At 37.7% G+C, this 144,179-nt stretch overlaps 1 protein-coding gene across 9 annotated transcripts; it reads left to right on the top strand.

Annotated features, from left to right (window-relative positions):
- The first annotated feature begins 27,222 nt into the window (after positions 1-27,222).
- LOC149141047 (uncharacterized) lies at positions 27,223-130,942 on the top strand. 9 transcript variants are annotated; one of them, XM_089447524.1, is made up of 7 exons: positions 27,228-27,461; positions 69,585-69,741; positions 70,527-70,672; positions 78,157-78,251; positions 78,745-78,930; positions 79,604-79,643; positions 130,552-130,942. In XM_089447524.1, the coding sequence occupies exons 4-7, from the start codon at positions 78,249-78,251 to the stop codon at positions 130,632-130,634; spliced, it is 312 nt and encodes a 103-aa protein (XP_089303650.1). In that variant the 5' UTR covers positions 27,228-27,461; positions 69,585-69,741; positions 70,527-70,672; positions 78,157-78,248; the 3' UTR covers positions 130,635-130,942. The 9 variants fall into 9 exon arrangements, with proteins under 9 accessions (XP_089303655.1, XP_089303656.1, XP_089303650.1 ...); XM_089447525.1 differs by lacking the exon at positions 69,585-69,741 and having other exon boundaries at positions 78,161-78,251; XM_089447523.1 differs by lacking the exon at positions 69,585-69,741.
- The last annotated feature ends 13,237 nt before the right edge of the window (positions 130,943-144,179 follow it).

Raw genomic sequence — 144,179 nt, 5'->3', positions numbered from 1 at the left:
GAAAATATTGATCAATTTCCCATGACAAACTTGAATTATAAATAAAATAAATAAATTTTGATGGCAATCCCTACTTGGAGTGCATTGGTAATCGCCCATAAGTTAATAAACCGTCACAGAGTCTCTTGACCTAAATACCTTAAGGATAATTTACAAATTCCATGGTAATTTAGAACTATGGTGGGCACATATGGATGAAGCAGATAAATTAAACATTATGAACAATGACAAACTTGTTGTTGAGCTCAATAAGGTCGTACTACATAGATTCTATAAAGAAATCAAGGTAGATGGTTAGCACTATGTTGACATGTTTATGGGCTAAATACTTTGTAGCATAAAAGAAATTCCATAATTTTTTGTACTATTCAAGATATTTTCATAAAGCAAGATATCCTCAATATATAGTTTATCTTAGAAAATATTTATCTCCCATGCCTGGTATAATACCATACTTAGTAAGGGTTGGATTTGAAGTTGAATATATAGATATATAAAACTTATCTCTTACAAGGCTCCATGAACAAATCATCTATACATTGCTGAAGAAGTGTCTAAGGAAGAAGAAAACAAAGTTTGTAAAGAAGCAACTTGGATTCAATCATCTATGATACATACGTTGATACATACCATTTTTGTTGTTGAAATAAGAAGAAACATGCAACCAAAAAGCATTGTGGAAAATATTGTCAATGTAATAAATGCATAAGGAAATGACATCCCCATATATTTTATCCCATACGACAAAGGTTCCAAAAGTCCATAAAGAGTTATTTCAAAAGAAGAAAATATAATGCTCAAAGAAGAAAAACAAGAACTTATTTATTTGCAAAAAAATAGGACATTGGACTAGCAATTTCCCATTGAAAGGTAAATCCCAATTTCAAAACATTGTTTGATATATTTTCAAATATTTATGATCCCAATGAAGGGGAACTAGTTGATTTCTTCCTTCCTAATGAAGAATATTTTTCAATAATTGATATTGATGATTATAATCCTCCATCTCCACCCTTTGAAGAATCATCTTTTTCTTATACAAATTATGATTTTGACTTCATCTCTAATGTCAAAATGTTTGATTTAGAAAATCCCTCTAAGCTCCATTCTGAAATTTCTTCCCTCTAAAATCACATTTCTACACTTACCCCGAGTGATTGTTCCCTTTGTCATCGTCTTATTAAAAAACTTTCACTTCTTCAACACCAAATTTCTAAACTTGGGTAGCTAAGCGTGGCTAATCTTGGTGCCTACTATCCATTTGTTATACCTACCATCTCTACTAATTCATACCAAGAACAAGTTTCTCATAGTTGCTCATCCAAAGCTCCTTCAAGGAAACCTCTTCCTCTCTACTCCACTATAAATAGAGATGAGGCAAAATTCCTCTATCCAAGAAAATACTATGGATTTAAAAAGACTACTCCAATCATTGAAATCTTATATGAAGAAGAAGAAGAAGAAGAATAAGAACAAATTTATCTAACTAGTGAATTGCAAGCATAGATATTACATTTGGAGACCACTATTGGAGAAAAGAGAAAGTCAAATAAATACTTACCAGTATGAGAGCATATCACAAGACACTAGTTACTAAATAAAGGAAACTATCATAATTAAAAGATGTGTTGATGTTTGAATAATTTGAGGATGTACTCAAAGAAGCAGATGATCAAGAGCGAGAACAACAAGCTTTGCAGTGCATACCAGAAGAAAAAAATCCAGCACAAGGTATGTTTATCGTACAAATGAAAGTGTTTGAATATATAATAGTCATAAAGATAGATGTGAAAATTAATGGTTATAAACAATAGTCACTTGATTCCCAAATATACATAGGAGCCATGAATTCATGTGCAAAGCATAATGCAATACCAAAATATTATTGGAAGCCTACAAACTTGCCGTTTAGAGTAGTAAAAAAGACCCTGATGTCTATTAGAGAAATGGATCTATATTTCCCAATACTATTAAATGGAGTAGCAACCTCAGTAAATTTGTACAGTTTTGACATTGGTAATGATGTATTGTTGGGACAATATTTTGTGAGAAAACATTTACCTCTTGTTGTAGATTACAAGCATATAAGTCTAAATATTCAAGGTAGTATTGTAAAGATAACATGTAAATCTAGCTATGTCAGTCAAGTTGTAGATCTTGTTCTAGATGTAGTAGAGTGTTCTTTTAACAAATTAGCTAAGATTAACAAAGTAATAAAAAATGCAGAGCTTCAAGATCCTAAATATATCAAAGAAATAAAATAAAATATTGAAGTTGAATGTACTGTAGATTCTCCTAATTCCTTCTAGCAAATGGAACAATACTTTGTAGATCTTCCATACAAAGAAAACTACTCTGGTACTCCCCAAAAGTCCTCTGCAAATCAGGTATCACCACCAGAGCTTGAGCTTTGTAAAGTAGAAATTCTTGAAATACTAGAAAGAAGCTTGATTGAGCCAAGTTGCAGCCCTTGCGCTTGCCCGACATTTTATGTGAACAAGCATTCAGAACAAAAAAAAAAATAGGAAATCCTCGTACGGTTATCAATTATAGAGCACCCAATGATGCTCTCTTACCAATCAGGTATCCTTTACCATGAAAAGAAACATTATTCCAATAAATTAGCAACAATAATGTGTTTAGTAAGTTTGATCTAAAGAGTGGATTCTAGCATATTGGAATCAAGCCATATGACAGGTATAATACAAGGTTTGTTGTGGCACAAGGACAATTCCAGTATAAATTCATGTCATTTGGATTGAATAATGCTCCTTCGAAATTCCAAAAAAGAAGAGGATATTTTTGGTGATTTGTATTTTGTAATTATGTACATATATTTTTTGTTAATTTGTTAATTTATAAGCATGGATTTGTCCTCAACAAACCAAAACTTGAGTTTTCTAAGACCTTGATTGAATATCTAGGATTATTCATGTTTCAAGAAAAAGTTGAATTGTAGGATCATGTGTTGAAGGCCTTGTTAGGATTTCCAAACACTATCCATGATCCATGGTTATTACAAAGGTTCTTAGGTAGTCTCAACTACATAAGACAATTCTATGAGAAGTAGGCTAAGGATGTAAATATTTTTTAGAAAAGGCTCGAAGGGGTTGAATGGACACCTGTTATGAACACAATTATTCAAGTCATTATACAAAAGGTCTATAATTTACCAAGCTTGGTTCTTCCTCGATGTGAATTACCATATATATTGGAGACAAATGCCTCAAATGTGGTTTAGGATAGTGTTTTTATGCAGAAGCATTCTACAATATAATAAGTATGTTCTTATGATTTAGGATGTTTTAGTGACATTGAACTAAAATACCCCTCATCTCATAAGGAAATTCTTGTTGTAAAAAACAAAATTAAAAGATTCAAGTTGTTCCTTAAACCAGTAAATTTGATTGTAAGAATATATCTGAAGCACATGATAGGTATGTTATGAAATATAAGATTGATTGAACAAGGAAACAATAGAATAATGAGATGGAGTTTGTGGCTAGATGGCTTTGACTTTGGAATTAAATACAAGAAGGGTATAGAAAAATTCCTAACAGACTTTCTCATAAGGAAAATTGCACCAAAAGAGATAAAAATGTTCAGTTGTTATAATGCATCGTCTTCAACAGTTATGTTAGGACCACCTCTTGCTTGAGATCGATTTTGTTGGGTCCTTGTATGTAAATATTGTTATGCAAATTATTTTTTTGATTGTCTTGTAGAAAAAGTCAAAGAAATTCCCGCATATGAATGTATACTTGAACATTGGATCAATAGTAGTCATAGTAATATAAGTAATATCATGTATTTTAGTGAGTCACCCAAAATGTATCAAGGGGATACTAGGTTTGAACCATTTATAGGGCAACGATATATTTGTTCATATGAGTCATGGCTGACTTATACATACTGGTGTAATATAATGATGTAAGTCAAACATGCCAAAAAAACATGGTTGATGTTTGAATGTAGTTCAATGTGCAACCCCTACAAGCATTGGCCACCCTAGCTCAAAATATTTCTGCATGATTGGTGTCCTAGAGATGAATACTTCAATCACATAAGACGTAATGACTTCATGAATTATATCTAGGAAGGTATTCGAATAACAACTCAATCTGAAGTGACTTTGTTTCTAGCTAGAACACATGTTCAGTATTCTCAAAGTATGAAGACTTAGACCACCAAAGAAACTTGCAAATAGATAAATATCATAATTTTATGGAATAGTACGTAATATAGTTTATGAGAGAGTGTTGGGTATGTACAACTCTCCTTTCTTTCCTTGTTACAACTACATGTTGCCTTATGTTGAGACCCACGTATCACTAAGCCCAAAATACATGTATTATTCCAATGATAGAAGTGATTGAAGGAATCTATGTAAAGAAGCGTATAGAGCCAAATTTTGTTCAGTCATGTATAGTCATGTGACAGTGAGTGTGAGTGGTACCGTGGGATTTTGATAAAATATCCAATGTGTAAATCTTATCTAGAAAATATGCTTGTACTATAAAGATGATGAGTGCCTATATGTCGAAAGACTCCATGGTACAAGACAATAATGGATCATATATGGTACCTTGTCTATGTTTAAAGGACACTTTAGAATCTTTAGCAAACCGACATTTGTAGGTTTTGTGTCATTGGTTTACTTGTAAAATTTGTATAAATAAATATGTTTCCAATTTTTTTGACACGAAGAATTAGAGAGAAAGATTGAGAGTCAGTTAGTTTACGTATTAGGGTTTATAAAAGCGATAAAGGGTATACTCTATGCATTACATCAGTTGATCCCAACATATAAAAATTTGTCCCTTAGCATATAGAGTGAAGAGTTTATTTAAGAAACTAGATGTATGCTTTGTATCTCACAGATATAACTTGATCTTGATATATGAGAAATCTATTTCTCAATGTGTTAAACCAAGTCTAGAGTTCGTAGATGCATCGTTTCAAGATAAATCTACCCTAGTCTAGTCTTAGGTTGTGAAACAATATTGTATGTTGTTGGACAAAAAAAAAAATATTTGAATACACAAAACTATAGACACTTCAACTCCTAATATCAAAGATCATATAACCAATGGGTTATTATTTAATAGCCTAAGCAATGCAGTGCCACCTAAACTCTAAGATAATTATGCATTAATGAGTTGTATTTAGCTTCCTATCCTAGTTGACCCACCACCCATCAATATTGTGTGCATTGTTCACTCTCATCTATGACAAGCTTGTACTACCAATATAAGTGTATTCAAGTTTATGTTGCTACAACTTAATAACTTAATAACATCTCATTTTATTTGGCCAAACCTGTATTATCGAAGATTGACTTCGAACCCTAAATATTTCCTTAGTTCATGAGAACTCTTAGCAATACCCCTCATGAGTATGTGATTCACACTAGTTGTTTGATTTTAGTACACATAGATGCTTATGACCACATTTATATGAATACCTTGAGTTGACAACATCTGTAGTTAATCTAACATGGTGCATCATTCTAATTAAGATCGTTGTCGGATTTTAACTCATGAAAATTATATGGTTGTGCAAATCAACATTGTACTCAGTGTCCTAATAAAGACCACCATTACAGAACAAGAAAGGATTTTTGTACTTGGTTCATTAATTTCGGTATTCCAAGAATGTTCCAAGAATGGGTTGGTGTATAATTTGAGAATTTTCCAAAAATAATATGTGTGGAGGAAGTGAGCCTAAGAAACATATGTACATGCAACTACTTTATGTGCAATAGTTAATCTATCATGATATTATTGGTAATCATAGTTGGATCCACATCCATGATGTATACAACAAGTTTCCCTCCACCTAACTTAATGATTGTTCATACATCTATGGTATAATGATGTGAGAGTAGAGAATAAAGTTTTAGACACAAGTTCGACAACATTTACATCATAAGTAAACCATTAGGATACTAGAGTCTTGGAAGCACAACATAAACATTGGTAGGAAGGCCTTAAATTCATATCTATTAAGCCAAAGTCCATAGCATGGTTGACAACTAAATAATGTTATGGTTGGTCATGACAACAAACCTTCCTTAGATTGTGATTCGAAGCATCAAGACTTTTAATTATACATATAATATCTCCAATCCTTACTCTCGTGATGTCTTTATAGCCTGATGTTACATTATGGTAGTGACAACCAAAAAAGGAAATAAAATTGGTGAGGAAAATTACACTAACCATCATGATAATTTAAGTGTGTATTACCAATGTCAACGTAATACCTGGCAGAGTAAGGAGTTCTTTTTATAATGTCGCATAAGCCTTCCAACTGAAATTAATTGAAATTTATAATTGTGTCTTGAAGTAGTCATGAAATACTTGATAAGAAAACTACTATATAGATATACACACACCCTTATGAACCTTAATTATGATGTTGGGAGTTGAGTCAAAATGAAAAAGAAGAAGAAGAGGACATCCTCGTAACTAAAGAGTTCATACTCTACAAGTGATTACATTTTAAACATATTTATGCAAGTCATGTGTATTAGGTTAACTATAATCCATTTCACTCATATGTTTATACATATATAAACATATGAGTGAAATGGATTATAGTTAACCTAATATACTTGGGAAGTTCTCTATCACATAGAGGAAATAAAGGTTCCATCAAATTCTCACCCTTAACATAAAACCTTAGCATGAATTCATCTTCTTGAAATGGTACACTTATCTGACATTTTTGTAGTAATGAATTAAGGAATATAATCTTTCACAATAATATACAATAATCAGTGTTCATAGTTTAAGGCATTAGTTTTTATTTTCTTAATTACATGTTGGAAATGATGGAAATGAACGATCATATGAAGGTGTGCAAGGAAAAAAAAAGGAAACGTGAAGATACAAATATACAGGATTAGTTCGGTTATCACTTATTAGTTGGGTCACTTCATTATGGTATCAGAGCACCCAGTACACACACTAGACCTTGGAACCATTAACACTTTCTATAATGATATTTATTATATGGTTTAATGAATGTAAAGTGATATTAGTCGAAATAGATATTATGGCTAGAAAGAGAGCTAGAAGGAGTAGTGAAGAACATGGTGCTACCATCATAGCCAACTCCTGTAACCCTACCTATTGACAAGGAACATATTGTGGGGCAAGAACAAGTTCCTTCTATTAAAATGTTAAGTCTAATGATATCCATTCAGCATCTCTCTAAGGCTTTGGTGGATCATTTTGAATGGGAATGGGGAGGACCCACTGTTCCAACCGAAGGGGCCCAAAACCCAATAAGAAACAACATGCATTAAGAATTAGAGAAAGTTAAATTTTTGAAATTTTGGGGGTCCACAGATGGACAGATAGTAGAAACTTCACTTGAGAACATGGCAATGTGTTTCACTTTAAGGGACTACACCTCAAATATGAAGGTAAGGATGGGCATGTTTCAATTGAAGGGATGTACCCTACTGTGGTGGAACACACTCTTGCCACACCTGGGGATGGATATTTAAGAGGTTATGGGAATTTTTTGAGGAAAAATATAAAACAAGTTACCTATTAGAGGAATCCATTCAAAGGAAGTTGAATGAGTTGAATGCCTTAAAATAGACTACGACAATATGTACTCAAGTAACAAGCCTAATTCATGGAGCTACTCATATATTTTCCACACTTGAAATATAGAAAAGTTAAGGGCTTTTGTGCACTAAATTATAACATCCAAGCCAAGGTAAGAATTTTCATGGCTTGTACCCCACATGAGGCAATGTAGTGAGCCATAATCACTGAAGAGATATTTTCAGTAGTGGACCAAGTAAACCACCCAAGCCTATTGAGATAGGTGCAACTATTGGGAATAGTTCAAAGCATAAAAATAATCATAGATGACTTGTTTGCGACAAAGACAATCATCGAGGAACTAAATACCACCATATTGGTCTCCATCACAAAATTCATGGTTTGTATTACATCGGTCATGATTGAAAACACAACATTCACATTTGATGCACCATTATCGCCCTACACCATAGTTCGACATTGCACCCCAAAAATACCTAAGACCAGAATCCGGTCAATAACAATAGAGTTCCAAGCCAACATTCAATTCACTCAATAGTGGGAGTTGGCCTCCTTAGAGGGGGTGTTGGACTTGTTGAGTTCCACACTATGAAAGGGATTGCTCTCAATGACAAGGTAAGTCTAACTTAGAACAATAGTATGTCACAGTGGGAGATCTTGAAAGGGTTCATCGGATCCATGTAGCAGTGAACAATTTCTAGGCTAAGAACCAATCCATACTCAAGATGTTAGAATATAGATGGTGTCAGTTTTGTTGTTTTAATAGATCCAGGAGCCACTGAATATTTTATTTCACATAATGCATTATCAAAACTAAAACATGAGGGAGTTTCACAACATGAATTTAGGCATGTAGAGATAGCTTTTGGAATGAAAAGGAATATAGGTAAGCTATTAAGAGATTGTGAGATAGAACTTAATCTGTGTAAGACTAAGATATCGTTATATATTGTAGTCCTAGGATCCTATGACATTGTCATAAGAATGGACTGGTTAGAGTAGCGTTAGGAAATATTAGAATGTAAGGCTAAGTTGTTGCATTTCTCTGGTAGTGATTGTCAACATAAATCCCTAGTGGTGAAGAACCGAGAGGTATCTCTAAGGATCATCTTGTTGGTGCAACTAATGAGGTGGAGACAAAAGGGGTGTCAATTATACACAATTGCATCATCAAATGATGAGGAAGACACATAATATATAGATAAGTATTCAATTCTATCTAAATTCAAATATGTGTTTCCAGAAGAGTTACCTAGGGTACCTCCTAAGAGATAGATCAATTTCACTATTGATCTTAAACCTAGTACTAAGCTTATCACAAAAATTCCATAGCATATGTTGGCTCCCGAATTGAAGGAATTACAAATTCAGACAAAGGATTTATTAGATTTGGGGTTCATATGACCTAGCACGTCTCCATGGGGAGCACCTATAATTTTTGTTAAAAATAAGGATGGGTTCTGGAAGTTATGCATATACTATTTCCAACTTAACAAGGTGGAAATCAAAAATAAAAATCATTTGCCAAGGATAGATGGTCTGCTTGACTATATGAAAGAGACAACCATATTTTCTAAGATAGTTATAAGATCTATATATTACCAGTTGAGGATTAAAGAAGAATATATCCCAAATACAACCTTTAAGACAAGGTTTTGGAATTTTAAGTTCTTAGTACTACCTTTCAGACTCACAAAGGCCCTAAGTGTTTTCATGAGCCTGATTAATGGAATATTTAGAGAGTACTTAGATACATTTGTAAAATTTTTTATAGATGATACTTTGATCTACTAAAGGATGGTATAAGAGCATAATTAACACTTGAGATTCATGTTGTAGTGCCTTAAAGAAAACAAACTTTATGGAAACTTATCAAAATTTTCATTTTACCAATCCAAGATTCATTATCTAGGAGACATCATCTCTGGGGAGGGTATTGCAATAGATCCTGCAAATATAAAATCCATCGTGGAATGGCCAACATTGACCAACATCCATGAAGTACAAAGTTTTATGGGGGTGGTCAAATATTATCCATATTTATTGAAGGATTTTAAAAGTTGGAAACCCCCATTCTTGAACTCAAAAGGAGAAAAATAAGTTTGTTTGCATGGAGAAATGTGAAGAGACATTCAAGAAGCTAAAGAAATTGTTAACAATTGCACATGAAAGTGCCTGATATGGAGTAGAAATTTTTGTTTCATACAAATGCATCAAATGTGGGTCTACGATGCATGCTAATGCAATAAAGAAGATTAAAATCATATGCATAAAGAAATCTTAGACCAGAAGAAGAGAACTATGTGACACATGACCTAGAGATTGTTGTGATTGTATATGCACTAGATATTTGGAGACACTACTTGTTCAGAAGAAAGTTTGAACTTAAAACCAATCATTGTAGATTAAAGTGCATATTCACACATGAAAAATTAAATGCCATACAAAGGAGGCGGTCAAAGTTAATTAGAGAATGTGATTTTGACATTGCATATATAAAAGGGATAGTAAATAGGGTGGTATATTCCCTAAGACGAATACCATGAATATTTTCAGTATTTACTTTGAAGACGAATTTAGGGGAACAATTGCTAGGATTGCAAGTTGAGGACAATTGGTATAAGGAAGTTAAATCAAATTCAGAGGAAAACTCAATGAGGATTCCAAATTACGAAGGGTATTCTTTAGAAAGTGATGGTCTATTACAATTACATGGAAGGATATGTGTGCCACCAAATGAAAAGTATTCCATTTTATTTTGAGCGAAGTTCATTGAGCAATGTACATGGCACATCCGAGTGTTAAGAAAATGAGTGTGGGCTTAAAAATACTATTATTCTAGAAAGGGATGAAGAAAGAGATTATAGATTTGTGGCAAGATGTTTACAGTGTCAACAAGTAAAAGTTAAACATAGACATCTAGTAGCACTATTGCAACCTCGCGTGATACCACAGTCTAAATGGGAAATTATCTTGATGGATTTCATTGTGGGATGTCAATGATGACAAGGAGACAAAAATCTTTTTTTCTAGTCATGGAAACTTTGACCAAAAGTGATCACTTCACACCCACATACAAGGCTCTTAAAATATCCCAATTATTTAATGAAGAGATAGTTAGATTACATGGTGCACCAAGAAATATCATCTAGGATAGGGGAGTGGTGTTCACCAAAACATTTTGGACAAGTCTCGAAGTGGCCTTGGGGACCCAAATAAACTTTAGCACTAATAACATCCTAAGACAGCTGGAAAAACTAAGAGGACCAATCAAACATTGAGGAAATGTTTTGTATGTATGTAATGGATTATCAACGAAGATTGGAAGAGTTTTTACCATTGGTATAATTTTACCATAATAAAATTACAAGAGTTCCATCAATATCACACTTCTTGAATTCTTATATGGTAGACCTTGTAGGATTCCAATGGGATAGGATAGACTGGAGGATTGAGTACTAATAGGACCTGAGTTCATTCAAGAAATCAAAGATTAAACAATCGTGATTAAGGCAATATTAAAGGAAGGTCAAGATATGAAAAATAATTATGTGGATGCTCATGAAATTGAATGGAGTTATGAGATTGGAGAAAAGGTATTTTTGAGAATAGAACAACAAAAGAGATCCATAAAGCTTGGGAAGGGAGAAAAGTTGTCTCAATGATTTGTGGGACCATTTGAAGTCATATAGAAGAAAGGGATGTTAGCGTATAGGCTTGCATTACCTACATCATTAACATGTATGGATGACGTGTTTCATGTATATACTTTACATCACTATATCTTTAATCCTTCACATGTTATTGAATTGATTCATATGTAGGTAATAAACAAGGGGATGGTGATGGTTGAGTCGGTTCACATATTGGACCAGAGAACTCCACAACTTAGGGGTCGATTAATGGACCAAGTGAAGTCCCAGTGGGACAATTACAATCCAGATAAACCACTTGGGAGGATGTAGAGGAGATGCATCATGATTTTCCTTTTTTTTAAGACTTCGAGACAAATTCTAGATTAAGAGGAGGTGTATGTAGTGCTCCTCTATAGTTGACCTATGATAGACATTACTTAATTCTAAAACAATACTAAGGCACACACCTATTCTTTGAGGACATCATTCATGAATTTGGAAATATAGCCAAAAAGATAGTTCTCATTAATATTAGCAAACTTGATTTGTAAGCATTACATGCAAAATGAGTTTCTTGTCACTCTACTTATAACTCTCTAGACTATAAACATTAGATTCAATATTAATAAGAAATTACATTTCATCAAAAATATCTTCATTTTACATTCCCCTGGGTCTCCAAGTACCTTTGCAAAAATTAGGGGTGTAGTCAGTGGCCTTTGTTTATTTCAAAATTTTACTTCAATTGTTGATTTAATATTCGTAGGTGGGATAATTTTCCATGCTTTTTCCAAAAAAAAGATTCACCAATTTCCATTTTTTCTAAAAGTGATTCACCCAAATTTTAGAATATAAATTTATTTTACTTTAAATATCACAATTTTTTATATAGAATAATATAAAAGAATTATAAATCTAAATATTTTTATAAAAGTATAATAAAACATTTTACATTTTTCATATTAAGGACTATAATATTCGCCAAGGTGTCTAAACTTTAAGTTAAACTGCAATCCTTAAAATTTTCCCTGAGGTATGGTGAATTCTACACAAACCAAACCCATTAAACAATTTTGCAAAATCGTGGTTCTTACTTCTTTGTTATGAGCTCTCTAAAGTTTCCATTTACTTCATTAGCTCGGCCTGTGCATTCAAACAACTACCAACTCGTTCATTGTCTGCATAATCCAACTATGGCTAATAACCATTTTTTGGCATATCTGCCAAATCTAGCACGTAGTGTTAAAGAGCTATTAGCTCGTCCATGCCTTATCCCATGATCTGTAGAGGTCCTCCAAATATGGCACAAGTGTCAAGCTTAGCCCATTGTGCCAAAGAGCTACTGACCAGTTCACGTCCTTAAACGCTAAGCTTACAATACTTAGCCCATAACATTTTTATTGAAAATAGCCCAAAGGCCCATGATCACAATAGTATGGAAAAATATTGCAAAACCACCAAAGACTGACTCTTGTGCGCCTCTCTTTATTATAGCTCTGAGAGCTTAAATGTCGTGCATTAAACCTTCTACACCCTTGGTCTTATTGTCGCAACGAAAATGTGTCCCAGTCCTTTACTTTAACCGTTGATGCCTTTATCCCAGTGCTTCTCTATTGCACCCTTTAAAGCCTTTTGGGGTCTCCCTTAAAGGATGACGTGTCCCGTAGGTTCACCCATTTCAGCCACCAACTAATCAAGAACCTACTGGGTTGACTTGTAATGCCACCGCACTGCCTACTTATCCCGCCGCCTTTTATTTGTTTTTTGTCAGAAGGCCAATGGTTGCCCAATGCACAAAATGATGGGGGAAACTAAAATTTGCACAAAATGCAGAATTTTTAAATAATTGAACCTCTGTTTAATTAAATTATCAAACCCGACCTCTTTAACAGAACTCAAAACAAGTTAAAATCCCGCAAAAACCATTAATTTTGTTATTCTGCTAAAATATCGGAACTGGTTGATTTATGCGGAATATGGAAAAACCCAAATTTCCCACGGAATTGAAGGGAAATAAAACTGTAGCTTATAACCTTCTCGGGTCCGGAATTGAAATTAATCTGCGTGCATCTTTACCACGCGATCACCGTCGGATCGCGTCCCTTCACAACAAACGGATGTGATCGACTCGAAATCCAACTGGATTAAACCACAGTTCATAACTCATTGCATCCGAAATTTATATTAAACTCTGTGCATCTTTCGGTGTGATTACCGTCTAATTTGAGCTTTTCAAGCGGACGATTACGATCAGCTGAATTATTAACTTAGTTTTATAAACGACCGCGTCCGGTTTTGGAATTAACCTCTACACTTGTTTGCGTGCGATTACCGTTAGATCTGTGGATCTGTTGATCGTACGGCTTAGATATTCTTTGGTGTTTCTCCATGAATTTATCAAATAACTTGATCTTATAATGTTTTGGGTCCGTATCATGTGTTAAGCTGCGTGCGCATTCACCAACGAACACTGTCGATCTTCTCGTAATAGATCATCATTGATCCATCCTGTGATCAATGATGATTCATTTCTTCATTCAATCTCTGTCTGCATTCAATCGGCAATCAACAAAAACTAGTATTTAACAGAGGATTCAGCCTACGATTAAAGGATCCAATCACATAATAAAATCACGCAAAAACAAGCTTTGTACACAACACTCCTTTCATTCATAACAATATTTACATATATGTACAGAACATCTCGTGCTCTGATCTGTTCTCTCCTCTACTTAGCTCACTCTAACACTTTAACACTCTATCTCAAAACCTATCCCTCACTCTCCTTGTAGGCTTACATTTATAGAAATAAGTACATAGTTATGGATTATTCTAAATCCATAATCTTCTCCATAAATCACTCAACTAATTCCTATTCAAGGATCTCGTAATCCCTAAGATTTCTACGAGATCTACACATATTAATTATCCCTGATATTCTCACATAGTTGAGAATATTTTACAGCTGAAAGCCTCATACATAGATTTCCACTCAATTTATACAAGATCCTTAAAAATAACTAAAAACATCACCCCCTAAATCAAGCAAATGAACAATAAATACTCTGAGCAGGATGCTCCTGCATCACAAAACCTTCGCAAAACCAAGTCCTCGACGCACCCTCCATCATTTGATGGAGCCATCAAATGTTGGTGAAATCTTTATCTCCCAGCTCTATTACCCCGACGTAATTTCTTGGTGCTCATTTGTTTCCTCTGGGGTAAGCCTTACGGGATTACGTGTCTAGTGGGACTACCTAATGCCTTTTTTCATTGGTTCTCTGCTGCCTCTTTGGCTGCCACTGTGTCCCAATGCTCAGTTATATCCCTTTCATGTTCCTTTTTAAACCTTTCAGGATAAAACCTCAGGGATGGCGTGTTCTGGTGGGACCATTGTTTCACTCATGGACCAATCAACTACAAGTTAGGTTAAGTTGTATCCCAAGTGAGTCTGATGCCTAGCCAACTCGCAATTTCTGCCTTTGCTCCTTTATAACCATCCAGGATGCAACCTCAGGGTTGACGTCATGTTTACGTCATTAGCCTCACATGGCTCCTCTTAAGTGGTGATACGTGTTACCTAAATTTGGCCCATTAGGCCAACCAAAAAAGTTGGATCTACTTGCCACGTCTTCCATACTGACTTCAAGTTAATATCACCTCATGGAACAATAATACCTTGAAGCTCATAATCCTCACTGGCAAGCTTCCTTGCAATCAATAGCGGGTTTACCTCATTGACTCTTGATTCATCGAATCCATGACTGTTCCACATCAACTCATTTATTCACACACAATGGATTGTGCTAGCTTCCTTTGGGTCCATTTTCATCATTAGTGGGTCCCCTTGCACCCGTTAACAATATACCTCAATGAATAGTAATTAGATGATTTCAAGCATGCTTGGCATAGGCTCATTTATTTGCGTGATGTAGATTCATAACATCAGGGTTGAGTAGAATAATTTTGGTTTTGGGACATCTTAGTCTTATATGGCACCCATCCCAAGTTGCGTTGGAGTTTTTACCATTTCATGTACTTTTATGAGGATTACTCTAGGACATTTCTCTTGTTTGTGTCCATAGTAATATTGATATATACTATGATATAGATTCACAATTTATTTGTTGGTGGATATCTCTCTATTTGTTACATGGATCCCATGTGTATTTCTTCTCGTCCATGTGCTAGCATTTCACATCATGGATCCATTGTGTATAGTTTCGACAACCATGTTTAGTTCTTATTTATGCAAATCATGGGTATTCCCAAGTTGGGGATGATTTATTTATGATTGAGATTTGGTTTCAAGGTTGCTGCAATATGGTTCCTTGATTCATGACTCTTTCCTTCCATTTTGATACCTAGCTATAATGCAATTTGTCCATTAGTTTTTATTTTGATCTCATGCATTAAGGGGCATTTGTTATACTTTTGTTTACCATGATAGGTTTTACAAGTAAGTTATTAGATATTATGGGGTTGAAATTACATAATTGAGTAATTTCTCATAATTATTTTTTCATAATTTGATAATTATGAAATAATAATCATTTCATAATTGAGAAAAACTCATAACTGAGAGAAAGGTTCATAGTGAGTAAGGAAAACCTCATAATTGAGCATGAAACTTGTGCACAACTTGTAATTTTTTGGTTCACATGCTGCCAGCTCTATCCATGATTTGTATCCACTCAATTCACATGCCATCAATCCTAACTTCTCTTGGCCCTAAGTGTTTAGATACATCCTCCCATATCTACAAAAGGGTGATGTAACTAGACACACTTAGGGGTGGAGGAAGGAAGAGAAATTAATTAGAATACCCTATTATGTTGGAGGATTACCACCTCGAATTCCTCTCATGCTTCATGAATGAGCCTATTTTGTGAGTAAAAGAAGGACGGATAAAGGTTAAGATATTAGGGAGCACTCAACAACAATAGGTATAATTTTTCATTTGTATCATTGCTTTATATGGAATATAAATCTAGTTTCCCTATCTATATGATGTGTTTTCATGAGATCATAACATGGTTATTGTGATTAGATTCTTTTGCAAACTAACTTTCTACTCTTGGACGGAAAGACATTAACATTTTTTGTTTGTATATGTGTGCAGGTGATTGAATTAGGGAGCTAGAGTGGGATCTCCAAGTAAAAGTAGGAATTTTAGTTGCTAGAGTGGATCTATAACTTGCATCAACATGCGAGAATAATACACGACCAACATATTTATTCTTTCCATTGCAGTGTGAATTAAGTATAAGAGACTTTGTTCTATCTATTGTTTGGAAAATTGTAAGGTGAGATGTACAAGACAACAATACCTTATCTTTTTAGTAAATTAGGGGAAAAAATTAGGGGCACATAAAATTGGGCCACACAAGGAATGGGTGCACATTCCTACGAACATGCACTCACTTGTGAGCCATGACTTTTTGATGGCCTAGTTGTCATCATGGTTGGAAGATTGGTCCTTATTGAGCATAAACAATTAGGAATTCATGGCCATTCTTGGGAACATAGACACATTATCGTGGGCATGTCTTCTTGATGGATCGATTGCCACTTTTGGGACCATCATTTAGTGCGAGTTCCCACATTCAAGTGAAAATCATAAGAACAAGACAATATGGTTAGTGGGAGAGAGAGAAATGGATGGTACATAAATCCTAAAGGCCTTGTTAATTGAAAATATAATATATATATTTTTCAAATAGCCTTGTTAATTGAAAATATAATATATATATTTTTCAAATATATATATATATATATATATTGTCTCACTCTTTCTTTAGCTTTAGGGGGATTTGAAATTAACAAATAGAAGGTCCAACCATAGGCTCTTTGTTATCCCTTGTTCTTGCTAATATTTTTATGGAACATTTTGAGACTTTAACCTTAAACAACATTCATCTTAATCCCTAATGTTGGTTTCCATTTGTTGATGATATCCTCATCTTTTGGCCTCATGATCATGTGCCTTTCATTTACTTCTTTAACCATATTAATGCATTATTCAATTTATTATGGAAATTCAAATGAAAATCTCCCTTCTCTGTTTAGGTGTTCTCATCCCCCATCTTCTTGATAGTAGCCCTACCTGTCAAGGTTGTAAGAAAAAAATGCTCATATCAATTTATAACTTCATGCCTATTCTTATCATCATTGAACTCAAAAGACTACTTTTCTAAAAACTCTAGCTACTCATTCCATTTATATTTTGCTCCTCATTTCTTTTAGAAAGCAAAAACATATCTTAAAAAGGCCCTTATGGACAAGGGGTGCTCAGTCTCTCAAAATAATAAAGTCTTATGCTCAAATTGACATTTTAAATCTAAAACCTCTTCTTCCTCTTACTTTCTCTCGCTCTTAACCCCACCCCCCGCTCTCCCGCCTTACACTAAGGGCACTACTCATCATATTACTATGATTTTGACCAAATGGAAAGTCATAACTCTTTTTAAGCCCTATAAAACCAATGAATTTGGCATTATGTTTGGCCAATAAAATTACCAAATCCCTTGCTCCTATGGAAATTACATAGGCCAATGTGATAGATCTTTGAAAATATGTCTCAAAGAACATATAGCTGACACAATTTATAGCCATATATCTAAGTTAGCTAGAATTGAGCACTAGCGAAATTCTAAACATTTTATTTTCTTTTACCAAACCAAACTTTTTACCTCATCACCTTAAGCATTGTCTATTGAGGCCACATTTTTTCTCGGATTGCAGTTTTTTTGTCTTAATAACCCAATTTTTTTTCAAAAATCTAATTGTGGGAGCCTTGAAATAATTTTTTATAGTGGAAATAGATTCAACACCATCAATAACTCTTGGGGCACCCAAAATCAACTTGACAACTATAATCTAGATTTTCAAACCTTTCAACCAGATTTTCTCAAAATAAATTTAGACGCCATCACCTTATACCTCCTCTTGGACAAGTGCATTGAAAATTGAAAAAACTCTAATAAATTTAATAAAAAAAAAGATACAAACTACAAATCATATATATGGTTAGTTATTAAACATTTTTTTTGTATTTGTTGTTTCTAAATAGATTTCCATATTAAGCAAAGTCTTTCGGTAGAAATCACATAAGAGAAATTTTTGGCCAACGCATTTCGAACCCAACAAGTGTGGTTCATCATCAGGACTGGATGAAGAGGAAGACCATGGCAAAAGCTTAAATAGAGAGCAATGTAGAGACATAATTTCATGTAACGGCTATATTTGAACAATAATATTTAAATTAATTTATTAATATATTAAAAACAAATATTATTAAGTAATGACTATATTAAATGACTAGTTTTTGAAAAATAATATTTAAATTAATTTATTAAAACCAAATATTACTAATTTTTGAAAAATAATATATATTCAAAGAAAAGTAATTAATAAATAAAAATGGGTCAACAATAAAATATGGGTTGAGGTCCATTAAACAAATAACAAAAATACTAAAAGGAGTTAAGAATGAATAGGGTGATAAAATACATAAAAAACACGAAGGATCAAGAAAATAAACTCTAATGAAGAATAAATCAACAACAAATACTATAAAAAGGACGTCAATACCTACATATATAAACAAACAAACAAAATAAATCCCAAAAAAAAGCCTAAAAAACTAAGAGGATAGGATAAGGACCCAACTTCTATTAATATTCCAACCATCATCTCTATTCAAATTATTGGGTCTTTTTTCAATTTCTAGGGCCTCCCTCAATTTACGATGATGGAAATTACTAACCCTAGCAACGACTTGGGCCTCCTCAATGCAGGTGTGATGCTTAGATTTATTTGCATGCTCTGCCAAAGCAAAGGAGCAGGTCCTGCCATGCTTGATGTCAGTGACATGCTCACGAATCCTTTGATTAATTGAGCGACCAGTCTCACCAATGTAGGGAGTCCCACAAGAGCATGGGATAACGTAAACACCCTTCATATTCTTGGGGTCCACTGGGTCTTTTATAGATCTAAGGGAGCTTCAGATGGTATTTAAAGGCCTAAAGGTTGAAGCCACCTTATGCTTCCTTAGGATCCTCGCAATCTTGTCAGTGGTCCCTTGGATAAAAGGAAGATGAACACCAAAAAATCGATCCTTGGTATCTTTCTTAGCACTATGACCTTTTTTAGCTCTAAGGAAAGCCTTAGTACATTGGTGTCTACTATACCCATTATTAAAGAAAACACTTAGGAGATGTGCTTTCTCCTCATCGAGATGGTTGTCATCAGAAAATCTTAAAGCTCTAGTTGCTAAGGTGTTGAGAACACCAAGATTTTGAGCTGCGAAATGATGAGAATTAGCATGAAGATATTGTTCAGTATGAGTTTTCTTACGAAATACCTGATGAGAAAAAGAGCCATCATCATTCCTTGAGAAGAGGACGTCAAGGAAGGGCAGACTACCATTACATTCAAATTCCATGGTGAACTTTATGGAACTAAATTGATTGTTAAGATGGAGGAAAAATAGTTCCAACTCTTCTTTACCATGGGACCAAATGACACAAGTGTCATCCACAAACCTCTTCCACATCTTAGGCAGAAGACAAGAAGAATCTAAGGCCTTTGATTCAAAATCCTCCATGAATAGATTAGCTACCACAAGGGAGAGGGGGGAACCCATGGCGACACCGCAAGTTTGCTCATAGAATTCCCCATCGAATGAAAATAAATACCAACTAAATAAGTCATATCAGGATCCGTGATGTGCTTGATGACTTCGATGGCCTCGTTGATAGGGATATTAGTGTACTAAGGCTTTCCTTAGAGCTAAAAAGGTCCTAGTGCTAAGAAAGATACCAAGGATTGATTTTCTGGTGTTCATCTTCCTTTTATCCAAGGGACCACTGACAAGATTACGAGGATCCTAAGGAAGCATAAGGTGGCTTCAACCTTTAGGCCTTTAAATACCATCTGAAGCTCCCTTAGATATGTAAAAGACCTAATGGACCCCAAGAATATGAAGGGTATTTATGTTATCCCATGCTCTTGTGGGACTCCCTACATTGGTGACACTGATCGCTCAATTAATCAAAGGATTCGTGAGCATGTCGTTAACATCAAGCATGGCAGGACTCGCTCCTCTGCTTTGGCAGAGCATGCAGATAAATCTAAGCATCACATCTGCATTGAGGAGGCCCAAGTCGTTGCTAGGGTTAGTCATTTCCATCATCGTAAATTGAGGGAGTACCTAGAAATTGAAAAAAGACCCAATAATTTGAATAGAGATGATGGTTGGTATATTAGTAGAACCTCAGTTTTTTAGGCTTCTTTTTGGGATTTATTTTGTTTGTTTGTTTATCTATGTAGGTATTGACATCCCTTTTATAGTATTTGTTGTTGATTTATTCTTCATTAGAGTTTATTTTCTTGATCCTTCATATTTTTTTTTATGTATTTTATCATCCTATTCGCTCTTAACTCTTTTTAGTATTTTTGTTATTTGTTTAATGGGCCTCAACCCCATATTTTATTGTTGACCCATTTTTATTTATTGATTAGTTTTCTTTGAATATATATATATATATATATATATATATATATATATATATTTCTTTTGAGTGTATATTTTTGTTTATTTTTCCATTAATTATTTTATTTGTCTTTCGTTTTTATAATTTTTGACTTTCCTCCCCGTTTAGAGTTTGACTATATATATATATATATATATATATATATATATATATATATATATATATATATATATATTATTTTTCTAGCCATTTAATATAGCCATTACTTACTAATATTTTTTAATAAATTAATAAACTAATATCATTATTTACATATTATTTTTCAAAAATAGTAATATTTGGTTTTAATAAATTAATTTAAATATTATTTTTCCAAAACTAGCCGTTACTTAATAATATTTGTTTTTAATATATTAATAAATTAATTTAAATATTATTGTTCAAATATAGCCCTTAAATGAAATTATGTCTCTACGTTGCTCTCTATTTAAGCCTTTGCCATGGTCTGCCTCTTCAGGTCCTGATGATAAACCACACTTGTTGGTTTGATTCGAAACGTGTCCTCTCTATTTAAGCCTTTGCCATGGTCTGCCTCTTCAGGTCCTGATGAAAAACCACACTTGTTGGTTCAGGTCCTGATGATAAACCACATTTGTTGGTTAAAAAAGTGTCAGCCAAAAACTTCTTTTATGTGACTTTTGCTTAATTCATTAGCTTGAATACAGAGATTTCCATATTATTTTAATTTTTGTTTATATTTCATAATAACTTTTCATCTTAATAATTAAGATTTATTTGTATTTAATAATCAATGTTGATTTCTACAAAAACTTTTGCTTAATTTATTATGGATCACAAATACAGAGATTTCCTATTATTTTATTTTTTATTTATATTTCATAATAACTTTTCATCTTAATAATTAACATTTATTTGTATTTAATAATCAATAATATATCTAGGGACATATTGAATATTTAGAATTTTTTGCATTGCATTTCTACAAAAATTCAAACAACATTAAAACAAAAAAATATTAATAAAATTTAAGATTTCATATATTACATTATAAATAATTTTAATTTTTTCACAAATTTTAATATTTGAAATGGATTCCATTAAAAAAAATTATAATTTTGAATGTCGGAAACCAAAATATATATATTTATGTTGTCATCTATTATTGGTTTAAAAACACAATCTCACAATTTTGAAATTTGGTTTTAAAACACGATCTCACAATTTTGAAGTTTTCTAATTTCATCAGAGATTACATCAAATTACAACTCTGAAGATTGAGGTAATTTAGATTTTAAAATTCTCCCATTCCAGAAGGCAACGATTTTAGATTTTTATAGAAGTTAAGAAACCAGAATGGAAGATATGAGAGATTATGTACTTTAGATATATCTTCAATTTCAACAAACCCAGAACGAGAACTTCAAGTTGTGTCAGTTTTTTCAAAGAATATACAAGTTAGGTCGATTGCCACAATCATGTTTGCAATGATCATAATATATAATAAATAATTTACAAGAGAAGAAAACGTACTTCACTAAAAAGATATTTGAAGTACATTTCAGGGAAAAAAAACATCAAACTTTTATTTAAATACAACATCACAGTTTGGATGCATTCTCATCTCATCAGGGATCACCATCAAAATTACATCACCAAACATTGACATACGAGAATGGAAGATATGAAAGATTGGCTTTCTCTTCAGATATATCACCAATCTCAGTGAAACCCAAATGGGGAAGTTCAAGTCGTCTCAATTGCCACCAAATGAGATCAGAGCAACATAGCAGATGAAATTAAAATATACTAGAAGAGAGTATGAATATGAAGAAAACCAGGAGTGAGTTATGAACATAACAAGAAGCAGCAAACAATAACATGAAGGGCAGATTATGAATATAACAAGAAGCAGCAAACAATAACAGAGAGAGACGTCTATCCTACTTGGTGGAAGGTCACTAATGAATTTTTTGAATTGCACGGCCTTTGTGGTCAGTATGATACAGTGAGCAAACGAAACCTCTCACCTTTCAGTTAAACTAGGATTGTGTTCAACCCTCTTTCTATTGCCTCCTGCCATAGTGCAAAACCAACCAGAGAACTATCAATTTTCTGTTTCATTTTAATTAAAAGGAAAAAATGAAAAAGTTTATTCCATTTTGGTTGATCTTGCACTTAGTTAATCATTTTGTGCAATTTTGTCTATTCCCAAACTTCTTGAGTTATTTTTATGCCCATCAAAATTCAGTATGATATAGAGTTGATTTGGAGGCCATTTTTATGCCCATCAAAATTCAGTATGATATAGAGTTGATTTGGAGGCCACTAGGTTGATGACTCTAGAGTCGCAATTCCAAGTTCCCACTTAGAGTGTAGGTTACAAAGACAGCAAGATACAATTAACAGATATGTTCCATAAGATACAATACAACATCATTGAAATGTAAAGTTTGAACATATATTAAATAGGTTACATAAAAATAGAAAGTATCTCTGCAATTAACAAGTTGTGACCAAGCATAACTGCTAATGCTCTGAAGATTAGCCATTCTCTTGATGATTTCGCTGACAAATAGGACTGGGAATAATGGTTAGATTTTCCTGACTTAACAAAAGCTACCTTGTCATCTTCGTTAGCCAGAGAACTGGCTACCTAAGTCAGCAAAAATAAATCACAAAGTGCCCAACTTTAATCCCTGGTGCGTTGTGCAGTAACTATGCATGTGGGGTAACCATTTCTTCAAAATCGCTTGGGACTTGCAGGAAGCTTACATGGCCTCATACCATTCAGGTGGGGACATGGAACAAACCATGGAAAATATGGAAACCCTGATGAACTCACCAATGAACTAGGTTCTGATTGACAAGATACCCATTTATTGAACAAATAGAACAATGCTTCTTTCAAAAGCCAAGAAAAAGGACCATAACTTTGCAAGGCCTTTGTTGTTTTGACTGAAAACGTAAATACCATTGGATTCTCTCCATCCTTTTGCTCTTCCACTTTCCAGAGAACTTTATCAAAACCTATTTTCCCACCTGCATTAAAATGCATTAAAACAAGCAATAGTGCAAGAAAAATTGACAGATACGTTCCGTAAGATGCAGTACAACATCGTTGAAATGTAAAGTTTGAACATATATTAAATAGGTTACATAAAAATGGAAAGTATCTCTGCAATTAACAAGTTGTGACCAAGCATAGATACTAATGCTCTGAGTCACAAGCATAGATACTAATGCTCTGAAGATTAGTCATTCTCTTGACGATTTCAAATGCAGTTCCTTCAACGAGAAGAATCTCCCCTATCTGAATCAAGTTCTCATCCACGGGTTACGTGGGAGCTCCAAATTTGAACAGAATGGTTAAGTATATCTCCACTGTTGTGGCCTACTAAATTCCAATATGTTTGCGGAGCCAAGCTCACTGCTGTTGGTTTGTTTCTTGGTGCAACCTCCATATCAAGTCGCAATTCCAAGTTCCCACTTAGATCATAGACCACCTACACAATACCAAAAGTCTGAGATCATGTGCCATGTTCCTAGCAATAACTATAAAAACATTTTACAAAGGGGTAAATGACAGTTTATCCTCAGACGAAGGCTGAGAGTTATTAAGAAAATGATCTTTTGAAAATAATATTGTACCTGAGGCTGATATTAATTTCCTCAGATTGCAAAGGCTTGCCATTGGCGATAAATGCAGCTGTTGGAGCCATGAGTTTCAAAAAGACTGAAGATGAGTGGAGCCTCTCCATTCGTCCAAAAAAAGGCAAAATCGAGGCCATTTTCCATGAAAATTTACTGTAATTTTTATCAGAAATTTGGAGGCACTGGAAGAATCATCAAACTTTTATAAAGAAGACGAAATGCTAATTTTGTTGCAGACGGACCACAATATATTATATTTAAAAAAATTGACTACCTTCTTTTTAAAAAATAGTATAAATTTGCTAGTTTCAGCCACAAAAAAACAACACATTTGAATTTCAAGAAACAAATTTGCATCAGAAAATTGAAAAACTCTGCGTGTGAGTCCATCAGGTTTATTGTTCAATGAAGATAACAAACAATAAGCAAAATGCCTATAAAGGCTTGATTCTCTGAAAGAAAACATTTGCTTCAAGAGCTTCAACTCTTCATTCTTCCAAGATGGAAAAGAATGTTTTAATAAAAATCCATATGCTTATATCTGGAGACGGTTCCTTTCAACTACTTTCCCTGGGATGATCAAATGGCTGAACATTCTCCAATTGTCTAACATATAATGCAAAAATGCAGAGTGATAAGAAGAGAGTGACAACAGGTGGGCAAGAGAGAAGTTCAAAAGGGCCGCAATGATAGACCACCTACACAATACCAAAAGTCTCAAATCATTTGTCATGTTCCTAGCAATAACTATAAAAACATTTTACAAAGGAGTAAATGACAGTTTATCCTTAGACAAAGGTTGAGAGTTATTTAGAAAATGAACTTTTGAAAATAAAATTGTCCCTGAGGCTGATATTATGAAAGATAGAACCAGAGAATTTTCCTCGGATTGCAGAGGCTTGCCGTTGGCGATAAATGCAGTTGTTGGAGCCATGAGTTTAAAAAGACTGAAGATGAGTAGAGCCTCTCCATTCGTCCAAAAACATGGCAAAACCAAGGCCATTTTCCATGGAAATCCACTGTAATTTTTATCAGAAATCTGGAGGCACCGCAAAAATCAACAAACTTTTATAAAGAAAACGAAAATTCTAGTTTTGTTGCAGCTGGACTACAATATACTATATTTAGCAAACTTGACTATTTTTTTTATAAAATAGTATTAATCAACAACAAAAAGACAACACATTTGAAATTCAAGAATCAGAGAATTGAAAAACTCTGCGTGTGCGTCCCCACTCACACAGTTTTATTGTTCAATGAAGACAACAAACAATAAGCAAAATACCTATAAAGGCAGGCTTGACTTTTTGAAAGAAAATATTTGCTCCAAGAACCTCAAATCTCTATTCTTCCAAAATGGAAATGAATGTTTTAATAAAAATCCATATGTTTATATCTGGAGACTGTTCGAAGAATGTTTTAATAAAAATCCATATGTTTATATCTGGAGACTGTTCTTTTCAATTAGTTTCCCTGGGATGATCAAATTGCTGAACATCTCTCAATCGTCTAACAAATAATTCAAAGGTGCAAAGTGATGACAGGAGGGCAAGAGGGAATTTCTTTTCAAAAGGGAACGCATTAAGGCTTAACTAATGGTAAATATGTTATTGCTCTGATTATGAAATATTTTAAAAGATTTTATTTTTGGATGTTTTTCTTACAAAGTTAAAAAAAAATCACTATATAAATATTTAAAATCACATATCAATATTGCAACTATATCTATAAATTATAAATTATGGCATAAAATATGCGAGATAATTATCCATATGACATTATATTACATTAAGTTATGGTCTCATCAAATATTTGAAAATTATTTTTTTAATAATATTGAAAAATAAATATTCATTTCTCAAAATTAAACCTAATAAGTTGGGTTAGTCAATACTAAATTAATAGTGATCAACATAATTAGACTAATAAAATATATACTTTTACATAAATTAAATGCCCAAATAACTATAGGGAAAACAAACCCTGTAATTTTTAAAATATATTATCATTATAATGTTTCAAAACCATTTCACTGATTTTTTTAGTAAATACTCAAATAATTGTAAAAGCAAGCCTTGCAATTTTTAAAATATATTATTATTATAAAGCTAGAGGGGGTAGAGTATGTATGCCTTCGTAGACTTAGCAACTTAGCAATATCGGTGCCCGAAGGTGGGTCCTTTGTCCTACAAACAAGAGGTTCTCATGCACCAATTTGGTGGGTCCTTTGTCCTACAAACAAGAGGTTCTCATGCACCAATTTGATATGTGGCTTGGCCACGACTTCTCATGCACCAATTTGGTATGTGGCTTGGCCACGACTTTAAAATTGGATAATAATATTTTTTTCAAAACCATTTTCCTGATTTTCATTTTTTTTAATAAAGAAGGGGTACAGTGTGTATGCCCATTGTCCCACAAACAAGGGGTCTCATGCACCAATTTAGTATCTTGCTTGGCCATGATTTTACAATTGGATAACAATAATTTTTTCAAAACCATTTTCCTGATTTCCATTTTTTTTTAATAAAGATGGAGTAGAGTATGTATGCCTTCGTAGACTTGTGGGTCCCTTATCTCACAAACAAAAGAGTCTCATACACCAATTTGATATTTGGGCCATGACTTTAAAATTAGATAATAATAATTTTTCAAAACTATTTTCCTGATTTTAGTTTCTTTTAATAAAAAGAATAGAATATATATGCTTTAGTACAAATAAATAAACAAAAATATCTGGGCACTAATTTGATATCCGGCTTGCCCATAACTTTGGATAATAAAATTTTTTCAGAACCATTTTCCTTTGTTTTTTCTAATAATGTATTTAATAATGGTTTGTCATTTAAGTTATATTAAAACCATTTTCCTCGATGGAAAGATGGTTTCATAGGTTTCGAAGGCTCGTGGCATATACTCTGCTCATTTTCCTAAATTTCGAAACCATTTGTTTCCATTTCGGAAAATATAATTACGAAGAAATTAAGACCGTTCCAGTTAAACCTGATACTTAAGTTAGGGGAGCTCTGGGTTATACCGTTAAAAACACTGAAAGGTCTGCGTCATATCTATCGGTAAGGTGTTCCTGCCAGACTAAATATTTTCGATCATCTTAAATTTTCAAATGAATTTTAGCTTCAAATTTGCATTTCTGTTCATGCTTTTGAATTAGGTTTTTTTTTATTCATGTCTCCCGGCAGGCAGAGACGATTTTTATTTTTTGTGGTTCTACCTCATCTTATAACCATGCTCGAATTTGATATTTGCATGTGGGTGGTGATAAACCGTTTGAAATGCTATGCATAATTAAAATACAGTAGTGTATTCTTGAAAAAGAAAGAAAGACGGAGTCCATGCTTGCTCTATTAATTGATATATTATCCTCAGAGTCCACAGAGTGAACAGTGTTTGGTCTCCAAGGTGTTTACTATTTAGGGCATATGCATTAGGTTTGTAGCCTCTGGGGATTTCTTACTTGTATATAGTGTAGTTAAAATGGTGTTTTCCCTGATCGTGACATGGGAGAAAAAAAACAGGGCATCACTTTACGGGCTCTTTTGAACAAAACTATATACTCTGTACATGCCTCGTGATTCCTCTATGGCTTGTGGTTGCTATCTATGTGATGTCTATAATTGCAAGCCATCTTCTTATAGTGGCATATCTATATGATAGGGTTTCACTCACTTTATTAATCTCGTTCCTCTTCCTCCCGGAGACGCAGTGGGGGACTATGTTCTGCTTTCGAAGAATTTCTAGACTATTGTTATGGATGTCTTCATGAAAACATTTCCTTGGAATAACAAGAGGGAAATAACACCTCACTGATATACAATAGAGCATTCTCAACATACTAAGACTCCACAACTGATGTGAGGAAATGTGTTTTAAAATTATGGAGAAAGTTGGTGTTGTCGCAGAATCTTGATAGTATAAGAGAATGCTAATGCTACTTTTACTTGTCGCAGAATGTTGATAGTATAAGAGAATGCTAATGCTACTTTTACACTTCAAGTTCAGACCAAGCTACTTCTACATAATAGTAAATACATAACATGGTTGCCAGTTTGAATTGATGTAATACCTTTTTTGGAACTTAGTCTTGGATAACAATACATGTAAACTACTGCAAGAGTAGATAACTGCTGGATACTTAATTTTGTGGGTGGTATAATCATATACTATGTAGGCTTGTTCTAGGTCTATTGGAATAGATTTGGTATCTTCATGGGACTCAACCTTAAGAAAAGAGTATGTGACTACTACTGCAAGAGCAATTTCACTCATTGTACATAATACATATTAGTTTGTGGGCAGTTTAATTGCAGACATGTTGTTAGCAGGGTGAAGGAAATAGTGCCTCCTAAAGACGCTATCAAGCTGCTTCCATTTTTCATTTAAAAACAAATGCAAAGAATCTCATGTCTAAAGATGATCTAAGTGCCCAGGAGTAGGGTTTGGAGGCAACCATGATTTCCAAAGATTTCCTCACTTATGATACATATTTTGAGTTAACAAATATATTTAGCAGATTAAAGCATGGTATTTGATCTGAACAACACATTCAAAGTAAATAGTCAAATATGGTATATCAACCACAAGGAAACAATACGTATGCAATATATTCAAATAGTGAAGCGTGGTGTATGAACAGAACAAAACATTTAATATAAACAATCTGTGTAAAGAGATTTACCCGAGATGCTCAACTTGTATTTTAATGCCGAGTAAAATATATGCAAAGTATTAAAATGAATTCTAGGACTGTAAAGTGTCGGGTTAGAGAGTATTACGATATATTGTTGGGTGTGAAAATTTCAAGAAATTGCCTCTTAATGCAATTCCAGAAATTTCACCTCGAACTTGAGGTTCCTTGGATCTATTTCCTTTGAACTTTCATCTGTAGGGCTGAATCTGAAATTTAAATTACAGCAGCATATATTTCACTTCTGCTAACCAAATACGCAAGCCATCCCAAGAAAATCAACACCAAATGATTGTACTTCAAGAGAAATATTTTTCCAGCCCTTAGGGCAGAAATCCCAATGTATAACAGGCTTGAAAATCACTTAATTGCAGAGATTTATTACAGCCAAAAATCTGCCCACTTAGCTTCTATAAGTTTGTCAAAATGGTTAACAAAATCAACTAGCTGTTTATGACAAAAATCTGCATACCAAACAGCCTTAGAAACTGCTCATTCACCATGAGATTATAAGCTGAAAATCAGATATGCCAGTACTCAAAATTGGGACTGCAAAGCATGCTTCATATATACATAAGATGAAGTTACAAGTACATACCAACAGCTTATCACAAGCTGGTACTAGAAAATCTTAAACCTTATCACACGCTAGGACTGTCCAATGCCCTCCAAATCCTACCTAGGGCAACCACAACAAGCTAGTACCCCACTGTCAAACCCTAGCCAATAACTCTTCCTAGCTAGGAATCACTTCCAACCACAGCTGGTCACTCCACTAAAGATCCACAACTAGCAAGTCCGCTTTGGCTTTTACACTTCATACAAGTGTACATGAGAAAACAAGATAGTATCATAGTCTTCAACTATCTTCTCCATATCTTGCACTCCAAGTAGTCCTAGGAGTTCAAATGCCACAAAACCCTAGTCTTCACTCACAAGAACCACAAGAACAAGTGCTCCCTTTGCTCCTTTAGGGTTTCTTCTGAACCTTAGCTTTTGTTGTCTTCTGAGGACAACCTATAATCCCCACATCTTGCTTGCATCAACAGAAGAAGCCTAGCACACTAAACAACAATGCAAAGTACAATGAAGAAGTACATATGAAATAGACAAGTTTGCTTTGGTACTCACATCTTTAATAATGATGATGTGATCAATGGGATGAATGAAAAGTATCTCATTCATATATATATATATATGGATATGGATAGATAGATAGATAGATAGATAGATAGGCAACAAAGGCCAACATTGGCAAAGTAGACAATGTTCACAAACAAGCAACCCAACTAATCACTAGATAAGGCCCACATGTGAAGTGCTCCAACTCCATGGTGGCATATGTCCAACTCCAAGGTAAACATGTCTATCAAGCAAGGGCGTTGGGGTGAGCGCTATTTGAGAAAGGTTCAATGCTCCTCCAAGGGTCTCCACTACTCCAACTTTCCTTTCTAAGCTATGTGCTCCTTCGAGTCCACCACACCTCCATCAACACTCAACCAATGCATCCTCAAATCAAGCACAAGTCTCTATGTAGGCAACCAAGTGTCCACTTGTTAAATTTCCATGAAACTCTACAACTACTTAGATGAATAACTGAAAACTAAAATCTAGTTTACTTTCACCAAGAAACAGAGCCTCTTAACAACTTATAAGCAACAAAATAAAATCACAGAGATAAAAACACATGCACAAATTGACACACTTATTTTTTCAGGAAACCCAACAAGGAAAACCTGCTTGCTTGATGTGGCTATTTTATTGATTGCCCATGGAGCAATTGAATCTATTACAAAGCAATCTGTCTCCTTGAGAAAGCGTTCTACTTCTCACACTATATCTCAGCTAATACAATTGATCTTGGCCTTCCTTGATCACTACTTGATCTTGGTTCTTGCACACAATTGATCATTTGTTGCCTCCTTGACTTGCTCTGCAAACTGCGCTGTCTTGCTTCAATTCTGCTCCTCCCTTCCTTGCACACTTGGCCTTCTTATTCCTTGCGCTGATCTCCTATTTCCTAGCACACTTTTGGCCCAATTTCTTAGCGTACTTCATCTCCTATTTTTTAGGACCCCATCTCCAAACAACTTGTGCACAACCAATTCTCATAAATTCTAGCACACTTGTGGCTCCTATTTCTTAGGACACAATTCCTGCTCCAGAATCAAGGCTCTCTCACAAACTTGTGAGTTCTGTCTTGTCACAAATCTTTGTGCACAAAACAATTATAATTTACTTGTGCCTTCATCCTCTCTTTATAGGTGAACTTCAATCCATGCAAGGAGGCCCAACTAAATTTAAAACTCGAGCTTTGATAGCGAGTTAACTGAGTGTTACTTGCTTTCCTTCCAATCATCATTGGAGTTGTTAACTCGTGCTCTCTCCAATCAACACTAGAGATCTAATTCACTCTTCCTTCAATCAAGATTGAATACTAACTTGCTCTAACTGAACTACTAATTGCCACCTCGTTCTATAGTCAAACTGATGAAGACTTCAACTTAATTGAAGCTCCAACCCAACACATGCTAATTTGATGATTATTTCAGTAAACTGGAAATAACTCATCCTAACTGAAGTCTAACTCATGAGGACAATTCGAGGTCTTCACTAGCTAAGGCACAAGCCAGAAGTCCTTGCTAGCTATATTTTCAACACCACTTGCTACCTAGGCTCAATGTCCAATGCTCCTCCTCTTAGGAAAAGAAACAAGCCCTCCATGTGCGACTCATGAAGATATCATCGTACCATGTAGGTTTCCAACCACCTAAGAAAGTGTGCCACATAAGTGTCAAGGTATAACAATCCATGAGTAAGCTATGTCCAATGTGTTGACTTGGCTAAGTAGCACAAACAAACTCTAGTTCAGAAATCAAATAGCCAAAAAGATGCCAAAAATGAGGCTCTCCTCTCCCTTTTATAATTGTTGCTCCCCTTTCCTTGTGGACTTCACGAATTCAACCTCCCCTCTTCATCACTTTCTCTCTAGTTCGATTTTTCTTAAGGAGTTCGATTTTCCCTTTTTGAGTGGCCCCCACAACCCACTACCATTTTAATTTATCTTTTTCTCCTAAGTTTAGCCTCCTTTTCTCTCCAAAATTAAGTGGTGCCTCCAAAATCCACTTTTTCCTAAGTTTCATATGCCAAAGTATTTATTAATCACCAAAATTGCAAAATTGGGAATTCTTCTTAGCAAAATTATTTATTGGGGACATGACATACATCCTCATACCTTCGGTAGGGCCTGGAAATGCACCCTGGGAAGTTGATGCAACTAAAAGAAAGGAAAAAGTGTATGATGGCCAAAAGAAAAACAAAAGAAAAATCAAAATGCAAAAGATGGCTGAGATTTACAAATTAACACACGGGCAAAAGCCAAGCATGAGCTCGACCTCTATCATATGGCCATCACCCAATTCTTGGGCCAATGTTGCCCTATCTCATAGAAGACAAGGAACCCTTGCATGTCCCAACCCTTGATGGGCAATGAATTGCCCCATCCTAAAGGGGGTAATAACTGCTATACATCATACAAAGCAAGCTCTCATTCCTTGAGCTACGAGTAGTAATACAAGGAAAAGTCAAGAAAAAGTAAAAGGCAATATAGAGGGGTGGAAAAACAAAGGCCGAGGTAACTCATGCATCCACGATTGCTCCCTCCTCACATCTATACACCCAGGATGAGGTATTCCATCATAGCTGGTCCCTTTGACCATGGCACTTGGCCATGGAGTTCTTTCCCCTCTATTCCATCATTATTCACATGGCACCTATCGATTGAAGGGTGGACCAAGGACATGTCACTTCCTTTTGGGGTAGAAAACACATAATAGGGTTGTCTATTAACCACTCCAACCTAGGGACGTAACACCATTACGTGACCAAGGCCCCAAATTTGGAAAAAAAACCACATATTAAGTGTTATTATGCCCATTTATTTCAAGCTTGGTTCACGTAGATGCAATAATGATTAATTTACCTGATGATGAAAGTTGCAACACTGGATATTGTGTGTAATTGGCAGTGGTTCCATCTATAGGTCTGGGCAACTTAACCGGGGTCCAGGTCCTCTAGAGGGACATATTGACACCCACAGGAGATGCGTTGAGAGCCATGGGACTTCGGACAACTATAGAGCATCACTTGTTTCCATGGGCACCTTCAACACCCATAGAGCTTCTGCACTTTTCCCTATATTATTCAAGGGATGATGCACTTGGACCATCACGCCCCCAACCAACTTAGCAGTACTATAGGGTCAGGTGGTTAATGCAAGGCCCAGACTGCTGATTTGTGTAGCTTGAGAGGTACTCCTACAACCCCTCGGGTATTGGGTTTGTGAGGAGTTGACCCACAAAAGGGCTTTGTGGGTGATGTACCCAAGCAATGGGCTTTGGACCCAAAGTTGTGGGCAAGGAACCAAGTGGAAAAATAATTGCTTGTTCATTGATTGCATGAGGGCACCCTTGAAGGGCTAAGGGGTGTTAGTTTCTGTAGCATTGGATGTGTTCTAGCCACTAAATTTGGTGGAGAGGCTAGAATACATGAGATCTCCAAAACCCAGAAATTGTTTATGGAAATCCCACCTAGAGATGACGTAATTAGATTATTAACTATTTTTTTAATGTTTCATAAGTCTAAACTTAGCGAAATTGGTTAATTAATCAGAATTAATGAAGTCAAGGTGAATTTTCTCTAGAAACTCACACAGATTGATCCAGAGATGATCTGAGCCATCGATTAATATTTAATCTTGGCCTTTAGAGTCTCAACAGGAAGATATAAGAAGGGATCGATGTGGTGATGGAGAATACACCAGAGTCACTTGGAGAATTTGATTTTCTAGAGTAGCAACAGTCAGTTGTTGGAGAGTTGGAGCTTCAGTAAGGAAGCTGAGACAATGAGGGGTAGGGACAGTGAGTCTGGAGGAAGATTTCCAGATCTAGTGAGTGCATTTGCAGAAAGGTAGAAGAGCCACAGTGAGGTTGACAAAGGGATTGCGCAGTAGCCTCTAAAGGCAGTTCGATTTGCAGATTCAGTGTTCCGGTGGCAGAATAATTTTGCAAAGGTCAGGAGAAGCGTTTCCAGAGTTAGTGGCAAACAAAAGAAGCAGCTCAGATTAAGATCTAGGCCGTATGGATTATAACCTGTGTAGAGTCCACACAGAGGGTGACACAGGGAAATTCGTAGAGGGTTTCAGAGGTCAATCTTAATAGCTGAATTTTCCTGTGGGGTGAGGAAATTTCTCACTAGATTTTTGTCAGTATTTTTCTCTGTAGGATTGTCAGATTCGACATCCAGACTATTGTACTTAGATTCAATCTTGCAGGAAGCGTCCCCCCCCCCCCGATTCTAAGGCCCGAAGCACGTCCCGTGCGGATGTGTCCAGGAAGCATCCCCGGAAGCGTGCTTCCAAAATTCGGAAGCGCGCTTCCGCCTGTTTTGGACGCTTCCGGACGCTTCCGCATGTTTTGGACACTTCCTAGATGCTTCGGCCTGTTTTGGACGCTTCCTGGACGCTTCCACTTGTTTGGGATGTTTGTTTAGAGTATAAATGCAATATATATATATATATATATATATATATATATATATATATATATATATATATAGCAGACGCTTCGCTTCCTAGATTTTTGGAAAATGACGCTTCCTCGTCCCCGCTTCCAAAAAACATCCCCGCTTCGTCCTCGCTTCGTGCAACATTGCTTAGATTATTGTACTTAGGTTTCACTATTGCATAATAATAAAACCCTCAACTACTGCACTGGTTTTCTCGCATTGGGTTTTTCTGGGGACATTTGTCCAAAAATAATTGTGTCAATTTTATTGTGTGTGTGTGTGCTAGATTTTCTTAGTTTCGAGCGCTATATTTTCTTTCGCAGTTTATTTGTGAAAATTGCAGTAGAGAATTATTCGTTGTTTGTGTGGGAAAATAAATTGTTGAATTAAATTAACAATTAGAAGAATAATTTCCAGTTGCTACAATAGATGAAGTTTTCACAAGGGGGACATAAGGCAACCATGGAGTGTCTTGATCAAATGAAAGAAAACAATTTTCTTATGAGAGTTGTGGTTTTTGTCAACAAGATCAAGTCAGCCTAGGCTTGAGTGGTGCCCCTTGAGGGCTAATTGATTCCCTCATGAAGACTATAAGATGGAAAGAGATGAAGCTCATTTTTTCACCATCCATGAAGCATTCTTCTCAAGTGTGTTTGCTCTTAAGAGTGCGAAAAGGTCTCAAGAAAGTACAGAGCCTATGGAGGATGAAAAAATGGAGTTAGAAGGTTTGTCTCATTTCTGATTTGGTGGACGAGTTTGCTCAGCCTAGGGGAGAGTATCTCTGTGTATTTTTGGCCCTCAAAGAAAGGCATGTTCTATGCTAATTGGAGGTCTGTTTCGTGCCCTAGTTAGGGCTTCTTCCTGTGCCTAATAGTCGTACGAATTTGCCCTAGTAAGTGTGTATTTTCTTGCTCAAGTTTATGTCCTGTGGAGAGGACTAAGTGTGGGAAGATCTTTGTGAGAAGGTGAAAAGCTACAGTGATCCGAGACTATGATTGACCTGTGTTTAGGCCAAGTTTTGTCTCAGATATGGTAACTATGTTTAGGCCGCATATTTCAGGAGTAAAAGGGGCCCAAAGTCTGTGATCAAGTGGACAAGAAAGGCATGAAGAAGGTAGGGCAGAAGTGGACTGTTACAGTGGAAGAAGAAGGGTATTGGAGAGCTGTTACGTTTGAGGTTGAATGCTGTAGGTGATGGCAGTGGTTTAAGGTTTGTTCATAAGCATTGTTGAACGACAGTTAGAGCAACCTAAGAACAATGCCTTTGTGGAGTTGAGGACTGTTAAGTGGTTGTGTTTTTGTGTGCCATAGATCGGTCTTCCTTAGTGCGATTAAGGAGTTGTGAGTGGGCTGATTGGAAAGCCCTAAGGTGACAAAGGAGCACACTTGTCACTATGTGACGGTAGCTTGATTTAACCCTAAGCCTGGTCATCTTTGGAGCAACAGAGAGACATGAAGAGGGCATTGAAGACCTTATGAGTTGGCAATCTTGGAGGAGAAGGAGAGGAGCTAGAGGGCAGACTTATATGAGCCTATGGTCAGTCATCCTTGGAGCAACATGAGTGATTTATAGAGGCAGTTTGAACTTTGAGGAGCTAAAGATGCAAGCAATTTGAAGTTGCAAAAGTTTTGTGAGCAACAAAAGAAGTGGCAAAGGACCTGCCAGAAGTGTTCAAGGTATGTGAACCAAAGGGGTTGAGTTGAGCGTTCCTTCAACAAGTCAAGTGAATCTTGGTCAGGGTAGATTGGTGATCATAAGTGCTTGATCCCAAGCCCTAGTTATTCTTGTATCAGGGCTAATTGTAAGGGCCATGATCTCTAGTAAGGAAGCCCTACGTTTGTTGTATTAAAGTTTGTAATATAACAAGTTTGGGTTAAAAATTGTCTTGTTTACTAAATTGATTCACTGCTGTACATATTCCGTTGTGCAAAGTGCTTGTGTTGTGGCATTTTAGTGTGTTTGTGATCTTGATCTTAGACATAAACCTGATTTTGAAGTGCTGAGGAAAAATCAACACAGACGATGTTTGTCTCATGCTTTGAGACATGGGAGGGCTAGCACCATCTTTAGTGCCCTCAATGTTGGAGTAGAGATAGAGATTACACCACTTGGAGACCCATGAGACCCAATTTTGTGCCCCAAACCCACATTTGGGGCCCACATGATGATTTACACCAAGATATAGGGGCCAGTCCCTAGATCTTGATTTTAGAGGTCTTCTATACTCGTCATGGCACCAAAAGACCTCAACATTAGCCCTCAACAAGCCCACACAAGCATGATATCGTATTTTGACTAGCATTTGTGGAGATAAAATCAAATTTGCAAAAGTTACTAGGTTACGTTGTGACCTAGGCGATTACTTGCACATTGTTTTATGATTAGAGAGGCTTGTAGGCTAAATTAGGATGTGATAGAGCACATTTATATTAGAGATCTCTCATTTGATCTCTCATCATCATCACTCATTGGAATTTTGACCTCCTTAGAAGAATTCACACTTGCTCTTTTGTGGACTATATTGGATCTTGGATGCATTTTGATGTTTGGAGTTGATTTTTGGATATTCTTTGGATTAATGGATGGATTTCTTGCACATTGTCTTGTAAGTACTCTCACTTGTTGAAGATTATTTTTCTATGTCTAATGATGGAATGATTCTAGCTCATGCTAAATCGTGCCCTAATTTTATTGAAGATTAATTGAATGCTTGCTCAATGAATGTTGCATGCATTACTCCTACATGACATGTTAAGAATTTTCCTAGTGGTGAACTCCTAGTAGCCCTCCCATAAAACTCCATTATCTCATTAAGTGGGCACATGCTTGAAATTTGTTGCTAGGGCATCAAATTTCTGCCTCCTTGGAAACAAGATTAGCTATTTAACACATCCTTGACCCCATATGTGCAAAGGACAAGGCACTAGTCCAAATTGTTGGTGATCACTCTCACATTTTCTCCATACTCTCCAAAATTTCGGTCCTTTGAAGGCTAGAGAAGAAATCTAGTGCTTGGTGCAAATTTCTAGGGAAGGAGGATTTTGGTGGTTGGAAAACCTAAACATCAAGTCAGTAGGGTTTGCCACAAAACTTATCAATTTGGTGGGCATCCACTTCAATTTCGTCCACAAATTCTCTTGCCCTAGGTGTTTTCCCTAAACGGGAAACCCTAGTTTTTGTTCCCTTAACTTAAGGACTTTCTTGAAGGTTTCATAAGACTTGGCTTAGCTAATACATATAGTAAGGGACCTTTTCTCCTTGCATTGATCTTGAGTTACTCCAACACTCATCAAATCAATCAAACCCTAGGTCTTGTGCCTTCAATTCTAGGTATCTTCATAGAAAGCGAATTGCTTCCTTGTGAAGCCTTGAATGAAAATTGTGTCTTTCGTGAAGACCTCCTAGTGAGATCGTTTAATACTTCAACCCTAGAATACCTATTATAAGTGATCTCTTTCCTACCAAGACTCCTCCCATTGGTGAAAGTCTATAAATAGCAAGGGGTTTTGGATGTGGTTATAGTGGGTCATTACCTCATTCTTTCTTATAGGTTTAGTTTATACCTTGTAGGGTTTCCCTCTCCAAGGCTTGCTAGATTTTGTGGCAACAGGATCATGATGGCAAAGTTTAGGATTGTTAGAGGTGCTCTAGGTGTTAAGCAGTGAGGAGGGTTTTGATGGGAAAGTCCCAAATGTGAGATTAGGAGACTAGAGATACTTTATTTTTTAAGCCCTAAGAAGGGATGTAAACATAGAGTTTTGTTTAAACTTATAAAACTATGAAAGTTGAGATGTTTTACATGTGAAACTGTGATACAAAGCCTCATTAACATTCAACACCCAATATTCCAATTGACCATGTGGTAAGGTTGTGGAGGAAAACCCCTTGATATGTTACCCAAGTTGGAGAGTAATGACATTTTGATAAAATGCATAAGAATAGTATTTATGGGTAGGAAAGTCCTATCCAACAATTAGAATGGTTGATACTTTACTAATGATTGAGATGGTTGGCACTTCAACTTTTGTTATGCCGTGATGGCTTGATTCCTTAGCTGCTTATTGATTGGCTATTCAAGCTTCAATGTTGGTATTGTAGTCCTCCTTTCATGTCAGCCCATATGAACACTTGCATCTATTCATTTTTCACTTTCTTAATTTGCAATTCATAACATACTTACCATGTATGAATTTAGAGACAGTGCATTGCAAAATAAATCATATGGGAAGAAGCTAGCATAGAAAAATATAGGAGTATACATCTCGCTAATACAAAAAACTTGCAGATTCTTCAAAATTTTTAGAAAGTAAAAATATGCAGAACATATAGAGTTAAAATTAAATAGCATGGAATCTTCATTGAAACTTGAAAGTAACATTATTCACATGTGATCTCAACATTAAGTGTTCTTGGTCAATATATGAAGTCCTCAAAATGAAAAAATGACATTTTTGGATACCTTATTTTTTAAATAGTTTTGTTGTTTCGATTCGAATCATAGGCTGAATTCAAGGGTGAATCACATGGTATAGGTTTAATTTGATACAATTAGTGATATGTTGACCATATAGAATTTGAATTTTGACAAGTTTTGTTGAATTCAAATTCACAATTCAATTGAACTTTCTAACTATGGTTCACGTGCTTCCCAAAAAGAGAAGTCATGATTTATTTTGTAGCACAACTGTTTGTGTTTTTGAGCTTGCATCTATGGGCCTCTTTAGGACCCATAATGGGAGTTGTGGTCTTGCTTGTGTTGTGATTGTGGACTTGCAATGGAGAGTGATGATCTTTGATGTGGTGCAATTGTGGTGTTTGTGAGGTTCAAAATATTTTTGTTGCAATCTTCATCGAGGAACCATACATTGGCCCCCTATTTTTTAATGTATGTTTCCAGGCATTATGCTTCCTGTGTATACAAGTGTGGCATGCAATTACCTTTGAGATTTAGTTGGATGGCATTAGCTTGTCACTTGTGGAAGCCTTTGATTGTTGGCTTGAGTGGGCTAGGGAAAGTTTTAGTCAAAAAAACTTTAGTGTATATTCATAAAATGCTTCTATGAAACAAAAAATTCTCATCTTAACAAAGTTGTGGAACCGATATAAGGCTTATTTTGATGCTAGAAGTAATACAACAAAACAAGGGTTATATTAGGCCTTTGCTTTTACACAAAGAAAACTTTAAATCTTTATGGTTCTGGGTCTAGGATTGAATAATTCTCCTTTGAGGGAACAAATATATAGAAACCAATTTTTAGTAAAACAAAAAGTTAGTTGCTCCCTAACAAGTTAGGTATGTTTCCTTTGACTTAGTTACTTATAAGGGGTGCAAGATTTTACAACATTGGATCAATTTGTTGCCTCAAGCATCCCCATTCTACTCCACAACTCTCTTATTGGGTCTTGTTGCCGCAAAATCTATGAAGCCTAGTGCAAAGCCCCACTAGGCAGAACCATACCTTAGGGCAACAAGAGATCGATTGCCACTATCAGCTTAGCAACCTTTCTCCCGCTATTTATTGGTATTCAACCACAATGGAGGCTTCCCCAAATGCTCACCTAAAGGATATTCAATGAGAATGGCTTAAGCTAATTGAATTAGGTCTAAAGTTTGGGATATAATATTGACGAAGCCTAGAAGGCCTGAGTAATCTTTGCCAAACTTCACGTATTATGTTCCTAGACTGATTATATGGCTGTTATAAGTTAGGGTTTTGTAAATTTTCAACGATAAGGCAAGCAATGTCATGTAACAACCCAAAGAAAAGGTCTCCCAATGATTAATCAACAAAAAGGGGGAAGACCTTCAAATTGATACCTAGGTCTAGGGTTTATAATGCAGTTTTATGGCTGAAGCTATGCATAAACAACAAAAAGAATGATAATGTTGGCCTTAAAAGAGGGATTGAACATGCATATAATTCTAGATTTTGCTTTTATGTAATTATTAAATGCATCTCGTACTTTAAAGACAATAATACATCAAACATAAATTACTTTTTAGCTAAGTCACTTGACACAGGGATTCGGGATTCGTAGGATACAGGGATTCGAGTGTCGTATTCGGACACGTTGACCCCCCGGAATAGGACACGTAGGATACGGGGATTCGAGTGTCGGATTCAGACACGTAGGATTCGTTATATATTATTTTATTATATATATATTAAAAATTAGATTTTTCTTACACAAATTCTCATTAATGATACAAATTCATTGGTTTCAAACATAAATCTTCATCTAGATGTTAGTTTTACTGTTTATAAAGTAAGTTAGTAACATTATAGCACGCATAGTACATACAAAATTCAAATATCTGCATAAACCCTCACAAACCTCACAAACCCTCCCAAACCTCATAAACCCTCACAAACCCTCATAAATCTCATAAACCCTCCCTCATAAACCTCGTAAACCCTCACTTTTTTGGGATTCGAATCCCAAAATCGGGACACAACTGAGATTTGATCGTGTCCTGTTAGGACACGTCGTGTCCCATTTTTGGATTCGAATCGTGTCAGATTCGTGGGATTCAGACACGTGGCCTGTTTTGGACGAATCCGGTTTCATAGCTTTTTAGCAACATTTCACATAAAACTCTAGCCCTAACCCTAAATATCGAGGAATTAGAAAGAAAAAGGATGAATTTTAAGAAAAGAGTTGATCAACACTACTACGACTAGTGCCTTGTTCTAGATGGGCTTAACAGAGTCTTCTAGGGCAAAAATCACTGAGAATGATTTTGTTGAAGTAGGGGGGGATGACTAGGGCATCCACTTTAAAAACCTTAGCGATTTCCCTGTGAGGGGAGATTTTAATTTTAAGAGATGCACTCTCGGAGTTCTCTTAAAGATATCTAAGAAAACAATTTTACATATCATAGAGGATCAAGATTTCAATATAGATTTAGCAATTTATATCATGGCACAATTAGAAACCCTACTAAACAAATACAACATGCAAAATATAGAAAAATGTGGTAAACTTACAAAATTTTCCAAGAGAAACACTTCAATCAATCCAAGCAAAACCATCTCCAAGAGACTCGCACCATAAAAAGATCACATTTTGGCCCACAAGAGACAAGAAGACTAATTCACACTCTTTAAAAATAAAAGAGTGATGAGTGAGTGATTATGAAAAGTGAAATAAGTCATCCTCTATTTATATGAGATTTAACTTGCCTTATTTTCATAATTTTTACAAGCAAAGCCCTAAAACAAGTTTGCTTAAGTGTTCAAAAAGTGTGAACTCATAAGCTGGTCTCATTATAACTCAAACACATAACATAAATGCCAAAAACAACCCACAATTGTGGAAAATAAAGTCCGACACTATGATGTCATTCTCCATAGATGCTCAATATGCCACAAGCAAGTGACAAAATGGATCACGAGTGCTCCTCACTCAAGAAAGGCTCAAAGTGCATGTGTATGCCTCCATAAAGTGCCTCCATGGATGCCATCACAATTATGCCCTACATCACCCTTCTAAGGGAAAAAAGAGTGATGTGGCACCATCATGCTCAAGCATTGGGGTCTAAGTTGCACGAAATGCCGAAATGTTTCGGAGTTTCCCAAATGGTACGTTTAGAAACATCACTCCCAAAAATGGAAATGTCGGCGGAAATGTTATCCGAAACGTCATATATTTATATATAAAAATAAATAAGTGAACAACACATTATCTTACAAGAAAAAAAGGGATAAGACCTATAGATGACAATTTAGAAGGAAAAACAAGTCTATATTAACTCTCATAGATGATTACATGATGGTTGAGTTTCGACCGAGTTTCATCCAAGTTTCGGAGTTTTGCATATGGGTACGGCCTGAAACGTCGAATTCCTAGAAGTTTTGTGCAACATAGATTGGGGTCTCCAAGTGATGTGCAAGCATCATCTTGAGGATAATCAATCATCATCTTGGCTTAGGAGCAAGCAACATTTATCAAACAATGTCAAGGCCAACCTGGGGGCGTGCTAGGTGTTGGAAATGTAACTAGTTATGGTCTTCATAACTGTTAGTGTACTCATTTCAATATGTATCTTATGTAACAAACAAAATAAGAAAAGAAAAAGTTATTATTTAAAGCATGGGTTTCATGCTCATTATTGATGGTCTTCTAGGTAAAAGCATGTTCTTCATGTTTCTAGGGTTTGTTAGGTCATAGGATATATTGTCATGAGTCAAGAGAGTCAACATCATGTTTATAAGACCCTTTTGGGCAAAATTTATATTGTAAAAGAATTTATTTTGAGTCTAGAAAGCCCTGGAAACCTCAAATGTACAAGTTGACGCTAAAAGCTTCAAGTCAGCCTAAAGGAGGGAATTCGACCCCTTGGAAAGTCTATATAGAGGAGCAGATTCGACCTCATTTGGCACTCACCCACAAGTTCGTTCTCAAAAAAAGAAGTTTGATCTTTAGTTGGGAAGCAAGAAGACAAGAAGAGCGAAGGTCTAAAAGAAGAAAAGAATGAAGAAAACTTGTTTTTGGGCTCTATCTCTCTCACACATGCGGAGAATTAGGGTTTCTGCTGCTCCGAGGAAGGCCAAAATTGCAGGTCCGAGTTTTAGTAAGACAAGTTGCAGTATCAAGTTGTTGGAAGAGGAAATACCCTATTTTGACTTCGTTGACATTGGGAAGATTTGTCTTGCTCAGAGAAGGATCTCTTGAAGACGCTGAATTAGGGTTTCTATAGCAGCTACAAGGTTGAAGCTATGGTCGAAGTTACATATTGATGCATGATTGAGATGTGGTGATCTGATTCTATTGGAAGGGCTGACTTGGTACTTGGAGGAGAACTTGGTCTAGGATTTTGATTTTTATTGTCTCATTTGAAGCAAATTCTATAAGAAGAGAAGAGATTTTCTAGGTTTTTCCCTTGGAGGGGTTTTGCCCTGGCTTGGAGCCTAATATCTATGTCCATTGTCTTTACTGTTTTGATCTCGATATTTGTTTGATGGAAAGATCTAATAAAGAAACACAAGAAGATAAATAAGAATCACAAGCAAGTATTAAGGAATAAGGAAAATGAATTAGTAGCTGCCACATTGCATTTTCCAGCATGGTATCACAGCTAAGGTGAACAAGAAGGCAGCTGCAAGGATCATCTTGTGGACACAAGAAGGTTTTGCTAAGGGGAATCACTTGCAGAAGACTACATCAAGCCCTCATCAAAGGAAGGCCTGAAGAGGAAGACTACAAGAAGGTTGTAGATCTCTCTTGGAAGAAGGTCTATTTAAAGGATCATTGAAAGATATCTTTCATCACTTTTGGAAGCTATTGTTGAAGGCATCATAGAAGACATCTTTCTAGGACATCATTGAAGTCTCTTTGAATATCTTGAAAGCATCAAGATAGTTGGAGACATCATCAGAGAAGGGAAGAATCTTGATTGACAAGTATCATATTATTCTATGTCTAAATCTATAGGTCTTATGGGTTCTGTCTGCAAGGAAAGCAATAAGCTCGTTGGCTCAACAAATTTCCTAGCATGGAAGAAAAGGATTGACTTGGCACTTACAAAACATGAAGTAATGGAATATGTTCTTGGGGAAGTCATTGAACCTAGCAAAGACAAGACTCGAGTTAGCAAAATACAAGAAAGGGGAAGTAAGGGCACAAAGGATCATTGTGGAATCCATTAAGGATCATCTTGTTCCATTTGTTGCTAACTTGAAGACTTCAAAGGCTATGTATGACAAGCTAGTGAATTTGTACTCTAAGTACATCATAACAAAAGATGTATTTGAGGAATAAACTATATAAAATAAAGAAATCGAAGGATGAGGACATGGCCTCCTTTCTAATGAAGATTTCTCAAATAAGAGATCAGTTGCAGGGGCTTGAGGAGACAATTTTTGATTTTGAAATGACCATATGTGCACTAAATGCTTTGCCACCAGAATGGAGCAGTTTTGCAACGAGCATCTACTCTAAGAAAGACTCAACTCCTTTTGATGAGTTGTGGACTCAATGCATCTTGGAAGAAATAAGAATCAAGGCAAAGGATGATATTGAATCAAATGAATAGTCTCAAGCCTTCATAGCGAGGACTAAGAAGCTGGAGAAAGGAAGATTTGGAAAGTCCAAGAAGAAGCCAGATATGTCCAAGGTTCAAGAGTTAGAAAAATACAAGAAAGGCAAAGTAAGGGCACTAAGGATCATTGTGGATTCCATTAAGAATCATCTTGTTCCATTTGTTGCTAACTTGAAGACTTCAAAGGCTATGTATGACAAGCTAGTGAATTTGTACTCTATAAGTACACCAGAACAAAAGATGTATTTGAGGAATAAACTATATAAAATAAAGAAATCGAAGGATGAGGACATGGCCTCCTTTCTTATGAAGATTTCTCAAATAAGAGATCAGTTGCAGGGGCTTGAGGAGACAATTTTTGATTTTGAAATGACCATATGTGTACTAAATGCTTTGCCACCAGAATGGAGTAGTTTTGCAACGAGCATCTACTCTAAGAAAGACTCAACTCCTTTTGATGAGTTGTGGGCTCAATGCATCTTGGAAGAAACAAGAATCAAGGCAAAGGATGATATTGAATCAAATGAACAGTCTCAAGCCTTCATAGCGAGGACTAAGAAGCTGAAGAAAGGAAGATTTGGAAAGTCCAAGAAGAAGCCAGATATGTCCAAGGTTCAATGCTTTGGGTGCAATGAATATGGACACTTTAAGAGGGATTGTCCAAATAAGCAGAACAACAAAAGAAAGGAAAGAAGTGAAGCTCATATAGTCGAGGAGATAGGAGAATCGAAGAAGAAGTTGGAGAAAGAAGATGTCAAGGATCTTTACTATTGAAGAAGGCATCCCCCTATCAGGTTCTTTAGGAATTTGGTCTTTCCTTTAGAATAGCATGCATTGTTGTTTGCTCTAAGAGAATCTTGGTTTTGTAAATGCATAACATCATAGATAGAAGCATGTGATAATAGCATTGAGTTGCTTTGTAGGAATCATCTAGTCTTTTAATTGAGAAGATTGGGACCATTTTGCATATTATTGTTCATCCAGGCATTCTAGCATAATGTTAGAAGTAGTCATTTTGCTAAGGTGGATCATCATGATCCTGTAAGAACCATCATTTTGGAAGGTTCTTGGAAGAAGCATTATGACAAGGTTAGTATATATTCTATGGAAACAATACTCTTGAAGGATGAAGGCATGCAGTTGGTCATGTTGCAGACTCATTTTAGGGCACATAACTAGATGATTGAATAAAAGCATAGCATTGCATATTTAAAGTAACTCTTGGGTAGGATTCATGCATTCAGAATCCTGTAAAAGAAGTTGGTCATGAAATATGCTTAGTATGGTTATATGATGCTTAAAAGATGAATTTGACTTACTATAGAATGAATAAAGGATTAAGACTTTCTCTCTAGAATATATAGAATCATGATCAATATGCTTAGTATGGTTTTATGATGCTTAAAACATGAATCTGACTTACTATAGAATGAATAAAGGATGAAGACTTTCTCTCTATAATATATAGAATCATGATCAACATCCAGTGTAGTTTCTGGAAGAAAAATTGTATCTTGGTAACCAAGTTCGATCCTTGGGAACTCTGATGCATGAAGGAAGGTTCGTGTGGAGAAGGACAATGAGGATGTTAATGCCTTGATGAGAAAGCCATCACGATGAGGTGAGTCTAATATGAATATTTCTGGTTGGTTATCTGGTTAACATATTGTTTTGTTACCTGGAAGGATATTGCAGGAACATGAGATAATTGTTGAGGCAAACTCAACATGTGATTTTGGCAATTATGAAGTCAAGATGTGCTCATCTTGGGATTAAAAGGTAGTAGTGCGAGAAGATAACCTGAAGGTCAAGTTCGTACAATAAGGAGATCACTTTCATGAAAAAGCAATGATCAACTTGAAGTTTGGAAAGTATCAATATAATGCCTTCATTGATGAGGACAAGATGAAAGTGATGTGCAAGATTGATGACTGGATCCTATCACAAGATTAAAGAGAGAAGATGGCTCCACGATACCTCGGAAGGAAGCAAGCTTGATACAATGAGATGCGAAGGAAAGAGGGAGCCATGCAGCGATAAAGAATAGGTAGCTGATACTCTTATGAAGACAAATTGCAAGGCTTGTGGTGTTGAATTCTCGAATAGAAAGGAAGTCTGGAATCTTCTTTGGATTTGAGAGGGAGAAAAGGAGTCTCCTTGAATAGGAGCAAGGATCTATTCCTTAGTCAAGAAGGAATAGGGATATCCTCTCTGGTTGAGAGGGAGTGATGATGGACATCACATGTGCATTCTCTTCTTCATGTGTCAAGCACTTGACTAAGACTAACAACCGTAAGTCTAAGTGAAGGCCTTGGAGAGAGAATGGTGGAGGATTGGATAATCATTGGTGGTTTCCTTGAGGATAAAGCATCAAAGAAAGGAAAGGTACTGATACTCTTTGAGGATGGGACAGGTATCCAAGATAAGAGTGGTCGAAGAAGAAGAATATTCTTTGAGGATTGAGAATCCAAGATAAGAATAATCCTAAAAGGACATGCCCTGTGAACATCTGGATGGGTATGTGCCTTGTAGAGGTGGTGCGGTAGCAGATGTAAAGCCTTCTAGCATAATGCTCTTGAATGAAGTTGAGCTTGTCTAGTTAGGCCTCGAAAGAGAGTGCTAGTTATAATGTTGATGCTTATAGTTGGCTAATCAATTAGACTCTTCTTATGAGAACTCTTCAGTTTGAGAATGATGTTGTATTGGTTGTACAATTACGAATACCTACCTATTTAAGAGGGAGTGTTGGAAATGCAACTAGTTTAAGTTTTCATAATTGTTATTGTACTCATTTCAATATGTATCTTATGTAACAAACAAAAGAAGAAAATAAAAAGTAATTATTTTAAAGCATGGGTTTCATCCTCATTATTGATGGTCTTTTAGGTAAAATCATGTTCTTCATGTTTCTAGGATTTGTTAGGTCATAGGATATATTGTCACGAGTCAAGAGAGTGAACATCGTGTTTATAAGACCCTTCTAGGCAAAAAATTATTGTAAAAGAATTTATTTTGAGTCTAGAAAGTCCTGGAAACCTCAAAAGTACAAGTTGGCTTTGGTAGCTTCAAGTTGGCCTAAAGGAGGGAATTCGACCCCTTGGAAAGGCTATATAAAGGAGCAGATTCAACCTCATTTGGCACTCACTCACTCACAAGTTTGATGTCAAGAAAGGAAGTTCGACCTGTGTTGAAGAATCTAGGGCAATTAGAGTTAATGAGATTCTTCTAGTCATGATAACTATTTGTGAGGTGTTTTCAACTTTTTCTTCTTATTCCAATCTTTACTTATTATTATTATAGTGTGTCTTCTTTAGTTCATCAAATAGCTACCAAAACAAAGAGACAAGAACACAAGATGTTGGCTTTTTGCCAGGGCCAAAACCTCTCACTCTTTGAGAGTAAAACCCACACAAAATTCTTCTTATAGAGATTCCAATTGACGAATACGAAGACCATGACCCTTGACCTACTAGGTCACTCTAAGACCAAGACACCAATCCTCTTCTTACTATTGAGATCATCATCATCATTACTGCTTCACTAAGATCATCATCATAGTACCACAGAGGTCCTTAGTTGCACCATTGCCTGCTTCATCATCATGTCAACGAGGTCTTTCTACTTGGATGTGAGCTGCACTGAGGACTTGATCATGACCTTGTCTTCATTAAGAACGAGACCATGATTGCTACCTCACTGAGATCTTGACTGTGTCTAGAATGCCGAGAATGTATAACTGTGAAGTCACCATCATGTCGAGATTGTGACTGTCTAGAATGCCGAGAATGTATGTGCTACAGTGGGATCTGAGTTCACCTTCATTACCGAAACTATGACTGTGATTTCATCCTTCATCGAGATCAGTACCGAGGAGGAGACTGTGATTTATGGAGACTGTAATTACCTTGCACTGAGATTTGTGCCAAGGAGGAGAACCTGTAGTTACTTGCTGTCATTATCACCAAGATCACAGAGATGTCTGAGATCCTGTACCCATCCGAAGTTCTGTACCTCTGTCCTCATCTGAAGTTGCAGAGAAGTTTGAGTTTCTGTGTTTCCTGTGGTGACCCCAGCGGGGTATTTATAGTTGTTTGTCCTCCATAATTAGTCGACATGTCAGAGTGAACTGATGTGTCTCTATTTGCAAGCCGACATGACTTCTTTAGCTTATTTAATTCATTTGTAGGCCGACATGACTGTGTTTTACATCGTTTTGCTTGCTGCATTCTTCAAGAGGATTGTGCTTGTCTTGGAGGGCTGATCTAGACTCTAGGTTGACTCATATACATTACATATATGCTCAAGAAGAGCTCTTTGACTCTTTGACTTTCCTATAACACTTCAACATGTGCTGGACCTATGTAATGAGCAAGAAACTCATTTTATAATTTATAAAAATAATGTTTCTTTTCTTCTACAAGTACAAAGATCAAAATTACATTTATGAAGACCGAACCTAGTTACACTTTCTTCAACAATTTGTAGCTGGGAAGCAAGAAGACAAGAATAACGAAGGTCTAGAAGAAGAAAAGAAGGAATAAAACTTGTTTTTGGGCTCTATCTCTCTCACATGTGCGAAGAATTAGGGTTTTTGTAGCTTCCATGAAGGCTAGAATTGTAGGTCCGAGTTGCAGTATCAAGTTGCTGGAAGAGGAAATACTCTGTTTTGACTTCGTTGACCTTGGTAAGATTTGTTTTGCTTAGAGAAGGATCTCTTGAAGAAGCTGAATTAGGGTTTCTATAGCAGCTACAGGGCTGAAGTTGTAGGGTCGAAGCTGTGGTCAAAGTTGCAAGTTGATGCAGGATTAAGTTGTGGTGATCTAATTCTATTGGAAGCGCTGAATTGGTACTTAGAGGAGGACTTGGTTTAGGGTTTGGGTCTTTGTTGTCTCATTTGAAGCAGATTCTAAAAGAAGAGAAGAGATTTTATGGGTTTTCCCCTTGGAGGGGATTTGCCCTGGCTTGGAGCCTAATATCTGTGTCCATTGTGTTTTTAGTTTTGATCTTGATATTTGTTTAATGAAAAGATCTAATAAAGAAACGTAAGAAGATAAATAAGATTCATAAGCAAGTATTAAGGTATAAGGAAAATCTGAATTAGTAGTTGCCACCTTGCATTTTCCAACACTAGGTCCATCTAGGCACATCGTCTAGTAGTCCTATGCCTAACCTCATTGGTTTAATGTTTTAGTATCCGGGGGTACATATGAGGGTCGGCTACCATGTGGAATCATCTCATAGCTCAACGCTCAACTCTAGAGGGGCAACATTACATGATCAAGTTAGAACCGCTCTTTGGATGCGGTACAACAACCTCTTGAGTTTTGTAGAACGGGAGCAAGATCATTTCTCAAGGGGTCTTTGCTACTGTGCTAATACCACCTCATAAAAACCTCTCAAGATCAAGTGAAATCAATAATCATTTGGGACAATAACCATTAGAGCATCATAGTGGACCACATCTAATGTAAGGGGCATAAGAATACTTCATACAAAACTCACCTTCAAATATCTAACTAGATCAGGAAACACAACCAATTTACCTCACTTATATTAGGGACAATTAGGTCAACAATCCTATTAGGTGTTCCCGACCCCCAAGGGGAGTGATATGTGCCAGGTTAGTACATTAATCTATAGGTGCGTGTCGTAATGATGGTTACGATCTGGGAAATACTTCAAGGTAGGTGCCACAACCATGTGACCAGTCAATGGGGGTTCAACATCTTGAGTGTATATATGTAGGAGGGAGCAATCGTGGTGGCTTGAGCTACGCCTTTGCCTGCTTTTTCCACCCCTTTGGTGCGCCTTTTACTTTTAAGTTTTTATGTTTTATCTTTATTTGGGTGCTTAGCTTAGGAGCCCAAGCTTTCTTTTGTTCTCAAATACCCCTTTAAGATGAGGAAGTTTTTCGCTCATCAGGGTTGGGACATTCAAGAGTTCCTTTCTTTGGATGAAGCATTAGATGTTTAAGGAACTGGTTGATGGCTAATGAGGGGTAGAGCTCATGCTAATATTTTTCCCACGTGCTAAATAATGTCCCAACCTTCTTTTGCATTTTACTTTTCTTGCATTGTGGCTTTATATGCTTTTAATTTTCTTTTAGCTGCATTGACCTCCGATGCCAAGTTTTCAGGCCCTGACTCAAGGATGTGGATGAAGGGTGCCAATCCTATTGACCATTGGCTACTAGCTCAAAGAATGGAGATGGATAATAGGGAGAGATGGAGAGTGGTGAGTATGGATCATCTTGGACACTACTTCAATTAGTGCTTCCACAATAGTTTCCTTCCTAAACCTTTAGGCCTCAGGGGAGGTCCCACTGGACTAGAGTCAAAGACTAACCTCCTAGGTATGGCTTCTCATTATGCAATTGGGTGCTTATGCTTGTTTTTCTTGGACACGTTTGGACATGGATTAGTGGGGGGATTTGGCGGAAAAGAATGGGCTTGGTTTGTACTCTTGTCCCCTAGTCCCAATTGGGTGGTTAATCTTGTATCCTAGTGCTTGGGATCTCCTCTATTGGCTACTAGCTTTAGGAGTGGCACTACATGGGAAAACCCGATTTTGGTTGCGTGATTCTGCTTCTTGACTCCATAAATCTCACTCCGCTTCACTCATTATAACCCCTTTTCAGACTTTTCTCATCCGGGTCCACAAGGTGTTAGCCTCCCCCTCCCCTTGTCCACACTTTGGGTCAGTCTTGGAATGATGCCCTAGAGGTTGATGCAACTAAAAAGAAAGTTAAAAGCATAATTTGGCCACTTACAATAGGAAATGTAGTATAAAATGCAAAAGATGGTCGGGACATAAGAATTTAGCACGTGGGCAAAAGCCCAACATGAGCTCTACCCTTATCATTATGGCCATCACCGTGGTTCCTAGGGCCCGCATCATTAAGGAACCCATGACTGTTCCAACCCTTGGTGGGCGATGAATTGCCCAACCTTAAGTGGGTATTCGTTGCTTTATCATACACATGATGCTCTCATCCATTGGAGCCTTGAGCAGTTGAAAGAAAGGAAAATCAATAAAAGGAAAAGGGCATATGAAGGAGGGTGGAAAAACACAGGTTGGGGTAACTCATGCACCACGATTGCTCCCTCCTACATTCATACACCCATGTGTGGGCTTCCCTCATCATAACTACTCTTGTACCATGGCATGTGGCTTGGAACCTTCCCTATTGCCCCATTTCGCACCATCATTTCACATGACACCTGCCATTTGACGAATGTACCATGGACCTGTTACTCCCTTAGAGGTTGAAATCACTTAATAGGGTCCTCTATTAACCTATCTTTGAGCTTGGTGACACCTGTACCTTCTCAAGCTTGTTACTGCTCAAACTAGCAGGGGTTCTAAAGGGGCAACTGCTAGAACAAGGGCAACAATGGAGACTTATCCCACTGTCACCTCAGCTAAGGCTCCCTACTCTTTACAGACTTTCACCGATTGGAGGAGACCCAGTATGAGGACTCGCTTACAAAGAGTATATCAATGCAATGGATAAGAAGTGATTCTAATCACCATTTCCAATGAGAAACTCAAAATTAGTGCTTGCTTGCTTTCTAAGCAAGGTGTAGGGTTTTTCTAGGAAAGGTTGATGAGGATTTGAGGGTTAGGTTTAGGGAGTATGTCATGCAATGGAGCTTCTTGTTCCTCAAAATCTTTATGGAACTTGGATTCCTACCTGATCATTGAAAAGCTAGCTTTGATAGGAAATGAGACCACACGGGACCAAATGGACCCCAGGTTAGGTCAAGGGGGGAGGGTTTAGCAACTAATGATGAACTTGACCTAATCAAGGAAAGAGAAGGGGATCAAAGAAAGCAAATTTCAATGAAAGGTGGCAGGTAACAAGCTTAAGGAAAATTGGCCTTTGAGCTAGGGCTTGCGATATCTCAAGATCCCACCGTCGGAATCTCATGACATTTGTAGGGCTTCTTGAGGACACACCAACCCAATTGTGGACCAAAAACCGAAGTATTTGGATGGCTAGATTGTGAGATATTCGATGCCCTAGGTGACCTATCAGGCTAGATCTAGAAAGAAGAGGAGAAGGTGAAAAAAAATAAGTTTTAGGGTGATCACCTATGGTAGACCAATGCCTAATCCTTTGGGGAGATTGGAGTCAAGAATTATTATGAATTCGGATTTTATTTTCTTGGTCAATGAGGACGTAAAGGCAACTTCACTTAGCACTATGGCAAAGGAGAGCAACTTCAAAGACTTTATACTTCGTTTTGCAAAATAGATGGCTTATCAAGATAAATTTCAACTATGAAATATCCCTAGGAACATTCATTCATCCTACATGGCCCATATATGAAGCATCACTATCTAGAAACAAAATTTCCACAACTTCGCAATAATAGATGCAACAAATTAGCCCTAGAATAGCGAAATCCTAGCAACAATGTATGTGACAAAAATAGAGCAAAGAATAGCATTAAAATTGCACTTACATGTATTAGAGTATATCCAACCATCAAAAAATTGCCAAACAAGAAGCTCCAAGACAAGAGAAAATGATCAAAACATCAAAATTCATTCCATGCTCCAAAATTTTGTCCATCAAGAGGGATAATGAAGTTCTCTAAAGAGATACAAGTCCAACCAAGTGATGATGCTAAACTGAATTCACATCACTTGTATTTATACACTTCTAGTGAGTTTGATATAGCTAATTAGGCCTACATTAACCCCTACAATAAAATAATGTGCAAAATAACTAACTATTGGTGACAAGCCCACCAAACTAGCTCATAAACAAAAGGATAAGCCTCTCAAGAGGTCTAATAATGAATAGTGCATGTCGTGGGCCTTGGAGGAGGCCTAATGGAGTCCATATGTGCCATAATGTGTAGTTGAACTCCCAAAAGCAGTGGACAAGGGGTTGGCCCCCTGTAATAACCTGTGGTGCTCTAAATGACATGTGGGGGCACACAAGTGTCCTCATGGGTCTCCAAACAAATCAAAGATTCTTGTAGATCGTCGGCAAGGGCTAGGATGAGGGTGTAGGTGACGCCACATCATTGTGCAAGTCCCGGATCATCTGCCAAGTGTATGGTGCAACTCTAGGGCCAACTGGGCATGATGGATCAGGTGCATCTTCCTCATCCAATAAGTGAACCACGAGCAATCTCTGAATGGTTGTGGGGATCCATGGAGTGTTGTCTGCTGTTGTGGAGGCCCATGGTTCTCTACACACCCTACATGTGCCAATGTAGTCCTTTGGGGTCAGGACCCCGTATAGGGAGACCAAACCCAAATGGAAAACACCTGCAATCCTGCCTAAGATCCAATGTTCCCCATGCCTTCTAGCACACGAAGTCATTAAAGAAATAAAGTAAAAGAGTTTATAAACCAGGGATAACGAATGAGCACTTCATAATGGCATGCCCTTCCATAATGGGCTTTGACATGTGCTAATGTCTCCCAACTCCAAATAAGGTTAACCAAGCATCCTTTTAAGTGGTTTCTACCTCTAAAGGGGGTGGTATGTCCGTGACTTCGTGGTACATCCTTTAAATGGTGGTGGCATGTGGCATAGTGATGGAATGGAGTAGGGAATGAAAGGGGGAACTTGGATCACATGCCATGGTACAAGGGTAGCTAAAAAAAGGGAAGCCCACACATGGGTAAATAATGTGTAGGAGGGAGTAGTTCATCACCTACTGGGGTTGGGACAATCATGGGTTCCTGAATGATAAAGGAGGCTCATTAAGGGCCATGCAGGAACCAGGTTGATGGCCATGGAATGGGGTAGAGCTCATGTCATGGCTTTTGCCCACGTGCTAAATGATTTTGTCTCGTCCATCTTTTGCATTTTGTGGTACAATTTCCTGTTCAATGTGGCCAATTATGATTTTTCTTTTTCTTTTAGCTGCATTAGCCTCCGGGCATCATTCTAGGCCCGACCCAAGATGTGGGGCAAGGGGAGGGGGTGGTTGATCCTATGTGGACCCAGTTGGCGGGAGAGATGATTGGGGGTGTAATGATCAGAAGGGGAGTAATATATGCAAATTAGGGAGTGGGACCACGAAACCAAAATTAGGGTTTCCCATGTAGTACCATCCCTAAAACCAATAGGTTACTAAAAGAGATCCCATGGGACTAGGGTGCAAGGTTAATATCCCAAAAGTGACCTAGGGGACAAGAGCACAGACCTAGACTACTCTTTCCACCGAATCCCCCCATTAATCCATGCCCAAAGTTTCCATGATAAATAAACTAGAATACTCAATTACCAAATAACAAGGCACACCTTTAGGTTTGGGAGGCCCACCTTCAAACATATGATCATGACAGAAGGGTGAGGGACCACATGGCTAGCTCAGGTGGCAGAGAAATGGCACATCAAGCTAGTTAGTGGCTACGAGGGGCTGCCGGCTAAGGACCATCAAGGATAATTTTTTTCTCCTAGGGATATCACCCACAAAATGGTGGGTAACAAAGCCCATTTGGAAGGGCATGCCACTGTGAAGTGTGCACTTTTGCCCCTGATTTGCAAGCTTATGTATTCAATTGCAGTAATGAATGGTTGTACTGGAAGATGAGCAGACACATTGGATCTTATATAGGATTGTAATGGATCTTCATCTTGGGCTTGGCCTCCCTATACAAGATCAAAGCCATCTAGAGGGTAAAAATGGCACTTGTAGGGTGAGCGTTGAGAGCGATGAGCCTCTACCATAGCAGAGCATTGATTGTCATTCCATGGGCTTCTTTAGCACCACAAATTGCTTGCTCATGAGCATTAATTGTCACGCCATGGGCTTCTTCATCACCACATATTGCTTGCTCATGCCATAGCCATACAGAGATGATGATGCACTTGGACCACGTTGCCCAGTCGACCACACACTTGTACCACATACTTGGCAGCTGATCCAGGGCCCATATGGGGTATTGTCTCATCCGGAGAAACATGCGAGGGCTTGTATCATCATTTTAGCCCTTATTGATGGAGCATCAACATATTTGATCCAGTTGGAGACCCATGAGACCATTCATTGTGCCCCACAGCCACTTGGGAGCACCACAAATGTTTTGCTTGGAAACCAAGGGGCCAACCCCTTGGTCATCATTTTGAGAGCCCTCCTCTTCATCTTGTCACATGGAGAACTCATCTTGACCTTCCAACGACCCTTTTGCACCATTATTCTATCATTTCAACCTCATTAGGAAGGCTTCTTGTTCACTTTTGAGCTATTTTGTGGGCTTGTAACCAATAGAGCTATTATTTTGCACATTAAAGTCATTTTAGGGGCTTATTAGGCTAATCAGACTTTATCAAATCCCTTAAGGCTGATATAAATAGAAGAAGAGCCTCATTTGTAAATCATCATCACTTGGTTTTCGATTTCTCTTGAGAAAGAACTCAGTCCTGCGATTTTGGACGAATTTTGGATGTTTGAAATGCACTTTGATGTATGGAAATTTTCGCTATCTATTCTTGGAGCTTCTTTTAGTGATGGTGATGGATGGATATATTCTCTTTGTCTAGTAAGTACATTTTGATGCTATATTTTACATTGCTATATGTCTAATGTATGGAATGATATTTCAAGATCTTGAATGTGCCCTAATTTGATGCGAATTTATGAGAGCATTTATGGTTTTTGGATTATTGCATGCATTACTCATTGATGAAGATGAATGAATGTTCCTAGAGGGTTATATTGCATTTTGCATCCTCGAAACTCCATTATACATTGTGAATGAAGTGTAAATTTCTATTGTAGTTTTGTTGCTGCCTCATTAGGTTTAGCGAAAGCTGCATTAGGACTCCTTGATTGAGCGAAATTCCTAAATTAAAGTAAAATTTGACTCCATTTTCTCCAATAAGCAGGCACTGGTCTAGAAATCCTTGGTAATCATATCAACTCAACGAACCATCATTATTTTCACTTTCTTTTCTCCCTCCTCATTCTTTATCCCTTTAAGAATAGGTAGCCCCTCTAGGGCTTGGTGCGAAATCCCTTGGGAGTGAGATCTTTCAAAACTGATCCGATAGTCTCATGCGCTGGTGTTTCTACTAGTTCTCCTCCAATCCTGGGGTCATTGTCATGGTTGGATTTCAAGATATTTGATGCCCTAGCCTTTGTATCAAGTGGGACCCCTTGAAGCTGCCTTGACTTGAAAATTTCTTGAAGGTTTATACTTAACTACTTGTTGAAGTACATCATACAAAGCCTTTTCTCTTAACTATCCTGACCTTGATGAACCCATCCTTTGGTATATACATCAACCCTAGGTCTCATGTAGCTATCTATTACAAGGGATTTTTTGTGGAAAGGCTTTCTAGTTCCTCCCAAAGCTTGCACCTTTATTGAGCCTTTTCATTGAATGAGCCAACTTGCCTCACTCTAAACTTAGCCTAGGAATATCTATCACAAGTGAGGGATATTGGGACTCCTCTTGTTGGTGAAAATCCGGGAAGAGAAGGGGACATAGTCTGTGGTGACAGTGGGCCTTTGTCCCAAATTGTTTCTGTGCCCTAGTAGATGTCCTTTTAGGTTCCCCTTTAGGACCCCTGATATTCTGTGCGATAAAAAGGCCATGAAAATGGAGTTCAACAATTAACATCACCAACATTGGACTGCATATAGAGCTTGGTGCTCTTGATTAAATGCCAATCACATACCTTCATACATGATAGAATCCCATGAAGATGTAGTGATTTCATTGATCCTGAAATCTTGAAAACTGTTAAGTCTTTTGAATTTTGAATTGGATATGAAATTCTATTCTCTCCATCTGAAGTTCAATAAGGTTGGAACCACTCAAATATCCTGAAACAACTAATCGTAATGTTAAAAATTTAAGAATTTAACATTGTTATTATGGAGTGTCCAGGGAACAACTTGGGAGGGTCTACGGAGCGCCTTGGGAGTCCATTCCTTGGCTTGGGGAGTGTCCTTGGGAGCATCATGCTCCCAAATTGGCAAAGAGTGTTGCCAAAAAGTCCGAAGTGTGCTCCCAAGGGCACTTCCCGAGCACTCCCTTTTGGAGTGCAGTTATAGGGCCAAAGTGCGGGGGAGGACACTTTTTGCAACTATGCTCTTGATAGAATTGGAAGGTGCTAATGTCTCCTCCTCCTTATCTGAAGGCTCTTGTCGTGTACTAGAATCCACTAGAGTCTGTGGTTGCTCTTGTCTTGTATTAGAATCGTTTCTTGAGTGTTGTCCCCTTTGAAGCACACACACGATTATCTCTAAACCTTAGCCAATATGTGACAAATTCTTGTTTACAAGAGAAGTCAAACCTTTTGATTTGCCAAGAAAATTTGCACAACTTGTACTTTGTGGTCCACTTACACTTGTTCTTGTTCAAAGCTTCCATGATTGATCACCTTCAAAGTACTTATAGAAATTCTCATACCAAGTTTTGAGGGTATTAACAATAAGGATGGATATTCACAGTTTGAACCCTATCTTCCCAAAGAATTTAGATGAGATCTTCAATCGTTCAATCATTCGAACAAGAAGAGTATTTTAGAGGTTTGAAAGGTAAATGGCTTTTATGATAGTTTCCATGGAGGATTTAGTTAACTATAAATAAAGTTATTTTTGATAGTAAATGCTTTGGGCTCCATAAAGAATTCTTTAAAGTCAAAACTCTGATAACTAAAATAGAAAATGCAATCTTTCCAAAGATAAAGAAGGAAGTGAACTATCATCACGATGAAATTATGTTGGTAAACAAATAGGATATCCAAGAGTTGATAAAAGACATAGCCAAGGATCCAAGTCAATTGAAGCTTCATGACAAATACCCAAATATACCTATATGCTTCACTTTGAAGGTGCAATTTAGGAGAATCTGTCAAAAATTGAGGTATGGGGATAACTTGGAAGTCTATGTGATTAAATAAGATTTCACGAGTGGGGCCTTATGTCATGCACTATGGATCCTGGTGAGCCCTTGTTCTTTTAAAGGGGTTGGAGATTGTACACAAGTGAAGGATTAACTGAGTTTTAATATAGGGGAGATTCTCTAGTGATGATGGAAAACTTGAGAGTATTAACTTGGGTAGGACCTTGGATTTTCGAAATTGGTAGAGAAGTTGTAATTCTCATATGGAGGTTGCACATGTCATATGGACCCCAAAATTCAAAGTGGATAGATTAGCACATAAAATAATTTGCCGAGAAGAAAGGATTTGATTATTAGTTATCATGAATGAGGTGAAATTTAAGTTTATAAGAATGCATTGTGATTTCTCCAAGAAAGGCTTGGTTATTTTGTATTGGGAAGGGAACCGTAAAAGAGTTCTCTATGATGCAATGGATCACTTAGACTATGTTTGAACAGAGCAATTCTCGTCCATTGTTCAAGACCTCTACAAATAGATGAAGTTAATGACTAGAAAGCTCCTCGCGATTAAGAGACAATTTGATGATTTTATGATTGATCTACATGGACTTTGGAATGACTTCCAACAACACAAATACCATGAAGCAAGAAATATAGCACACTTGATAGAAATGGAAAGGAAGGTGCATAAGATATGGGCAAAAATCAAGTATTCAAATATATTAAATATTTTGTGTGAAGCTTGGATGAATACTATGAAATGGTCCATTATTGAAGGTTTGGATAAACTTTTGGTTAGGAAATAGAGGGGGATGATGAAGATTGATTTGAGGAAGAATCCCCTTCCCGAGGTCTAATTAACTATCACATTTGAAAACAAAAAAATATTAGATTGTTATTTTTGTTTTCTATATGCATATTGGTGAATTAGTCAGAAACTAAATTTAGTTTTATGCAGAATATCCAAGCATATAAGTGTACACAATGTTTTAATAGAGATCATTAATCTTAGGAAAGAACTAAATGTAACATTTCTTTGGTTTGCTAAGGAATGCAAATCCCTCCACAAACAACTCCTCACCATCACACACGACCCATCTCCCTCCTCTCATCTCCACCAAACATATCGTAATCTCCTTTACTGTAAAATGTGAGCTTTTCTCTCTTGGAGGCGACGAAAACTTTGTGATGCTCTCTACCACTACTTGAAAGCCTTTTGACTTGCCCTTTTTCCTCGATCCATACCACTTTACTTGACCTTGACCCCCAAACCATGTTCTCTCACGCTGCTTCACTTTACGATATTCCTAGACAGTTCGCCACTTGTGTCTCCTCCCCACTTCTGCTTGCCACCTTTTCTATGAGTAGGACATTAGGAGAGCAGTCATAGTTGTGTACCAATAGAGCAACTGATGAAAAAGGACTTTAGGTCGAATTCCCTAAACATGGTGTTCAATCCCCCCTCCTGGGCCAGACACACTATTCATCCGATCCACATATTAGGGAGTAGTTTTGACCCAAACAACTATTGCGTTATCATGGTGGGTCATAGGTAGAATTCCTTAAACATGGTGTCCAGTTCCCCCTCCTGGGCCAAATAGTTAACAAATTATTCATCTGATCCACATATCAGGGAGTAGTTTTGACCCAAACAACTATTGGGCTATCATGGTGGGTCATACATTGTCCAAGCTTTATGCCACAAATTTACACTAATGGCTTTCTAAGGAACTGGAGAAACATCATCTTAGAGCTAAAGAAAAAGCATGCATCCGCTCCAACCACAAGTCAGTTCATCACATCTTCACACTTTGAGCCATTATTGAGGAGTCTCATTATCATTCTTCGAAAGTTTATAGTTGTTTTGTAGACTTTCAGAAAGCATTTGACATAGTTTGGAGGGAGCCATTATTCCAGAGACTCTATGACATTGGCATATCTGAGACCCTTTTAGTAGCTATCATGAGACTGTATGAGTTAGTTTTGGGATACCTAAAGATTTTGAATTAATCCAGAGTACCATCAGGGTAAAACAAGGGTGCCCCCTCTTAGTGACCTTCTTTGGGAACTATGTTGATGAGCTAGAGTCCATTCATGAGCATACTCAGGAGGACATTGGTTGTCTTCTACATTAGGCGTTGATCTCCTTCCTCACATTCGCGGATGACTTGGTCTTGTTGGCCTCTACTCCCAAGGGCTTATAGAGACATATCGATGCACTGGCCTGACCTGCAACGGTTGACAGTAAACCTGGGTAAAACCAAGGTTTTGATCTTCAATGCTACGAAGAGCTCTCTTACAGACTTACATTTTTATCATCGAGGGATAAAGATTAAGATCACCATAACTTATACTTACCTGGGAGTACAGTTCGTGGGGCCTTGTTTTGGTTTGTAGCAGGTCCTCTAGCCTTCGGTTAGTTAATGGTATGGTTATCTGGCCTGCATTGAGAGAGAATGCTTCCAAGGGTAGTTGTGGGACATCTCAATCAAACTCTATCTTATGGAGGCGATTATCAGACCCATAGTTCTCTATGGCTTTGAGATCTGGGGATCGAGCTTGTTGCAAACAAACTAGACTATGCTAGAGAGTACAAAGCTTTCTCCTTAGGTGCATCATTTGAAGTAAGTGGACAATTCCACAACCCATCATTCAAACAAACTTTAGCATCCACCCTTTCTACCTCGAGGTCATTTTCTGCTTTGTTTCTTCCTTCATCGGGTCCAATCCCTTGTGATTCGTCCACTAGGAAATGACAATATCCTTACCTTACATTTTGCACCTCGGAGGTTGTCGCTTTAGATAATTCCCTGGTTGGGCGGTATGATGGTTCTTAGAGGCATCTCATTTACTTCAGTCGATTATTGTCTCTCTAGAGAACCTCCCCTTGTTTGCATTCTGCTTTGATGTGCCATTCAAGCTCTTGCCGACTAGACAAGTATTGAACTAAGCTATTAGAGAGTATATTTACAGATTGTACATTCAAGTCACTTAGATCTCACCTTTGATGAGCCTGGGCTTAAAGATGTCTTTCTACCTAGAGCTCTTTTCTGGAGATGTGTGATGGCATCATCGTCCATCCCCTTATACATGCAAACATTGGATGCACTCGCTTACGATTCCTTTGGGATAGCTTTGGGTTGACTCCCATTGACTCCAAATAGACGCAGATCACCGTATGCCATGATTTGATCAGATCTGCCAAGTGTACCTTTGGGTGCTGGAGACAAAGATGTACCTCATTTTTCGATGTCCACTATATTATGATATTAGAGGTTGCTATCACTGCCTCTATAGGGACTTGGGAGGTTCCCTCTCCACTTTCTTTTTCTACCGGGACCAAAGGTGTTTAACCCTCTTCATTAGGGATATTTTCAGCCATTAATCTCGCCTCCTACATGCCATGCCCCACGTTAGGATGACTAGGTTGATTGCCTCATACATCCCTATTGTTCTGTCAAAGAGAAGTAATAAACAACAGATAGAGCTCCAGGCCACACTAGAGAGCAGGATGATGAGACTCCAAGTCTCTCCTCAACCTCCCCCTCCAGGATACCACTTGATATCACTGAGACCGACTTGGAGGGGCCAAATCGTACCTCAAGGTACATTTTGTCAGGACATTAGAGAGATCAACTCCAAATGGATCCAACATAGAGCACCTCTCGCATGTTAGACTACCTCCTATATCTAAATGAGCAACCGAAGATCCATTTAAAGTTTCCTTCTTTCGACCTCAGATGTTAGGAGTATGCCTCATTCATACATCCCTCCCACGATTGTGTGCCGAGCTCCTCGATGGCCTCAAAAGACTCTGACAATGAGCCAATGCCTAGTTTGCTCGCCTCACCCTTAACCATTAGACTCATGAGACCTTGATGTCATTGGCAGCTTGGCCTCATCGCTCTCTCTCTCTATTGACAAGTTCTTTAGTTGGTTTGTCCACCTTTCTAATCTTGGATAAACTCACTTAGTATTTTGTATCATTGAACCTTTGCCACGGTTTTATACATATTTTTTTACGTTATACTTATGCAAGTTTCTTTCTTCTTATTATTTTCGGCATTTTCTAGGAGTTGCATTGGCACTCCCACATCGTAGTCATAGTGGTTGTACTCTTCAATCCCATTGACCTACTTTTGTGGTTATTTGTTGGACATTAATTATCTTATCTTATCTATCTCACAGAGATATGGCCTTCCAAAATATAATGTAACAAACATCTAATAGGACCATGCCACACTTCATCTCATCCATGTTTGTGAGTGTGATTGAGAATTTGAATTTGCGTTGTTTGGTGATGGCTAGCTCTTCATCTTTGGCTAGGCATGCTAGTGAGTACAATTTTTGATTAGACATTGTTTCTAGGTTAATTTTTTTGACTTGTATTTTTGAGATCAAGCTCTTCTAGTTGCTCGAGCTAATAATTCATGGTACTATTCCTCCTCATTTCAACAAGGGTACAAATGCGCTTTTCGTTTTTTTCAGCACCATTGTAAGCCCAAAGAATCCAAGTCAAAAGCCTTGTAACTCATGTGGAGGCCCTGTATTATGGTATCCTAGGCCTATTATGGTTGGCCATGGCTAGTGGCTTTGGGCTAAGTCCCTAGTCCTTTTGTCTTGTATAGGATTAGGGGGCTTTGGATGGATCTTGTTGGGACTCAAGGTTTAGAGGAGCCATACGTTTTGTAGGGGTTATCACACATTTTAAGGCCAATCCAGCCCATGTCACGTGCACACCTATGTCATTCCCACATGGTTTTGTCATTGAGTTTGTATGCATTCTTTGGCCATGGTATATTCATCAGAGAGTTCTTAGCATGGCAGTCTCATTGTTTTGCAACATGTTCACGCTTCTCGAGGCAGTGCAAATTTCCTAATGCATGTGGTCTTAGAAGGTAAAAGGTCAACGTACTCTCAAAATGCTTAGCAAAAAATGTAGATGACATGCCACATTGAAATTTTTCCAAAATAAGAAGGTATCATCAAGAAAATAACAGTGAAATGTGGTCCAATAGTTTTTGGGGTTTCTAGGTGGCATAAAGGGGGCAAATTTTGGTAGATTAAGACATGCAATATGTCAAAAGTGGTCTATAGAATTAGTTAGACAAAACCCAAGTGGTAGATTATTCAATTTCATTAGGAAATTGGAGATCCTCATTTATAACATGATGATGCCCTCATGACATGCCATGTGGGGTCAAGAGACTTGGCATGAAGGGACACACAATACATCAAAAGTTATGTAAAAAATTAGTCAGACAAAACCCAGGTGGCAAGATCCTCAAATTCATAAGGGTGTTGAAGATCTAGTCAAGTGGGCCAAGTCGACCCTCTAACTAGTCATTAAAGTTAACAAAGAAGGAATGTTGGGGGTGAAAATTAACTGTTTGAAGGACAAGGTGGACATTGCATCTCAAGTGGACAAAAAGGTAGCCATTGTAAAGTCAAGTCTTCATCCATTCAACCGAATTGCAGTCTCCAAGGACCAAGTCAAGTTCTTCATGGACTGAAATTGCTCCAAGCAAGCTAGCCATTGGGTCATCCAAGTGGAACGTTGAGCATTTTTTGACTACTGTTTCCTACTTTTTGCCTTTCCAAGGTCAATGCAAGTGGAATGCTGGACTTCCAAGGGTCCTTTGAGCCAAGTGGAACTCCCTTAGTGGGAAAACCATTGTATTAAGAATTATATTTTGTTATAATTTACTTAATATCCAACATGTGGATGACAAGTAAAATTAAGAGGTTGAACTAACCATTATCTAGCGGTTAGGAAGAAGCATAGTTTTAAAAATCGGCCGGTTTGAACCGGAAACTGGTCAAACCATCCGGTTCATTAGCTAAACTAGTCACACTAGGAAAAAAACCCTACTAAAGGGGTAACTTCGCCGATTTTTCACAAAAACTGGGCCTAACTGGCCGGTTTATGACGGAACCGACTAGTATATGGGTAAACTAGTCGGTTCATTGCCATGCTGGCCGCGGACCCACTGGGGCGATTTTTTTGCGGCTTCTAAGGTGGTTTGGAGGGAAACTAAGGGTTGTTTCCCTCCAAAAAGATCCCCTCCAAGCCAATAAAAGAAGTTCTACCCTCTCATTTGTCTCACACATCTCATTTGGAGTTTTTGTGAGTTTCATTGGGAGCTTGGAGAGTGTTGAGTTTTTGCTGGAGTAGTCATCTTGGAGGCTTGGAGTTGGACTTGGAGCTATTTTGGAGATAGTTTGGAGCTATTAGTAGACTTGGCATCTTCAAGAGGAGGCTAAGGAAGCTAGTTTGCATTTCCAAGTAAGGATTTTCACTTGAAAAAATCCATATTTCACTGCTGTCCATGTATTTAATTTTTTTATGTGTTCTATGCTACATTGTTATCAAATCTCTAGTTCTTTGCTATCAAATTTTGTAGGCTAAATATGCCCTTTTTTTCCCAAATTTATCTTAGGTTTTCCATTTTTCTTGGCTGCATTTCTTATTTTAATGGCAGAGTTCTTTGCAAATTTCACATATTTCTAGCCACCATTCCTCCAAAAGCCAAAGACAGTGCATGGGCTCATTGTGATGTGATTGATGGAAAAATGATATGCAAATTTTACAATAAATCTATTGGAGGTATTCTTAGGTTGAAACAACACTTGGCTGGGATAAGAGGCCAAGTAAAGCCATGTGATGCACCAAAGGAAGTGATAGGTCCTGTTAGGGCAGAATACCTTGCCAAGTTTGAGAAGTTTGAGGAGAATAAGGCTAGGGAGAAGGCTACACAAGAAGAAATTGCAAGAAAGAAGGAAATTTTACAATCCATGAAAGAGAGTGGGTATGATGATTTTGAGATTCAAGATTCCTCTTCTATCCTTTCCACCAATGACCCCTTTCACTATGTTCCTCCCGCTCTTGGGTCTTATCGTCAAGGCCAACAATCTAAAGGAACAATGAGTTGTTATTTCTCATCCTCTGCCACCAGTGCCTCTGCTAATCTCACTTCCTCCTAGCAAAGTCGTCAACCCACTTTGGATGAACATTGGAAAAAACAATAGAAAGGATTTTCTTTTCAATACATTGCTAGATGGTGGTATGATGCATATATACCATTTAATGCTGCTCGCTCACCTTATTACCAAGCTATGTGGGTTTTTGTTATAGTTACAAGAAAGGGCTTCAAAGGCCTTACTATGCATGACTTGAGGGGAGCTCTTTTGCAAAAAGAGATTTCTTCCATTGATGAGTATTTGGCTGAGTATAAAGAGTCATGGCTCAAAATAGGTTGTTCAATCATATCAAGTGGATGGACCGATGGAAAGAACCACATTATCATTAATTTTCTTGTTTCTTGCCCTCAAGGAACCATGTTTTTGAGATCAGTTAATGCATCTGATAAGGTGAAGGATGCAACCCTTCTATTTGAGCTTTTGGATGACATTATTAAGGAAGTGGGGGGGCAAAATGTTGTGTAGAGCATCACAAATACTGCCTCCAACTCTGTTCTTGCTGGAAAGATGTTTGAGTCCAAATATAAGACCATATTTTGGACTCCATGTGCTGCACATTGCATAGACCTCATGCTTGAGGACATAGGCAGAGTGGAGTGGGTAAAAAACACTGTAGAGCATGCCAAGTGCATTACAAAATACATCTACAACCATTCATGGGTATTGAGCCTATTGAGGAAAAACACTGGGGACAAAGAGCTTGTTAGGTTTGTAATTACGAGATTTACAACTCACTTCCTCACATTGCAATGTCTCAATTCTCAACAAAAAAGCTTGTAGAAAATGTTTTCTTCTGATGATTGGACTTCATCTTGGTGGGCTCATAGAAAAGATGGAAAAGACACCAAAAAGAAAGTTTTTGATAATTATTTTTGGAAACGGTCTGTAGAACTTGTGAAAATTATCGAGCCCCTTGTTAAGGTGCTACAGATGGGGGATGGGGAAAAATTGGCCATGGGCTACATTTATGAGGCTATGGATCAGGCAAAGGAGCAGATACGAGCAACTTACAAGGATAAGTTAGCTAAATATGGGCGTATATGGGAGATCATTGATAACAGATGGAACAATCAACTCCATCGTCGTATACATGCAGTTGGGTATTTTTTGAACCCAACGTATCATTATAAAACTCGGTTAGGAGATTTGTAGGTTGGGGAGGTCAGAGATGGATTTTATGATTGCTTGGAGTGCATTGTCCCTAACCAAGTACCTTTGGCAAAAACTTGGCAAAGATGGCAAGAGATGTGGATCAACCAGGTAAGCAATTCCAATTTGTTTTTCTTTTAAAGTTCAATTGTTTACAAATTTACAATTCAAATTGTCTGTAAATACTTGTAAATAAGTAATGAAATGAACTAAGTTACTAATTAATGTCTTTTTCTTTGCAGCACATTGGTGGGAGTCATTTGGCGGCCAATGTCCTCAATTGCAAAAGTTTGCAGTTAGAGTCCTCAGCCAAACTTGTAGTGCTTTAGGTTGTGAGCGTAATTGGTCTGTTTTTGAGTGCATACACATGAAGAAGAGAAACCGTTTGGAACAAAAACAGTTAAATGATCTTGTCTTCGTGCAATACAACCTTCGACTAAGGCGCAACCAAATGATGAACATAAGACTTGATCTAGATCCCATTGTGTTGGACGATATTGATCTAACATCCAAATGGGTGGAGACTGAAGATCCTGAATTTGATGCTGATTTTGATATTGACATAGTGTTAGGGGGGGATGAAGTAGATTTGGTAGCGGCAGCGCCATCGGAACCAGAATTAGTAGCCACATCAAGCAAAGGCAAACAACTAATGGAAGACACTAGTCGTGCAACTCGACCAACTCGTGCTTCCATTAGGTCCACTTCTATTGTTATTGGTGGTAGTGCTACTACTAAGGTTGCAGATGAGGCTGAGGCATCCTCAAACTCTGATCCAGATGATGTTTATGTAGCTCCTGTTGATGATCTTGTGTCTAGTAGTGGTGATGAATTTGATCATGATGAGGAATGATCATGTTGATCACTGATATGTACCAGTAGACTTGTAGTCTTGTAGTAGGCCAATGGCCCCATAGCTTGTAGCATTGTTTTTGGACTTTATAGGCCATTTAGAGCCTCATTGCTTATGTATTTTGTCGATGATATGTATTGCACTCTGTAGCTCCTGTTGATGATCCTGTGTCGAGTAGTGGTGATGAATTTGACCATGATGATGAATGATCATGTCGATCATTGATATGTACCAGTAGACTTGTAGTCTTGTAGTAGGCCAATGGCCCCATAGCTTGTAGCATTGTTTTTGGACTTTATAGGCCATTTAGAGCCTCATTGCTTATGTATTTTGTCGATGATATGTATTGCACTCGGTGCCATTTTGATATATTCACCTTTATATGGTATATAGATGAACAAACTTTGCATATTTTGTCTCTATTGGTTTGGAATCATGGTTTTAAATCTTAAAAATAGTTTTTTTTCATTAAAAATTAATTATTTCATTTGCTTTTTAAAAAACCGGTTCATTGAGATCTGACCAGTCCCGGTTTGAAACCCAGTTTATTAGGTGGACCGGTCTAGTCATCGGTTCCGGTTTTTAAAACTATGTGAAGAAGATTATAAAAGTCCAGTCTCTCGTCTCATTCAAGTTGTTGTTGAATTGTGATATCACTCAATGCCATAATAGAACTCTTATTTTGCAAACACCTTGTGTATATTGTGTGGGTTGGCTTTCTATTTTATCGTTTGTTGGTTTATGTTGTAAAGGGTTTTAATAAAGATAATATACAAGTAGTAAGGATTACACAAGGATTGGAGGGACGATCCATTGAGGGGATACATAGCCACGTGGAGAGAATAGACAAGGCACTAGTCTTCTCTAAATCTCTTGTTGTAGGTTGGAGTGAGTAGGAACAGAGGTTGGACCAACCCTTATAAGGGGTTGCTTCAAACGGGTGAATATCTCTCTTGCTACATAGTTGACCCAAGGATTGGAGGTGTCTCGCTAGAGATTACTCCTAGTTGGATTGGGAAGAAGATCTTGGACATAGTTGGGGGCAATGCAATCTTCTTGATTTTAAACCCACCTCAGTGTCTGAAGTGCATGACCAACTTTAAGGGTAAATGTGATTCACTTGGCATTTAAAAGGTAACATTGTGGCCAAGATAAGCCATTCTCAACAAACACTCTTCTATTTAAAAAAAAATCCTTTTTTTTTTAATTAAATATTCAACAGTTTATATTTTCTAAGTTTTGTCAGAAGTTTAGTAACTTTAGTTAGTAACCCTTTGGGTTTTTGAGCCTAAAGTTAGATCTAGTCCAAGGGGTCAATATTCCTTTGTTTTAAGCTTCAAATGTAAATTCTTCATGGGTATATTGAGCTTTTCTTCGCAGATATGCACTAAGCTACAACCATAAATATTCAGATTCTGTAGAAAATTCAAGATACGAGGGCCTGTACATGTAAGTTTCATCATATAACCCTTGCAATTAGTTTCCATATTCGTACTATAGTTAATATCATTAATTTGGGGCTAAAATAAACATATTTCATCAAGTAAAAGTCTTATTTGTTGGTTGTAATTTGTTTCTGGGTTTTTACCCAGTGTGTTTTGATCCCATAATCTTTGTAATAGAATTTCCAGCTTTTGTTGTGATTGGAGGCTTAGGAAGGGATTAAAGTGATCCTAGATTGCTGTCCTAGCTTCCCCACCCCTGGATCATTAATATAGAGTGCTTAGGCACTATTTGGTGGCCCCTAAAAGGGGTTTTAACTTTTAACTGCTGTTCCCTGCATTTTTCTACAGCTTTTCAGATTTGTAGTCACAGGACAACAAGTAAATTACCACAATGACCCCTCTTACCAGATGTTTATATCAAGAAATATTTATAGAATTCATCAATATATTAAAATCTCACTCATTTGGACTATTTACATGTTTATCTTCTATTTTGAGTGAATCATATTTGCCGTTCTGCATTTAGTTTCTGCATAACTTACATTTTCAAATCAGTAGAACATTAAAAAATTAACTCCTCTCTTCACCCAAAATCCCATACAAGGCACTGATTAACCTTTTGTTGGGTGAAGTCATCTTATATGTGGAATCCTCCCATAGCCATTTAAGAGGAAGTTGGGCTTAAAGAGTGGGGACTCATGCCGAGGTGATAGTGGGCACTTGTCCAGTGTGTGCCATCTTAGCAGGTTGCAAGGACCTTGGCAACCTTGTTAGTTTGGGTGGTAACAGGTATCATAATCTTCTTTGCCTATATAGACATCTTGAATGGTGGTTTAAATGTAGAGTAAGATTCAAAGTCTTAGCATCTGAATAAATATTGAAACACTTAGAGGTCATGGAACGGGCAGAAAAAAACAGTGAGAATTAAGGTGAATTTTGAAATTTTAAAAAATTGAACCACTTGTGATTATTTTAAGTTTAAATGTATTTTTTGAAAGCGTAATGCACACTAGGTAAAATATATAAAACCTTGAGTTTTTGTATTAAATAGTGTTTTTATTTAGAAATGTTTTATTACTTTGTTAGTTTATATATTTATTTTTTTCTCTAGCTACAAAGCCTAGGGAAAACCCTCGAGTACTTATGGTACCCCCAGGGTAAAGCCTAGAATCTTCTTGGCACAAGGCTGGTCAATAACAAGGCTCGAAGCCATTACAGCAATATACTCGATATAAGCTCATCATGCCACTTGTGGGAATTGAACCTAGGTGGGGATCATAACAATCATTCCTTCCAACCACCAGAGATAAACCCAATTAACAACTTTGTTAGTTTATTTGTATGTTGGCTTTTCTGTTTTCTCATTCAACATTTGCATTCTTAGTTTATTGATAAATTGACTTCTATTTACCAAGCCCATTAATATTAAAATGATAGTAGGCCAATTGTCTTTCGTTTGTCCAATCATCTACACTGTATTATTGATCGTGTTCTGTATTTATTGAACAGTTTACAAATTTACAACCTTAGTTGAATTCATATATTAGTTGATTGAATTGCATTCCATTCCACAGTGTTGCAGGACTAACCGAAAAATGTGAGCCAACCCTGATACAAGTAATTTGATGGAAAAAATCTCCTGACTTTGAGAAACTTGCGAGACAAAAACCCAAGAATCTGATGAGCTATTGGTGATTTTTCTGAAAAACTTGCCTGACAGGTGCAATTCTGCAATAAAACATGATTTTTGGGTTAATATTTTTCTCATCAACTTCTTGATTGTGATTCCATCTGTGACAACTTCGTTTCATTGTTCTGTTAGAGGGGAACATGATGTTTAATCTATGATAACACACCTTTTGATTTGAAAAAAGAAAAGGAAAGATTAATGCATTTTTTAATGTTTGCCCATTGTTGGCTGCTTTGGCCATTTTTTTTCTCAGTCTATGATTTGGGATCTCAGCCAAGTTATCCCAGTCTGAGTCCCACACCACAACATTTATGCTAGTTGATTAAACTTGTACTGGGTTGCATTCTCTTTTGTTATCGATGATCTTTGTTAGGTGTTGTGTGAAATCATATGCTAATGGGTTGAATTTTGTACTGTGTCAGTTGAAGTCCATCTATGCGTCTTTGCTATGGTGTTGGCTGCATTTGCCCTGTAAATCTACTTATTGACTCTGCATGGTATAGTGTCTGATGTAGAACCAGCTTGAAAGACCACTACAGCCTACAAAATTCTATTCACTAACACCTAAAACGAAGCACAGACAAACCATAACCAGATTTAAGCTATAGGTAGTTCAAACTTCATGGGGAGGACGATCCGCATCAAAGAAGTCGATTTTGAGGACTCTCTGGCCCGAGGAAATTCGATTAGCATGTCCCTGACAAACACACAGCGTTTTACACAAAAACGCAGCAATTTTGGCAAAAGGCAGCGCCAAGAGGGGAAGCACAGCGTTAACTGACAAAACGTAGTGCCAGAAAGGAAAAAAACGCAGCATCGAGCTCATAAATACAATTTAACCAAATTTCTTCTGGATTTTCTTTTACTGGGTTGCCTCTGTTGTCGAATTGCTGATCCGATGGTAACCTTCACGATTTGATTGCCAATCCTGTAGATCATGCCTCATTAATTTTGTGGCTGTGCAAAGGATTAGCTGCTACGTCTTGTGATTGAGCCAGATTTTTATCCTGTGTGAATGATTTAGGGAAGGGAAGGGATATGCAATTGAAGGTTCACGGTGACACAATGTCGGACTGTTATCAACAGCCCAACAACTACTCTATGATCAAACTCAACAGAAAGCCTCTGATACCCCAAAAAAACAGAGTTTTATTTATGAAAGTGGGTCTTATCCCATCTGGCCCTTGATGGCTTGATTTTTTCTCTCCCTATTCTGTCTCTCTGTCTCTCCTCACTTGAGATTACAATCAGAAAACCATATCACTAACTAACAGCCTCCTTCCACAAATGAAGGAGTTTACTATTTTTAAAAACGAAATCCTATCCTAACTTAATGATCTAATCTACTTGGCTTGATCTCCTCGCAGGGAGGATCAACTTGCCATTTATTCCTATTTAGTTTAGAAATCAAAACAAACTAACTTCTCACAATTAAAGCTTAATAAAATATTAATAATCAATTTTTTTTCACCCCTTGTTAGCCACAACATGTGAACACACAATCACATTGCTGGCTAAATCTGGATTCTCCTGCATCAGACTCCCAAGGAAGAAAAAGACTGTTCCATCATGTCTTCTGGATCCACTTGATATCTGTGTAACTCTGTTGCTGTCATCCAACTGGCATCTTCATCTGGCTGCCCCTTCCATTTGACTAAATACTGATAATATGTTTGGCCCCTTGTCTTCTTTGCTACTCTTTTATCCAGAATGGCTTCCACTTCCTTCTTTGCTGTCTTTGGCATCTGCTCCTCCCAGTTTGGAGTCTCAACCTTCTCTTCTGTTAGTTCATCTTGTGTTTCTGTCTCTGCTTCCTTGTATGGGTACAAATCTGCAATGTTAAAAATAGGAGATATTCCAATTCCCTCTGGTAGCTCAATCTCATAAGCATTAGAGGAAAATTTCCTCAGAATTCTACATGGCCCTATCTTCTTCATTTTCAGCTTGTTATATGTCTTGATAGGAAATCTTTCTTTCCTCAAGTAGACCATAACCAAATCACTTACTCGAAAGTCCTTTTCTCTCCTCTTCTCATCAGCCCTTTGCTTATATTTCCTGCTGCTTTCCTGTAATCTCTGTTTGACATCCACTGCAATTTCTGCATTTGTTCTGCAAATGATTCAGCCTTTGCACTCTTTGTCTCTTGCTGACCCAAATCTCTAAGCTCATAGACTCCTCTTGGATGCATTCCAAAAACAATCTGAAATGGACTCATACCAGTACTCCGGTTAGGAGTATCATTATAAGCAAATTCAGCTTGACCAAGTGCCAAATCCCACTGTTTAGGATTCTTATAAACCAAGCTCCTCAAAATGTTTCCCAAGCTCCTGTTCACCACTTCAGTTTGACCATCCGTTTGAGGATGATAGGCTGAACTAAAGTTGAGGTTTGTACCTAGCTTCTTCCATAAGGTTCTCCAGAAATGTCCCACGAACTTAGTGTCTCTGTCTGAAACAATGCTTACAGGAAAACCATGTAATCTTACAATTTCTGAGAAAAACAAATTTGCAATATGAGTTGCATCACTAGTTTTCTTACAAGCAATGAAATGAGCCATTTTGGAAAATCTATCTACAACAACATAAATAGAATCATGCCCTCTTTGAGTTTTTGGCAAACCCAAAACAAAATCCATGCTGACCGCATCCCAAGGTCTATTGGGTATGGGTAATGGCTGATATAATCCAGTATTTTGGCTCCTTCCCTTGGTATGTTGACAAATCTTGCATTTCTCAATAAACTTCTTGATATCAGTTTGCATTTTAGGCCAATAATAAAAAACACACACTTGAGCAAATGTTTTGTCCTGCCCAAAGTGTGCAGACTCCAGACAGTCCTCCACTGTGTTTTTTTTTAATCAGATTTTCCCTCATGGAACATTTCAGGATACACAGTTTGTTGTTCTTGAACAACAATCCTCCTTGAATCAGGTAGTCTAACCACTGGCTTCTATTATGAATCACCGGATTTTGAACAGCTGCATATATTTCCTTAAAATCTGTCTTCTTTATACATATCCATCACCTCTTCAAACCCCAAAATGCCAATCTTCAATTCCTACATAATAAGACTTACTCTACTCAAAGCATTAGCTACTTTATTTGACTTACCGCTTGTATGCTTGATTACAAAAGTAAAACTCTGCAAGAACTCTACCCACTTAGCATGCTTTTGGCTCAACTTTCGCTGATTGTTTATAAACTGCAGTGCATGATTATTTGAATATAATACAAACTCCTTGGGTAACAAAAAATGCCTCCATTTCTTCAAAGCCTGCACAATAGCGTAGAATTCCTTGTCATAGGACGAGTACTTCCGCTTGGCCTCATTCAACTTTTCACTAAAATAAGCTATCGGTCTCTGCTCTTGACTCAAAACAGCTCCAATTGCTACTCCACTAGCATCAGTCTCAACTTGGAAAGTTTTATCAAAGTTTGGCAAGGCTAGAACAGGGTTCTCCGTGATCTTCTTTTTCAACAGCTTGAAGTTTCAATCTGCTACCTCTGTCCACTTAAATGGCAGGTTATTTTCCTTTATTGTTTCAACTGTCGGTGCACAGATCTGACTGAAACTTTTTATAAACTTCCTGTAAAAACTTGCAAGACCATGAAAACTCCTTACCTCGAATATGCTTCTTGGAGTTGGCCAATCCACAATTGCTTGGATCTTTTCTGGGTCCATCTTGAAACCTTCCTCTGAGACTACAAATCCCAGGTAAACAAGCTCCTTCTGCATAAAACTGCACTTTTTCAAATTTATCAGCAGTTTCTCCTTCTGCAAAGTATTTAAAACCACATTAAGATGCTCCAAATGCTCTTCCTTACTCTGACTGAAAATTAGAATGTCATCAAGATAAACTATCACGAATTTTCCAGCATACTCCTTTAACACCTCGTTCATCAGTCTCATAAATGTACTCGGTGCATTAGTGAGCCCAAAAGGCATCGCTGACCACTCATACAACCCATTGTTGGTCTTAAATGCAGTCTTCCATTCATCTCCCTCTCTAAACCTTATTTGATGATATCCACTCTTCAGATCTATTTTGGAAAAATACTTTGACCCACTCAAACAATCCATCAAATCATCCATACGTGGTAAGGGAAATCTATACCTGATAGTGATCTTGTTTATTGCTCTGGAGTCTGTACACATGCGCCATTCACCAGTTTTCTTCGGACTGAGTACTGCTGGTACTGCGCATGGACTTAAGCTTTCTCTGATCAACCCTTTATCCAACAATTCCTGTACCTGTCTCTCGACCTCTTCATTCTCCCGTGGAGTCATTCTATATGCTGCTTTGTTCGGCAAACTCGCACCAGGTATCAAATCGATATGGTGGCTGATACTTCTGATTGGCGGCAATGCACTTGGCAACTCATCAACAATAATATCAGCATAATTGTCTAACAGATCTTTAATTTCTACAGGTAAATTGTCCAGATTCGTAGAAGTTAGAATTACCTTGGGTTTTCCCACAACAACAAAACACATTTCTTTCTCCTTCTTAACTTCTTGCAGCAACTCCTTTCCACTGATCAACAAAACACTATCTCTAGCTATTCCTTTGTCCGCTTCGTCCTTCAAAGGCAACAATGTGTGCTTATTCCCATCCTTCTCCAAGGTATATGTATTCCTCCTGCCATCATGTATGGCCTTTCTATCAAACTGCCACAGTCTTCCCAACAATATATGGCACACGTCCATGGGCATCACATCACACAATATAACATCTTTATATGTCCCAATCTGTATCTCCACTCTGCACTGTTCTGTCACTAAGAGTTGATGTCCTTTTTGTAGCCACGAAACTTTGTAAGGAGTAGGATGCGCTGTCTTGGTTAATCCCAATTTCTCAACCATCTCTGTGGAAACAAGATTGTCAGTGCTCCCACTGTCAATCACAACCTTGAAGCATTTCCCTTTACACTTGCACATAGTCCTGAATAAACTCTTCCTCTGTGCTGGTTCATTTGCTTCTTTCTCTGCCTTAAGCAACACTCTCTTCAACAATAAAGATTCTCCTACCTCAGGTGGCTCTTCTTTCCTTGTGACCTGTGGGTTTTCTTCCTTTGTCTCTACTATATTCACATTCCTCTGGGTTGTTGTTTTGTTGTGAGGACAATCCCATGATCCATGTCCTAGTTCTCCACATACATAACAATGAATTTCTCTTCCTCGACCTCTACCTCTCGGCACAAATCTTCCTCTACTGAAGTCTCCTCTCTATGGTGGTCTGGTACTTGAACTTCTTGCTTCATTTTGTGAATGCTGAAACCTTGGTTTGGTAGTTCCTCTACCTCTTGCTGGACTTTTACCTCTATTCCTCTGATTTTGCTTCCTCAACATCTTCTCCTTTGCCTTCAAAGCTGCTTGATAGGCATCTTCAATTATCTTCAGACTCAACAAACTGATTTCATCCTATATGTCATATCTCAAGCCATTGATGTATATGGCTACCTTTTGCATATTATCTTTAGCTTGTCCGGCTCTTATGCTCAGTCTGTAAAACTCCTTTGTGTACTCCTTGACAGTGATTCCTTTCTGCCTCAAGTTTTGTAACTGTCTGAAAAGATTCAACTGGTAATCCTTTGGCATAAATTTACTTTCTCAATTTTCCCACCATTCTATCCCACTGCTTAATTTTGGGCTTTCCTTTCCTTTCTCTGGATGTTTGTAACTCATCCCACCAAATGGCTGCATGGCCCTTCAATCTGGTAGCTGCAAATTTCACTTTCTTCTTATCTTCGACCTCCTCATAGTCGAAGTATTTATCTAATGAACTGATCCAATCCATCAGCTCTTCCACATTAAGATTTCCTTCATACAAAGGTACTTCTACCTTCGGTCTCCCACTTACTTTTGCCATTATCTTGAAAACTTTAGCTACTTCGCTTTCTTCCTCTTCTTCTTCCTCAGAAGATTCCTTGGCAGCGCTGACATCCCCTTCATCAGGTGCTCTCCTCTGAGCAGTTTCCATTGTCTCCATCCTTGTACGAAGATGTCGAATCTCATCCACCAAAACTGCATTGGCTACAAGCCTTCCCTGACCTATACCATCTCCTCTCCTAGGTGGCATATTTGCTGCAATTCCTGAGAACAGAACTCAATTTCTGGGCTCTGATACCAAATGATGTAGAACCAGTTTGAAAGACCACTACAACCTACAAAATTCTATTTACTAACACCTAAAACGAAGCACAGACAAACCTTAACCAGATTTAAGCTATAGGTAGTTCATGGGGAGGACGATCCGCATCAAAGAAGTCGATTTTGAGGACTCTCTGGCCTGAGGAAATTCGATTAGCAGGTCCCTGACAAACACACAGCGTTTTACACAAAAACGCAGCAATTTCGGCAAAGGGCAGTGCCAAGAGGGGAAGCACAACGTTAACTGACAAAACGTAGTGCCAGAAAGGAAAAAAATGCAGCATCGAGCTCAGAAATATGATTTAACCAAATTTCTTCTGGATTTTCTTTTACTGGGTTTCCTCCGTTGTCGAATTGCTGATCCGATGGTAACCTTCACGATTTGATTGCCAATCCTGTAGATCATGCCTCATTAATTATGGGGCTGTGCAGAGGATTAGCTGCTATGTCTTGTGATTGAGCCAGATTTTGATCCTGTGTGTATGATTTAGGGAAGGTAAGGGATATACAATCGAAGGTTCACGGTGACACAATGTCTGACTGTTATCAACAGCCCAACAACTACTCTATGATCAAACTCAACAGAAAGCCTCTGATAGCCCCAAAAAAACAGAATTTTATTTATGAAAGTGGGTCTTATCCCATCTGGCCGTCGATGGCTTGATTTTTTCTCTCCCTATTCTGGCTCTCTGTCTCTCCTCACTTGAGATTACAATCAGAAAACCATATCACTAACTAACAGCCTCCTTCCACAAATGAAGGAGTTTACTATTTTTAAAAACGAAATCCTATCCTAACTTAATGATCTAATCTACTTGGCTTGATCTCCTCGCAGGGAGGATCAACTTGCCATTTATTCCTATTTAGTTTAGAAATCAAAACAAACTAACTTCTCACAATTAAAGCCTAATAAAATAGTAATAATCATTTTTTTTCACCCCTTGTTAGCCACAACATGCGAACACACAATCACATTGCTGGCTAAATCTGGATGCTCCTGCATCAGTGTCTCTCTGATAGTGAATGCTCCACATGATCAACACTAAGTCTAAACAAACGTGCTCCCATGTATAATGTTCATTTAGATTCTTAACTCTGGGAACTGTACTGCGCAATGTGTTAACTGTGTTTTGTATATCAAGCAATCCAACGCATTTGCTGACTTAAAGATTGGTTGCATAACTGACTAACAGCAGAAGTATGAGAAATATAATGAGAAAAAAATGACCATAGTTCAATATTTTCATGATAATAGGGTGCTGGTATGTAAAAATAAATGCTGTGTTTGCTGTATGTCAAGTATTTCAAGCTATTGCTAGCATCACGTGAATCGTGAATTTAATTGTCTAGTGGATTGATCTCAGACAGGTTTGACAGAAGCTGAAGAGAGCTCACAGAGTGATAGGCTTGTTCAACTGTTCCAATTCTTCCACATACAGAATAACTTGGGAGCGAAATGGTTGTATTCATTGTTTCTCCATGAGTTTACTCGGATTCATGTTTTCTTTTGGAAGTTGCATTTATTGTGGAGGTTTCTTTGGTTCATTTGAAGTTGTATTTCTGGTTTCATTACTTTGCAAGTTATGTGAATTTCATAGTTGTTGAATTCAACATAGGTGATTCATTTCATATTCAATTGAATCAAACTGTTTTGTCTGTACAAATAGGCACACAGACGAATAATGTTTATGGATTGAGTAAATCACTTAACAAATTTCTAGTTAAATGGTGAAATTCTTGTCTAGTTTTCAGACATAAGATCTGATCAAAGTAATTCTTTGAAGTTGGTTCTAATTTTTGTTAAATGTACTCAGGAAATGTTGTTATTGCATTAAGCGAAATAAAATTGTTTCCTGTGCCTAAAGTTCCATGTAATGCTGATGACAAATGATACTGTTAATTTCAATGTGCTGAAATTATGCATGTTAATAAATTTCTGGATCTATGAACAGGCAATGTTTATTCGTGTGAAGCGAAAGAAGACAACCTACTTTATAGCTTGTGATCCAACTGAAACAGTAATGGAGATCAAGCAAAAGTTGGAGTCACTTACTGACCATCCAGTAGGGGATCAGCGATTGATTCTTCTATCAACAGAGCAGGTTCTAGAGGATGCAAAGACCCTGGCACAACAAAAGGTGATCTTTTTCAGGTTATTGTGGTTGCTTTTAATTATGAAATAGCATACCTATTTGATCCATTCTTGCATGCAAGCTAATAGAGAAAATCCGTGGATTGCACCAAGTTGTGTAGAAAGTATCTGGAATTTGGAGTTTTTTATTTTTAAATTTATTTTTTCAAGGTTGGCATTGGCCTGAGTCTATATTTTGCACGTATACTCCCAGATAACAGGTATCGTTTAAGGTGTTTATGTCTGCTTCTAAGACTATTTATGTTAGCATGAGAACATCCATAATAAGTGACCTTCTTCGAAATAGCTTTTTGATCAGCTTGTTCAATCTTTTTTCCTTTCTAAGCAGGGAATTTTAAGTCTGGAGATATCATGACGATGTTGTTTCATTGGGTTCTCACAAGTTTGCTCAATTGGGTTATGCACATTCTTTGTTTTTTCCTATGGGAGGATACGAAACTTACGAGAGTCTTAGAGATCAACATTGGCAAAGTTGAACAAATTACTCAATACTTGTCTCAATCTGTATTGTCTCAAATACAATTCATTTCGTCAATATTTGGCTTCTGTACAACTTTTGTCTTGTTCCATACTAGAATAAGAAACATAAGAGGGTCTCAGAATTGAACATTGACAAAGTTGAATAATTACTGATCATTTGTCTGCTTAATGGTATGCAGGTTGAGAACGATGCCGCTGTTGCATTAACAGTGAGACAAGGTTGTACTTCATGCACTCGATTGTATTTTCTTGAAGTATTTGTTTAATTTTAATTTTTTTATTATTCTGCCTTTTGTAAATTAAAAAATTTGCATGTTTGTATGTTTAACATATATTTAATGCTAGTTATAGGTGTATTTATTTCAATATATATACTAGGGCACGCTCTTCTTGTTTTGAAGTGTGTCGTAGATCATACTGAGGTGTGAATGAAATTAGTAAATTATGAAGGTTCTTAACAACTGAAATATTATGTTGAACTGTAGTTGGTCTCCTAGTTTTAAGAAATCAGGAGTCTGTTCCCCGACATTTTATGTATTGAGAAATAATGTTGTCAGTATTGCCTTTCGTGACTTAAACATGCTATGCAATTGAGGAAGTTACATCAAAATTCCTGTTTTCCTTTTGTTCCTTGAGATCAAAGTAGTCAGATTCGGACTTGCTGTGCCCTTTGACTTGGAGTTGACTCAGCAAAATTGAAAAATATGTAAAATATTAAAAAATTATATAGACACAGTGCACACATATATATACATTCATGTACATCAACTTAAATACAAAAAAATGGACATCCAACATGAAAGCTTGCTGATTGACATTGCAAAAGGTGTGGATAGGCAAAATGCTGATTTACATTGCATAAGGTGCAGAAAGGAAAAAGGCTGATTTACATTGCAAAAGGTGCAGATAGGTGTAATGATAATCATATTGAGATCTATAAATTATAAGTTTGGAGATACATAAAATTAAACCTCTGAAAGAGTAATTGATATACTGAGACATAATACACTGACATTGAGGCTTTAATTGGCCCTTAGAGGCTAAAACTCATCAAACCCTAATCTAATGAGAAATCCAAGTCAGTTCCAAGTTAGTGCCTAGCAACTCCAAATCAGCTACAACAACATGCTGCCAGGTGTGAGAATTAATGGTATTGGACTTAGCTCAACGAAAATCATAGCTTTGCTATAATGTGATAATAAACACCAAATAAAGAAAGCTCAATACACATGATCACAAGAGCACAAAGATTATAGTGGAGAGATCCAATAAGGAAGAAAACTCCGTAATCGAATAGAAACTCAATTCATAAACGATGTTTTTTGATGATGTACAAATGAGGCTATGGCCTTCAATATAACTAGGTTTAAGGTTTTAGTTAATTGCCCCTAAACCCTCAACTTTGGGACGAGAAAGCATACCCAATTAACCACCAATGTGATCCAAAAGCCCGATAAGTTAGGTCTACATACTCTAACACCAGGGAAGGTTTTTCTTCACTACAAACAATAAATGCAATTTTTGAGAAGCGAAATGAGGTAAGAAAGGAGAGGGAAGCTTTTAGTATTGCAAATTTAAGATTTAGGTAGTTTTAGGTAGGTGAGTTTTGTTGATTTTCTAAGAGAAATCTGATCTTCTAATTTGATAATTAGTTTCCAATGATGTCTTAATTAAGTTCACTTATGTCAAATACATCATTAAGCAATTATACATAGAAATATCACCAGTAATGCAAAAAGAGACAGCCGAGCACACAAAGAGACAAAATTTCCACATAGGAAACCTAAACTTGGGAGAAAACCCAACAACCTTTTCTAGAAGATATTGTTCAATTCAGCAAAAGTGATCTTTCCAGTCAAAATTGGTCAAACATACCACCTATATCATACAGGCCAAACCTGGTCAAACAGACCAAAAATTCTGCCTTCTGTTAATGGACAGATTTTGGTCAACTCCAGTCAACAGGGCCAAAATTCGGTCTCCTGCAGCTGCCTCAGAATCTCCGTCAAACTTGCCTCAGAACAGCTCGGTCAACTGCCTCAATTTGGTCAAACTGACCTGAGAACAGCTTGGTCAATTGCCTCAGTATTTGGTCAAACAGTTCAGGTCAGGACTCAGTGCTGGTCAACAGACCTCGAAAGAGGGCTCGGTCAAGCTTCAGAAGGCTTCCTGCTTCTCCTTCGCACGTGTGAACAAAAATTAGATGCTTGTGTGAGATTCGAGTTGATGTCCAAATGAGGGAGGCCGAGTTTGTATTTAAAATGTTCTAGTGGTGCCCAAGGGGTACGTTTCCTTGTGCTGGGCTGATCTGGACTCTGGGGTCAACTTGAATACCGACTGCAGCCACCAAAAATCAACACTCCCTCTTGGCTAGGGAGGTATTCAACTTTGACTTTCTTAGATGTCTTCTTTGCTGAACATTTTCTCCATCCACAAAAATATTGAATGAGCTTGCTATGTTGATATATCCATCCACTTCATGTTCTAACCTAGAACCATGTGGAAAGCATCGTGCATCAGCATCATGCAAAGGAACTAGTTGTCTACTAGTCAAATCCCCTTTGCAAATGGATCTAGTCACCCACTAGCCAAAAACACCTTTGGCGATATGGTCTTCTGACTGAGGTCAACAAGAGTAGTCCCGGGTCACCAACTCAACAAGTCGTCACTTGGAGCAAGGTCAATACCTTTGACCAAAAAAAATGGTGAAACCCTAGGCCAATTACCATTCCTGCATGCCAATTGAATGGTAAAACACTCATCCGATGCTAAAAGCACTCACTCTGGCCACTAGCCAAGTATCTCTTGGCAATATGGTCAGAACCTTCTGACTAGGGGAGCACTCCTGGCCTTGATGCTCTTTGGGCCATTCTCCCTAGCTACATTACATGGCTTTTGGTCAATACCCTTGATCTGTCAATATCCTAACCGAGGGAGAATGTCTGCCTTTGATGCTACAACATCAACACTCCCTCTAACCGAGGGAAGCATTCTCAACCACTCCAAGCTTGTCCCTAAAGTAAACAAACTTCATCCTGGGATAAAGGTTTTTGAGAATGTTAGCAACATGCTCGTCTGGAGCCATACTGCTCCATTTTGTACCATGTCTTGGTACTTGATCTCAATGTGCTTTGATCTGTCATCACGGTTGTTTCTAGCACTCGATCAAACAATCTTGCAAGAAGCTTCTAAAGCCACACTACTTCTCAACTCGCCAAACTAGCTACAATATACTTAGCTTTTGCAGTGCTAAGTGCGACAATTGTCTGCTAAATGTTCACTAAGGATATCACAACATAACCCAAATTGAAGCAACATCTTGATGTGCTCTTCTTGTCTTCAACGCTTCCTGCTCAATCTGAATCTGTATATCCTTGCAACTGTACTGCATCATATCTCAATCCATATTCAACAGTACCATGCTGGTACCTCAATACATGTTGTATCACATGCCTTGGCTCAACCATAAACTGATTGGCTTCCTTCATTGGATTCATCACCACAACTGCTTTCTGGTCACCCTGACTGGGTGCACCATTTGAAACATATCTTGTTGTGGCAATCTTGGTTGCTCCCTTTGCCACTGTTGCTTCGTAGTCACTGAAGCATATTTGTTGTCTGACATGGTCCACTCACAGAGGCATACTTCTCTTAGAGACCTCTCGTCTCTAAGCATCTGATCTAACAATCTCAATCTCATGATATCGTGGGATCCACCAAATCTGAATCTAAGTTAGAGCCATTAAGTTTCCTCATATTGGTCATCATGGACTTATAGTCCATCATCCCAAACCTCTGAAGGATCTCAATAGTATGGTTCCCTTGACCAAGGAAGTAATGCATCGAAGCTAGATCGAACTTAGAGGTCAGCTTCCTCTGACATTGAAGCAGGGCTTGATTGCTCCCTCTATCATAGAAGCAAATCCTCCTGCCACTGTTGCTCCCTTTGTCACGTGAGTCCTTTTGCTTCCGTCAGAAACAAGTCATATAATAACAAGATCAACCAAGACTCAACAAATATCCATCAATCCGAAAATACCATGCTCGAGGTTGTACAAAGCTTTCTTCAGTTTACAAGCATGAGATTCCCTCTCATGTACCTCAAAGCCTTGAGGTAGCTCTATGTACACTTCTTCCTCAATCACTCCATTGAGGAGAATGGTCTTTACATCCATTTGATGTAATCTCCAATCCATAATAGAAGTAATAGAAATAATAATTCTAATAGAAGTGTACCTGGAAACTAGAACAAATGTCACTTCATGGTCCTCTCCCTCTTTCTGGATAACCCTCTTACCATGAATCTCACTTTGTAGTTCTCTATGTTGCCAGATACCGTATGCTTGATCTTGTAGATCCACTTGGAAGTCACCACTGACTTCCCTTCAGGTCTTAGCACAATTTCCTCCATTATGGCATCCTTCAAACTTGCTCTTTCGGTCACCTGGTATGGTTCTAGATGTCAGTACAATTTCTCTCTCTTGAGCACAAATCACTCTAGCGTGTTTATGCTCTATCCTGGGAGAGTCCTCTTGCCACAACCTTTGCTTCATTCTTTCCAATGCTTCCATCTGTTGCTAGAGCCTTGGCAACCTTTACGATGTACCTGCAAACCTCATTAGGAGGTCACAGAGGAAATGATTATAACCAAGCAAAAGATAAAAAGACAAGAGGCTGCCCCAAAAGTAAAGCAATAATCAAGGAAGAAAGATATAAAGTACTTATCTTTTGATATGAGGATTTTAGGGAATTGTCAAATCCCTCTTGATCCTTGCTTTCATGCAAAAATCATTGAAATCCATTTGCAATATCATCATCCTCATCCTCATCATCAACATGTTACTTTCCTTTTCTTCCTTTCATGAGCTAGGGTTTCTTTGTCTAGCTCTAGGGTTTTTCTAAATCATATCCCTCAACATTTTCCTAGGGTTTACATACCCTAAGTCTACCATCTCTTCTAGGAAGGGGTCATCTTTAATACGATAGTTATGACTTTTCTTGCTTTATATGAGTCTTTCTCCTGAGCTCCCTCTGGCTCTGGAGTAAATTTCAATCTGATTTGGCAAAACCATAGCAACATATCTCAACCAATACAATTTTTAACTTCAACAACATATAATGATACACAAGGCATCTTCCTACACATACATGAGCAATACTCTTGATTCTGTCTCTTTATAAACAAATTTCAACTTTGACCTTGAAGCTGCCTAAACGAGAGCCCTTGTCTAAGATTAAACTTGGCCCTGCTACTCTAATTTCAAAAGTTCTGTTCAACCCTTCCAATAAAGACAAAATATTGCAAGTTGAGCCATATTTACAAATTGCTAAGATAGCATGGTATATGAAAGTAAGATGTCTTCATCAAAGAGGGAATATGGCATTCCAATGTCCTCCATAAAAAATCATGAACAACCTCCAAGTTTCTCCTTGCAAATTTTCAAATTCTGAGATTACTTCCTTGCTTGAACTCAAACTTTGCTGAAGTTTTACCTCTTCAAACACTGTTTTGTTGGCCTTCCTCAACCCCGAGGTACTTCGGACTTGTGTTTTCTAAGGTTGAGGCCTCACGGCCCCTTTTAGGTTTGCGACCTAGCCTCAGGTTGGTTGTGGTCCTCCTTTGTGCTTCTGTCCACAAGATTTTTTCACAAAATAGAGGTTTTGAACCTCTTCTAGGGCATAAAACAAAGCTGGTTTTCTTAACAAAATTTGACTGTCCTTCTTCAGTGGATGCAAAATAATCTTCCCTTGAACTTCCTAATCTTAGACAGTTAACTCGATTTCTTTTCTTCCTAAGACAAAGTCAAAACCATCTCTAACTTATCTGGTCTGATTTTAATCTTGTTGGTCTAAGGTTTTTGCCCTGAACTAGGGCTGCAAAACTTGGATTAGTACTTTGGTCCTCCTTTTTAATTGCAACAAGACTTGGATGAGGGCTTTAAATAGAGTTCAGACTATGGCTTTCAATCCTAACTAGAACTTCATTAGGGTTGGAGTTTGAATAGCTGTGAGAGGACAAACCCTAGTGGAGTAACTTGAAACAGGCTGGCTTTAAACTTGGTTGCTCTTTCACCTAGGTTCTGAAACCATGTTGATTTTCTGGTTGTGCTCTAGCTTTGAAATTTGGTGGAGAGGCTAAGGCACATGAGATCTCCAAGACCCAGAAATCGTGTGGAGAAATTCCACCCGGATGAGGAGTTATTAAAATAATTAGTATTTTTAATGAGCTCCTAAGTCTAAACTTAGGAAAATAAAAATATTAATGTGTATTAATAAAATATGTGTGAGAAAGTTCCAAGTGACGAGGATCAAGCCAGTTCTAATCTTAGCCGTTGATTAGGGACTTAATCTCGGTCGTTGAAGATTCAACAAGAAAAGTATAAGAGGAGGCTTGAGGGTCAGTTGGAGACACACCAGTAGAGATCAAGAATTTGATTTTTTGGGGTGAGGTTTGCTAAGGAAATCGAGTTAGTGATCAGTTGCAGTGAGGGGCAGTTCAACAAGGGATTTCCATCCGAGGCTAAAGAATACATAGCAGAGAGGCAGTGCAATGCCGGGAGGGACAGCGCATGCCCTAGAAGGGCTGACACAGAGGCTGTAGGAGTTGACGTAGAGGGCTGTAGAGGTTGACGCAGAGGGTGTAGAAGCTGACGCAAAAGTCATAGACTGCTTCAAAGGTAGCACTGGGGAGATTCTGTGGGGCAAACTGGGAGCAGATCAATAGATTCTGAGCCAGGATAGGGTGACGTAGCTCCTTGAGGAGTAATGCAGTTCTTGAGCAGTTGTTGGAGCAACTTTCGTTGTCCAGCATAGGGAACAACCAGAGTCGCTGTGGGGTTTGATCATCCGGTTGCTGATATGCTGGAATAATTGTCTCCAGATAGAGGTACTATTGCAGAGGATATTCTCTGTTGGGTGAGCCATTTCTGGCACCCTAGTTGTATTCACGAAATTTGCTTAATAATACAAACCCTCTATAAGCTGCACCGATTTTCCCGAATTGGGTTTTTCCTGGGACGATTGTCCAAAAATAGCGGTGTCCCTTGTGTTATTTTTTTTTGTTTATTTCGGTGCATGATCTGTATATTTGTGAAGGCTGCAATAGTGTTTACTTTGATGTTTATGCAATTAAATAACTTGTTAATGTAAATAACAAGTAGGAGATTGTAAACCAGTGATTGCAGTAGGGGTTTCTGATGTGTTAGATTTAGGAATTTTCACAGTTGTGGTCCTCCTTTGTGCTTCTGTCCACAAGATTTTTTCACAAAATAGAGGTTTCGACCCTCTTCTAGGGTAGAAAACAAAGCTGGTTTTCTTAACAAAATTCCACTGTCCTTCTTCGGTGGATGCAAAACAATCTTCCCTTGAACTTCCTAATCTTAGACAAATAACTCGACTTCTTTTCTTCCTAAGACAATCAAAACCATCTTTAACTTATTTGGTTTGATTTTAATATTGTTGGTCTGAGGTTTTTGCCTTGAACTAGAGCTGCAAAACTTGGACTAGTACTTTGGTCCTTCTTTTTACTTGCAATAGGACTTGGATGAGAGCTTTAAATAGAGTTCAGACTAGGGCTTTCAATCCCAACTAGAACTTCATTAGGGTTGGAGTCTGAATAGCTATGAGAGAACAAACCCTAGTGGAGTAACTTGAAACAAGCTAGCTTTAAACTTGGCTGCTCTTTCACATAGGTTCTGAAACCATGTTGATTTTTTGGGCCAACTTGAACATTGACCGCAACCATTAAAAATCAACAAGTTTAGGCTTAGGTAGGCAAATTTAGGGTTAAGTTTGACCTCATTCCGAGGTTGCACATGATTGTTAAGAATTAGCATTAGCAAGACAAGACAAGCAAACTAGCGAAACAGGCCTCAAGTCCTTCTGTTATATTGTGTTGATATCAAAATCTAAACTTATAATACATCAATTACCATTCTAGATCTTCTAGATCATTCTGAGAACTCATCAGTGGATCATGATATGACCTCATCAAGGTAAGAATTACAAGTCACGACAATTGTATTCTCGAACTTTGTGATTGTTTAGGGACTCACAGTCTAACATTCCCCCCCCCCCCCCCCCCCTCAATCACAAGTCTGAATAATTTTACCAATAACTTTTGTTATCTTCAATTTGAAACTGTTGAATTGAGTTTCGATGAAGGTATGCCTGAAAAATGGCCAATATCTAAATGTCTGGAAGTGAACAATTGCTATGTTTGAACATTTCTTTGAAATGATTGTTGAGGAGACCAATTGCTATGATGGAATTCCTAATTGTTGATAGATAAGACCTCGAAACTTGAAGCCTGATATCTGATATTCCCCCCTATCAGGTGTGTTATCCACCACCAGTGGGTGACACCAATAGGAGAAATTTTCTCTTAGATATGTCTTTAACCGACATCTAGCAACCCCTTACAGCCACCTGTTAGCTCGATGTGCCACTATTCTCTGCCACCTGAGCCAGCCATTATGTGCCCTCGCCCATTTGTTATGATTGTATGTTTGAAGGTGGGTCTTCAAACCTCGAAGGTATGACTTTTATTATGTAATTGGGTATATTTGATTACTTTTCTGGGACACATTTGGACATGGATTAGTGGGGGGATTCAATGAAAAGAATGGGCTTGGTTTGTATTGTTGTTTCCTTGCCCCAACTTGGTGGTTAATCTTGTATCCTAGTCCCTTTCTCTCCTATTGGCTACTAGCTTTTGGAGTAGCTCTACATGGGAAACCTTAATTTTGGTTGCGTGGTCCTGCTTCTTGACATCACATATCTCACTCCCCTCTGCTCATTATAGCCCCTTTCCACACTTTTCCCATCTAGGTCCACATTTGTCCATTGGGTCCACAAGGAGTTAAGCCTCCCCCTCTCCTTGTCCACACTTTGGGTCGGGCGTGGAACGATGCCCCGGAGGTTGATGTAGCTAAAAAGAAAGTTAAAAGCATAATTTTGGCGACTTATAACTGGAAATGTACCACAAAATGCAAAAGATGGCCGAGACATAAGAATTTAGCACGTGGGAAAAGCCAAGCATGAGCTCTACCCCTTTATCATTATGGCCATCAGCCTAGTTCCTAGAGCCCCTTTGTGTGCCCCTTGCATCATTAAGGAACCCATGATTGTCCGAACCCCTGGTGGGCGATGAACTGCCCAACCTAAAGGGGGTAATCACTGCTTTATCATACGCATCATGCTCTCATTCCCTGGAGCCCCGAGCAGTTAAAAGAAAGAAAAATCAATAAAAGGCAAAAGGCATATGAAGAAGGGTGGAAAAACAAAGGTCGGGGTAACTCATGCACCACGATTGCTCCCTCCTACATCCATATACCCATGTGTGGGATTCCCTCATCACAGCCACCCTTGTACCATGGCATGTGGCTTGGAGCCTTCCCTGTTGCTCTGTTCCACCATCATTTCACATGACACCTGCTATTTGATGCATATACCATGGGCCTGTCCCTTCCTTAGAGTTTGAAACCACCTAATAGGGTCCTTTATTAACCTCCCTCTTGAGCTTGGTGACACCTTTACACTCTCAAGCCCATTTGGAAGGGCATGCCACTATGAAGTGTCCACTTTTGCCCCTGAGTTGCAAGCTTATTTATTCAATTACACTAATGAATTGTTGTACTGGAAGGTGAGGAGACACATTGGATCTCATACAGGATTGCAAGTGGGTCTTCATCTTGGGCTTGGCCTCTTTATACGGGATCCAAGTCCTCTAGAGGGTTGTGATGACACTTGTAAGGTGAGCGTTGAGAGCCATGGGCCTCCACTACAACAGAGCATTCATTGCCACGCCGTAGGATTATTCAACACCACATATTGCTTGCTCATGCCCCAACCATACAGAGATGATGATGCACTTGGACCACATTCCCCAGTCGGCAACATACTTGCACTAGACACTTGGCAGTTGATCCAAGGCTGTAACGACAAAACTTGTATACTTTAGTTGTATGCTCTGATACCAATGTTGTTGTGATTCAGATGTCGATAAGGAGTTATAGTGATTTGATTTCCCCTTATCTTCTTTGTGTCGTTTTCTTGATTTATTTGAAGTATCTGATTTCCTTTAGCTGTAGAAGTTGCATGGTTAATTTTTGGATCTTCACTTGAATTTTCCGTTGCTTGAACTGCAACTTTTGAGTACGTCTTCACTTCAACTGGTTTATCTTCATCTTGTGTTGTAGTATTTACTGGATCAATATTTATTTTTTTCCTTCAATTTGGGCTATCGCATCTGAAGACATCAATGTTTCCTTCGTGAATAGTTCTTCTAGTTTGTTTTTCAATGATTTCTTATCATGCTTTAGTGTCTTAATTTGAGTTAGTAGACTTTGATAATGATTTCTGAGACATAAGAGTTCTTCAATTTCTGATTCATCAACCTTATTTTCAAGTGTATTGACATTCAACCTTTTCATCTTTTAAACCTTTGATTTGTTTTAATAACCTCTGATTAAGGTCTTTTAACCGCAAATTTTCTTCTTCCTTCTCTGATAGACTCTTATTAAACTTCCTCTTGATAGATTCATTTTCTTGTTTTAATTTTTGTTTTGTAACCTTAGTATTCTTCACCTTTGTAAGTAATTTTTGACTATGGTCCCTTAGACGTAAAAGTTCTTTGTTATGTTCCATTGATGCTTCGTAACACTGAGCTTCAAGAGCTTTGTATTTCTTTTCTGATGTCTCATTTTTTGTTGAAGTTCTACAAGCTCTTCTTTTAATCTTTTAATTTGTGTATGTGGATTACCTTGATACTCTTCCAAAGTAAACAATTTCCTGCATGTTGGACAAAATATTGCGCGATTTTTAAAAATCGATGGATACTCATACTCTTTTCGACAAAACGGACATCTTGTCAAAAATGTAGAATTATGTATGGAATCCATAGCTCCTTCATTCATCTTTGAATTAGACTCCATTTTGCTCGACCTTAGGGTTTTATGGTAATCTTTTCTAATTAATATTATTATTTTTTTTTATAAACCTTGACAACTTAATTTATCTTTCAAACCTTAGTATTTAATCCTTAACAATTTTTCCTTTTATCTTTTTAGTCAAATGTATAAACTTTATAACCCTTTTTTGATATATATATATATATATATATATTATTTTCTTTGTAATTTCCTTTTATATGACTTTCCGGAATATAAACAATTTTTTTTTTTTTTTTTTTTTTTGACTTTTTCCAAATATCCTTCTAATTATCTTTAATCCTTTTTTTTATTCTGAATACTTTTTTATTTAAATAGTCCAATTTCAATTTATTACTCTTTCCCTTTTTTTAATAATATTGTCTCGAATTTTTTTGGTTTGTATAATATAATATAATTTTAATTAATTATTAAATTAAGTGCAATTCACAAATTGGTAGTCTTTTCTGTACGAATACGACCGTATGATCTTGTGAGGCGACGTTTTGTACAACAAGTCTATAAACCTGCTGATGCTGTTGCGTTTACACAGGCGACTGTAGGTAGCGATTAAAATTCAGGATGGCTTGGCGGATTGATCAACAACAAAAGGAAAACCTATAGGTTTGTTGGTGGAAATTTTGTGGTAGGGTGTACAGGTGAGACTGTCAGCGGAGGATAGAGGCAGTGAAGGTAACTGCAGTGGTGGTTTTGTGGCGAAATTGTTGGCAGCGGCAGAAGTAGAAGATGGCAGCGACGGGGGCAAACTGCAAGTCAAGGCAGTGGACGTCAGAGGCGGGGGAGCGCGAGATACAAGAGCAAAAAAGTGGTTGTAGCCGAGCGGCTGCTATTGCTGTGTATGACGGCTCAGGGTGAAGGAAGATGACTGTGGACAGTTGAGGGCCTTAGAATGTGGTATTTCGGCAGTGCAATTAGTCGGTGGCGGTGACTTCTGTTAAGTTGTGGCCCGGGTGGAGAGGTGAGGCGACAACAAAAATTTGAATGGTAGCTGCGCGGTTGGGCGATGCTTGTGTGGCTGTGGTTTCTCTTGGCTACAACTGGCATCGTTTTCCTTTTTTTGTTTGGATTGGGTTTTCTTTTTTTAATAATTTTTTTTTATTACTTTTTTTAATTGTTTTTTGTTTTATAATTTTTTTATATATATTTTCTCGGTTTTTTAATAATATATTTTGATTTTTTTAATATATATATATATCGGTTTTTTTAATAATATATTTTGATTTTTTTAATATATATATATATATATATTCCTTTTTTTGTATATTCTCTTCCTGTTTTTCTTTTGCTTTCATTTTTTTGTTTTAATTTTAATTTTAATTTTTTAGATAAACAATTTTTTTTCTTTTGTTTGCAAGGCCTAACAGCGGAATGGAGAACCTCCAAATATTTGTGTGGCTAAAAGACTGATTTCCAACGACAACGAACTGACGAAGGGTTGATGGCCAAAGGCCGGCTCACAGTGCTTGAGCGGCCAGATGATTGAATAGCTTTGATACCAATGTAATGACAAAACTCATATACTTTAGCGGCATGTTCTGATACCAATGTAACAAACAAAATTCATATACTCAGAGGAATGCTCTGCTACCAATGTTACGAACTAAGTCCGTAAATTTGTTCATACGAATGTAATGAACAAAGTTCATATATGTAGCAGAATACTCGGAAGATCTGATATATGTAAATATCCATTATAGGATAGTAATAATTTATATAAAAATGTACTGAAGAAAATGAGATGATTACAAATGAGGGTGAGGGCCTGCTTATATATCTAGGCAGGTACCTCTTCATAAATGGTCATGTCCTTAGAGGCATGCCTCTTCAATACTAATTGCTAATTAATTAATCATTATTTATGACTATTACAATTTATATATATATATATATATATATATATATTATTCTTAACACCATCCTGCATTTCTTTGGCCATATTGTTGGCCGCTAAGTGTGAGACAATATGATCTCGAACACCATCAAAGATCAACCTCTTCGTCTTGGCCATTTCCTTTCTATAATTCTCTAGCTGCTACGTGTCTATTGGTATGACTAGCTCTCTCTGCGTAATCCTTCAGACCATGCTCATCTAGCAGAAAGGACATTCTGGCCTTCCAAATCATTAGAGGAAATTGTAGCCTAAAAGTGTCCTCCTAAGGACAAATAATAAAATAAGAGTTATGAATTTTGGAGGGAAGAGAAGAAAACTAATTTTTTAATTGTATTTTTGGCTTATCTCCTTATAGGTTTACTCAAATTTCAAGTGTAGATAGTCGTTGGATGCGAAATTTAATTCCACATCCAACGAGTACCCATGATGCATACTTTTGAGAAGATCCACGTTGATGTATCTTCATTTTTTTTTATCAATGTGGGTCTTCTCAAAAGTATGCATAATGGTTACTCGTTGGATGTGGAATTTAATTCTGCATCCAACGAGTGTCTACACTTGAAATTTGAGTAAACCTATAAAGAGATAAGCCAAAAATACAATTAAAAAAATAGTTTTTCTTCTTTTCCCTCCAAAATATTTACATGTACCTCTTTTTAAATTTAAAGGATTTTGATTGGTTTACATATTATGACATGAAAATTACGTGAAAATTTCATATGCACTTTTAGGCTAAAATTTCCTCTAATGAACGTAGTTGGAAGCACCATCCAATCTATCCTGATCACGGAGCCATGTTGAGGCCATCTCTGCAAACTCACAACTGGGTTATAAACAAGAATCTCCTCCTCTCCTGCTTGGCTACCTGCTCTACAATTCACACTCCTTTTTGGAATGCGCAGTCCCGCCTCCTGGTTTTGCCTCTGCAACTGGAAATCACGAATTTCCTAAAGCAGGAAACTCTGAGAAAAAAAATCCCTGTGTGTCTGCAATTTCTCTTCTACCCAACACTGATTCTGTTACTGCAAACTGCTGCAAAAACAACTGTGCCCAGATTTGCTCAACAAACTCACTAATCTGCTCACCGGAACTGCTTTCCGGTAACACCACTTCCTGTTGGAATTGCTACTGGGCTATTCAAACTTTTCCTGCACCTACAACTGGAAATCAAATTTCTGCCCAACAATTCGCACTGCCTAGCTGGTGCTTTGCGCAGATCTAGAAGAAATTCGCTCAAATCTTTCTCTGAACTGCGAAATTCTCTCCCTCGTGCTATTGAGCTCCAGATCTGATTAAAATAACTCTGATATTATGTGAAATTTTCAAGTCTAATTGCAACAATTGGAAATATATTCTTGTAACTGTAAATTAATTATGCAGTTTATTTGCTACGACAAATAACGAATAAATCACATTGCAATTTTTCACCATAAAAATACCGCGGAAAATAAAGTGCTAGCACACATAAAAATGACAATTATTTTTGTACAATTGTCTCCGAAAAAACCCAATGTGGGAAAATTGGTGCAGCAACTAAGGGTTTTATTATTATTCAGTAGTGAAATTATGAGTACAATATATGAATGTCCAAACTAGCAATCTAATATGAGAGAAATACTGGCAAAATCAACCGAGGTAATTTACCTTCTCCATAAGCAATCCTAGCTATGTTTGGTCACTCGAACTGGCAAACTCGGACCCCACTGTGTAGCTTCTGCGCAAGCCTTTGTGTAGTCACTTGACACTCACATGCTCAACCTAATCATGCCTCAAATCTGCCTCTGACTGACTGTTGCTGGTCTGGAAAGAATTCTCCGACCCTCTAGAAAATTATTTTGGCCTCTGGCAACTGAATCCTCGTGCTCAGCTAAATCAAACTGCCATCTTGAGACTACTGCCGGTTGAAGAATGTAACTAGTGTTGGTCTTCATAATTGTATTTAAGTCATGCATTTGTCAAAAGAAAGAAAAATAAATTTTACTATTAAAGAAATTGACTTATTAAATCATGGGTTTCATGCTTGGGTCAATTGTTTATAGGCTAAAGCCTCCATTGTAGGCTTCTAGTGTTTATGTCAAGTGTCCTTGCCCATGTCATACTGTAAAAAACCCTTCTTGGGATTTATTTGTCAAGAAAGAAATTTATTTTATTGTAAAATAGGTAAATTAGGCCTCCTCCACCAAGTCGGCTTCAAGAAAGGACAAGTTGACATCAACAAGGGAATTCAACCTCACAAACTCACTATATATTGGAGCAACTCGACTCATTTGGAAGCACATCTCTCACAAGTTCAAATTGCAGTAGTCGGGAGTCGAAAAAGTGCGAAGTTCAAGAAGGACGCTGGAATCGAAGTTTTTGGGTCTCTCTCTCTCTCTCACGTGCAACAAAAATTTGAAGCTGCATTAAGGTTGAAGCTGTGAAGTTGCTAGACTGAAGCTACTAAAGTTACTAGATTGAAACTACAGTCCTAATGCTTGGTCAAAGTTCTGAAGCTGGGGGTCAAAATTTTGGGTTGACGCTGCATTTGAGAATTGGCACTTGGTAACTTTGGAAGAGATCATCTATCAGAAGGAAGAGATGACTTGGTGGAGGAGGAAGGTCTTTTGGTCTAGGGTCTTGGTCTATCTCAATTTGAATCTACTGAAGGAAGAGTTTTTGACTGGGTTTTCCCCTATAAAGGGGTTTTAGCTTTGGCTGAGTGACTACATTGGTGTCCATTGATCTTTGTGTTTTGCTTTTGCTAATTGCTTGATGAAACAAAGATAAAGTAAGAACATTAAGAAGTTAATAAGAACACTAAGATTTCACAAGTAATTATCAACATAAGAAAATCTTTCTGCGTTTTTGATTTTCTAACATGGTATCAGAGCTAATGTGAAAGAAGGAAGAAAAAGGTAGCTTGAAGATCTATTGAAAGGAGAATAAGGAATTTTAAGGTCAAGTCATAAGTAGCAGCGAATATTAATATGATGAACTCGATGAAGGCAGAAAACAAACTAGAAGGAGCCTCCAACTACAGGGCATGGAAAAAAAGGATAGATCTTATCCTCGAAAAACAAAGTATTGAATCTTGTTCAAGGGAAAGTCAAGAAGCCTACAGATGAAGCAGAGACAGAGAATTTTAGAGAATCTGAAATTGTAGCCATGAAACTTATAGTGGATGGAGTTAAGGACAACCTAATTCCATACATATCCAACATAGATTCCGCTCAAGAAATGTATTAGGCTCTCTCCAAATTATTCACCATCAAGAACATTGGTCAAATAGCAAGTCTCAAGAATGAATTAAGAACTATTAAGATGACGAAAGATGATACTGTATCATCCTACTTTATAAGGATATCTAGAATCATAAATGAACTCCAAGCAATAGATGAAGTTGTACCAGAAAAGGAGCTCATAATTATTGCTTTTCTAGGACTACCAAAATCTTTGAGTGCTTTTGCATAAGGAATTAACAGTTGGAAGGATACTCCAACATTTGAACAAATGTGGAATGCATGCAGTGAAGAAGAAGCTCGAATATCATTGGTAAACAACAAGGAGGATGAAGAAGAAAATACCTCAAATGCATATTTTTCTCATCACAAGAATAAGGGAACCTTCAAGAAGTTCAAAGGACCAAAGAAGAAAGTTGTTCTATCAAAGATTGAATGCTACAATTGTCATAAGATGGGTCATTATAAAAGTCAATATCCTAAGAATCCAAGGAATAAGAAGAGAGATAGGGATCAAGCAAATATTGCCAATGAAGCTCCATCGAAGAAGAACAAGACTGAGGAATCAAAAGTCGAGGACTTATACTACTAAGTCCTCCCCTACATATCCTTTTTAGTCTTGTATTGTTTAACTTTATGTTTTGATTTCTAGAATTTGTAGGTCTAACATGTCGTGTTAGAACATTTTTTAATTATTTTGATAAACTGTAGGTATCCCTCAAGATTGGATTAAGAGGGAGCCTTCACCATTTTACTAAAGATAAGTATCTTGTTTCTTGTTTCCTCTTTTATGTTCGGTTTCCCTTTCATATCAGGATCTGTTTGTGTTATATGCATATAACCTTTTCTTTTTACTTTCCTTGGTAGGAAAAGGTTGCAGAATACACAAAGGTTGTGGAGGAGACTTCAAAGGTTAGACTTGAAACATGGTAAAAGTTTTATTGCAAAGGAAACCCTTCAAGAATTGATGTCCTACAAGGTTTGTTAAGGAATAACTCAAAGGCATGTTTTAGAATATAAGCTTTGTTATAAAGTTATCTTCATGTAAAAGGTATGATCATTCTTCTTTTTGAAATTTGCTTTACATTATCGACATCGTTATGTCTAGGGTTTTGAATCTTAAAAGATTCTTGTTAGGGTGATTAATCATTAGATTGAATCTACCTTCATGATATTATTTGACCATTCTTGTGTAACCCTAACTTTTAGGGTTCACTATAAAGCCCTAGCCTCTTAGGGTATGTCAATATTGATTATGAAACCCTAGTCTACCTAGGGTTGTTATTCATTTTATGTTTAGGTTTTGGTATTATAGAAATCCTAGTTATTTAGCGTTTGATGTTATATCTAAGTTATGTATTGAAACCCTAGTTTTTTAGTGTTTGGTGAATTAGGGTTTATAAGCAAAACCCTGTAATGTCTATAATAAGAGCCTAGGAATGAAACCCTAGGTTTGTATTCGTCCGATCGAAACCCTAGCCCGAAAAAAAATTGTTGTCTAACTTTAATGTAGTAATGTTTGTGTCTTGGGTTTACCTAGTAGATATGGATATTGATATAAGATGCTAGTGCATGAAATCCTAGATATGTATATGCTAGTATGCTAACCTAATTGTTGATATTTTATGAATTCTAGGGTTTGTAACAAAGCCCTAGTAGGGATTGATACTTTAGGATATAATGATATTGTTTTCCAATATGATTTAGTTTTGATGATAAAAACTAGGGTTTGCAACAAACCCTAGTAGAATCTAAAATTGTTGAAACCTTAGATGTATAGTAGGATTGTTATTTGATTGAATTGCTGATATCTAAGGCTTTGTGTCTCGAAGATGGAGTCTAAGGGTTTGTGACAAACCTTAGCAATAGGTTAAAGTCTAGTATGTGTCTCTTACTGATTATGAACCTAACTAGGTTTAGGTATTTGATGTCTAAAGTATTTGATTGTTTTGATGCTTCCATTATATTGACATAATTTTGATATAGTTAACTTCATGCTTCTGTATATGTATTTTGGTTGTACTTGCTATTCAAGTTTTTGCAGGTACATAATCTTCAAGATGATGAAGATGCTCATATGATATTAATAAGCATGATGAAGGAAGTTATATGAATGATGATAATCAAGATGATCTTGATGCCATAAGAAGGAATGAAGCCGTGAAAGATTCTTCAATGTTATAGAAAAAGGAAGTGGTTGATCTCCCTAAGTTGAGAGGGAGCCTAGATAGAAGAAAGAGTATATCTTCCAGTTGAGAGGGAGGGCATATTATGACAGTGAATACTTTGAAGTAAACAAAAGTACTATCGATAAATATTCATGAAGTTGAAAAACTAAGACTTGAGAAGATCTGAGGATATATTTGGTGCTGCTGAAGAAATGAAAGAAGAAGAAGGCTTCCGACAAATTATATATGAATAACTTGATGATGAAAGCAACATCAGGATTATTGAGGACCCTGAAGGTTTGTGTTTACTTGTATATATATTTGAAAGTTTATTGCTGATTGGGGTTTGTGTTTGTACAGGTAAATCTCTCCATAAGAAGGTTGAACACTTTGAAAGCATGCTTGGACAAATAGATATATCTGATTTAGTCTATTAGGGAGAGATGAAGAATCTAATGGCAGATGCTTGGGAGGACATGTGGCTAGCCTATGTGTTGATGTCTAGATCCCGAAGAGGGAGGGTGGCATTGGTCATGAAGTTCCGATCTTGGATACACACCTACTTTCTTGGGTTGATGGTTAGCTAGTAACCCTGATGGTACCTAGAGTGGTTGAAAGTTTGAGTCTATTTTAGTCCCACTCAGATAGAAATTATAATACCCTGGATCAAGCACCATGAAAACAATTAATAACATGAAAACCAAGGATCAAGCACCAATTTGAGAAGATGTCACAACCCAATGTAACTAGGAATCCCAACAGAGGAAGCAAGAGTCTCAAGAAAAAAATTGACAAAGTCTTATCATACAGGGAAAGGAAATCATCCTTCTAAAAAGTCAGTAAAAAATGAGGCTAAAAGATAAAAATACAAGGATGTTTCAATCCAAAAAATTGATAGAAAGATGTCAATTGACCTAGTTGAATCAATAATGGTTTCAAAATTCAAGGTACAAACTATGGATAGTGAAAGCATCATCAAATTAGTGGAGGTGAAACATATAGATCTAGTTACATTTGAAGATCAATAAGTTTTCCATTCTTGTATATCATAAGGAAGTTCCATAGTTAATTGTCACCTAATTTATGGAACTTGTGGCATGGAACAATTGACTTACTAACATCGCTTGAAACAAAAGTCCATTTACATTCTTAATAAAGGATTGGAATTCGACTTGTTTACCAAGGAATACTTAGAATCACAATTGAAGAAGTCTCAAATAAATATCTCACCATAATGTGCCAAATAGACGCATTTACAATGTGAAAATATTATCTAAAACTTTGAAGTTATTATCGTCTTTTTTCTTCAATGATCACATCATTAAGGGTAGCTCCTTAAGCAAAAGAAGCACAAATGGGAGTGAAGATGTACCTTTTTCTTAACCATGCTTTAAGGACAATGTGTCCTTTAAAGGGGAGGACATGTAATATTCATCAATATACATTACATAATTTTAATAATAATAATAATAATCGAAGGTCATAAGTCATGTCTCTTGATACTATTGACTATTCAATGTTTTTAAAATGTCACGAGTGATTATACCATTCATCACATTATTCACATTTTCATATTACAATATATTATTTTAGCCTTTGTGGAATTTTCAACTTTGTCATCTCTTTTCGATATTTCATAGTTAATGAACAAGATGGCTCATAACATTCATCCATGTTCGTGCTACACCACATTGAATCAAGTAGTACTCCACATGAAGTAAATAACAATGCTCGAATAACAATGCAGTATCAACAACCTATTCAAGATTGTAGTTCAACACAGGAAGGAAATAACAATGCTAAAATAACAATGCAGTATCAACAAGCTATTCAAGATTTCTAAGTGTTCTTACATACAATGGATGCCCTACCTACTTATCTTATCCATCAAGTTGGTGTCTCATTAAGTATGCAAAACTACTTTTGATAGGGTCAACTTTGGTCATATGAATCAAATAAATTCAATGACTTCTGCAGAGAGGCTAGCATTAAGAGGGAGGCAATTGTTCCATACACTCTTGAGCATAATGGTGTTGCTGAAAGGAAGAGTTGAACAATCATAGAAGCCACCCGTGCCATGATCTATGATCAAGGTCTACTGAAATTGTTGTGGGGAGACGCTGCCAACACTGCCGTATATGTTCAAAATAGGAGCCCACATCAAGCTTTGGATTTCAAAACACTCGAAGAAGTCTTCACTGGTAAGAAACTTGATGTTTCTCATTTTAAAATCTTTGGTTGTTCGGTATAGTTTCATGTGCTTAAAGGGAAAAGGAATAAATTGGAAGCTTTTGGGAAGAAAGGTATATTCATTGGCTACAGTGAAAATTCAAAGGCATATAAAATCTATGTACCTGGTCGAAGAGATGTGGAAGTAAGTCGAGATGTTACCTTTGATGAAGACACTGCTCTTGGGAAAGCCAAAGATCTCTCTATCCCAAGGAAAAACGACGATGATGTTGCTAAATCACAAGAAGAACCTCTGTTGGATGAGCCTATGCCCGATGTTGATGGTTCGATGGATCCTATTGATCCACCTCCTAGTGATCCCTCTACCTCAAGGAAAATATCACTATGGCTCAAAGATACTCTCAAAGATGCTGAGAGACATACTTCTCCAAGAGGGACTTTTTGCGAAAATAAGAAGCCTAACAGGTATCAAGGGTACTTGGCTGCCATGAGTAAAACATGGAGTTGATGGAAGTGCTAAAAAATATAGGGCCAGGTTCGTAGCTTGTGGCTTCTCTCAAAAGGAAGGAGTCGACTATGATGAAATATTTGCATCGGTTGCTCGATATACCACTATTTGATCTATTATTGCTCTCCCTGCCAATCAAGGATGGAGCCTACATAAAATGGACGTCAAGACTGCTTTCTTGCATGGCTCACTTAAGGAGGAAGTCTTCTTGGAGTAACCTCAGGGGTTTGAAGTACAAGATTGTCGGACACATGTTTGTTGGCTGAAGAAAGCCCTCTATGGGTTGAAGCAAGTCCTTGGGGCTTGGTACGAAAGGATTGACAATTATCTCGTGAATATGGGATTTACTAGAAGCTATGCTGATCCAAACCTAGACTTCAAGGTTGAAAAGGACACGCCTCTTATTTTGGTCCTTTATGTTGATGACCTCTTTTTGACTGGTGCAGACCCTCTCATTTATCAATGCAAGAGGGATTTGACTTCCGAATTCGAGATGAAGAACCTAGGACTGATGCATTACTTCCTAGGCTTGGAGGTTTGGCAAAAGCCAGGCGAGATTTTCCTTTCTCAAGGAAAATACATTGTGAAGCTTTTAGAGAGGTGGGATGGAGGAATGCAAGTCTTTGACTATTTCGATGGAACTAAACTTCAAGAAGCTATGTGGAAGTGCTGCTGAGCCCGAATTCACAAATCCTTCTGAATATAGACAATTTGTGGGGGCCCCGATGTTCTTGGTAAACTCCCGACCAAACATATGCTTCGCCATAAATACTTTGAGTCAATTTATGGTTGAGTCTCATTGCATACATTGGGTTGCTGCAAAGAATCTCTTAAGATATCTTAGTGGCACTATCAACTATGGACTAAGATACACTGCTAGGAATTTGAGGCTACATGGTTATTCTGATGCTGATTGGGCACGCAATGTGGTGGATAGAAAGAGCACGTCAGGATGTTGCTTCTCTTTGGGATCTGCTTCAATTTCTTGGATGAGCAGGAAGTAGAAATCAGTTGCTCTAAGCACTGCCGAGGCTGAATATATTGTAGCTAGTATGGCTTGTTGTGAAGGTTTGGTTGAGGAAGCTCTTCAATGAGCTATTTAAGCACGTGCTAGATACCACAATTATCTATTGCGATAACCAGAGTGGGGTTCATCGTTCAGAGAATCCTGTATTCCATGACCGCTCCAAGCATATTGATATTAGGTACCACTTTATCCAGGATATGGTACAACAGGGAGCGATAAGGCTCCAACACATCAGGACTAATGAGTAGGTTGTCAACATCCTCACGAAGCCCTTGGGGAAGGTCAAATTCTTAGCCTTCCGAGAGAGAATTGGAGTCATGGAAGGACCCTCTCATGAGGGTCCTGCTTGAGTTGGACATTGAGCTCTGGGAGCTCTTGTGGGCTTGGGGTACTTCTTGGAGCTATGTGCGACCATAGGGTGAGTGGTTCACGTTCCCCTATAGGTATGCTGTGTACAGGGTGAGTGGTTCACCTTCCCCTATAGCTGATGATATATGCATAGGATGAGTGGTTCACCTTCTCCTATGGCATATGAGCAGGATGAGTGGTTCACCTTCTCCTGTGGATGCCCCAACATACATCCTACCCATGTAGTCCGGGACTCTTGGGAAGTACCTCTCATCTGGCCAATGAGTTGGGAAAAGAGGATAGGGACCATAGCACTACAGATGGACGCATCATGTATTGCCGTACTCCCTATGTCTAGGATGCATGATGTTCAACAACTTGATCATTCAGGATCAAGTCTGATTGGGGTTCTACCCCTGGTTATGTGGACTGACTTTTGTCAGTGGAGAGTGGTAAGGTCTTGTGACTCACTCTCGATCGATTCTTCTTCATTATCTATATCAGTGTTCAACAGAGTTGAGACGAGATGCAGAGATGGTTCATGATGACAAGATGGCATGATGATCGATGGTCAAATATTGGCAGGTGGAATTCTCCCTAGTTGAGAGGGAGTGTTAAAATTGGCAACTAGGGCCAAATTCCACTTTGGACAACTCATTTGATGGAGATAATTATTGCATTGAATTCCTCTTTTCAAGAGGACCGAGTTCGACCTAACAATCACTAAATTTGGACAAAGAGAAATATGTTTTTGAAGTGAAGCCCACACATGTGCAAATTGTCAAGGTTGGCCACATCATCATGTAGGCTTATGAAGCCCAAGTGACATGTCTTTTCACCCACATCGATTCATATAAATAAGAGAGTCCTCGACCCTCATTTGGCATCATATCATCTCACACAACATATCTTCTCTCTCCTCCTTCCATTGGTTCATAGTACATACAACTCAATAATTGTAGGCTTCTCTCACATGTGCAAAGGGAAAAAAAGATGAAAATCACAGGGCCAAAAATCTGACGTTGTCTGCAACTTTGACCAGTGTTGACTTTGACTTTCTGAGAGAATTTTAGTTTGATCTTTTGGGCATCTTTCTATTCGGGTAGGCCGCAATATTTGGCACAAAAACTGAGGTGATTTGGGCACTTTGACTTGGGCTTACCGCAGAGATAAATTGCAGATTTTGACCTTGTTTGACTGACTGTTTTGGGATGATTTTGACCAGCAGAGAAGGCTGAGTTTGACTGAGGTTGACCGAGCTCAAGAAGGGAAGTTTGACTGTTGATTGTTGACTTGTTAGGGATGATTTGACTGCTGTTGACTGAGAGCAGAATTGCAGATTTGACAGGGCTGTTTTGGACAGTGATTTGGCAAGTCAATTTTGACTTTGACTTTGTATTATTGTACACTCTCTCTGCTGAACATTTCATATTTATAATAAGCTAAGTCACCTGACACGGGGATTCGGGTCACATAAATGATAAATCTATTAAAAATTTAAATCATGATTCATAATTCATAAGTTATAACTGAAAGACAACTTACAACTACAAGATAGTAAGATAAACACACTGACAACTGTAGTTTTCTCATTAAGTCATCAAATCAAAATCTGTTACATAGGTAGTGTTGGTGCAATGCCAATGGCAAATAGAAATAGAAAATATAAAACAACTATAGGTATACAAGCCTCAAGGCATCAATAAGCATCAGAATCAGCATCACTGTCCCCATCATCATGGTCCCCACTGCTCTCCTCTGCATCCTCCTCCTCCCCTGTATCCATAGTCGCCTCTGCATCTGCTAGTATGGAGGTTGACCCCTCTAAGTCATCAAATCTAACAGGCTCAAGCACTGGATCACTGAGATCCATGTTGGCCAATGCCAACTCAACAGTGGTGTCCAGACCCATATCATCAGGAAAGACATCCCACATCTTTGTCTTTCCCCTCAACCACTCTTCCCTCTGCCTGTAAATAAGACGAAGGTTGGTGTGCACATACACCATTGTCTCTGCCCTGGACTGCTCAAGCCTGCTCTTCTTCACAGTATGCAAATTCCCATATGTGCTCCAATTCCTCTCGCAACAAGAGGATGAAGTCACCTGAGAGAGGAGCCTCATGGCTAACTGCTGAAGAGGAGGGCTTGTTGCCCCATGATTTGCCCACCAAGAATAGGGCTTCTTAAGCCCCTTGTCTCTAATCACATCATAACCTCCAAATCGACCAGTGCCAGTGGAAAACTCTGCAAAGGCATCCTCCACCTCAGCAAGCAATGCACTATCCTGATAAATCCGCCTCAATGCCTCTTTCCTCCCCTGTGAGATTTCACCATCCATGTGAGGAGGGAATCTGCGGGAAGGTCCACCATTCAGCCACTCATGGCTGTAGTATTTGGGGTTCATTGAGTGAGCCAAACAATGTAAAGGTGTACAATTCTTGTCCCATCTGCGGACAAGAATATCATGTATGGTATCGCAGAAGGCCTCTGGTGATGTCTCATACTGGGGGCACTCACTCTGTAGAATAATGCTCCTCACAGACTCAATCATCGAATCCCATCCCTCATAAACCTCTCCTAGGATGGGTTTGTCTGTATCTGCAACTCGAAGCAAAGAGATGATAGGGTCCATGATCCGAATAATTAGATCTACCCTCTCCCACTAAGCATCATCTAGTACCGTGTCCTTCACTCTTTTAGAGGCTGCCTGATCTGTCTTTCTCCAAAAAGACCAAAACTCAGAAATAACCATGGACCCAAGAGCAGTCTTGACCTCCCTCAACCTCTTCAACATCATGAATGAAGATGCAAACCGTGTATCAGCAATCTTCAACAATGATAGATTGCTGTACTCCTTGTAGATAGTGAGGGCATTTGTATGATTTTGCACAAAGTTACGGATATGTCTTGCATCCTCAATAATGCTTCCAATCCAAAGCACATCAGAAGCAATGGATTTAAGTGCTAAGTTCAATGAATGGACAATGCAAGGTGTCCAAAACACTTGTGGATATTTAGCTTCCACAATCATGTCAGCCGCCTTGCAAACAGGTGCATTATCTGTAATGATTTGCACACAAGATTCAACACCTACCTCTTCAACAACTCTAATAAATAACTCACCCATAAATTGTGCATCCTTGTATTCGCCAAGTGTATCCACTGCTTTAAGGAAAACTGGACCATTCAAGGAAGACACCATGAAGTTGATGATTGGGTGTCGTGCTGGATCTGTCCATCCATCAGAAACAATGCTAACCCCAGATGTTGGCCATGATGCCATAATAGGCTCAAGCATTTTTTGCACCTCTTTTTTTGCCTTCGTCAACAATGTGGTTCTCAGCTTCTCTGACCCAGGAGGCACATACCCTGCTGGAGCCCCTTGAGTTAGAGCTCGACACATCTCAACAAATAAAGGTGAACGTGCAATATTAAATGATATGAAGTTTTGATAGAAGAAGAAGGCAATGGTGAGATCAAGCTCTTCCCGTCTCTCTTTTTGGAAAATCCTGTCCATTGGACCAAGTGATCTTCTTTTTAATGCTTGTCCCCCAGTAGAAGTAGAACTCTCAAATGGAAATTTGGTGGTGGCTTTCCTCAAAAATGGAAGGGGGTCTTCATTCTTGCCCTTGGGTGCTTTTGATTTTGAAGCCAGTGCCACATGTTCCATACCAACATTGGCCTCCTTTTCCAATTCTTTTCTCTTTTGTGAAGTAATAGCTTTACAAGATCCAATCCCACAACCAGGTATAGCCAACAAATGTGATTTCACACGGTAATATGTGCTTTTGAAAGAAATGTTACAAAAGTTGCATTTCCATTGCACATTGCCTCCTCCCTTTCCCTTGTTTGGCCCATCCTCTCTTGTGACATATTTCCACAATGGATATTTATCATTGTCTTTAAGTTCTCTTCCCTCAACATTACTTGCAGCAGACTCTGATGATATTGGGGGAGGAAGAGCATCTCTACCCATGACATTCTTGCCCTTCCTTGCTGCCTTTGATTGAGCCATGAACACTGTTACCTCAACCTGTAAAAAAAATGAACAAACTGCTGTAAAAATTTAAAAATGCAAAAGAAATGAACAAGAATCAACACTAATTTGAATTGTAATTTCAATTTGTTACCATTACCAATTTATTGCATAGATGATGTGCAACTGAGGAAAGAGCACCTACAGGCTACAACAGTGTGTTTATAAGTTATTTTAATAGATTTTATAATTTTGAAGCAGGTGAACTTATGGCTTGTACAAACATCTGTCATTCAATAAAATTGCAATCTCATTGGAATTTTGTAGTTGGTGCTGTTCCTGCACGGCTACTTTTTCGTCATAGTGGTCAAGCCTTTCTCGAACTTGCCTTCTAGCAGGCTGCTCAGCATTTTTATTTTTGTGCAATGTGCAGTTATCACTATAATGATACAGGCCCCAGGGTTACACAATGTTTATGTAATCGATTCTATGTACACGAATGTACAATTGACAACCTAGTTGAACCTACTAATTAGTCACTAATACTATCAAAACTGTGTAACTGGTTTCATTTCCTTCCGCTTGTTATTTGATTTACCAGTTAAAAATCCCAGTGTGTGCATTTTATTCTGTCAGCTGTTTTAAATTTCAACAGCAGGGAAATCAAATGGAAATAATCTGTCCAGTTCCAAAGTCAGGAAAATTGAACAGATTCTAAAGATATCGAATCTTTTTTTTATATGAAACATGGATTCGTGTAACTGATAAATTACAGGGTTAGGGTTACACAATGCAATCGATTCTATTTACTGGAAATTCGCAGTGATTGTGCCGAGCAGTGATATATATATTAATATTAGCGATTCATAAACTTGCATTTTGCTTCTCAAGTAAACTCAGAGATGACCACTAATATATATATATCAGTGTATCACGATCAATGTTGCACGAAGCGGGAGCGAAGCGGAAGCGTCATTTTCCAAAAATCTAGGAAGCGAAGCGTCCGCGGAAGCGTCTGCTATATATATATATATTTTTATATTTTTTTGCATTTATACTCAAAACAAACATCCCAAATACCAAATTAATTGTAGAAGACATGAAAACATGCATATTTTTGCATAAATCAAGATAGATATGGCATCCATGATTCCATTGTAGTTACTAGTATGTACAACAATCATCTATATTCTAGCTATTACAAACATACATCAAATTTTTAAGCATATTATAAAACATAAAACATTTAAGCATATTATAAAACATAAAACATAGAGCATATTATGATTTATCTAGCAAGTGAGCAACTGTCAACATTTGTCATGTCCAAAATTCAAATAATAATGTTTACAAAATATGTCACTTGGTCACCGCCAAGCCAAAAAGGTTCAAAATTCAAATTCACAAGTCTACAAGTCTAATGAGTAATCTATGACAAAAAGTAGTAGATTGTGAATATATCTACTAATCTCTCCTCCTTCCACCACGAATAGAACGTGATGGCGGGCCTCCACGTGGTGGCAATGAAGAAGATGGTCCCTGTGTAAGTCGTGGCACTGAAACTGATGAAGAAGAACCCCCTGCTGTTGGTGTTGAACCATGGAACCTAGGAACCAAGGGACCAGATGGGGGTGGGGGTGGTGGCATATCAACACGGTCATCATCATCCTAGAATCGCTCAAAAAATTCATGCAAAAAAAAAAAACACTAGTTAACAAAAAAATTAAAAACATGAATTAGAGAAATGCTTTATAAGGGAAAATTGGAAAATTCATACCACAATGGACATACCTGGATAAGAGCATCCTCTAATTGCTCTAGTCGCAACACTCCATCCTCCAAATTGGGCTCCTCTGGATTCTTGTCCCAAATCAACAAGTCTTTATTAGACTTTGCATCTTCACAGTAATGGGACAACAATCGCAAGTTGTAATGAACTTAAACCAAGCTCTCTGCCTGGTCTAAATTCAACCTGTTCCTTTTAACACTGTGGATGAAAGAATAAGAGCTCCAACACCTCTCTGCAGAAGAAGTGTTTACCACCTGTGATAGCACCCGCAATGCCAAACTCTGTAGAAGTGGAGTACCCCCTCCATGCATGTTCCACCACTCAAGAGCAGAAAAAGTCTCTCGATCTTTAATTGCATGCATGCTCCCAAATGGACCAGTGTTGAGCGTATAGTTGCTCACCTGTCTCCGTACCAATGCAGCCTCCTCCTCATCAGGGATTAATTTACTCAATGCAGCCATATATTTTTCGTGAACCTCTCTATCTTGGTGTGGTTTTTTCCTGCTTCCCCCCCCAGGTGCTGGTGTTGAAAGCCATGATGGATGATAGTATTTAGGTGTCAAAACATATGCTAATGCATGCAATGGAATATTTAGCATTTCCCATCGGTTTTGCACCTCTACACGAATATAATTGTACAAGGTGGTATCTCTAGGCTCAACAATGTCTTTAATCTGCCCCAACATGCTATCCATTTGCTCATACACCTCCCCAATTACTGGTCGATCTGAATCTGCAAACTTGATCATGTAATAAATTGGTTTGGTGAATTGCAAAACATATTTAACCTGTGACCAAAAGTAACTGTCAAGAACAGTGTCCTTGACTGCATTAGCACCATCTGTGTCAGTGTTAATTTCATCCCATGAATCAGCACACACCAGATTAGTTAAAGCTTGTCTCACCCTCACTAGCCGCCTAAAGGTGAGGTAATAACTAGCAAATCTTGTCTTTGCAATTTTAAGCAATTGCAACTTGGAGTAAGTGCCATAGAAGTAGTTTACCCTTGTATGCCCTGTGATGAATTTAATGAGCTGCTTCCCTTTCCTGTAAACCTCAGCAATCCACCCACAATCTTTGTGTTTCACAATATCATGCATCAAAAGGTTCAATGTGTGAACCAGGCACCCAGACCAAAAGATGTGTGGATGAGTACGCTCAATAATTTTTCCTGCTGCATTACAATTTGCTGCATTATCTGTGATCACTTGAACCACATTATTCGGACCAACATCTTTGATTGATTTCAATAGGAGATCTGCAATGTTTTGTGCAGTTGCACTGATGGAGGAGGAGTCATGACATGCAATAAATACTGCACCACTAGAAGAAACACCAAGAACATTTATCAAATGTTGGTTTCTAATATTTGTCCACCCATCTGATACAATGGATACCCCAGAATCCACCCACTCATGTGTAAAACGTGTCAAAGCTCTTTGAACCTTAGCTTTTTCTCTTTCTAATAACACTGTTCTAGCTTTCTCATAGTTGGGGGCCTTGTATCCTTTTGGGGCTTCATTGATGGCCTTTACCATGTCATGCCAATAGGGAGAGCGAAGCACATTGAATGGTACACCGCAAGCACAAAGAAAACGGACTATCTTTCCATCCACATCATCCCTCCCAGCAACATTAAGGAAATCCCCTATTGTTTTTCTACCTCCAGAGGTTGCAGAAGTACCATGAGGAGATGGGCAACTACCAAATTTAGAGGTTGCACTTGATTCAGAATGAGTTTTTTGTTTCTTGTTTTTTTGTTGTGCAGCCATCTCTATTTGGATGTATTTTCTTCTTTCTTCAGTTGAAATGTTTGGGCAAATTTGTATCCCCACAGAACCCTTTTTTTCATCACTGTCCAGCACCCCACAAAGATGCCTCCTCAGACGGGTATATGAACCCGTATATGGTTTTCCTCCATGACAACCATGAGGGCACACAAATTTGTAAGATCCACCACCCTTTCCCCCATCAAGTTTGGTCACATAGTTCCACAAGGGTGTTGATGTACCTTTCCCATCTTGTGCTTCAGTGTCCCCTTCAAGTTCATCCCCTTCCTCTTCAAACCCTTCCTCCTCATCATACATTGGGTCCCTACTATTAGGACCAAGTTCATCCCCTTCCTCTTCCCCTCTATTCCTCACCCTTGCCATCATTAAAACCAAGAGTGGAATGATACATAGAAGCCAAAAGAACACCATCTTGGAATATGGATATAGGTGGTGGACAACCTGTAAATAAAGGAGCAAGTAGAAACAATGGGAAAGAGTAGGAGAGGGAGGAGAAAAATACAATTTTTAAAAAAAAAAAACAAGGGAGTTTGGGGTTTGAACTTACCTCTTTAGCTCTTGTAGATGAAGTCCTCCAAGCTCTTGCTCTAAGCTCCTCCTCCTTCTCCTAGCTCCTCCTTCTTCACTCCTCCAAGCTCTCCTCTCTTCTCCTCTCCTTTCCTCTCTTCTCTTCTCCTCTCCTCTCTTCTCTTCTCCAACTCTCATAAACTCAAAGTGAGAAAATGAGGAATGAATGGGAGCTTTATGCTTTTCATTCCTCACCTAAACTCACCCTAACCCACCCCCTCATTGCAAGTTAAGTTAACTTTTAAAAAAAATTAAAAAAAATTTAAGTTTAATTCCTTGCCCGCGCGGAAATTTCCGGAAGCGCTCCGAAGCGCTCGTGAAGCGTGCGCTTCCGGGCCCGAAGCGTGGCGCTTCCGGAGGCCCGAAGCGCCCTCCGAAGCGCGCTTCGGGGGCAACGCTTCCTAAAAACCAGGAATCGCTCCAAAAACTCGGAACCGCGCTTCGTCAAAAATGGAATCGCGCTTCTGCTGGCGCTTCCGGAACGCTTCCGTACGGGACGCGATTCTGGCCTAGGATCCCGGGGGGGGGGGGGGGGGGGGGGCGCTTCCTGCAACTCTGATCACGATTCACTGCGATACTTGTGCTTCTCGGATGGACTTCATATGCTTTACGCTGGAGGAACTTCATATTTGGATTAAGATGAATCCCTTTATAAAACTTGGACTTTGGATTGTTATCATAACCTTAGATCATTGTATGTAACATAAATGTGGTTCAAAGTACTCGAATTTCATCATAATTTTATAACCGGCACCGCTGATACAAAGAACTGCGTTATCTGGTGGACCGTGGACTACTTACCTCAGAACTTGAAGTTAGAACTGGTGGACTGTGGACGTTGGGTGGTCGATTCTCCTTGGTGAGAGTCCGCTCCTCGCTGCAACAGCACAATCCTTTGCCAACTGACTTGCAGAATGAGCCGTCAACCGAGCAGACACGCCCCCTTTAACCTAGTAGCAGTTCCGAGTCCTGGAAACGAGTCCGAAAACCAGGGCACGTCATAAAAATCGAGACACGCTTGGAAATTCATGACACATTACCGGGCACGACGTGTCATAAAAGGACACGACGTGTCCTGAAGTCTGGACACGAATCCGCAGAGAATCGTGTCGGATTCGAGCGATTCGCGATTCGTCAAGGGTTTTGGACGAATCCGGTATGATAGATAATAAGAAGAATTGATCAAGGGTTTTCCCCATCTTAGGGTTTTTCTCTAGCTTGAGCCAAATTCTGGTGTTCTCTTGTCTTGGCTTGTCTTCTACAGTTTATTGTTTATGTTCTATCTACAGTTACTGTCAATATGATTAATGGTTTATGTGATTGCTATTGGAAAATAAGTGGAAATCATCATTGGGCTAATAAAAGGTCATTGAAGTAATTGTTGCAAGCATAGAACATACCATTGTTATCTAAAATTAACCGTTTGCTTCTTTGTATCACTTACATAAACAACAAATTTATGTTTAGAAGAAAACTGATGTTTGCACAATCCAGTCTTATGATAACAATTTATCCGAGCTATCAAATAATTGCAAAGTTCCACAAAGGATTGATTTAGGATAGTCAAATCCCTTCTTAGTTCGACAATTTTGTTTATCACTCAGAGGATCCATCATCTTATATCATCAAAGATGACAACTCAAAGAGCTCCAAAATATACAAATAGATTACAAAACAAAGAAACAGATGACACTCCTTGTTAGCAATAAGCTTTGAGAACAAGATTTTCTGAAGAGGAGGGCAATGTTATGAATAAAAATAATAAAAATAATAAGAATCATAATAATAATTAATTAAATAATGATTAGTACACTAAAGAGGCATGTCTCTAAAGACACGGCCGTTCATGAAGGGGCACCTCCCTAGGTATATAAGCAGGTCATCATTTGTAATCATATCATCTCATATCTCATATCTCTTGTACTCAAACATTTATAAAAAATATTACTTGTCCTATGATGGATACTTTTATATTTCAAATATTTTAAATATTCCGCCGTGTATACGAACCCAATTTGTTACATTGAGATTAGATCTCGCATCACCTGAGATTGACGGTTGAGATTCATCTATTTCTCTCATGCAAATTAGATTAGATTGAACTCACGTTTCTCTTATAAAAGAAATTATTTAAAATACTAAAGTAATTTGCTAAGGTTTAGGGTGTATTAGGCGACTTATTGCATGCCCAAACACTTAGGCTAGTTAGAGGTACTTGTCCGAGCTACAAACATCAACAACGTCTTGCATTATTTCCTATTGATCTTTCAAATAATCTATTTCTTGGTCATTTTTTTTGATTTCTTGTTGCTTGTCTTCATATGTCTGCATCACTACCTCATGGGATATCTTTGAAAGATCAATGACATTTGTCTTCGATATTATTGTTTCTACCCCATTGTACTCATAATCTTGTGTTGTCATTAGTCTTCTGGACTTGTCCCTTGATTTGGGCACAATGCTTGTTGTATCACTATATTTCTCTTATAAAATTCTAATTATATTCTAGGTCTATTATCGACCTTCTGTGCCTTGCCATTAGCTTGCAAAATGCCCTCTACAATGGTGTTCCCCCTCCTCTGCTTTCTTTGCTGTATACAATGATTTCTAGTATCTTTTACTTGTAAATTTCTATTGTTTACTTGTCAGGTCTGTCACATGCTCAACAGTCCCGACTCCCTAATTTCAATGAACTCTCCTCTATGTCCATATCTCTAATGTCATGTCCTCTATCCCCCATAGAGCTTTTGTCTGCTTCTACATCTTTGTCCTTGTTGTCTTCAGTACAACTACATCCCTTGTTTGATTTGTCTCTATCCTCTTGCTTTTCTTCTTGTTGTTGATTCTCAACTTCCAGCTTTTCTATAGCTTCTTCCTTTCCCGCCCTCTCTTTGGTTCTCCTCTTTGTCTCTTGAGTTTTCTTCCTTGATTTCACCTCATTTTGTCTCTTTTTGTCGATCTTTACATATGCTTCTCTGCGACCTGTTTTGCCTTATCAAACTTTTCCTTATTTCATCAATTCCATTTTTTTGGGTTGTTTTCATTTTTTCTTCCAATTCGTTTTGGTTTTTACTCTCGTACTTTTTCAGCCTTTGCTTTCCTTTTTGAGATTACTGAGCGTCTTCTGTACAGTGCCCTCTGATACTTTCTTCTACTATTTTGGTATTTCTTTCTTAATGCTTTCACAGTGCCTTGTGACACTATCTCTGTACAGCACCCTGTGAAACTATCTCCTTGTTTTCACCTCATTTTACTTTCCTTTGTCCTTTATCTGCATTTGCTTCTCTGCAACCTGTTTGCCTAGCTCAAACCTCTTCTTATTTTGTCAGTTGCGTTTTTATTTGTCTTCATTTTCTCTTCCAATTCCTTTTTCTTTTACTCTCCTTGTACTAAGCCTTTGGTTTCCTTTTTTGAGATTACTGAGTGTCTTCTGTACAGTGCCTTGTGACACTATCTGCTACTATTTTAGTGTTTCCTCTCTCCTTTTTCTTTTTGGTAGAGGGTTGGGATTATGCCATGTGGTATTTTCCTCTACCATCTTCACTGAAGTTGTCCAATCCTTGTCGTGTTCTTCATCTCAGCATAAATTAATTAAACCCTCAATTTGTGCTTCCTGTTCTTTGGCCCTCTTCTTCTTCTTGTTTCCTTGTTCTTTAGCATGTCGTTTTGGCTTCTTTTGTTTATGGGGGTCCTTGTCCCATTTCCCTTGGTCTGTCCAAGGCTGGGTGAACTTGCATGTCCTTTTCCATTTTGTCTTGGGGCTCTTGCTTGTATCTCGATGGCTCTTTGTTCCATCACTGCCTCGATCTGCCTTCTGCCTCCAACCTCATCTCTGGAGGTTTCACTTGCCTAGTCTCTCAGACACGTTCTATATCCATTGTCTATTTAGCAGTCATGCCTTCTTTGGCATCTCCTTTGTTGCTGTATTCTTTTATACACTTGTTAACATCACTATAAACATTCACTATCTATTGATCGAACTCTTCTGTCTCTATGACCTCATAGTCCTTGGGATAAATGGGAACCCCTTGGCGTGTGACTCTTCCTTGTCCTCTTGTCTTATCTCTCCCAGGAGCTGTACCCTGGAGGGATTGTGTCGACCATGTCGGAGGCTCCAAGCCATCAGTCTTATACTTTGGCATCTATTTTATTATGTTTGCCAGACTGCTAGCTTTGATGTCAACCATAGTTGCGGGGGAGCGCCCCCCCCCCCCCCCTCGAACCCGCTCCGGGCCGGAGCGGCTCGGGAGCGCGCTCCCTAAAAAAAATTTACGCTCCCTGCCCTGTTCGGGAGCGTTTCGGGGAGCGATCGCTCCGTCGCTCCCGGAGCGATTTTTAACGCTCGGGAGCGATCGCTCCCGGGCGTAAAAAATCGCTCCGGGAGCGTTTCGACTCAGGCCGGGAGCGATCCGGCGGAAAAAATTTCCGCGGACGCGAAAAAAATTCTAATTTTAATTTTTTTTTTTGGTTTTAAAAGCCCAATGGGCTTAAAAAAATTTCATTGTGACTTCATTGAGCAAGAGTTTGGAGCAAGAGCAAGAGCGAAGGAGCGAGGAGCAAGTGCTGAGGAGCGAGGAGCAACTGCCAAGGAGCGAGGAGCAAGCCTGCAGAGGTAAGTAACTTAGTAATTTAGTTAGTTTAGTTAGTTAGGTAGTGATTTAGTTAATTTAATTTAGTTTATTGAGTTTAAAAATCATAAATTTAAATTAAATTAATAAATTAAATTAATTAATCCCAATAAATTAAATTAATTTGCAGATTCAGGAATCAAAACCCTACAAACATCAAACACCATGGATGTGCTTATACTCCCCATCTAGGTAAGGTGTCTGCTTCCATAGCAGTATCTTTTCTTTGTAGAAATCAGCCAGTATTTCCAAGGGATCATACCACTCTAACCATGGAATGATAAAGGTTGGGTCTGGTCCTCCATCAATGTCTGCCCATCTAATGGTAGGAGTAATCCATATAGGACACTTTTTCTGTTCTTTATATCAAAGAATTGGTTCACCTCCAACACTTATTTAACCCTTTCCTTTATTGATTTGTTTGCAGAAATTTGGATAATGCCATTGAGTTCCCAGGGAGACCAAAGACCTGGAAGTAAGAATATGTTGGTTTTTCAAGCCAATTTTGACTTTCTCCACAGTCAATGATTGAGCTGTAGAATACATTGGTCTGAAAGTAATTGACTTTCTACACATCGAGTTGTAGAATAAGTTGGCCTTTCAAACCAGTGTTTGGTTTTCTCCCCAGACAAACAAGAAGTTGTGTTAGACCCTGGGTTGTTGTCTGTGTATACACTCTGGATCTGTCTCCACCAATCTACCACATCATCTTCCACCTTTCTGTAGTGTCTTTGTATGTGTTGAATCCACATCGAAGGATAATGGAAGGGTTTGGGACCTTCATTTTCTATCTTTATATGGGACGTTTGGCTCCAAAAAGTAACAAACTACTGAGAAAATATAATTGTACATAGAAAAGTCTTGGGAATTTTGTTAACTTAACCATAAGTACTGCTGATGCAGTCCCTCGTCTATAGTCTTCACCCATTCAATCTTTTTCCTATCTCCTAGGCATATTGTGGGAATCAAATAAATCCATTTAATTGCTAACCTGCTACAGTTTCTCTATCGAAACATGTGACAGAGCATTTTGATTGTACCTGGGTTCATGTCATCCTTGATCACATCTAATGGGTAAGCTTTGTAGATTTCCTTTGTGGATGTCTAGGCATTTGGTCGTGCCCTGGTATAGTCATTATTCTCCTTAATTCTGGCAAGGACAGGCTTATTGCCCCATTCTTCTTCTCCTTTGGAAATTCTGGAAACTTTCTGAATGGTTTGTACATGTGTAACGAGCCATCTAAACTAATCCACTAATATAAAGTTTTAAACTTTATATTAAAGCAGATATGATAAACTTTAAAACAAATATGAGTTAAACTTTAAAATAAATATGATTAAACTTTAATTTATAAATTTTAAACCTTATAAAATATATAAATTAAACTTTATAATAAAAATAAAATCAAAAAAGAAACACCCTTATATAAAAGGGGACGCATAAACCAAACGGAATATATATAACAAAGTGCATATGACAGCAGAGGCAGAAATATCTAAGGGCCGCAGAATGCATGGAAGGCGTGTCGGAAGGAGGGAAAGCGGTGGCTGCAGGTAGGAGGGCGGCCACCGCCAAGCCCGTAGTTAAAAACCGGAGGTCTGAACCGAGAGGGGGGGCTGGAACAATGGAGTTAGAAACCAGGAGGAGGAATTCAACAGTGAGAGAGGTCCGCCATTGGAAGAGCTTTAATCCGTCTGAGGTTCTGGGCACGGGGGACAGTGAGCGTCTGTGAGAAGCTTACTGTATTGAGCAGCCAGTCTCTGCTTAGTCTGGCTGGGTGGAATTGGTCTCCCAGGTAATTGGAGCAAAGCAGCAGCAGCATCATCAACTTCACCGGATCAGATAGCAGTTCAGGTAAGTACAAAATCAAAAATTTTACAGTTCCTGTTTTCCAGTTTTGATTACTACACATGTTATCAGAGCCTGTCGTTCAAACCCTTCGGGACCTCACAGGCCCTACACAACCGGCAGGGAATGAAATCGTAGCCAGTTATCGAATAAAACCGCGTTGAATGAAATTGTGTTGAATGCAAAGCATAAATCATCATTTGAAATCCATTCCGCTTTAAATTAATTTTCATTTGAACGGTTAGCGCTTCCCCACACCCGAGCCGTGGATTTAACACTCAGTCGAAGCATATCATTTGTATATTTGCCTAAATTTAAATCATGAAAAGTTCGTCAATATAATAGCCATGTTCCACCAAATCAAACGCACTCACAGGACACCAAGAAGAGGAACCCATCGTAAAGTGGAAGCAAGATACACAAATTTTTATTAGATGCGTAAACCTTCACCGGTAGCGGGTACAACCTCAACCTCAGCTCCGCGTAGCTGCAGGTATGGACTATACAGTTATCCATTGCCAGAATTAATATGAAGGTCTCAACTTTAATTTTAGCGGTGGGAAATAGAAAATTATAGATAATACGGAACCATAAGTTGCCCTAGCCAAGACTGTTGTTGTTTCTCGAAATTTTAGAGTGAAAATAGGGAAAAATCCAAATAGTACGCAAACTATAGACAGCGCCGAGGTTGCTGCCGTTCCTGAGATTTCTTACAGATTAATTTTACAATATTTGGATTAAATTTACATTTAAAAAAATATATATATATATATATATCGGAGTTTTTAAATTAAATTAAATTCATAGCTTTTTAATTAAATTTCATATCGGAGCTTTTACTCTTTCATGTGATCATTCTATTTTGGACGTGCACGGGATTTATTTGATCTAAAAACAGATTAAATTTTCATATATGGGTATGGCATATGTTCGCTTTTAAATTTACATCTTTCATTTATTTATATTTAGGATAAATTATAATTACAGTCTATTTCCCTTTTAAATTTTATTTGTAATTGTTTTTAGTTTAATTGTTATTTTATATTTTTTTTGTGTGTCGGTTTTCTTTTGTTGGCCGATTCTATTTGGATGAAACTTAGATACGAAATGGACAGATGGAAACGAGACCTACGATTTGGGATTTCCATGAGGCAATTCAAGAAGGTCTGATTATCTATTATCTGCGGCCTAGTGAGCAGTTTCGAGGATCAGAAGCAGCATTCGTTGGGCATATCTATGGCCATTCAGCACCTTTGAAAACTGAATCTGAAGCTAGCTTAAACATTACATATTGTCTCTACGTCCTAAAGATTCGATTCCAGATCAAATGCTATGGTGTTCGCTATATTTTATTAAGTTTCCAGCCCTATGCCTTCTGAGTTTCAGCCTCTCTATTACAAGGGTTGACTGTGTTATAGAATCCATATGCAAGCCTGGGTAAACCATGCAAAATTAGTCATTCAGTTGGTCGAGCTTCTAGTTTCATCTCAGTGACCTGTTGTCAAATCAAATGTTTGGTGGTTTTCTTGTTAGTGTTCCAATCTGAAAGGATAGTTTGGCCCTGAAGATTATAGTGAATTGACCCTATTTTACTTCATCAGCGTATACATTGAAAATTTTCATGCAGCAGTATAGTTTAGTGCTTGTTCTCTGAGGGCTATGCGCTGCCCACCTGTAGCCACTTGTGCACTTGTCTGAAGCATGTCTCGATTTCCTTAAGAAGCCCTAACCAGTGTTCTTGAAAGTTCTGAAGCCTATGTTTGTGCTACAATCCTAAGCAAAACTCTGATAGTTTCTGGCAGCCCTGATCTGAAGAATATAATATTAAATTGAAGGCTTGAAGATTGCTAAAGCACAGACTTGTGAACCCAGTAAATTCAGTATCCTCTAATCTCCAGTAAATTCAGTATACTCGCATCTCTATTACTGTCAGTTGTCACAGATTGTCAAGATCTTTAGAAGGTACTGGTGTTGTTGAGCAGAACATTAAAGAAGACATCTTTAGTGGCATTCTTATACCAGTACATCTGAGGTATGATCTGGAAGATATATCAGCAGATTGAAGGCACAGCCGTGGAGGACAAACCCCTGATGTATCCTCAACAATGAACCTCTGCTAGGGTTTGCATTGCAAGTATCATGATACTGTATCAGTATGATGCCCAGATGCTTTGTTTAATGCTGCTAAATATGCTTTGTTGACACCCAGATGCTTTTTAAAATTGTCCTTACTGATCAAATATCTTGTTATGTACTAGCCATTGCCTTATTCTTCATAAATAAATTGATCTTCGGTTTTACATTTAGAAAATTCCAAACTTAACGTGATTGGGTTACATAATAGTTGCTCCATGTCTCTCTTCTGCTGTATCGGTTGAGGTCTGACCTCTCTTATAAAAATCTAGGATCATTCTGTGAAGCATATATAATGTGCAAGTCCTCGGGCTGTCTGAAGTAAAGTCGGATTGCAGGTTTTCATTATATGAAACCCTCTCAATACTGCATCCTCCACTACATATTGACCAGTGTTTTTAAAACCGGAACCGGTGACCGGACCGGTCCACCTAATGAACCGGTTTACCGACCGGAACCGGTCTAACCGGGACTGGTTTGGTCTAAACGAACCAGTTTTTAAAAAATACATTAAATAATTAATTTTTAATGAAACAAAACTATTTTTAAGATGTAAAACCATGATTCCAAGCCAATAGAGACAAAATATGCAAAGTTTGCTCATTTATATACCATGCAAAGGTGAATATATCAAAATGGCACTGAGTGCAATACATATCATCGACAAAATAGCAAAATACATAAGAAATGAGGCTCATTTCTTATGTATTTTTAGCCTGATTATAAGTATAGGGGTCACCCTACTCTACCTTTTTAGTTTATATTTGCAAATACACATGCCTAACCAAATTCCATATTCTTTGAATCACAGATTATTTGGGAGTCCAAAAGGTGGTGTAAACTGATGAACTTCAGAATTGTAATGTTTTTTTTTTTTTTTTTGAAATTGAGAGGTATGTTTTTGCATTTTTTGAGCTATTATACTATGCATTTTGGACTTGTATTGTGGCATGCCGCATAATTACATCTTTCAAGTTCTGCTTGTCATCAAAATTATTAATCTTGGACTCCCACCTTTCCGGTTTTTAGCTTTGGGGACAAAGCTTCCTGGGGAGTTGCATGTTGTGCACCTAAGCACAACATTTTTGTTCACACTAACAAATTCATGTATTTAAGGTATATTTAAGCTTCATAATGTTGTAATAATGTTTTTTCCGTGGGCCTTTATGGTATTATGTTTCAAAATTCAATAATGAATGTCATTTTCATGTAATTAGGGCCTAGGTACTTCTCAACAGTAACTTGGGCCTCAAATATGAGGTTTCTCTCTCTTTTGTGTACATAGGGGCCTTCCAGATGCTTTTTTGTAACCTTTTTTTTGCACTTCAACTATGTATTCAACAAAGGTTCAATGGAGATGTCTCCATACATTCATATTTACAGGTGCAGTCCACTTGAGTGTTCCGGTGCCTCTAACAGTCTTAAGTTTTTGGATCTTCTTATAATTTGAGCTCCGCAGATATCAAATTTTTCTTTATTGCAGTTCATATCTGTATTTGAAGTTTTATTGTTTTTTTTTTGCATATAGGCCTGCTAGATTCTGACAACTAACTCTATTTCTTCATGGACTCTGATTTAAAATTAGTACCATCCTTTAAAATGGATATATGTGTGTTTGTGTAGAGGGATGGATAGATAGATAAATATGTTAATATATGTTGTATCAAGTGGTATTGTATCCAAAATGTTTTGAATAAACTTCAAGTATCTGTAGCTGTAGCCTTGTAACAAAGTTTAAATGTCGAGGTCAAAAGCATTCAATGGTGCTGGAAATTGCACCATGAATAACAAATCAAGGTAGTAATATCTATGTTCTAGAAAATGTTTTTGTTTCAGCTGGATTAATTGCACTCTTAAAGAAAGAAAGACACCCATGGATAACCGAAGGATGGAAATGGTAATGAAAATTCTATCATATTTGGCAAGTCAAGGTAGTAATGCACAACCCCAAAACCCCAAAACCCCAAAACCACTGCACCTTTTTCATTAATCGGCGGGCTGTCCATAAACCGGCCGGTTTAGGATGGAACCGGCCGGTTTGCTACAAACCGGCCGGTTCCGCCCTAAACCGGCCGGTTTTGACCGGTTAGGGCCAGATTTTGGTCACAAGAGGTATTAAACCGGGTTTTTTAGGCCGGTTCGGACCGGCCAGGCCTCCAACCGGCCGGTTAGACCGGTTACCGGTTTTTGTGGCCGGTTTTTAAAACTATGATATTGACAAGAATGTTTAGGATCTATACTTGGTAAATAGTGCCTTTGGCCCTCGGTCACTTGAATTTCAAAGTAGGATACTGTAGAAACATTAAAAGAACCAATTTTTTTTTACCTTGCCTGATCAATTACAATATGTAGGCCATTGACCTACATTTTTACAACTTGACTATTGATCTGAATTTACTCTTCAGTTTGATCCCAACCTACATTTATGGTATACTACTGAACTGTATCGCTTCTAGATTTTAATCATGACAGGTCTATGGTAAAATTCCCGGCTAAAGGTCAAACTGATATGGAACCAGAACAACCCTTCATTTTTATAGATTTAATCCATATCCAAGTAATATATTCAGAATATAAATATGTATGACCTTCCTTAAATGCTAAGTCACCTGACACGGGGATTTAGGACACGTAGGATTCGAGATTCGTGGTGTCGGATTCGGACACGCTGACCCCCCGGAACAGGACACGTTATATATTATTTTATTAAATATATATATATATATATATATATTAAAAATTCAATATTATCATATTTCTTACACAAATTTTAATTAATGATACAAATTTATTGATTTCAAACATAGATCTTCATCTATAGCTATTAGCATGCATATTACATACAAAATTCAAATAAATGTCAGTGGTACTGGTCACATAAATGATAAATCTATTAAAAATTTAAATCATGATTCATAATTCATAACTGAAAGAAAACTTACAACTACAAGATAGTAAGATAAACACATTGACAATTGTAGTTTACTCATTAAGTCATCAAATCAAAATGTGTTACATAGGTAGTGTTGGTGCAATGCCAATGGCTAATAGAAATAGAAAATATAAAACAACTACAGGTATACAAGCCTCAAGGCATCAATCAGCATCAGAATTAGCATCACTGTCCCCATCGTCATGGTCCCCACTGCTCTCCTCTGCATCCTCCTCCTCCCCTGTATCCATAGTCGCCTCTGCATCTGCTGGCATGGAGGTTGACCCCTCTAAGTCATCAAATCTAACATGCTCTAGCACTGGATCATTGAGATCCATGTTGGCCAATGCCAACTCAACAGTGGTGTCCAGACCCATATCATCAGGAACAGTGTTACTTGGGAGGGGGAGCAAAAGCGGGGAGCGGGAGCGGGAGCGACATATTCAGAAGCTCTTGGTTTGGTGCTCTTGATTAAATACGAGTTCCATACCCTAATACATGACAAAATTCAATGGAAACATTGCAATCCCCCAATCCTAAAATCCTGAAAAACTGATAAGTCTACTGGATTTTGAATGAAATCTAAAATTCTACTTTCTCCATATGAAATCCAATGAGGCCGGAACCACTCTGAAACATCCTGAGTCATTTCATGGTAATGTTAAAAATTTAAGTAAAAGGATGAAAATGAAGATTAAGGAGAATGTCACTTTTACTTTAAGAATTTAACATTACCATGAATAGCGTATCAATACTAGGGCCTAGACTTGATCATGAAGCTGCCAAAATGCTCTACTCCTTGCTGCAACAGCACAAATCACTTGCCAACAGCACAAATCACTTGCCAAATGAAAATATTAATGAGCAAACACGCCCTTTTCTTTCCCGCACTGAGCTTAGCGAGTCCTAGAAACAGGACACGTGTCCCAAAATTGCGACACGCTTTTGAAAATCGTGACACGACCTCGGATTCGACGTGTCGGAAACGGACACGACGTGTCATATGATTTGGACACGAATCCGGACCGAATCGTGTCGGATTCGCTGGATTCAGGATTCGTAGGGGGTTTAGGACGAATCCGGTGACTTAGCTTAAATGTAATAGCTAGATTGAGGTATGGCGGGTATATTACCGACATATATTGTAACGAGACATTTAACATTTTTTTTTCGTGGATGTTATTTGGTGAATAAACTTTGGATGTCTTACCTTAGGAGCTAATAACCATACACTTCTGCATTATTCATATTAGGATAGAATACCCTGCATTAGGACAAGGAGGTCGCGAGACCACCCTCCTTGACCTCGGTACCAGTAAGATCCGCCTAGCGGATAAAAATAGCAAAACTATACCCGTTTATGAATGTGAAGTTGCAAAAGAAAATTGTGTGTTAAATTCGGTTTTCTACCTCAAAATTTTTATAGAATTTTATTATGTGTTCAAGAACCATTACAATGGTAAGGATGTATGAGCGACGACGACGTGATCAGGCATCATCACCACCATTAATGCCGCCACCGTCGCCATCATGATCCCCATCACCATCGTCACCACCAAGACCATCATCAACATCAATCGCCCCAGCGCCAGAGTTGACTGTGATAATGAATTCTTTGGAAGCCTTATTGGAAACATTAAAAGAATCAACTAAGGCCAAAACCAAAGGGGAATTTCAACATGTAGCCACTAGTTCAGCGGAACCAAATAATTTTGAGCCCAGAAGATTGAAAGAAGACATTTCTAGGGAGCTTCAGAAAATTAGACTCCCAGAATTCTCAGGAGGTCGAGCAGGTGAGCGCGCTGAAGCATGGTTAGAAGGAATGAACAGATGCTTTAGGTTAAGAGAATATTCTTCTTCGACAAAAACAAAAATTGCCGTGTTTCAACTAAAAGAAAGTGCCTTGATTTGGTGGGGAAATCTGGAAAAGCAGCTGCACCTTACATTGGATAATGTCCCTTGGGAACTATTTGAGGAAAGGTTCCGCGCAAAGTATTTACCTCCATACTTTCAACAACAGCAAGCCAGAGCCTTTCATACATTAATTTAGGGAAATAAAACGGTGGAAGAGTACGAGATAAGGTTTATGGAGCTTGTAAAATACATTCACTACTTAGATTTTGATGAACGTCAAGCTGAACGCTTCATATTTGGGTTAAATCCTCGCATCAGAGCCTTGGTAAGCATGTGGAAACCATCATCAGTAGCCGAGGCAGTCGAATGCGGTCGTTATGCAGAAGAGCACCTTGGAATCAAAAAAGATATGGGGCCAGCAGGGCCTTTACAATCAGGATTTCCAGGAAAGACTCCCCGAAACTTCTTCAGAGGAGATAGCTCGAGGCCACCTTACGGTAACAGGTTTACCCCAAGAAATATAGGGACAAGAGCTCCCATGGCAGTAAACACTATAGCCGTGGAATCATCAAACACCAGTCCATGGACATCTCGAGGGACTGCCAGTAGAGGAAGAAATTCGAGAGGAATCAACATGAGAGGACGAAGCTCGTTCTCTAGAAATTCACGTCCTGATTCAAGAGGATCAACGCAGCTTAATTGTTGGGGATGAGGGGGACCGCATTTTCAACGTGACTGCCCAAAAGCTTCATCGAATATATTGCATAGGACTGGAAAGGAGCCGATATCAAACAATCGAGGTAATCATAGAATTCATGCAGTAGTCAACCACGACCAAGCAGCGCATCAATCCAGTGTAGTGGAATCTTCAGGTATTATCACTGGTATAAAACTCAAAATCTTATTTGATATTGGTGCCACAGATAGTTTCATTTCGTCATATGCATTAAACAAATGTGGGTTGGCAGCTCGTAGACAAAATGATTTCCATCAAGTGGAAATGGCCTCAGGAGAACTCCAAACCGTGGGCTTGAGTGTGGATCAATGCGAAATCGATCTAGGGGTTTGTACGACTAAACTAAAAGTTTATGTCACAGCCTTAGGAACGTATGATCTTATCATAGGTATGGATTGGTTGGAAGCTCACCAAGCTTGGGTAGATTGTAATGGGAAAACGATTCTAGGCATAAATGATGAAGGAGAAGTAATCCAAATTCAAGGAATCAAGAGGGAAGTTTCTTTACGCTACATTTCAGCAATGCAGATGAAGTGTTGTTTAAGGAAAGGTTGTCAGGCTTATGTAATTCAAGAAGTAAGCCAAGGAAAAGGGCCATCCTTAGAACAATATCCGGTGTTAGCCGAATTCCCGGATGTATTTCCAAAAGAGCTACCTGGATTACCCCGGTAAGAGAATTGGATCTCACTATTGAATTAAAACCAGGTACCCAACCGATCTCTAAAACGCCTTATAGAATGATAGCTCCAGAACTTCAGGAATTGCAAATTCAATTGAAGGAACTACTCGATATAGGACATATTCGGCCCAGTATATCACCTTGGGGCGCTCCTGTAATTTTTGTGAAGAAGAAAGATGGATCTTTAAGATTATGCATAGATTATCGAGACTTGAATCGAGCTACAGTAAAGAATCAATACCCTATGCCTCGAATCGACGCTCTTTTCGATCAAATGAAAGGCGCTGCGGTCTTTTCAAAAATTGATCTTCGATCAGGCTATCACCAGCTAAGGATTTCTGAAAATGATGTTTCTAAGACTGCATTCCGGACACGTTTTGGACATTATGAATTTACTGTGGTACCATTTGGGTTAACAAATGCGCCAGCCGTATTCATGAATCTTATGAACAGTGTTTTCCGTGAATATCTTGATCAATTTGTGCAAGTCTTTTTAGATGATATTCTCATCTATTCCAAGAATAAGAAAGAGCATGAAGATCATTTGCGGATAGTATTGTCCTGTCTTAGAGAACGTCAGTTATATGGAAAACTATCCAAGTGTTCATTCTTTCAGGAAAGGATTCATTATTTGGGTCACATCATATTAGGTGAAGGGATTTCAGTAGCTCTTGAGAAGGTAAAAGCGATCATGGAATGGCCAATACCGAAAAATGCACATGAGATACGAAGTTATATGGGTTTAGCCGGTTATTACCGGAGATTTGTGGAGGGATTCTCCAAAATCGCAAAGCCAATTACAACCCTTCAGCGTAAAGGTGTTAAGTATGAATGGACCGAGGAATGTAATAAAGCATTCTCTGAACTCAAAAGACTACTCACCAGTGCACCAATCCTAAGAGTCCCATACATGAACAAAGATTTTACGGTATGTATTGATGCATCCAAACAAGGGCTGGGTGCAGTGTTGATGCAGGATAGAGGAGTGATGGCATATGCTTCCAGAAAGTTAAAACCTCATGAAGAACTCTATGCTACTCACGATTTAGAATTAGCCGCTGTAGTGCTAGCTTTAAAGATTTGGAGACACTATCTAGTGGGACGAAGTTTTACACTTAAAAGCGACCATCAAAGTCTACAATATTTGTTCACCCAAAGAGACTTAAATGCCAGGCAAAGGCGATGGAGTGAATTCCTAAGTGAATATGACTTCGGAATATCATACATTAAGGGAAAAGAAAATGTAGTAGCAGATGCTTTAAGCAGGAGACCTCGGATATTTTCTCTCATACCCATTAAAGTAGACTTAAGACAACGAGTACTGGATCATCTTATAAAAGACAGCTGGTATCTAAAGGTGAGAGCAAGTCTTGAAGGTATTAGGGCAAAAGAATCTAAATTTGAGGGATATGAATTAGAAAACGATGGGATCTTACGATTCCATGGAAGGATGTATATTCCTGATGATAAAGATCTTCGAGATACCATCCTTGGGCAAGCCCACAGAGCAGTATATTGTGCTCATCCTGGAGTAGGGAAAATGTATGCGGATACCAAGAAACTCTTCTTTTGGGCAGGCATGAAGCGTGATATCACTCAATTTGTTGCAAAATGTTTGGAATGTCAGTAAGTAAAGGCAGATCATTGTCACCTAGCGGGCCTCTTACAACCCCACGACATTCCTATGTCTAAATGGGAGACCATTTCTATGGATTTTATCACTGGACTACCTCTTACTTCTCAAAGACACAATGCCATTTTGGTAGTGGTGGATAAATTAACAAAAAGCGCCCATTTCATTCCCGTAAGAGATACTTTCGATGTTGCTGACGTAGCTCGAGTATTCATAAATGAAATTATCAGATTTCATGGAGTACCTAAAAAGATTATATCCGATAGAGATTCGCGATTCACTTCTAGATTCTGGACTTGCATGCAAACAGCCTTAGGTACTCAGCTAAATTTAAGCACTGCTTACTATACTGAGACTGATGGGCAAACTGAAAGAGTAAATCAAGTACTTGAAGACATGTTGCGAATGCATGTGATGGATCAACAATCACACTGGGAAAAGTATTTACCCTTAGTGGAATTCGCATACAACAATAGTTACCACAGCTCGATTGGAATGCCTCCATTTGAAGCTTTATATGGCAGACCTTGCAGAACACCGTTAAGTTGGGATAGGTTAGAAGATCGAGTGATAATAGGACCAGAATTAATCCATGAAATGGAAGCGCAGGTAAGACAAATTAGACAACGATTGAAGGAAGCACAGGATAGACAAAAGAGTTATGCTGATGCTCACCGAATTGATAGGAGGTATGAAGTAGGGGATCAGGTCTTCATCTGCATCAAACCAAATAAAAGTACTATTCGATTCGGAAAAGGGACAAAGTTATCACCCCGATTTATTGGGCCATTTAAAGTCGTGGAAAGAGTGGGACCTGTTGCCTATCGTCTTGCCCTGCCACCTCACCTGCATAGAATTCATAATGTATTTCATGTTTCTGTATTAAGACATTATATAGCTGATCTATCTCATAAACCTTCGATGGAAGGAATTGCAGGTATTGGACGAGGGAGTCATAATGGTCGAACCATTACGTATACTGGAACGTAGAGTTCGACAGCTGAGGAACCGCCTGGTGGACCACGTTAAGGTCCAATGGGACAAGTATAGTCCTGGATCAGCAACTTGGGAAAATACAGAGGACATATGTCAGAGATACCCTAATTTACGTCCATTTTGAAGAACTTTAAACTATGTTTAGTATATATTTACTTCACTACAATTAGAGACTCAGAAACATTTTGAATGATTATAGATAAACGTGAAATTTTGTGGCATAATATATGTTTAAGTCCTGCTGGTACATGGATACCAAAACAATATATGTGGTTCATTTTACTAAATTATAGTTGTCGAAGTAAAGTTAAGACAGTTGAACGATTTTACTTCTGGTAGAAATTAAGATATTATAGATCTGATTTATTTATACATGTCAATATGATCAATGGGATAGAAATCAGGAAGTGAATACATTCTAGATGAAAGTCAAAAGACATGCATGGAATATGGCAAAATATGTTGTACTGTAGTATCATAGATGAATTCATAAGGGAATAATATGTGAGTTATTTTGAATATGCTGATGCACATTTTACGGATGCATGGATAAGTGTATGATTGCAGGTAATAGACAGTTACCGGGATGACCACGTGATGACAGAACCTCAGAACAATTAAAGCTCCAAGTGATTCTATGATAGGGTGTTAACCCTAAATTCTACTGGGAGGGGTGGAGGTGTTGCCCACCGTTTATCCTCCGAACCCTGGAGTCATGGGAGGACTGTGCGAGTCACGCTCCCCTAGACGTGTGATGATGACTGCCGGATGCCTACTGGGAATCAGGTCGGTGTAGCCGACGCTGTCACCTTAGAGTTTATGAATGGTTAGGTCAGTAAAACTGACACCATGGCATACTCCAGTAGAGGACGGATAGGATGGGAGCAGAAGAGATTAGGAAGGATAGGATGATTTTAGAATAGTTGGGGAACCTGAATAGGGAAAGACATGTCCATTAAAACCTTAAACCTAAAACTCTAACTTCGGGACGAAGTTTTCTGAAGGGGGAGTGTATGTAACGACCCATCTAAACTAATCCACTAATATAAAGTTTTAAACTTTATATTAAAACAAATATGATAAACTTTAAAACAAATATGAGTTAAACTTTAAAATAAATATGATTAAACTTTAATTTATAAATTTTAAACCTTGTAAAATATATAAATTAAACTTTATAAAATTAAACTTTATAATAAAAATAAAATCAAAAAAGAAACACCCTTATATAAAAGGGGACGCATAAACCAAACGGGATATATATAACAAAGTACATATGACAGCAGAGGTAGAAATATCTAAGGGCCGCAGAATGCATGGAAGGCGTGTCGGAAGGAGGGAAGGCGGTGGCTGCAGGTAGGAGGGCGGCCGCCGCCAAGCCCGTAGTTAAAAACTGGAGGTCTGAACCGAGAGGGGGGGCTGGAACAACGGAGTTAGAAACCAGGAGGAGGAATTCAGCAGTGAGAGAGGTCCGCCATTGGAAGAGCTTTAATCCGTCTGAGGTTCTAGGCACGGGGGACAGTGAGCTTCTGTGAGAAGCTTATTGGATTGAGCAGCCAGTCTCTGCTCAGTCTGGTTGGGTGGAATTGGTCTCCCGGGTAATTGGAGCAAAGCAACAGCAGCATCATCAACTTCACTGGATCAGATAGCAGTTCAGGTAAGTACAAAATCAAAATTTTTACGGTTCCTGTTTTCCAGTTTTGATTACTACAGCATGGACATTGATTGTGATTTTGGTCTTTATGTTTGATATCATCTGCTGTTAAACATCAGAGTTTTTACTGTTACAAATACCAGGTTTGGTATTATCGTAGCTCTGGGGGTACTTGCAGCTTGGTATAAGCAGGACAATATCCAAGGGCACTTAGTGCCTCTCTTCTTCTCCGTGATGTCTGCTCAATAACAATGCTCATCTTGAATGTTGTTGGCGGGTATCTCCTAGTGCCATAAATTCATCAGTGCTTACGTTATACTCTACCATGGTTTTCTATCATCTGTGTTTTCTCTCTCTTTGAATTCTTTTACTACCAATGCCTTTGACTGTGCTTACAGCCTATTATGCCCTCTGCCTTCAATTATTTTATTGCTGAAGATGTATTACAACTCTGTGACTCTTCCTTTCCATCACCTTATCCGTTGGTGCTGCTACCTCCTTTACATTCACAGTTCACCATTCTTTCACTGTATTACAGTGGATATTTACCGTTGCTATTGCCTTTTATCATCTGTGCTAGCTTATTTTACTTAGTCAAGAGTCTTCACTTAAGTCACATGTTTTCAGCTTTGAGTGAGTTAATGGCAGGTATCATCTTTATTGTTCTATTATTGTCCATTATCAGAAGGGGCGCATGCTTGACAAGCCAAAATGTTTTAAGTGGATGTTAATAGGATACTTCATCCTTTTATTAACTTCCCTTTGTACAATGTGATGTTGCTATTCTATAATTAATAGCTATATGATTAACGCATAGATTTTGATTATAACAAATGGAGCCGTGGTGTCCTGTGTCATTGTAAGGAAAAAAGAGTATAAAGAAAAAACCCAACAGAATGCATGCAGAAAAACCCATTGTTGTCCAACTAGCTGCTGATGTATCATAAATAGGAAATGTTGTGATCAGTATTTGCAGTTACAGTTTGGGTTCCTGTTGTCTGGATTCTGCTACTTTATTGTTTCCATCCTTCTGCTATATGGAAGCCTCCATGTCTGGTCTTTTTACCGGTAACTCAGTTTTTACAAAATAGGTAAAACTGCGTGGAAGGTCTAAAACCATTAAGGGATTTTATGTTTTGGCACAGAGTCATATTGGACACTACATATTACTATGGCTGAAAACATAAGAAAATATGACTTTCTAGGTTAAGTCCAGATAGTTGTTTTTTAATTATCAATTGTTGGATCTCAAATTGAAATGTGCACAACTTGTTTTTGAAGCTAAAGTGATATCTAAAGGAAGAAATTTATCCATGACACTGTTTCTGAAAAGTTTGAGAGAACAGTACACATTTATTTTCTGATAAAATTTAGTGAGAAAAAATTGAGACAGTGATTCATGCTATTGTAACCATGTTGCAGTGACTTATGACTGCCGTTATTATGACATTCTTTGTGCAAGTATTTGACTTTAATAGCCTTATTCACAGTTGGAAGGTTGTTGCTTTGAGTTGTAACTTGGAGAGCTTGCCTGATTCTCTACGTTCACAAATGAAATCTCTGTTGCAGTTTCTTATGCTTTTCACTAAGTTCGGTTTTGTTCCATTTCCAGATAATGGCAGCTTCGAGAATATCAACATTGAAAAGCCAGAAGATCATCATGGTCTATTAGAAACTGATGTTTCTGCTATGTGATGAGTATCTTTATACCAAAATAAGTTTCAAGTTTTTTTTTTCTCAACGTTGGCAGTTTTTGCCCTTATGCTATTCTAGTTGTCAATAACCAGGAATTATAATAGCTAATATTTTGATGTTAACTGACCCGTGGTGAATCTCTTCTAGAAGCTCCATATACATTTAGACTTGTATATGAAAGTGTAACTATGGGAATCTAAAGATGCACTTGCTGCGTATTAAAAAGCTAGCAGTATAAAACTACTGTCAACGCATTTACTTTTAGTAGTTGATTGTGTATATATTTATACACATACAGTTGTTCTCTTTTTGAACGCTCATGTAGATAGAAAATTCTCTGCCTGCCTAAGATCAATGCAGAAGCTAAATGCATATGGTTGGTAAACTTTAGCATAGAATTATTCAAATGAAGAGAATGGTCCATACACCCTAAATGATATTCTCATGAAACATAATGCCCCACTGGAAAATGGATTAGCATATGGTTGGTAAACTTTAGCATAGAATTATTCAAATGAAGAGAATGGTCCATACACCCTAAATGATATTCTCACGAAACATAATGCCCCACTGGAAAATGGATCAATAAAGTTGTGAATGATCTTCTCTATATTCTATACCACTATAGATCCATCTTAACTTCGGATCTACCAAGAGCCAAAATGGATCAATTCTCTTAAGATGCAAACCTCTTTTTGAGTGCAAACTTGAGAAAAGTCAGATCATCATGGTCTATTAGAAAATGATATTTATCATTTATGCTATGTGATGAATATCTTTATACCAAGATAAGTATCAAAGTTTTTCTTTTTTTCAACATTGGCATTTTTTGCCTTTATGCTATTCTGGCTGTTAATTATTACGAGCTTTAAAAGTTAATATTGATTTTAACTGACTCGTGTTGTAATCTCTTCTAGAAGCTACATATACATTAAAACTTGTATATGAAAGTGTAACTATGGGAATTTAAAGATGCTCTTGCTGCCTGTTAAAGCGTTAGCAGTATAAAACTACTGTCAACGCATTTAATTTTAGTAGTTGATTGTGTATATATTCATAACATATACTTGTTCTCTTTTTGAACGCTCATGTAGATAGAAAATTCTCTGCCTGCCTAAGATCAATGCAGACGCTAAATGCATATGGTTGGTAAACTTTAACATAGAATTATTCAAATGAAGAGAATGGCCCCATATACCCTAAGTGATATTTTCAAGAAACATAACGCACCGCTGGAAAATGGATTAATAAAGTCATGATTTTTGAACGCTCATGTAGATAGAAAATTCTCTGCCTACCTAACATCAATGCAGACGGTAAATGCATATGGTTGGTAAACTTTAGCATAGAATTATTCAAATGAAGAGAATGGCCCCATATACCCCAAGTGATATTTTCAAGAAACATAACGCACAGCTGGAAAATGGATTAATAAAGTCATGAATTATCTTAAATATGTGAACCAATACACTCTTTTTATGTTTTATATTAATTTAGATCCATTTTCACTCCAGATCTACCAAGAGTTGAGAGGGACTAGATCTACCAAGAGTCGAGAGGGATTAAATCTCTCAGGATGCAAACTTCTGTTTGAGTGCAAACCTTGAGGTTTCGATTTGCATCTCGAAAGATTTGATTCATTTAATGCTTGGTAGATCTGGAGTTAAGATGGATTTGAAAATTTCAGTTTCTATTCATGAAAACTTCCAATTACATCCTGTAGTCACCTATTCTTGCCGCTGTGGTCTGCCACTTGAGAAACCAGACCTCGGTGGAAAAAGAGGATTTTAGATCAAAAAGAATACTATACATGTAATGAGATAATATCCAAATAAAAGATTTGTTAATATCCAAATAAAATATTTGTTGTAAAAGACATGACATCTAAAAAAAAAATAGATATAACATGCCTGCTACCTTGTTGCATAAACAAAAGAAAGTTCTGAAGCATGAAAAATAAAACTCAGGATGCTTGTAAGTTGGAAATCAAGTTGATGTAGAAACATGCCTGCTACCTTGTTGCATAAACAAAAGAAAGTTCTGAAGCATGAAAAATAAAACTCAGGATGCTTGTGAGTTGGAAATCAAGTTGATGTAGAAACATCGATTGGGGTTTCTAGAACGCTAGGGGCTAGGGGAGGCAAGCCCCTAGCCTCGGAGGAGGATTCCTTCAATGCTTAAGTCTCGGTGCTCCATGGATTGGTCTCAATGCTCTGTGATGAGGTCGTTGCGCTGTAGGGAGATCTCATGACGAACCTCATGAGTCTCTACTAACACCTTTCCCAGCAAAGCTTTTATATGCCAATAGAGTTATGCCATGTAAAGATATTAGTTCTAGTGGTTACGAGTATGCCTCAGATCCGGAAGGCACTCAGTTGTCGAAGCCAAAATCTTTGCATTTTCGAACCCGTTCCTTTTTTCCATGGCAACAAATGAAGCTTTCTTCAAGTTAATTTGAGTTGGTTCTGGAGTGAGGGCTTTGAATGGTTTAGCAGCCGAGAAGGCTTTGAGATGAGCTTGGATGTTGCTCGCACCGCGACTCGGGGAGTCCCTGTGGCAACACATTCTTTTGTGAGACATACTGTGAGATTGGTGGAGGGTTACAGGAGGGGTAAGGCTAATCTAGCAAGATGGGTCTGAAGCGGGAGAGGTGGTGAGTGACACAACAAAGTTGTGAGTGTCGCCACAATAGGTATCCAACACTTAATCATAAGGGAGAGAGCCACAGGATGCCAAGAGACATCACAAGATGTCAAGGCGCTGCAGGAGGAGGTGTGCGTGAGGTGGAAAAGGAGGTGCACAAAGCTACCGATGAGTGGGGGGCCTAAGGTTATGCAATGTGGAAAGCATGCGAGTTGAGGGAGTGTACCCATGCGCTAAATAGACCGCGAGTGTGGTAGTCCATAGGAACAAGAACCACAATAATTTCCTCTGCATAATCCTGAAAGCTGGGAGTGAGCTTATGAAACAATTGTTGAGGAATATACAAACTTGTAGTTCCTCTGGCTGGGGATAAAATACCCAGGGAGACACCACCTAAGAGATGCAGCCTACGCCAAAGAGCACCCCCTGAGGGATGCAATGTACAATGGGAATCAGATTGTTGAGCCATGCGTCACTGGAAGTCTCTGATAAGCAGCGAATGTGCTGGTGGATGTTGCACAAAGCTGCTTGTGTTTCTCCTTTGTTAGTGGAGATGAGTGTGCATAGTTTGCTGGAGAAGCCGTAAGATGAGCATTTGCCACGTGGCCCGACACTCGAGTCTGTTACATAATTCATTGACTAATGGAGGGAAATGACACTATTAAGGGGAAGCTGGGTGGTCTGGTTCGGAGGACCAAGACTCACCCAGAATGATACGAGGGAAACAACAATCTTCCCACAAAGATTTGGGGTGTGAAGGAATTGAGGCATAACAATGCTAGCAAGGAATTTGGGTAAAATGAAGTGAACAGCGCAAAGATCTGTGGAGGAGACCATTAATTTTTCTAGGCAGTGCATTAATACTTGGGGTGGCATGCTGAGGAGGTCGAATGTGATGGCAGTGGTGTTGTCCCATCACTGCTCATTGCATACTCGGGCACTTCGATCCGGGGAAAACCATGATACATATAGTTATATATAACTATATGTGCTCTGCATTTTTCTTTGAAATTGTTTATTATTTAAATAAGAAGTTCTAAAATATAATAATTACAAAAATGAATTATAATAATTACAAAAATAATCATAATTTTAATATATATGGTAAAATGGATCTTAATTTAATACTATTATTTATATATATATATATTTTATATATTTTACATCTCTCTCTCTCTCTCTCTCTATATATATATATAGAAATATTCTTATTTCTAATTATATGTTTATTAATTAAATTTGTCAAGTTTTTATATGTTTATTATTATATGTTTTGAAATATCATGATTACGATTATGAATCATTATTATTTTTTTTAATGTGATATGCATGTTATAATTTTTTAATCAAATTTTTTTTATTTGTAATCTCTATTAATAAAAACAAAATTACAATGTAACAAATTGAATTTAATTCATTTATTAGTTTTTATCTCTTTTTTGTTATTATTATTTGATCTAACATGTCATTTTATGGACATACATCATCTCTCCCATATTGGGCTCTAGAACATCTCTCAACACAATTAGAAGAACATATATGAAGTGCATGAAAATGGATCAATAAAGTCATGAATCATCTTGGTAGCTACGATCGCAGACGAGGAGGCTGAAAAGAGAGCGTCGAGTGGAGAGCACCGACGACCAACCAATCAAGTATGAATTTGTCTGTATCTGACCAATACACAGATCTGAATTCCCACATGAACCTATAGCTTTCGTGAGGGTGGACGGTGCATGCAAGGTTACGTGCCAAAATCCATGCGCCTCTTCTTTGCTAGTGAACAGGTTGATGCTTGGCTTTCCCAGACGTGTCACCTCCACAGACGTTTTTTACATCCTTTTTTGTCTATCCCTGTGGGTGTTTCTGGTTTTGGCTCACTCTCACTTCTGTCAGCCTCCTATGCGGGAAAACTGGTAGCCTCTGGTGTTGGAGGTTTCAATTGACAACTCCTGAATATTGTCTTTCTGTTCACTTTCATAGTTTAGGCTCCATTTTTCCTTGTCTATCTTAGCTATTACACCAATTTTTGGAGCTTTTTCCTTTTTGGTTAGCTTTCTGTGCGGGGACGCTGCTTATCATTTGACTCCATCTTCCTTCACTGCCCTCTGCGGTGGAATCTTACAATTTGTTTCGCGAGGATTTTTCACTGCTCGGTTTCGCGATGCTCTTCGCTCGGAGAACGCTCGTTTCAAATAGGCGATCTAAATGTCACCCTAAACTCTGATGAAACATGGGGGAACAACAGGAAAAAGGATCATCTTGCAGATCACATCAGATATGAGCTGTTACACAGGAACCTTGTTGACATAAGCCCACCTAGAATGCTACCGACATGGGACAATGGAAGGATTGAAGGGGCATATATTGCTAAAAGGCTTGATCGATTTATTTTACATGTTAGCATAATTTATAGTCTGGGTATGCCATTCTCAACCATTGGAAATGTGTTTATATCAGACCATAGACCGATATTTCTTAGTTGGAGAGAAAAGGGTTTTAGAAAAGGGTATCCGTTCAAATTTAATAGGTCATGGCTAGAAGAACCAGAATTCAATGTAATCATAATAAGAACTTGGAAGGATTTATCATCAAGAGATAACATGCCCCCTTTTTTGACCTTTAGGGATAAGCTTTCTTCCATTAGAAAGGTTGTTAAAGGATGGCAGTCATAGTTTTAAAAACCGGCCACAAAAACCGGTAATCGGTCTAACCGGCCGGTTGGAGGCCTGGCCGGTCCGAACCGGCCTAAAAAACCCGGTTTAATACCTCTTGTGACCAAAATCTGGCCCTAACCGGTCAAAACCGACCGGTTCCATCCTAAACCGGCCGGTTTATGGACAGCCCGCCGATTAATGAAAAAGGTGCAGTGGTTTTGTGGTTTAGGGGTTTTGGGGTTGTGCATTACTACCTTGACTTGCCAAATATGATAGAATTTTCATTACCATTTCCATCCTTCGGTTATCCATGGGTGTCTTTCTTTCTTTAAGAGTGCAATTAATCCAGCTGAAACAAAAACATTTTCTAGAACATAGATATTACTACCTTGATTTGTTATTCATGGTGCAATTTCCAGCACCATTGAATGCTTTTGACCTCGACATTTAAACTTTGTTACAAGGCTACAGCGACAGATACTTGAAGTTTATTCAAAACATTTTGGATACAATACCACTTGATACAACATATATTAACATATTTATCTATCTATCCATCCCTCTACACAAACACACATATATCCATTTTAAAGGATGGTACTAATTTTAAATCAGAGTCCATGAAGAAATAGAGTTAGTTGTCAGAATCTAGTAGGCCTATATGCAAAAAAAAAAACAATAAAACTGCAAATACAGATATGAATTGCAATAAAGAAAAATTTGATATCTGCGGAGCTCAAATTATAAGAAGATCCAAAAACTTAAGAGATACCACCCCTGGATGTATTTTACAGTCCAAAGCATAGGGTTGTGGTCAAAAGACAAAGGAAAAGGAGGAAAATTGACCAGGGAACATTCTCAACTCCTCAAGCTGAACTTATGAATGTGGTATGGAAAGACTCAGAAGTTAATCCTTCTGAGGATTTAACTAAGTTATCTCAATATGCAGGTGCCTATACAACCGCTACAATGGACAAGGCCTCCGAAGTTAGCCAACTAATCAAGGAAAAGGATCTAAGGATCACCCAACTTGAAGAGCAAACGACAGTGGAACAACAGAGGATCAGTCAGCTTGAGCAATAGCTAGCGGAACAAAAACAATAGAATGAGCAACTGAAAGAATAGTTAAATCTGGAGAAACAAAAGATCGATCAACAGGCTCTCCAGAAACAACAAAAGTTGTCTCAAGAACTCAGCAAGCTTCAAGCGGCAATTCAACAGGAAAAGAAGGCTAAAGAAGAAAAAATTGCACAACTGCAATTACAGGTAGAGAAATTCAAGGGTTATCCGAAAGTTGGTGAATTCAAGAAAGAAGCCCTGGAAGTGACCAAAGCCTTATCTCGGCAACTAAATATCCTTTGCCATAAAATATCATTGGTTGACCCATTGTGCACTATCACTGCATCACTCATTGAATAGGCAGTTGACACTAGGCTAGAATTTGAAAACACAGATGATAAGCTCACAAAATTTCTCTCTTGGCAAAGTTTAGAAGAAGGCATGGCTGCTAATCTACCAAAAATCCAAGAATCGCACAAAGAAATCTTGTTTTTGGAGTGGGAATCACAGTTAATAAAGGCCGAAAGAGCTACTTCCAAAGCTAGGGCTACAATGAACAGTGTGATCGAGTTGGTAAATGATAGCTTATATCTAGCTAACTTGATCTCCGATTGCTCTCCAGGAAAGCTCCCGAAAGCAAAAGCGCTAGAAGATCAATGGAGACAAGATTTGGCCAGCAGAGAAGAACAAATTGACAAAGTGAAAAACTTGACTTGGGATGCATTTTGGTTTTTCCTAGTAAAGCCGCATAGTCAGTAGATGGCCACCAAATGCCTTGCCGACGCTGTCAATCTCATGGTTCCCGAACTTTCAGATGCTACGTACACAACTCAACTACATTCTAGGCTGAGTCATCCTCTGGAAATTCAACAAATGCTCTCAATTTGTCAGCTGCAAGTGCAAGAGAAGAAGTAGATACAATGAATAAGTTAAAAGGCTTTCACACTGATATTTTCATAAATCAAGTCCCAAATTTTCATGTTTGCAGTTTCAACAGCTCAAAGCGATTTTTATTGACAGTTAGTTTTTATTTTATAAATTAAACCCTTTCATGTCTTTTAAGAAAGGGTCCTCAATTTGCATAAAACACTTGATTTGAGAAGTTACACTTTTGTACTTTTGAACATATTTTTATCAGTAGTGGATCAAGGTTCTACATTTTTGTGAAGAAACTTTTTCAAGACTTGCACTTTTGTATCTCCTGGAAGTTTTCTCAAATAAGAAAGTGGAATTGGAGTGTTATTTGCATTGGCAAGACTCAAATGCATGCAGTATTTTTATCACTATTCTTTTGTCTTGTTTCCTTATGTGATGAAGCATTCCTTTTAAAAGCTGCTATTGTTGATGTATGTATGCTCTTCAAATAATTTGTTATCATGTCATTTCTAAAGATTTAGAATTTTTATACTTTAAAGATATATGTCAGCAATATACATTGTTATGAATGCGATATGTTTTTTTAATAATTACTTTGTTTAATTTCTTAAACAAAGTAATCATTATCTATGAATGCATTTTTCTATCGATCAGTAATTCATCTATATGATTATTTGTCTATTAGAAATAATCAGAAATCGCATTGGTAGTACATTACCCGGGTTAGATAAGTATATTTGTATATTTTTGAGTTATCGGTTAAAACACTTATCATCCCTATTATACATTATAAAACAATCATCCATCAAACCATTCATTATATAGGAAACTGGTCCCATAATATCCAGTCAGAGTCACCACACCAAACGGAAAAGGAGCTATACTAAGGTCTGGACCCGGTGGTTATCCCCAATGTTGGTGCTAGGATTTTAAAGGCATCAACAGACCCCAGGATAGTCCTTTCTGGTGCTATGGCATTGTCAGAGTAAGTGGCCTTGTAGGGTTTGCCCAGGTTTCCTTAGACATGTTTTCATCTATGACTTGTTATTCTCCATGGGTAAGTGTTAAATGTAGTTTCATTGCCCTAGCTTGCATATGCATCTTCGATTCAAGGGGATGTGTCAATATGTTTTTTTTCTTTAGAGGATCCATAGATGAATAACCCACTCCTATGTGCTGGATGCAAATCTATGTTGATTCAAAGCATAGTGAATGCAAAGCATTTCAACACATGTAGTTTTATCTTTGTTCTCCTCCACTAAATTATGGGCTTGGGCAATGATTCTTCCATTATGACCCAAAACAACACCCACAGGTACCTTCCGGGCATCTGCAGCCATTCTAGCCTCGGAGAAAGTCTCCCTCATAAACTTTTCATCTTCTTCTCTGTGCTCACTTTGCAATATAAGTGCTTCTTCCCATACAATGAAAGTTTCCTTGGGAACTTGATTCCTTCGCTTAAGTTCACTGGTCATTTTTTTCCTTTTCTTCAATTTATGCACTTTGAACGAGTTCTTTAATGTTGTCATGTTCCTCTATTTGATCCTTGTTTACCAAAGATGTTTCTCCCTTTCCCCTCTCCATTGTGATCAATGAGCACATGTACTGGTTATTATGTTAATTTTATTATCGGTTTGTCATTGACTCATTTTGGTTATATGCTAGTTATAGGTCCGTTAAATGATGTGATATTGTTATGGATCCTATTCATGATTTGATAAGTTATTGAATGTTTATGTGAATGCATGGGCTAACAAGTGTTGTTGCAACTAGTTTGAGAGGGAATTGAGCCTTCTTGATGATTCCTTGATGAAGTTAAGGAGACATTGAACAAATATGCATTCATGACCTGTAGTTACTATGTTTACCATGTGTTTGATGAAATGTTTCTCATGTGTTTGGCAACTTATAAGCAAGATCTAGCCTTAGTTATTATCATATAGACTTGTCATAATCTTAAACTCGATTCTGGAAAGTTTTAGGTTGTTCTGGGTAGTGGCCTGTAGGCTAGCTTTGAAAATATGGCACTGATTTCATGACCACATGCATGGAATTGAGAAATTTTGGCAACAACCACATGGAGGGAGGCTTGTGTGTGTGAATGGAGCTTTCCAACCGCACCCACAACGTGGCGTGTGTTGAAAATGTAACTATGGTCGGTCTTAATTATTGCTATTGTATTTTATCATCATGTATTTATTGTAAAATTGAAAAAGAAGAAAAAGAAAAATTATTTTCAAGCATGGGTTTCGTGCTCATTTTATTTATTTATTAGTTCAAAGCGTCCATTGTAGGCTTCTAGGGTTTCTCTTGAGTCATAAGAGTCATTTTCATATTTATTAGACCCTTCTTGGGATTTTGTACCATGTAAAGAAAATTATTTTTGAGTCAAAATAGGCATTTGTCACCTCCTCAACAAGTTGGCCCTGCCTTGAAGAAGTCTGCCCATATTAGGGCTATTCAACCCTGTGGAAGCAGTATAAGTAGAAGAGGAGTTCGACCTATTTGGCATCCATCATTCACAAGTTAGATCTGTAGCACAAGAGCAAGAAAAATAGAGCAAAGTGAAGGAAAATGAAGAAGAAATCAAAGGAAGACAAAATTGAAGTTTTTGGGGCATGTCTCTCTCACATGTATGAATTTTCTAGGGTTTCTGGGCAAGTTACAGGGGTCAAAACTTCTGCAATAATTGTAGGTCCGGAATTCTAAATTGCAGTGGGGCTGAAATTCCAGATTGAAGCAATTTTGAAGGAAGATACGCTTGTTGAATTTGATAGAATCTATCTGCTTGGAAGGAGGGATGAATTGGTGATTGTAGGAGGTCTTTGTCTAGGTCTAAAGGTCTTGAATTGTCTCATTTTGATTATTGAAGAATAGTTTGACTAGGTTTTCCCCTAGAGAGGGGCTTTTCCCTAGCTAAGTGCCTACATCTTGTGCCTCTTGTTCTTGTGATCTGCATGCATTTTTGATTTGGTAATTTCTTGATGAAAGAAAAAATAATAAAGAAGTAAAGAATCCACCACACACCACAAGTAATTATCAATAAAAGAGTAATTGTGACCCTAATAACTACATGCATTGATTTCTCAACATGGAATCAGAGCTAAGGTGAAGGAGGGACTATTTGAAGATCACTTTGTTGGCTATCATTTGAAGGAAGGAAATAACTCTCGAAAGGAAGATCTCTCTCATCAATGGAAAGCTATTTGAAGTTTGGACTCAAGACCCTAAAAGATCTCTTAAAAGTTTCAAGAAGCTATGGTGTCAAGATCATCTACAATCTATCTAGAAGAATCAAGAGTGGAGGATTCATAGAAACACTTACAGGTACATTTGATGATGATAATGCATGGATCATCGATAATGGATCCTGAATTCACATGACATGATAAAGTGGACAACTACAAACTTTATCAAAATGATCATCATCTCATCTAGTGGAGCTTGGAGATAACAATAGCTATGCAGTCAAATGTCTTCGATCTACCTCGTTGAAACTAAAAGATTGTGGGAAGCTTCATCTCAATGACATCCTCTTTGTTCCAGGCTTGAAAAAGAATCTACTTTCTATTTCTTGTCTAGAATATAAAGGATATATGATTGCTTTTGTAGATGAAAAGGTTCTTGTTTGGGAATGGGACTCTAGTATTGAAAAATCAAGGGTTATTGGGACTTGTGAAGGAAGGTTATATAGACTTTTAGCAAACTCTCCACAAGTTGTTGTTCACATGGATATTAGTCCCTCTGAGCTTTGGCATAGAAGATATGAGAACCTTCATTATAAAGTATTTCCATCTTTAAGAAAAATGGTAAAAGGCATCCCCAACTTGAATGAGGACCATGAAAGAATATGTAAGAGATGTTCTTTCGAGAGGACTACTAGGAAACCTTTTTCAAGCAGTGACTCAAGGTATAAGGAAGCATTAGACCTCATTCATTATTAAATATGTGGACTAATGGCAAATAAATATCTTGGAGGTCATTTATACTATGTGACCTTCATTGATGATCATTCTAGGAAGGCTTGGATTTATCTTCTCAAAACTAAGGATGAAGTCTTTGAAAAATTCAAGGATTTTAAACTAGAAGTGGAGAACTTGTCAGAAAGAAAGATAAAGACTCTTAGATTTGACAATGGTGGTGAATATACATCTAAGGAACTCATATCCTTTTGCGAGGAAGTAGGTATTTAGAGGGAGATCATAGTTCCCTATAATCTCGAAAAAAATGGAGTAGCAGAAAGGTGGAATATGACTATTGAAGAATGCATTAGGACAATGATATTTGATCAAGACCTTCCAAAATTCTTATGGGGAGAAGCAACAATAACAAAAATATACATACACAATAGAAGTCCTCATAGAATTCTTGAGAATATGACACCAGAAGAAGCATCATCTCCGTATGTTTGGATGCCCTATCTACATTCACATTTCTAAAGATAAAATAAAGAAGTTGGACTCTACCAGTTTAAAGGGTATGTTTGATGGATATAGCCTTTCATAGGAGGCTTATAGAATCTACATAAAAGAAGGTCGTAGAATTGAGGTTAGCAGAGATGTTATATTTGATGAAAATATTGCATACAAGAAGTCTAAATACATTCCCATTGAATTTGATGAAGAAGACATCCCACTCTTTGAAGAAGAAGAAGAACATGGCAAATCACCTATAGATCAAGGAGGACCAAGTGAACCCATTTAACCTATAGTCATTCCCAAAGTAAATAAGAGGCCAAATTGGTTAAAAGCCACGCTTGAAGATGTCGAAGGTGTAGAAATTCCTTGTAGATTAAAATTGCAGATTATAATATGCTAAATAAATTGACTTGAATCTACTCTACTCATCAGCGTAAACAATAAATGATCGATGAAATCACGAAGGCATAAAAGATAAATAATTCAATCACACATAACACAATAATTTTCTGGGGAAAGCCACAACTAAAACCCCTGCTATCTGTATATTTCATTAATAAGAAAATATGAGAAGATTACAATGATTTTCTATATGTATATTGCATTAATAAGAAAATATGAGAAGATCACTGCCTCCTAGGCAAGCATTAGATGAATACAATATGCTTTGCTCAACCTTGAGCTCAACCTGCACAAGTAGTTTATATCCTCTGCCTGACTGACTGCCTTTGGCCAATACTTGGCGAAATTCCTAGCCTTCCAAGATCCTACTTCCTTGCGCAATTTCCTAGGGAATTAACCCATATTTAATTGGGAAATTCCTCATCCATAACTTCACAATCCATCATAGGCCTTCCTCTGATTGCCTGCACCACTTGTACAATTCAGATGATTATAAAAGTGATAGTACACTGTCCCTAAACTCCAATCTCAACTACGTCTTTCTCTGATCTTACATGCATGGGTTAATTATTAGTGAACCTTTAGTTTACTTGTTGATTAGTGCTGGTTACACCTGAGTACTGCAGGTCACACCCCACTACTAGATCTCCCACTAATTCCTCAATCAGTTGGAACTAGTTTAATTGAATTTAACTTAGTTAAACTGAATTAAATAATTACAACTAAAAAGAACTCAACCCATGCCCCTAAAATTTAGGAACCACTTTACATAACTCTAGATAGGCTCCCAACTCAAATTAACTAAGATAACTAAGTCAAATTAACTTAGTTAACTTTACAAGTTTCTATGATAATTATAATTACAATCTAATTCCTAATTTAATTCAAGGACAAATTAAATTAAGATTTTTTTTATGCTATTTTTAACATTTCTTGTTGCTATCTTCAACACTCCCTCTCAACAAGAAAGGAATTCAACTCTACCCTGATTCGGTATCTTTGGAGTGTTTTGCATGCAACTCGTTGTTGTTGCTACTGCAACATCTACAACCAAGAAGAATCCAAACAAAATAAATTGAATCAACACTGTCTCCAACTGTCTACTAGGAAAAACTGTGCTGCTGTTGACTCTGCTACTGAGCCTCCTGCTCTGCTGTAAAAACTGCTCTGTACTCCTCAATATCTGATTGAAACTGATCCTCCTGCTACTGAATACTATGGGCCCTCGTAGCAAGGTAATGATCCATGAGACAAAAACACCTCAATGGATCCTGCCCAAATTTCTGCAACTCTTGGACTAAGTATCTACAACACCCCACCTCACTCCTAGAGGTATAGCTACATGTTCTCCCTCTTCCCACTTGGCTCAAACTCTCCTCCTACTGGAGGTATTTGCTTGAGTGGATGTCTCCACTCGACCTCTTCTCTGCTTCTCCAATTGTGGTTGATCCACAACTTGCTGAGGTTGCTTCTGAGGCTGCATGTTGAGA

This window comes from Pinus tabuliformis, chromosome X (genome assembly GCF_031772625.1).
Source record: "Pinus tabuliformis cultivar Carrire ecotype Pingquan chromosome X, CPIR1, whole genome shotgun sequence".
Taxonomy (NCBI): Eukaryota; Viridiplantae; Streptophyta; class Pinopsida; order Pinales; family Pinaceae; genus Pinus; species Pinus tabuliformis.
This window is presented reverse-complemented; position numbering and strand designations above follow the sequence as displayed.

Coding starts and splice junctions, on each gene's coding strand:
- LOC149141047 (XM_089447525.1), top strand. Junction 78,931..79,603: donor AGACCCTGGCACAACAAAAG/GTGATCTTTTTC, acceptor AATGGTATGCAG/GTTGAGAACGATGCCGCTGT. Junction 79,644..130,551: donor TGCATTAACAGTGAGACAAG/GTTGTACTTCAT, acceptor TTCCATTTCCAG/ATAATGGCAGCTTCGAGAAT.